Below are 142,306 nucleotides of genomic sequence, written 5' to 3'. Positions count from 1 at the left end.
GGCTGAGAGATGCAATGTAATACTCTCTGGGAAGCGCCTACTCCTCTTCCCAATGTCACATCCTATAAATTTCATCTTTACCATGCTTAGTTCTTCACAAACACCATCCCATCACCTCCTTCAGTCCCAGCTCCATCTACCAGGAGTGGGGGCTTGCCTTCTTCCACAAAGCAGAAGCCACCTGAACTCTATACCAAATTCTGAGTTCTCACTTTCTCTTCTCCTCCCATATTATAATATGGTGATGTCTGAACTCACAATAATTGTATTCATTTAAAAAAATCATTAGAGGCACACTACAGTCCACTCTGATTCAATTGCAATGACAAGGGCATTTTTATGTTTTTCCTATACATTGAAGACGTGTTTCAGATCAAAAGATGAATATGATTCAACAGATTAAAAATGTAAACATAAAACATGGTAGCCATCTTGGTAGAATACCCACATTTTAGGTGACAAATTTTAGAACACATATTCTTACAGTAAATAACTGTGGTTGGTTGGACCACAGTTGCAATTGGTTGCGATGGTTGCAATTGGTTGCGATGACAGTATTTAACTCACTGACGTCACCAATCTAGTGCATTTTTTGCATGATTTTTTATAAATATTATAGATGAAATATTGATCTAAATGTCATTAATGTGCATGGTAAAATTCATTCATGGCTCACAATTTAAGTACCAAAATTTTATTTACATAACCTAAGTAACATTTCTATTCACATGCAAAAGAAACATCTTAATTTTAAGTATAGTATAGTATACATACAGAAAGATTATGGGAGAAGATAATGTTCTCAAATGATAAAATTATTATGTGTTTTTCATAGTTCAATAAAAAATATCTGCTATTGAGCAAACGTTTCTACTTTCTAGAAAGCTAGAATATCCATTTATTACATAAACTATATTATCTGCTATAATATTTCTTAGCCTGAAGGAGCAGCCAGTCTGTCATTGATCTTTCTTTGTCTTAATTTCATTAACACTGCTTCTCGAATTTCCTTTGTTCTAAAGCAGAAAATAATTGGATTGACAAGAGGGGGGAAGAGACTGTACCACATACTGATCATGATACGAGCATCAATTTTTCTTTTGACTGTTATATCAGCAATGTAGACAGCACATCGGGGCAGATAGTAAAGGCATATGATAAGAAGTTGAGGACTGCATGTTGAGAACGTTTTGTACTTTCCTTGAGCATTGGATATTTTAAACACAGCTATGATGATTGCTATGTAGGAGAATATGATGAAAGCAAGGGGTCCTAACAGCACGACCATTGCCGAAACAAAAGCAAATGTCTGTGGAATTGTTATATCACTACAGGCCAATTTAGTTATAGAAGTGAAGTCACAAAAGCAATGTGAAATTATGTTGGAGTTGCAGTAGGGCAAAACTATGGCCTGGACAACAGTCACAATCACTATAGTGGTTGGAATCACCCAAGATATTACACATATAATTGCAGCAGAATGATTTGTAACAAGGCTAGGGTATCTGAGGGGGTTACATATAGCAATAAATCGATCAATTGCCATAACAAGCAAAAGGAAAGAAGTGACAGTTCCTAAATAATGGATGAAAAACATTTGGATAAAGCAAGCATGAAATTGCACAGTTTCATCTCTAAGCAGATACTTTGCAATAATTTTGGGCATTGTGGTAGTTCCAAAAGCCAAGTCTACTGCAGCAAGGTTGCAGAAGATAAGATAAACTGGCTTTTGGAGACTTTTTTCAAAAAAAACAAATACAATGATGAAAATATTTCCCCCTGCAAGTATAAGATAAATGAAGAGCAGAAGAGTTCCAACAGCTGCATAATATTCTAGAGGGACTCCTGGAAATCCAAGGAGGAAGAATTCAGTAACAGTTGTGGAATTGCTATATTTGTCCATGATATCCAGAATTCAGTCTTCCAAAACCACCTGGAAAAAACACTTGCAATATTAAAGCAGAAACAAAACATTGATCCATTTACTGTCATTATCATTATACAATCTTTAGCACCCCTAGATTCATGATGTTAGGCAGTGTCAGCACCCACATGTATTTTGAATATGAGGTGTATTGATACTAGCTTTGAATATTCTGAACAAATGATTAAGAATTTTGTAAGTTGCTCTGGATAAGAGCATCTGCTGAATGCCAAAAATGTACACGTAAACACATTAGTATTGTTATAGAGCCAGTCATATTATTTCAATAATGATTTGGACAAAATGACATCATGATACACAATATAGAATATACATAGATCCCAACATTTTATAACATATTGTATAATTGTAGGCATAGCCACATACATTCAAGTATTCATGTGTGTTGAAGAGGAGCTGTAGTTTCTTAATAGTGTAAAAGTTTAGAGGCTTCCACCCACTGTGCCCAAATAGGAATGACTCACAAAAGCATCAGTTTATAAATACTCTTCCATGACACCTGAGACCAGCTAGATGTAATACTGTTTTCTTGTTTCCTGTCCTCATGGGCAACCTCCAGCATGTGTGAAAAAGATCAGCCTCAGGTTAAGCAAAAGGCTGTCCATGTTTATTCCCTCTTCCCTCCTCCATCCACCCTGTTATGATTAAGTGAATGGGTATTAGGCCAGAAAAATAAGGAAGTGGTTGAGGAAGGGTGTAAAACAAAAACATGTCAAGGCCAGCCAGAGGAGAGTTGCAGTAGTCCAGTCTCGAAGGGTTGAATTCTCTGGATGTTGTACAGGAGAAATCTGCATGACTGAATAAGAACTGCAACATGACTTGAGAATGATAACTAATCATCCATGACTACACCAAGGCTTTGAGCTTCTGTAGATGCAGTGACCAGTGAATTCTCAAAGGACATTGCAAGATCATTTTTAAGTCCAGCAGTCTTGCTGGGTTTAAGTTAGAGGTGGTGAGCCGCCATCCAAGAAGTGACATCAGCGAGACATTCTGTGATGCGAGTAGAAAGCAGTGGGGAATGAACGGATGAGTGGAGTGTCATCGGCATAACAGTGGTAAGAGAATCCATGAGACAATATCACTTTACCAAGAGAGCTAGTATAGAGTGAGAAAAGAAGAGGACCAAGAACCAAGCCTTGTGGAATGCCAGTGGAGAGACTACAGGGAGCGGATGTGTCCCCCTGCCATGTTACCTGATATGAGTGTTCCTGCAGTTACGATGCCAGCCATCGCCATGCAGAGCTTGTAATTCCACGCCCGGCAAGGGTAGACTGGAGGATCTTGTGGTCCACTGTGTCAAAAGCTGCGGAGAGGTCAAGGAGATTCAAAACCGAGAGAAGAGAAATGGGTCACCGATGTCCAAGCTGTCCAGCGTGGGTTTCTTTAGGATAGGCACAATTCTGGCAGACTTGAAGGCAGATGACTGTACACACGTGGACAAAATTTTTGGTACCCCTCGATTAATGAAAGAAAAACCCACAATGGTCACAGAAGTAACTTATCTGACAAAAGTAATAAAAATTCTGTGAAAATGAACAAATGAAAATCTGACATGATGCTTTAACAGATATATATATATATATATATATATATATGATCTCATGAAACAGGCCTGGACAGAAATGATGGTATTCTTAACTTAATATTTTCTTGCACAACCTTTTGAGGTAATCACTGCAATCAAATGATTCCTGTAACTGTCAATGAGACTTCTGCACCTTTTAGCAGGTGCTTTGTCCCACTCCTTATGAGAAAACTGCTCTAGTTGTCTCAGGTTTGAAGGGCACCTTTTCCAGACAGCATGTTTCAGCTCCTTCCAAAGATGCTCAATAGGATTTAGATCAGGGCTGATAGAAGGCAACTTCAGAATAGTCCAATGTTTTCCTCTTAGCCATTCTTGGGTGTTTTGGGTCATTATCCTGTTGTAAGACCCATGACCTGTGACTGAGACCAAGCTTTCTGACACTGGGCAGCACATTTCTCTCTAGAATCCCTTGATGGTCTTGAGATTTTATTGTACTGTGCACAGATTCAAGACACCCTTTGCCAGATGCAGCAAAGCAGCCCCAGAACATAACAGAGCCTCCTCCATGTTTCACAGTAGGGACAGTGTTCTTTTTTTCATATGCTTTATTTTTCCGTCTGTGAATATAGAGCTTATGTATCTGGACAAAAAGTTCCATTTTTGTCTCATCTGTCCACAGGACATTCTCCCAGAAGCTTTGGGGCTTGTCAACATGTCGTTTGGCAAATTCCAGTCTGGCTTTTTTTATGAATTGCTTTCAACAATGGTGTCTTTCTTGTTTGTCTCCCATGAAATCCACTTTGGCTTAAACAACGACGGATGGTGTGATCTGACACTAATGCTCCTTGAGCTTGAAGTTCACATTTAATCTCTTTAGAAGAAGTTTTTCTGGGCTGTTTCATTACCATTCATATTATCCGTCTCTTTGATTTGTCATCAATTTTCCTCCTGCGGCCACGTCCAGGGAGGTTGGCTACAGTCCTGTGGATCTTAAATTTCTGAATAATATGTGCAACTGTAGACACCTGTGGTGCTAATTAGTGGACAGACCTTGATTTAAAATGTCCCTTTGGTCACATTATTTTCAGGAGTACCATCATTTTTGTCCAGGCCTGTTTAATGAGTTTACTTTTTTAAATAATTCTGTTGAAGGATGGTTCAAAGTCAATGTCGGATTTTCCTTTGTTCATTTTCATAGCATTTTTTGTTATTATTACTTTTGTCAGAATCAAGTTATTTCTGTGACCATCATGGGTTTTTCTTTTATTAACTGTGGGGTACCAACCATGTTGTCCACATGTGTATCTAAATCACAGACATCACCAATCTGTTGCATTTTTTGGATGGTTTTGTGCTTCATTTTGTTTCAAATCTGAATGTAAAATGTATAGATGAAACTCTGATCTAAATGTTATTTAAATTTAGCAAAAAATAAACTTGTCATTCCAGGACTTTCTGAGAGGACTGTATATTTAAAAAGATACTTAATCCACCATTGTTTTTGGAACCAAAGCTTGCATCTCCATGACTGATATTTTACAGATGAGGCAAAATCATTCATGGCTTACAATGTAAGTTAAAGTACCAAGATTTAATTTACATAACCTAAGTAACATTTCCAATTACATGCAAAAGGAGCTCATTTATTTAAAGTCTAGTGTACCACCTAAAATGTGTAAAGGGAAAAGATATTGTTTTTAAATGCTAACTAAAATTTAAAAAACAATTGTTGTTGTTACTTTTTCATAATTCAATGAAAATACCTGCTCAAAAAAAAAAAAAAAAATTCTCGTCTTTTATCAAGAAGTACTCAGATTTCAACACGTGAGAGTACTGTAATAACTTATGAAGCAACAAAAGTTCAGTAACCTTCTTGAAAAGTTCAGAAATCTACTAGAAAATTGAGTTAGCAAAAATATATCCACTTGTTACATAAACTACAATATGTGCAGTAATATTTCTTAGCCTGAAGGAGCAGCCAGTTTGTCACTGATCTTTCGTTGTCCTAATTTCATTAACACTGCTTCTCGAATTTCCTTTGTTCTAAAACAGAAAATAATTGGATTAACAAGAGGGGGGAAGAGACTATACCACATACTGATCATGATACGAGCATCAATTTTCATTTGGACTGTTATATCAGCAATATAGACTGCACATCGGGGCACATAGTAAAGGCATATGATAAGAAGTTGCGGACTGCATGTTGAGAACGTTTTGTACTTTCCTTGAGCATTGGATATTTTAAACACAGCTATGATGATTGCTATGTAGGAGAATATGATGAAAGCAAGGGGTCCTAACAGCACGACCATTGCCGAAACAAAAGCAAATGTCTGTGGAATTGTTATATCACTACAGGCCAATTTAGTTATAGAAGTGCGGTCACAAAAGCACTGTGTAATTATGTTGGAGTTGCAGTAGGGCAACGCTATGGACTGGAAAACAATTACAATCACTATAGTGGTTGGAATCACCCAAGATATTACACATATAATTGCAGCAGAATGATTTGTAACAAGGCTTGGGTATCTGAGGGGGTTACATATAGCAATAAATCGATCAATAGCCATTACAAGCAAAAGGAAAGAAGTGACCGTTCCTAAATAATGGATGAAAAACATTTGGATAAAGCAAGCATGAAATTGCACAGTTTCATCTCTAAGCAGATACTTTGCAATAATTTTGGGCATTGTGGTAGTTCCAAAAGCCAAGTCCACTGCAGCAAGGTTGCAGAAGATAAGATAAACTGGCTTTTGGAGTCTTTTTTCATAAAAAACAAATACAATGATGAAAATATTTCCCCCTGCAAGTATAAGATAAATGAAGAGCAGAAGAGTTCCAACAGCTGCATAATATTCTAGAGGCACTCCTGGAAATCCAAGGAGGTAAAATTCAGTAACAGTTGTGGAATTGCTATATTTGTCCATGACATCCAGTCTTCTAAAACCACCTGGAAAAAAACAAACAAACACTTGCAATAGTAAAAAACAGAAACAAAACATTGATCAGTTTACTCTCAATCATTATAAAGTTTTTAGCACCCCTAGATTCATCATGTTAGGCAGTGTCAGCACCCACATGTATTTTAAATATGAGGTGTATTGATACTAGCTTTGAATATTCTGAACAAATTATTAAGAATTTTGTAAGTTGCTCTGGATAAGAGCATCTGCTGAATGCCAAAAATTTAAAAATGTACATGTAAACACATTAGTATTGATATAGAGCCAGTCATATTATTTCAATAATGATTTGGATGACATGATACCATGATACACAATATAGACATTTTATAACATCTTGTATAATTGTAAGCATAGCCACATACATTCAAGTATTCATGTGTGTTCAAGAGGAGCTGTAGTTTCTTAATAATGTGAAAGCTTTAAGGCTTCCTCCCAGTGCACTCAAATAGGCTCACAAAAGCATCAGTTTATAAATGCTCTTCCATGACACCTGAGACCAGCTAGATGTAATACTGTTTTCTTGTTCCCTGTCCTCTTGGGCAACCTCCAGCATGTGTATAGAAGCTAAGCCTGCTGTCCATGTTTATTCCCTCTCCCCTCCTTCATCCACACCTGTTACGTTCTAGTGAATGGGCATTAGGCCAGAAAAGTAGGGATGTGGTTGAGGAAGGGTGTAAAACAAAAATACATTAGGGTTTTAGGCATTGAAATATATATTTACAACTTTACACATAGACAAAAGACAAGGGTAAAGGGGTAAGCAATGCCAAACAACAAACATACCTCATGCTAACTCCACCCATGAATCTAGCTAACCTAACAAAAGCAAAAAGCAAACACAAGACCTCCAGCTAACCTAGCTTCCTAACGTTCCATAAACTGAAGACACAAAAAAGACACAAAAAAGACACAATGAAAATGGCCCCTTTCCAGAACAGACACCATAAGACGCATGGATTGGCTTTTCCTCAGACTGGACAAGCCTTAGGTCACTGTACAATTTCGTTGTGACTCTCTGTAGGCATTAGCATGCTGTTCGCCTCAACTGCTCCTGGGCATTCCATGAGTAACTGGGCTCATTCCTTTTTCTCTTTACTTCTTGGGACTGTTGGATCCGTTTCTGTTTTTGAATCAAAACAGTTGCTCCCTACCGTGAAAACTGAGCCACCATCCATAGTAAACAGGTCAATCAACCCTTGTTGCATCAGCCACATTTGAATTACTCTACCAAACAAATCACGAACTCCCACAAGTCACTACTAACTTCAAACAGCCAATCTCTGAATAACAGCCTTTACAATAGTGGAGTTTCTCTGACCTCAACTGACTCTTATAAAATCCATAACTAACAGGTTTAGAAGCCCAAAGTATCTTTTCACACTCCAACCAGAAAATGATTGGTTCCCCTACTGAGCCTTGGATCCTCTCAAGGTTTCCACCTGTGACATACTGGTGTTTTATGCATACCCTACATACCTTCAAATGTAATCAGAGAGCTTGGAACAGTTTCTTACTCATTTGGACTTGTTTAGGGGTGGATCCCTACCACAAAACAGATGCCACATAACATCCCAACATTCTCAGAGTTCTACTTTTTTTTTTACAGTTTCCTCCTTTTATCATATACTAATGTCATGATCTGAACATGCAAAGTCGTGTTATGATATAACTGAATTAGGAAGAGGGATATGCAAGAAACCTAGTCGATAGTATTGTTAGTGAATAATAGAAATCCTGGGCTTGAACCCTCCTCTTTCCACAAGGACAATAGATGCAAAGAATTACTCCCTGGGATTCCCCTACTCCTCTTCCCAATGTAACATCCTATACATTTAATCTTCACCTTGTTCAGTTCTTCACAACCACCACCCCGTCACCTCCTTCAGTCCCAGCTCTATCTACCAGTAGTGGTCTTAAAGTAAATACCATTGAATTGTTGATTGCAAATTTCTTACTTGCGATGACATTTACATTTACATTTAGGGCATTTCAGAGCGACTTACAAAAGTGCTTTGCTAATTACCCAAGAATAAGCTCAGCTAGTTTGAATAGACAAAAAATCCAAAGATACCTCTAAGTAAGACACTACTTAACACAAGTCAATAAGGTGACCACTCTACTATTTGCCCAAGTACTCTTGGAAGCGGAGGGTCTTCAGTCTGCTTTTGAAGACAGCAAGCAACTCTGCTGTTCGGACACCTAGGGGAAGTTCGTTCCACCACTTTGGTGTCAGGACAGAAAAAAAGCCTGGACGCTTGTCTTGATTTTGAGGGGATCAGGTGCAGATCAGCTTTTGACCATTGCCATCAAATATGGATGGGCTGGTCCTTTCTTGGCTTTGTAGGCCAGGGTCAAGGTTTTGAATCTGATGCGGGCAGCAGCTACGGGAAGCCAGTGAAGAGAATGCAGCAGTGGAGTGACAAGGCTGAATTTAGAAATGTTGAAGACAACCCGTTTAGCTGCATTTTGCATAAGTTTCAGGGGTTTGATGGTGCGCAGAGGGAGACCATCCAGAACAGAGTTGCAGTAGTCAAGTCTCAAAGTGACGAGAGACTGAACGAGCACCTGGGCGGCTGCTCTAGAGAGGAAGGGTCGAATTCTCTGGCTGTTGTACAGGAGAAATCTGCATGACTGAGTCAGAACTTCAACGTGACTTGAGAATGATAACTGATTATACATGACTACACCAAGGCTTCGAGCTTCTGTAGATGGAGTGAACAGTGAGTTTTCAAAGGACATGGCAAGATCATTTTATAGTCCAGCAGTTCCCAGGATGTACAGGTGCTCTGTTTTGCTTGGGTTAAATAAGACGTGGTGAGCCGGCATCCAAGAAGAGACATCATGCTGCGAAGCGGGTAGAAAGCTGTGTGTCAGATGGTGGGGAATGAAAGGATGAGTTGAGTGTCATCGGCATAACAGTGGTAAGAAAATCCATAAGAGAATATCACTTTACCAAGAGAGCTAGTATAGATTGAGAAAAGAAGAGGACCAAGAACCAAGCCTTGTGGAACACCAGTGGAGAGACTACAGGGAGCGGACGTGTCCCCCTGCCATGTTACCTGGTATGAGCATCCCTGCAGGTACGATGCAAACCATCGCATGCAGAGCCATGGCAGGCAAGGATAGACAGGAGGATCTTGTGGTCCACTGTATCAAAAGCTGCAGAGAGGTCGAGGAGAATCAGAACCCAGAGAACAGAAATGGGCCACCGATGTCCAAGCTGTCCAGCGTGGGTTTCAGATGACTGTACACACATGGACAAAATTGTTGGTACCCCTCGATTAATGAAAGAAAAACCCACAATGGTCACAAAAATAACTTGAATCTGACAAAAAAAAAAATTCTAAGAAAATGAAATGAAAATCAGACATTGATTTTGATGATGCTTCAACAGAATTAAAAATAATAAACTTATGAAACAGGCCTGGACAGAAATGATGATATTCTTAACTTAATCTTTTGTTGCACAACCTTTTGAGGTAATCACTGCAATCAAACGATTCCTGTAACGGTCAATGAGACTTCTACACCTTTCAGCAGGTATTTTGTCCGACTCCTCGTGAGCAAACTGCTCCAGTTGTCTTAGGTTTGAAGTGCACCTTTTACAGATGGCATGTTTCAGCTCCTTCATTCCACTTCAGAATAGTCCAATGTTTTCCTCTTAGCCATTCTTGGGTGTTTTTAGCTGTGTGTTTTAGGTCATGACCCCATGACCTGTGACTAAGACCAAGCTTTCTGACACTGGGCAGCACATTTCTCTCTAGAATCCCTTGATTGTCTTGAGATTTCATTGTACCCTGCACAGATTCAAGACACCCTTTGCCAGATGCAGCAAAGCAGCCCCCTAACATAACAGAGCCTCCTCCATGTTTCACAATAAGGATAGTGTTCTTTTCCTCACATGCTTTATTTTTTCGTCTGTGAATATAGAGCTGATGTAAAAGGTAAAGGTATTTGTCACTGTACTAAGTACAGCAAAATGTGTCCTCTGCATTTAACCCATCTGTGGTAGCAAACACACAGACACTAGTGAACTAGGGGCAGTGAGGACACACACATAGAGCAGTGGGTAGCCAACTCCAGCACCCATGGAGCAGAGAGGGTAAAGGGCCTTGCTCAAGGGCCCAAGAGTGGTAGCTTGCAAAGCCCAGGAATTTAACCCACAACCCTGTTATCAATAGCCTGGTGCTCTAACCACTGAGCCACCACTGCCCCAAACATGCCTTGTCAAAAAGTTCCATCTGTCCATAGGACATTCTTCCAGAATCTTTGGGGCTTGTCAACATGTCGCTTGGTAAATTTCAGTCTGGCTTTTTTATGATTTGCAAACAATGACGAATGGTGTGATCTGACACTGATGTTACTTGAGCTTGAAGTTCACCTTTAATCTCTTAAGACGTTTTTTTGGGCTCTTTTGTTACTTTATCTCTTTGATTTGGCTACAGTCCCTTTCATCTTAAATTTCTGAATAACTGAACAACTGTAGTCACAGGAACATCAAGCTGCTTGGAGATGGTTTCCTCTGGTCCATGTTGAGTGTGGTACACACTATGTTACTAAAAAGCACAGTGACTACCTGTAGCCCTTTATATATGCCCACTGACTGATTACAAGATTGTAGACACCTATGATGCTAATTAGTGGACAAACCTTGATTTACCATGTCCCTTTGGTCACATTATCTTGTCCAGGACTGTTTAATGAGTTTACTTTTTTAAATAATTCAGTTGAAGATTGGTTCAAAGTCAATATCAGATTTTCATTTTTTTATTTTTATAGAATTTTTATTTCTTATTACTTTTGTCAGATTCAAGTTATTTCTGTGGCCATTGTGGGGTTTTTTTAATTAACTGTGGGGTACCAACAACTTTGTCCAAATGTGTATTTAACTCACAGACATCACCAAACTGTTGCATTTTTCTTCTGATGTTTTTGTGTTGTTTCTTTTAGTTACCATTCTGAATGTAAAAATTATAGATGAAATTCTGATCTAAATGTCATTTACATTTTGCTAAAAATAAATTTGTAATTCCAGGACTTTCTGAGAGGACTGTATATTTAAAAAGATTAAGTTGATTTACCATCATTTTTGGAACCAAAGCTTGCATCTCCATGACTGTAATTTTACTATAATTTTTGGCTTACAATGTAAGTTAAAGTACCAAGATTTAATTTAGGTAACCAAAGTAACACTTCTAATCATTTGCAAGAGGAGCTTATTAATTTAACTTCTAGTGTACCACCTAAAAATGTGTAATGGGAAAATATATTTTAAATGCTAAAATTGTAAAATTGAAAAACAATTGTTGAAAATCAATTAATGTTACTTTTTCATGGTTCAAAGAAAATACATGCTAAAAAAATTACAATTTCTCAAAGTCTTTTTATCAGGAAAGACTCAGATTCCAACATGTGAAAGTACTTTAATAACTTATGAATCAACAAAAGTTCAAAAATATTCAAGAAAAGTTCAGAAACCTTCTAGAAAATTGAGTTAGCAAAAATATATCCACTTGTTACATAAACTATATTATCTGCTAAAACATTTCTTAGCCTGAAGGAGCAGTCAGTTTGTCACTGATCTTTCTTTGTCTTAATTTCATTAACACTGCTTCTCGGATTTCCTTAGTTCTAAAGCAGAAAATAATTGGATTGACAAGAGGGGGAAAGAGACTATACCACATACTGATCATGATACGAGCATCAATTTTCATTTGGACGGTTATATCAGCAATATAGACAGCACATCGGGGCAGATAGTAAAGGCATATGATAAGAAGTTGAGGACTGCATGTTGAGAATGTTTTGTACTTTCCTTGAGCATTGGATATTTTAAACACAGCTATGATGATTGCTATGTAGGAGAATATGATGAAAGCAAGGGGTCCTAACAGCACGACCATTGCCGAAACAAAAGCAAATGTCTGTGAAATTGTTATATCACCACAGGCCAATTTAGTTATAGAAGTGCGGTCACAATAGCACTGTGAAATTATGTTGGAGTTACAGTAGGGCAAAACTATGGCCTGGACAACAATCACAATCACTATAGTGGTTGGAATCACCCAAGATATTACACATATAATTGCAGCAGAATGATTTGTAACAAGGCTAGGGTATCTGAGAGGGTTACATATAGCAATAAATCGATCAGTTGCCATAACAAGCAAAAGGAAAGAAGTGACAGTTCCTAAATAATGGATGAAAAACATTTGGATAAAGCAAGCATGAAATTGCACAGTTTCATCTCTAAGCAGATACTTTGCAATAATTTTGGGCATTGTGGTAGTTCCAAAAGCCAAGTCCACTGCAGCAAGGTTGCAGAAGATAAGATAAACTGGCTTTTGGAGGCTTTTATCATAAAACACAAATACAATGATGAAAATATTTCCCCCTGCAAGTATAAGATAAATGAAGAGCAGAAGAGTTCCAACAGCTGCATAATATTCTAGAGGCACTCCTGGAAATCCAAGGAGGAAGAATTCAGTAACAGTTGTGGAATTGCTATATTTGTCCATGACATCAAGAATCCAGTCTTCTAAAACCACCTGGAAAAAAACACTTGCAATAGTAAAGCAGAAACAAAACATTGATCCATTTACTGTCATAATCATTATACAATTTTTAACACCTCTAGATTCATCATATTAGGCAGTGTCAGCACCCAAATGTAGTTTGAAAATAAGGTGTATTGATACTAACTCTGGATATTCTGAGCAATTGATTAAACATTTTGTAAGTTGCTCTGGATAAGAGCATCTGCTGAATGCCATACATGATTAAACATACATGCAAACATTAATAGTTATAGAGCCAGTCATATTATTTCAGTAATGAAAAGGATGACATAATATCATGATACACAATATAGAATATCCATAGATCCCAACATTTTATAACATTTTGTATGATTGTAAGCATAGCCACATACATTCAAGTATTCATGTGTGTTGAAGAGGAGCTGTAGTTTCTTAATAATGTGAAAACTCTGATGCTTCCACCCACTGTGCCCAAATAGGAATGACTCACAAAAGCATCAGTTTATAATTGCTCTTCCATGACACCTGAGACCAGCTAGAAGTAATACTGTTTTCTTAGTTTCCTGTCCTCATGGGCAACCTCCAGCATGTGTATAGAAGCTCAGCCTCAGGATAGCCTCCCTTCCTTCATCCACCCTGTTACATAGTGAATGGGCATTAGGCCAGAAAAGTAGTGAAGTGGTTGAGGAAGGGGAACCTGAAGGTTTCAGCCTGGGAACTTCTCTGTAGGCATTAGCATGCTGTTCACCTAAAGTGCTCCTGGGCAATCCATGAGTAAGTGGGCTAATTCCTTTTTCTCTTTACTTCTTGGGACTGTTGAATCTGTTTCTGTTTTTGAATCAAAACAGTTGCTCCCTACTGTAATGAATGAGCCACCATCCATAGTAAGCAGGTCAGTCATCCCTTGTTGCATCAGCCACATTTGAATTACTCTACCAAACAAATCACGAATTCCCACAAATGACTACTAACTTCAAACAGCCAATCTCTGAATAACAATAATTTTGTTTGTTTTACCTTCTGGTTCTCTCCTTTTATTTAGGCTGTTATAGTCAGGCCTGCCGGAGTCTTTAGACACATTCTGATACTGCTCAACATTCTCTGCTCTCCATAAAATCCTCTCAGTACTAACTTTCTCTTTTTACCTTCTCTGAGTAAATGGCCACCCAGCCCGACCTGCTGGAAGATTGCCTGCTGACATCCCCTCTACCTGCGTCAGACCAGCTGCCACCTACCGGTCCAAACAGCAGGCCCCCTACCCACCACCCATAGCAGACCAGCGGCTCCCGCCTACCACTGCTACCTGTCTAATGACCATGTTAAAACCTAAATGGACTCGTAACTATCTGCCACTATTAATATCACCACTATTAACCATCTGTTGTAACTGGTTTGGTAATTTTTATCTTTAATGTTTAAATAGTTCTGACCAGAGGAGGATGGGTCCCCCTTGTGAGTCTTGGTTCCTCCCAAGGTTTCTTCCTTCAGCTCTGAGAGAGTTTTTTCTTGCTACTGTCGCCGTTGGCTTGCTCACTGGGGGTCTTTGATCCTTCATGTCTTATGTTATTTCTTTTCTTATCTCTGTCTTTTATTAATTACTAATTATGTAAAGCTGCTTTGTGACGACAATAGTTGTAAAAAGCTATACAAATAAATCTGACTTGACTAATAGAGGCAAAGTACAGTCAACTCGGATTCGACTGAAATGACAAGGGCCTTTTTGTTTTTCCTATACATTGAAGACGTGTCAGATGAAAAGATGAATATGATTCAACAAGTTACAATTTGAGCTTTTATTTTCTGATATGTGAAACATAAAACATGGTAGCTATCTTGGCACACTCCCCTATTTTTTTAGCTGAGAACAAATATTGGAACGCATAGTCTTAAAATAAATACCATGGAATTGTTGGTTGCAAATTTCTTACTTGTGATGACATTTACATTTACATTTAGGGCATTTCAGAGCAACTTACAAAAGTGCTTTGCTAATTACCCAAGAATAAGCTCAGCTAGTTTAAATAGACTAAAAATTTAATTGAAATTGATTTTGATGATGCTTCAACAGAATTATTTTAAAAATAAACTTATGAAACAGGCCTGGACAGAAATGATGGTATCCTTAACTTAATATTTTGTTGCACAACCTTTTGAGGTAATCACTGCAATCAAACGATTCCTGTAACTGTCAATGAGACTTCTGCACCCTTCAGCAGGTATTTTGTCCCACTTCTCATGGGCAAACTGCTCCAGTTGTCTCATGTTTGAAGTGCACCTTTTCCAGATGGTATGTTTCAGCTCCTTCCAAAGATGCTCTATAGGATGTTGGTCAGGGCTCATAGAAGGCCACTTCAGAATAGTCCAATGTTTTCCTCTTAGCCATTCTTGGGTGTGTTTTAGCTGTGTTTTAGGTCATTATCCTGTTGCAAGACCCATGACCTGCGACTGAGACCAAGCTTTCTGACACTGGGCAGCACATTTCTCTCTAGAATTCCTTGATAACCTTGAGATTTAATTGTACCGTGCACAGATTCAAGACACCCTTTGCCAAATGCAACAAAGCAGCCCCATAATATAACAGAGCCTTCTCCATGTTTCACAGTAGGGACAGTGTTCTTTTCTTGATATGCTTCATTTTTTCATCTGTAAACATAGAGCTGATTTGTCTGGATAAAAAGTTCCATTTTATCTCACCTGTCCACAGGACATTTTCCCAGAAGCTTTGGAGCTTGTCAGCATGTCATTTGGCAAATTCCAGTCTGGCTTTTTTATGATTTGCTTTCAACAATGGTGTCTTCCTTGTTCGTCTCCCATGAAGTCCACTTTGGCTCAAACAACGACAGATGATGTGATCTGACACTGATGTTCCTTGAACTTGAAGTTCACCTTTAATCTCTTAAGAAGTTTTTCTTGGCTCTTTTGTTACCATTCGTATTATCCGTCTCTTTGATTTGGCTACAGTCCCATGGATCTTAAATTTCTGAATAATATGTGCAACTGTAGTCACAGGAACATCAAGCTGCTTGGAGATGGTCTTATAACATTTACCTTTAACATGCTTGTCTGTAATTTTCTTTCTTTTCTTTGCTTCCTCTGGTCCATTTTGAGTATGGTACACAGCATGTCCCCAAACAGCACGTTGACTATCTGTAGCCCTTTATCTAGGCCCACTGACTGATTACAAGACTGTAGACACTTGTGATGCTAATTAGTGGACAAACCTTTATTTAACATGTCCCTTTGGTCACATTGTTTTCAGTGGTACCATCATTTTTGTCCAGGCCTGTTTAATGAGTTTACTTTTTTAAGTAGTTCTGTTGTAGGATGGCAAAGTCAATGTCCGATTTTCATTTAATCATTTTCTTAGATTTTTAATTTATTATTACAGATTCAAGGTATTTCTGTGACTATTGTGTATCTAACTCACAGGCATCATCAATCTGTTTTTGGATGGTTTTGTGTTGTTTCATTTAGTTTCACTTCTGAATGTAAACATTATAGATGAAATTCTGATCTAAACGTCATTTAAATTTAGCAAAAAAAATGTATTTAATTTTTTTTTATTCCAGGACTTTCTGAGAGGACCATATATTTAAAAAGATACTTAACCCATCATCGTTTTTGAAACCAAAGCTTGCACCTCCATTACTGTCATTTTATGGATGAGGCAAAATCATTCATGGCTTACAATGTAAGTCAAAGTACCAATATTTAATTAAAAAAACCTAAGTAACATTTCCAATCACATGGAAGAGTAGCTTATTAATTTAAAGTTTAGTGTACCACCCAAAATATGTAATGGGAAAAGATATTTTAAATGCCAAAATTGTAAAATTGAAAAACAATTGTTGAAAATCAATTAATGTTACTTTTTCATAGAATTTCATAGAAAATACATGCTCAAAAAAAAAATTACAACTTCTCGAAGTCTTTTTATCAGGAAAGACTCAGATTTCAACATGTGAGAGTACTTTAATAACTTATGAAGCAACAAAAGTTCAGAAACCTTCTTGAAAAGTTCAGAAACCTTCTAGAAAATTGAGTTAGCAAAAATATATCCACTTGTTACATAAACTATATTATCTGCTAAAACATTTCTTAGCCTGAAGGAGCAGTCAGTTTGTCACTGATCTTTCTTTGTCTTAATTTCATTAACACTGCTTCTCGGATTTCCTTAGTTTTAAAGCAGAAAATAATTGGATTGACAAGAGGGGGAAAGAGACTATACCACATACTGATCATGATACGAGCATCAATTTTCATTTGGACTGTTATATCAGCAATGTAGACAGCACATCGGGGCAAATAGTAAAGGCATATGATAAGAAGTTGAGGACTGCATGTTGACAACGTTTTGTACTTTCCTTGAGCATTGGATATTTTAAACACAGCTATGATGATTGCTATGTAGGAGAATATGATGAAAGCAAGGGGTCCTAACAGCACGACCATTGCCGCAACAAAAGAAAATGTCTTTGAAAGTGTTGTATCACCACAGGCCAATTTAGTTACAGAAGTGCGGTCACAATAGCACTGTGAAATAATGTTGGAGTTGCAGTAGGGCAAAACTATGGCCTGGTCAACTATCACAATCACTATAGTGGTTGGAATCACCCAAGATATTACACATATAATTGCAGCAGAATGATTTGTAACAAGGCTGGGGTATCTGAGGGGGTTACATATAGCAATAAATCGATCAATTGCCATAACAAGCAAAATGAAAGAAGTGACAGTTCCTAAATAATGGATGAAAAACATTTGGATAAAGCAAGCATGAAATTGCACATGTTCATCTCTAAACAGATACTTTGCAATAATTTTGGGCATTGTGGTAGTTCCAAAAGCCAAGTCCACTGCAGCAAGGTTGCAGAAGATAAGATAAACTGGCTTTTGGAGGCTTTTATCATAAAAAACAAACACAATGATGAAAATATTTCCCCCTGCAAGTATGAGATAAATGAAGAGCAGAAGAGTTCCAACAGCTGCATAATATTCTAGAGGCACTCCTGGAAATCCAAGGAGGAAAAATTCAGTAACAGTTGTGATATTGCTATATTTGTCCATGACATCAAGAATCCAGTCTTCTAAAACCACCTGGAAAAAAAACAAACACTTGCAATAGTAAAGCAGAAACAAAATATTGATCCATTTACTCTCATAATCATTATACAATTTTAGCACCCCTAGATTCATCATGTTAGGCAGTGTCAGCAACCAAATGTATTTTGAATATGAGGTGTATTGATACTAGCTTTGAATATTCTGAACAAATGATTAAGAGTTTTGTAAGTTCCTCTGGATAAGAGCATCTGCTAAATGCCAGAAATGAATAAATACATGTAAACACATAAGTATTGTTATAGAGCCAGTCATATTATTTCAATAATGATTTGGACGACATAATATGATACACAATATAGAATATCCATAGATCCCAACATTTTATAACATCTTGTATAATTGTAAGCATAGCCACATACATTCAAGTATTCATGTGTGTTCAAGAGGAGCTGTAGTTTCTTAATAATGTGAAAGCTTTAAGGCTTCCTCCCAGTGCATTAAAATAGGCTCACAAAAGCATCAGTTTATAAATGCTCTTCCATGACACCTGAGACCAGCTAGATGTAATACTGTTTTCTTGTTTCCTGTCCTCATGGGCAACCTCCAGCATGTGTGTAGAAGCTCAGCCTCAGGTTAAGCAAAAGGCTATCCATGTTTATTCCTTCTCCCCTTCTCCATCCACAATGTTATGTTCAAGTGAACGGGTATTAGGCCAGAAAAGTAGGGAAGTGGTTGAGGAAGGGCGTAAAATAAAAACACATCAAGGCTTTAGGCATTCAAATATATATTTATAACTTCTTACACATAGACAAAAGACATAGCCATGTATCCAGGGGTAAGCAATGCCAAACAACATACAAACCTCATGCTAACTCCACCCATGAATCTAGCTAACCTAACAAAAGCAAAAAGCAATCACAAGACCTCCAGCTAACCTAGCTTCCTAACGTTCCATAAACTGAAGACACAAAAAAGACACAAAAAAGACACAATGAAAATGGCCCCTTTCCAGAACAGACACCATAAGACGCACGGATTGGCTTTTCCTCAGACTGGACAAGCCTTAGGTCACTGTACAATTTAGTTTCAGCCTGGGAACCTGTGACTCTCTGTAGGCATTAGCATGCTGTTCGCCTCAACTGCTCCTGGGCATACCATGAGTAACTGGGCTCATTCATTTTTCTCTTTACTTCTTGGGACTGTTGGATCCGTTTCTGTTTTTGAATCAAAACAGTTGCTCCCTACTGTAAAAAACTGAGCCACCATCCATAGTAAACAGGTCAACCAATCCTTGTTGCATCAGCCACATTTGGATTACTCTACCAAAAAAAACACAAAAATCCCACAAATGACTACTAACTTCAAACAGCCAATCTCTGAATAACAACCATTACAATAGAGGAGTTTCTCTGACCTCAACTGACTCTTATAATATCCATAACTAACAGGTTTAGAAGCCCAAAGTATCTTTTCACAATCCAACCAGAAAATGATTGGTTCCTCTACTGAGCCTTGGATTCTCTCAAGGTTTCCACCTGTGACATACTGGTGTTTTATACATACTCTACATACCTTCAAACATAATCAGAGAGCTTGGAACAGTTCCTTAGTCATTTTTTGGTGTGGCCTTCTGCCTTTTCTCTTTTTTACAAATTCCTCCTTTTATTATATGCTGATGGTATGGTCTGAATTTGCAGAAGTGGTATTATGATATAACTAAATTAGGAGGAGGAACATGCAAGAAACCTAGTCGATAGTATTGTTAGTGAATAATAGAAATCCTGACTTTGAACCCTCATCTTTCCACAAGGACAATAGATGCAAATAATTACTCCCTGGGACGCCCCTACTCCTCTTCCCAATGTAACATCCTATACATTTAATCTTCACCTTGTTCAGTTCTTCACAACCACCACTCCGTCACCTCCTTCAGTCCCAGCTCCATCTACCAGTAGTGGGGGCTCACTTTCTTTCACAAAGCAGAAGCCACCTGAACTCTATACCAAATTCGTGTTCTCCCTCTCTCTTATTCTCCTCCTATATTATCAAATGCTAATGGTATTGCTTAAACAATAATTTCAATTATTAAAAAGAGTAATGGAGGCAAAGTACAGTCAACTCTGATTTGACTGGAATGACAAGGGCCTTTTTGTTTATCCTATACATTAAAGACATGTGTCAGATGAAAAGATGAATTTGATTCAATAAATTACAATTTGAGCTTTTATTTTCTGATATGTGAAACAACATAAAACATGGTAGCTATCTTGGCACACTCACAATTTTTTTAGCTGAGAACAAATATTGGAACGCATAGTCTTAAAATAAATACCATGGAATTGTTGGTTGCAAATTTCTTACTTGCGATAACATTTACATTTACATTCAGGGCATTTCAGAGCGACTTACAAAAGTGCTTTGCTAATTACCCAAGAATAAGCTCAGCTAGTCTGAATAGACTAAAAATTCAAAGATATCTATAAGTTTAGACATCACTAAACACAAGTTAATAAGGTGACCACTCTACTATTCGCCCAAGTACTCTTTTAAGTGGAGGGTCTTCAGTCTGTGATTTTAGACAGCGAGCAACTCTGCCGTTCGGACACCTAGGGGAAGTTCGATCCACCACTTTGGTGCCAGGACAGAAAAAAGGCCTGGACGCTTGTCTTGATTTTGAGGGATGGCGGGTCGAGCCGAGCCGTACTTGAAGCTCGAAGGGCTCTTGGTGCGGATCAGCTTTTGACCATTGCCATCAAATTCGGAGGGGCTGGTCCTTTCTTGGCTTTGTAGACCAGAGTCAAGGTTTTGAATCTGATGCAGGCAGCAGCTACGGGAAGCCAGTGAAGAGAATGCAGCAGTGGAGTGACATGGCTGAAACCTTGAAGACGACCTGTGCCACTGCATTTTGAATAAGTTGCAGGGGCCTGATGGTGCGCAGAAGAAGGCCAGTCAGAAGAGAGTTGCAGTAGTCAAGTCTCTAAGTAATAAAAGACTGAACAAGCACCTGGGCGGAAGCTCTAGAGAGAAAGGGTTAAATTCTCTGGATGTTGTACAGGTGAAATCTACATGACTGAATAAGAACTCCAACGTGACTTGAGAATGATAACTGATCATCCATGACTACACCAAGGCTTCAAGCTTCTGTAGATGCAGTGACCAGTGAGTTATCAAAGGAGACGGCAAGATCGTTTTTAAGTCCAGCAGTTCCCAGGATGCACAGCAGCTCTGTCTTGCTGGGGTTAAGTTGGAGGTGGTGAGCCACCATCTAAGAAGAGACATCAGCGAGACATGCTGCGATGCGGGTAGAAAGCTGTGTGTCAGACGGTGGGGAATCAAAGGATGAGCTGAGTGCCATTGGCATAACAGTGGTAAGAGAATCCATGAGAGTGAAGTGGACCAAGAACCAAGCCTTGTGGTCCCCCTGCCATGTTATGTAGTATGAGTGTCCCTACAGGTACGATGCAAACCATTGCCATGCAGAGCCGGTAATTCCACGGCCGGCAAGGATAGACAGAAAGATCTTGTGGTCCACTGTGTCAAAAGCTGCAGAGAGGTCGAGGAGATTCAAAACCGAGAGAAGAGAAATAGGTCACCGATGTCCAAGCTGTCCAGCATGGGTTTCTTTAGGATAGGCACAACTCTGGCAGACTTGAAGGTGGATGACTGTACACACGTGGACAAAATTGTTGGTACCCCTCGGTTAATAAAAGAAAAACCCACAATGGTCACAGAAATAACTTGAATCTGACAAAAGTAATAATAAATAAAAATTCTATGAAAATGATCAAAAAAAAATGACATTGATTTTTATGATGCTTCAACAGAATTATTAAAAAAAAAAATAAACTTATGAAACAGGCCTGGACAGAAATGATGGTATCCTTAACTTAATCTTTTGTTGCACAACCTTTTGAGGTAATCACTGCAATCAAACGATTCCTGTAACTGTCATTAAGACTTCTGCACCCTTCATGGGGCAGTGGTGGCTCAGCGGTTAGAGCGCCGGGCTATCGATAATGGGGTTGTGGGTTTGATTCCCGGGCTCGGCAAGCTGCCACTGTTGGGTCCTTGAGCAAGGCCCTTTACCCTCTCTGCTCTCCGGGCTGGCTGCCCACTGCTCTATGTGTGTACTCACTGCTCCTAACATGTGTGAGTGTGTGTTCACTACCAGATGGGTTAAATGCGGAGGACACATTTCGCTGTACAGTCCACACTGTACAGTGACTAATACGTGCACCTTTACCTTCAGCAGGTATTTTGTCCCACTTCTCATGGGCAAACTGCTCCAGTTTTCTCAGGTTTGAAGGGCACCTTTTCCATCCAAAGATGCTCTATAGGATGTTGGTCAGGGCTCATAGAAGGCAACTTCAGAATAGTCCAATGTTTTCCTCTTAGCCATTCTTGGGTGTGTTTTAGCTGTGTTTTAGGTCATTATCCTGTTGCAAGACCCATGACCTGCGACTAAGACCAAGCTTTCTGACACTGGGCAGCACATTTCTCTCTAGAATCCCTTGATAACCTTGAGATTTATTTGTACCGTGCACAGATTCAAGACACCCTTTGCCAAATGCAACAAAGCAGCCCTATAATATAACAGAGCCTTCTCCATGTTTCACAATAAGGACAGTGTTCTTTTCTTGATATGCTTCATTTTTTCATCTGTAAACATAGAGCTGATTTGTCTGGATAAAAAGTTCCATTTTGTCTCAACTGTCCACAGGACATTTTCCCAGAAGCTTTGGAACTTGTCAGCATGTCGTTTGACAAATTCCAGTCTGGCTTTTTTATGATTTGTTTTCAACAATGGTGTCTTCCTTGTTCGTCTCCCATGAAGTCCACTTTGGCTCAAACAATGACAGATGGTGTGATCTGACACTGATGTTCCTTGAGCTTGAAGTTCACCTTTAATCTCTTAAGAAGTTTTTCTTGGCTCTTTTGTTACCATTCGTATTATCCGTCTCTTTGATTTGGCTACAGTCCCATGGATCTTAAATTTCTGAATAATATGTGCAACTGTAGTCACAGGAACATCAAGCTGCTTGGAGATGGTCTTATAACATTTACCTTTAACATGCTTGTCTGTAATTTTCTTTCTAATCTCCTGAGACAACTCTTTTCTTTGCTTCCTCTGGTCCATTTTGAGTATAGTACACAGCATGTCCCCAAACAGCACGTTGACTATGTGTAGCCCTTTATCTAGGCCCACTGACTGATTACAAGACTGTAGACACTTGTGATGCTAATTAGTGGACAAACCTTTATTTAACATGTCCCTTTGGTCACATTGTTTTCAGTGGTACCATAATTTTTGTCCAGGCCTGTTTAATGAGTTTACTTTTTTAAGTAGTTCTGTTGTAGGATGGCAAAGTCAATGTCCGATTTTCATTTGATCATTTTCTTAGATTTTTAATTTATTATTACAGATTTAAGGTATTTCTGTGACTATTGTGTATCTAACTCACAGGCATCATCAATCTGTTTTTGGATGGTTTTGTGTTGTTTCATTTAGTTTCACTTCTGAATGTAAACATTATAGATGAAATTCTGATCTAAATGTCATTTAAATTTAGCAAAAAATAAACTTGTTATTCCAGGACTTATACCATATATTTAAAAAGATACTTAACCCATCATCGTTTTTGAAACCAAAGCTTGCACCTCCATTACTGTCATTTTATGGATCAGGCAAAATCATTCATGGCTTACAATGTAAGTTAAAGTACCAAGATTTCATTTTAATAACCTAAGTAACATCTCCAATCACATGGAAGAGTAGCTTATTAATTTAAAGTTTAGTGTACCACCTAAAATGTGTAATGGGAAAAGATATTTTAAATGCCAAAATTGTAAAATTGAAAAACAATTGTTGAAAATCAATTAATGTTACTTTAGAATTATATTATAACTATAGAATTTCATAGAAAATACCTGCTCAAAAAAATACAATTTCTCAAAGCCTTTTTTATCAGGAAAGACTCAGATTTCAACATGTGAGAGTACTTTAATAACTTATGAAGCAACAAAAGTTCAGAAACCTTCTTGAAAAGTTTAGAAACCTTCTAGAAAATTGAGTTAGCAAAAATATATCCACTTGTTACATAAACTATAGTATCTGCTAAAATATTTCTTAGCCTGAAGGAGCAGTCAGTTTATCACTGATCTTTCTTTGTCTTAATTTCATTAACACTGCTTCTCGGATTTCCTTAGTTTTAAAGCAGAAAATAATTGGATTGACAAGAGGGGGGAAGAGACTATACCACATACTGATCATGATACGAGCATCAATTTTCATTTGGACTGTTATATCAGCAACATAGACTGCACATCGAGGCAAATAGTAAAGGCATATGATAAGAAGTTGAGGACTGCATGTTGACAACGTTTTGTACTTTCCTTGAGCATTGGATATTTTAAACACAGCTATGATGATTGCTATGTAGGAGAATATGATGAAAGCAAGGGGTCCTAACAGCACGACCATTGCCGCAACAAAAGAAAATGTCTTTGAAAGTGTTGTATCACCACAGGCCAATTTAGTTACAGAAGTGCGGTCACAATAGCACTGTGAAATAATGTTGGAGTTGCAGTAGGGCAAAACTATGGCCTGGTCAACTATCACAATCACTATAGTGGTTGGAATCACCCAAGATATTACACATATAATTGCAGCAGAATGATTTGTAACAAGGCTGGGGTATCTGAGGGGGTTACATATAGCAATAAATCGATCAATTGCCATAACAAGCAAAATGAAAGAAGTGACAGTTCCTAAATAATGGATGAAAAACATTTGGATAAAGCAAGCATGAAATTGCACATGTTCATCTCTAAACAGATACTTTGCAATAATTTTGGGCATTGTGGTAGTTCCAAAAGCCAAGTCCACTGCAGCAAGGTTGCAGAAGATAAGATAAACTGGCTTTTGGAGGCTTTTATCATAAAAAACAAACACAATGATGAAAATATTTCCCCCTGCAAGTATAAGATAAATGAAGAGCAGAAGAGTTCCAACAGCTGCATAATATTCTAGAGGGACTCCTGGAAATCCAAGGAGGAAGAATTCAGTAACAGTTGTGGAATTGCTATATATGTCCATGATATCCAGAATTCAGTCTTCTAAAACCACCTGGGAAAAAAACAACAACAAAAACACTTGCAATAGTAAAGCAGAAACAAAACATTGATCCCATAATCATTATAGACTTTTTAGCATTCATCATGTTAGGCAGTGTCAGCACCCAAATGTATTTTGCATATGGGATGTATTGATACTAGCTTTGGATATTCTGAGCAAATAATTATAAATTTTGTAAATTGCTCTGGATAAGATCTGCTAAATTCCATACATAAATAAATGTAAACACATTAATACAGTTATAGAGCCAGTCATATTATTTCAATATGAAATGAAAAGGATGACATAATATCATGATACACAATATAGAATATCCATAGATCCCAACATTTTATAACATCTTGTATAATAGTAGGCATTGCCACATACATTCAAGTATTCATGTGTGTTGAAGAGAAGCTGTAGTTTCTTGATAATGTGAAAACTCTGATGCTTCCACCCACTGTGCCCAAATAGGAATGACTCACAAAAGCATCAGTTTATAAATACTTGTCCATGACACCTGAGACCAGCTAGATGTAATATTGTTTTCTTGTTTCCTGTCCTCATGGGCAACCTCCAGCATGTATGATTAAGCTCAGCCTTAGGTCAAGAAAATGGCTGTCCTTTAACATTATGCCTTTTTCCTTCCAATGTGTACTGACAAACAATGAAGTAAGAAGGGTCCAATTGGTATTTCAGGATCCATTATTGAGACCTGAAAGAGTGAGCAACAAAACCTTAAAAAGTGACATTAACTGCACTCAGTATTTTTTTATCTGTTATTAAATAGGTATTTTACCTATCAAAGAATTGGTTTTCTGAAAAGACAAAAAACACCCCCAGATTGACCATTATGTTAAGCGCAAACCACACAGAAGAGCTGAAACTTATTTATTCATTTAAATTTGTTGTTAAAAGTTGTTTGTGGAACAGTCTGAATTAACAAAACACGCAGAATTAAACTAAACTGAATTATAATGACTAAAAATAACAATACAAAACCTCCTACAGAAAATGAAAATCCTCTAAAAGTATTAGAATGACAAGAAAGACCACACAAATCTTAGGTGATTAATATTGGAACTGATATTGTTCAAATAAATGACATTTAATTTCTGTTTACATATCTCTTGCGCGCAATAATTGCATCAAGCCAGCGACCAGCTGACATCATCTGTTGCAGTTTTCTTTTGTGATGTATTTCTGCAGTTTTTTCCAGATGATGTTTATTTTGGGGGTCTCTTCTTTAGAGGTGCTCAGCTGGATTAAAATGGTTTGATGATTGGCTTGACTGGTCTTAACAAGGAGACTGGATGGAAGTGCGGTGAACACACAAAAAAGTCACATAACAAAACTAAAAGGCTATGCCAACACTAAGACAAATCCAAGATAAAGATAAAGTAGGGAGTAACATACAAGACATCACTTCAAACTAACTCCAAACACCAGCTAAAAGATTTACATAAACTTAAATATATTAAAAATATTGAAAAAAAAAAGCCAGGGACAGTAACATTTCACAAACAAATTTGACAAATGGAAGGAAAAGTGCTTTATTTGACAAATGTTTGCAATGTGCATATCAACATTCAGTATCCATATTTTTTATGGGCTTTCATAAATGTATTATCTAAAAAAAAAAAATCTCATTTTTCAGTTATGTATCTGTATAATGTACCACATATTTTGGTTCATTCAGCTTGAAGTAGCTTTCAGTTGACCAATGATTTTTCTTTTTCTTAATTTCATTATTAACACATCTCGAATTTCCTTAGTTCTAAAACAAAATATGATTGGATTGACCAGTGGCGGAAATAGACTATACCACATACTGATCATAATGCGAGTATCAATGCTCATCTGAACCTTCAAGTCAGCAACATAGATAGCACATCGGGGTAGATAGTAAAGGCATATGATAAGAAGTTGAGGACTACATGTTGAGAATATTTTGTACTTTGCTTGAACATTGGATATTTGAAAGACAGCTATGATGATTGCTATATAAGAGAATATGATGAAAGTAAGGGGTCCTAACAGCACTACCATTGCCATAATAAAGGAAAATACCCTTGAAGATCTTAAATCACCACAGGCCAATTTAGCTACTGAGTTGTGGTCACAAAAGCACTGTGCTATTATGTTGGAGTCACAAAAGGGTACAGATATGGTCTGGACAACTGTAACTGTCATCCAAGAAATTGGAATCAACCAAACTATTACACATACAATTGCCACAGAATGATTTGTAACAAGGGTAGGGTATCTGAGGGGGTTACATATAGCAATAAATCGATCAATAGCCATTACAAGCAAAAGGAAAGAAGTGACAGTTCCTAAATAATGGATGAAAAACATTTGGATAAAGCAAGCATGAAATGGCACAAACTCGTCTTTAAGCAGGTACTTTGCAATAACTTTGGGCATTGTGACAGTTCCAAAAACAAAGTCTACTGCAGCAAGATTACAGAAGATAAGATAAGTTGGTTTTTGAAGACTTTTTTCATAAGCTACAAATGCAATTGTGAATATGTTTCCCCCTGCAAGTGTGAGGTAAATAAAGAGAAGAAGAGTTCCAACTGCTGCATAGTATTCTGGAGAAACTCCTGGAAATCCAAGAATGAAGAACTCAGTAACAGTTGAATTGACATATTGGTCCATGATTTTCACTCAGTTACACACCAGCGTTTTCACTGTGAAAGGAAAGAAAGGAGCGTGGTTCATGCATTCTAATGCTATTAAACGTCTGATGTCTACACTTTTTGAAAAACTAAACCAGTCCTAATGTATATTCTAATAAATGTATAATTTGTACTGATTAAAAAAAACAATCAATTAATGACTTAGGTTGAACTTATTTCAAACAATAAAAAATCGTTATAGCATAAAACTATGTAAACTGTAAATAAAGCTTTTTAAAAGCTTTTTGAAATCAGTGACAGATCTGTCTTCCATGTATGTTCAATTGCAGCTGTAATTTTTAGAAACATTAAGTATAAACATACTGAGCACTCCTTCAACCCAACTAAAATGATTCACTAAAACATTGGTTTATAAATGCTCGTTAATGACACTAGAGACCAGTGATCTTGCTATCCCCTGCCCTCATCAGCTAAACATATGTTAATAGTATTTGCCTCAAGTTAAAAAAAGGACACAGAGTTTATTGAAGGCTTGGTAACAACTTGGTAATAACACAATAAGCAATTAATATAAATAATATATAATAAATTAAATACATTTATGACTAGGATATTAACCAGCTTTTGGAATAAATGTAGCTTGAGTCAGTACCCATATAAACACATGGTGTCTACTGTCCATTGTCACTGTAATTTTATTTGTTGTTACATTCTGCATATTTTAATATCACAATGTAGCCAAAATACCTTTTAACATTTCAAATTTACACAAGTGAATTTTAATATTTTCTATAGTTTCATTGTTTATAAACAATTTTTATAAACAATGAAACACACTATTGCTTATTTACTAGATGTTAGACTAGATTTGGATTTAGAGAGATATATGAAAAATAACAATCTTGCTCTTGTGACAGTCAGTATGAAAGAGCCAGGCAAAATCTGGGGTACAAAATGTGGGATAAATTGTAATACATTTCTTTTTATGCAGTTAAACTGATGACCATCTTTTCATATTCCCAGAGCAACAGTATTTAATTTTTTACACAGTAATTAGAAGTTCTTCTCAGAATTTATAAGTATGACACACACCCATTACTAAGGGGCAAGATTTAACCTTCACACACATGATGCTTTTCATGATTATTTACAAATTATATTATTATTACTTTGGTATTACTATGGTACTTTATTTGGACCTTTCAGTAAAACCATTTCTGCCTAATATTTATTCTAATAGTGAACACATTCTTAATGTTTTTTTTGCAGTTTGTATGATTTCATATGTCATTTGCTGATATCTATGGGTTCTTCCTCACCTCTTTCAGGTTAGCCAATTGTGCTCTTGGTGTGGTCGTAACAAGATGCCCACTCCTAGAGAGACTAGCAACAATCCTGAATTATAGACTCTAACCGTGGAATGATGCACCACTAGGTCTTTAGCAATGCCTTTGTAGCCTTTTCCAGCTTCATATGTCTCTAAAATGTCTCTTTTGAAAGTTGTTTGCATCAAGGCATACTTCACAGTAACACAGTTAACACAGATAATGGGCATTGACAGAAAATGAAACCCATACTCCTAATCATATCTGCTCAAATAAAAAAAAAACTTTTTGCCAAGCTCTTGGGGAAGTCATTAACACAAAATTTCACTTACTTTACTGTAGATGTTTACCTAATGTGCTCAAAACAATACATGATGTACATGTTATTAGTTTAGTTAGATTTGGTTCACCTTTAATTATGACTTAGACAATGAGAAAGATATCATTTTATTACTAATAAATGCAGAAATCCAGATAATTCTAAATGGTTTAATTATGTTTTCTAGCAAATGTATTTAGAGCATCATACTTAATGAATCATACTTGCTTCATATTTACTCACTGTTGGTACTTGTAGTTTTTATTGGCATTGTTGAATAGAAAATGACATAGAATGAAACATTTAACCAACCGAATGGCTAACTGAGGGGCACAGTAAAATAACAGCATAAAAAACCTTCAGAAGATTCAAATGCTTATGTTGAAGGTGGGTAGGTCTATCCATTAATCTTCTTATTTCCGTCTTCCTGTTTAGGGTTGTGGGGGGGGGTCTAGAGCCAAGTCCATCACAAGGTTGTACCAGAATGTGTTTTTAGAAATAAATTATAATGGTATGAGGTGTCAAGGTGCAGACAAGTAAAAAAAAAAAAAAATTCTATGTCTGCAGATTATGGTGTAAGACACCCTGATTTAAGACCATTTTCAATGTGAATGTGAAAGTACTCCATGAACAGATACCAGAAGTCACAGATAAATCCCAAGACTGAATGCACTGTAAAAAGTAATTTGCCATTCAACATATCAAAATGACTGGAAAGACGTTTGATAAAGCTAATAATAATCCTTTTCGATTTAACAATTTAATTTAACCCAGATTATTTATCATGAAATTTGTTTTAATAGATCATTTTATAATAGAATATTTATAATTCAATACATTTCTGAATACTATAATGCAGTCAACAATGCCACATAGAAATGTCCATATAGCTTGATTCTACTCTGTTGGATACAGATGGAATTTGGGCATCACCAGTATGCAAAGACACACATAGAGAACAGTGGACACACATGCCCCTAGCAGAAATGCTTAAAAGCCCAAAGCCACTGAGCCACCACTGCCTCAGGTATAGATATAGATTAAGGTGTAGATTTAAGTATAGGCTCCGATTAGGTTTAGTGTAGATTAAGGCAACAATGGGTGTGATCAGTCAGTTGTAAGTCAAATCTCTGTTGTAAGTTGACTCTATGAGTTAGTTGTCTGTAGTCTTTTCTTCACCGCTACAGAACACATTACTTTTGAATGTAGCAATGAGCTGTTTTACAAAACCAATGTGAGTGTTTTTCTAGGAGATTAGGCGGAACTTAGAATACAGGACTCTTCAGCTACAGACACGTATATTTTTTTTTACAATGAATTCTACTCAGCAGATCTCAGTTCAGCAATTCTCAGACTCTCCAATTATGTTTAATGACAGATCATTACACAATGCCTCTATTCCTGCCTGTTTCAACATAAACACTGGATCAAACTGTGATTTCCAAATGTGTATCTGCATATCTACTAGAGTAGCTTTGTTATAGTATATATACACTTTGTATGTATTTGTATATCACTTTGTATATTAAAATATATCAGTGACAGCTAACTTGGCTTCTTTGGAATTTTCTTAATACAATCTTTTTTATCTCTTGTGTTCTTAAACAGTAGATTAGTGGGTTGATCATGGGAGGTAGCAAGCTGTATAACAAGATAATAGCTATTTGCAAATCACTATTAAACATGATACCAATAACTGTAGCCAAATAATTAAAACACCTGGGTAAAAAGTATAGAGAGATAATGATGAGCTGAGAAGTGCAAGTGGAGAGAGTTTTAAGTCGTCCCCCAGTGCTTGAGATACGCATGACTTCTACAACAATGCAGCAATAGGAGAAGATAATGATGGCAAGAGATCCCAGCAACACTACCATTGCAACAGCAAAGGCTGGTAAAGAATACGGAGCCCTATCGGTGCATGCAAGCCGTGTAATTGATATGTGGTCACAATAGCAATGTAAAATGGTGTTGGCTCCACAGTAAGAGAGAGGGAAAGCTCGAATGGCCATTGATAGAGTGCTGGGATGAGCCAGAACCCAGGCCACCAGGCTTAGAATGAGTACATTTCTATTTGTCATGATGGTGTGGTAGCGAAGTGGGTTACAAACGGCTACATATCGATCTATGGACATCAGTGCCATTATAAATGAATTGACTGTACCCAAATAATGCACAAAATACATCTGAACAAAACAACCTAAAAATGAAATGCTCCCAGCTTGGAACCAGTATCTGGCTATAGCCTTTGGCAATGTGCTTGTGCTGAACAATATATCAGATATGACAAGACTTAAAAAACAATAATATACAGGTTTGTGTAGACTTTTCTCAGTTGCAAACAAGAAAAGAAAAATTCCATTACCTATTAAGATGCACAGATAAATAACAAACATAGCTGCAGATACCAGGCCATAGTAGCTTGGGTGAAGTCCAGGAAAACCAACAATAAAAAAGTCCTTCACAAAGGTCACGTTTCCCCCTGACATCATGCCTTAACGTCCTTAGAATGAAAAACAAAAGAACACAGACATAGGCCAACATTAGGGCATAAAATGCATGCTATGAAACTGAATGAATAACTGTCAATTTGCTATTGATAGATTACATTATTAAAACTGCGTGGCATGATAAAACATTACCAGACATTATTTGCTCCCTCCTTACCTGCATTACGGAGTGGTGTGAACTGAGATCACACATTAGGAAAATGTGTGCCCATGCTTTGGGTAGATACATTTATATTTTGTCACATACACATCACATGACCCAGAGGGAAAAAGTAATTCTGCACAATAGCTCCAGAGACTTAATGTAAGACACACTATGTTTATGATTGCTGGGTGAGACATTTTTTCATGGTTGAACTCTAAGGATGCACAACATACACTATATTATTTATTATTTATATTCTTTGTCTGTATTGTGTTGTATTGTCTATCTGCACTTGTACTGTGTTGCACTTGTGTTCTGTATGCACTGTGTCTATGTTGCACCATGGTCCAGGAGGAACGTTGTTTCGTTTCACTGTGTACTCTGTATGTAGTTGAAATGACTATAAAAACCCACTTGACTTGACTTGACTTAACATGACCATCCTACCGGAATTGTGCTCTGTACATTAAAAAAAAAAACATTTTCAAGATGTAATTGTCCTATTGATTCCCACACTATTCTTAAACATGCTTAGAATATTGTGATCAGAGCTCTGTGAGTCAGTATCCATTTTTGTTACGAAGCACAACACATATTTAAGAGCTGGGTCCAGGGCTAGGCCACTTCTGAACACGGGGGGGGGGGGGGGGGGGGTGGGGTTGTAGTGCGCGTCTTAGAGAAAGTGAAGTCCAATGGCCAGCAATGGTTAGAGGGCCTCATATGGGATGAGGCCCCATCTATATGCATCAGGATTTTTTAAAATCATGGCTTTATTTCTCTGTTTTGGCTTCTATCCACACAAACACAATATTTCAGGTGACTACAAACTGAGATTTTTGAAAATGCTCGGCAGGATGGAGATTTATTTAAAGAACTTTAAAAGAAGTTTTCTGTAATTTCATGCGATCAGGGAAACCGCTGATTTTTGAAAATGCTTACATCTCAATGTTAACTTGCACATGCTTTGTGCTGACTAACTAACAGAGTTTACTCTTTCATTACACTGTTAGAAAACACCTTGCATTCAAATTTTGATTAAAAAGCTACAAAAGAGCAACATAATTGCAACAGTTGTGCCTAGTCAGGGTAAGTGTGGCATTGCCACACCAAGTAAACAAACAAAAAAACATGTGAAATCCAGTTATGAAGACTTGCTGTTTCAACACAGTAAGAAAAATCTTAATTGTTAGAAAATGTGCTTGTATTCAAAGCTGTATTTAGGTCTAGTTTTAGCTATTATGCTGCTTCTTGGGGAATATGACATCAAATATTCTGAGGTGTTGGAGCCCTCTGCTGGACTGGCCTGCTTACCCAAGTGTTTTAGGTCCATGTTTGTGTTCCAGTGTGGCTTAAGAGATTTTAGGAAACACTGCTGGAACTAGGAACCTGAACCTATGTTTTTAAAAATACCTGAATATGATTGCATGGGGCCTGAGGAAATGACACGCATTGCACCGTATTTGTTTCAGAGATCAGACAAGCTGATCAGACAGTAAAATTCAAGTGGACTCCTGAGCATCCTTTATCTCTTTATACTTCTTGAGGGCTGTTCTTCTGTGTTTTGTTCGAGAAAGAGCATGAGAAAAGAGAACTAAATTACATAAAGCATTCTATAAAATGAAAACACTGTATAACATTGACAGTATAATGATGAGTAAATTAACATCCAGAATGTCTGATGTTTAAATAGTGGCAATAAGGTTAGTAACATCAATAATTGTTTATGAAAAGATCTTTACATCATACATTGGATCAGTCTGTGATTTCTGAATGTGGATCTACATACCTTCTGAAATCAGGTGTCAAAAGTTGCTTTCATCCAAACACTAAATGAAGAGGTTGCATTTCAATACCAAGCATAAAGATGGTCTAAGAATTTCACGCTTTCGCTAAAAGAAATACAATTAAACAATTCATAATATAAATGTTTATTTATACACATCATGGAAAGCTAACTTTGTTACTTTGGGATTTTCTTATCAAAATCTTTTTTATCTCTTGCGTTCTTAAACAATAGATTAGTGGGTTGATCATGGGAGGCAGCATGCTATACATTATGACAATAGTTATTTGCAAATCAGTATTAAAAGTGATGCCAATATTGGCTGCCAAATAATTAAAACACCTGGGTAAAAAGTATAGAGAGATAATGATGAGCTGAGAAGTGCAAGTGGAGAGAGTTTTAAATCGCCCTCCAGTGCTTGAGATACGCATGACTTCTACAACAATGCAGCAATAGGAGAAGATAATGATGGCAAGAGGTCCTAGCAACACTACCATTGCAAAAGCAAAGGCTGGTAAAGAATACGGAGCCCTATCGGTGCATGCAAGCCGTGTAATTGATATGTGGTCACAATAGCAATGTAAAATGGTGTTGGCTCCACAGTAAGGGAGAGGGAAAGCTCGAATGGCCATTGATAGATTGCTGGGATAAGCCAGAACCCAGGCCACCAGGCTTAGAATGAGTACATTTCTATTTGTCATGATGGTGTGGTAGCGAAGTGGGTTACAAACGGCTACATATCGATCTATGGACATCAGTGCCATTATAAATGAATTGACTGTACCCAAATAATGCACAAGAAACATCTGAACAAAACAACCTAAAAATGAAATGCTCCCAGCTTGGAACCAGTATCTGGCTATAGCCTTTGGCAATGTGCTTGTGCTGAACAATATATCAGATATGACAAGACTTAAAAAACAATAATACACAGGTTTGTGTAGACTTTTCTCAGTTGCAAACAAGAAAAGAAAAATTCCATTTCCTATTGAGATGCACAGATAAACCACAAACATAGCTGCAGACACCAAGCCATAGTAGCTTGGGTGAAGTCCAGGAAAACCAACAATAAAAAAGTCCTTCACAAAGGTCACGTTTCCCCCTGACATCATGCCTTAATGTCCTTAAAATGAAAAACAAAATTAACACAGACATAAGTCAACAGCATGGAATAAAATGTACACTGTGTGTATGTATACTATGAAACATAAAACAACATACCATTAAACAATGTAATGCATGGCAGTAATAAAAATGTTGCCAGACATTATTTGATCCGTTGTTACCTGCATTACAGAACAAACATCATACATTCAGAACTGGTATGCTCGGGGGTCGAGTCATTTATATATTTTTCAGATATCTCACATGACCAGGAGGGGGAAAATGTTCCACAATAACTGTTCCACAATGGCTCCAGAGACTTAATGTATGACATAATATGTCTATGATTACTGTTTGCAATTTTTTACATTTCTGTTTGGATAGTTAAACCTCATAGGATGCATTTTGTGATTCTCTTGGATTTCTGCTATGCAAATTAGGAGATACTCTTCTTATCTAACATAATAAGAGTATCACAGTACACAGTCTAGCATAGTAGCTAAATTAATCATACAGTGTACCAGTACCGTACCAAAACAACTCCAACAGATCTTCAGCAATAGCCCTAGACCCCCTCACTGCTATAACTTCCCTACATGTCGAGTCATCTTTGCCCTTTTGGTTTCAAATGTAAAAATCTGAAGACCCATATCAGCAGGCCCTCTCACTCAAGTTTATGTGGTTCCAGAAGGGTTCTTCTTTGTATCTTGTAACCTTGTTAAATTTGGAGAAAGAGTCGAGTGACATGGCTCTAATCATTCCTTTTAAGCTATTATAAATATCCAGACATGCACTTTGGTTTGATGAACACTGTGGCCACCTTCTAATGATACATCAAAAGATCCTAAGAGAGGAAAATGACCACTACATGTTAGTCTGTACTGATGTCATTTTGATCGACAGCAAGACCATTGGCGAACACATTTTCCCATGTTGCTCCTGGAGAACCAATTATTTGTTAAACTGGAGAAATTAAGTTAAAAAAGGTCATCCAAGCCATGGTAGCAAATTTCTGCAGCGTACATCAATCAGTTTGTTCCAACACTTCCTGGGCAGTACTAACTTCTTTTTGATTGTTTGAGGACCATAACACCATGACAAAACCATGTACAAGTTTCATTTTGTGGTGAGCCAGACCTTAGAGTAGGACCCCATCAGCCTCCACAGTCCCACCACTGACATGGACCTTGCAATAACACACATGGTGATGATGGATTATCACCCTGTCCAGGGGGTATTCCTGCCTTCAGGCAGCTCTGTAGTGTAGCTTTGTGTATAACAGTCTATCAATAAAGCACCGAAAGGTGCATCTTCATTCATTCTACAGTTACATCTAAATCTAGTGCAAATTCATTATGAGTGGAAAGGACTAGTTCACCAGTAGTTCACCAGTAGAGGTCTAAAGATCTGGACTACCAGGATTAAAAGTGAGACATCTCAAATTTGCCTTTTGACCTCTTGAATGTTTTAATAACTTGGGTGGACTCCTTTTATGGCCTGACCCTAGAAATATCATTGTTCTACACTCTTGAGTGGTTTATAGTAGTTTTTTTTTGGAATGTAAACACACATTGGCATCATTAAATAATTATTGGGATTATTTTGATTACAAATAAGTTGATAAGATGAATAGCAATAAGATGAAGAGCAAGACTTAAGTAAAAGACATACCATCTGAAAATAAGGGGTCAAAGACGTTAAGGGGTGAGGCACTTCAGTGTAGGTGTACATGAAGATAAATATAAACAACTCTTAGACTACTCCCAAACTTTATTTTCAAGACACTGCAGTTTTCAAGCTTACATAGTTAGGTATGTAATTCCACTGGCAATCATTGTCCACAAATCTCACTGCAACACAGGAATTTTTGTGAATCAGTTGCATATAGTAGACACATTTTTTTTCTTAATAGAAAGACATGACCTTTCTAAACTCTTAAATAAGATTTCTTTCACTTCTTTTGCTCTTAAACAGTAGATAAGTGGATTAATCATGGGTGGCAGCAGGCCATACAACATAATAATCAGTATTTGTATGTCAGGATTAAAGCTGATGCCAACATAGGGATACATATAATTAAAACACCTGGGTAAAAAGAAAAGGGCTATTATGATGAGCTGAGAACTGCAGGTAGAGAGGGCCTTCAGGCGCCCTTGATTGGTAGAGATTTGAATAACTGCTATCATAATGGAGGAATAGGAAAACAAAATAAAAGTCAGCGGGGTTATCAGCAAAACCATTGCGAAAACAAAAGCTGGAAACCCATAAGGTGTCCTGTCAGTGCATGCAAGCTTTGTGATAGCTACATGATCACAGTAGCACTGGACAATTGTATTAGCAGCACAGTAAGGAAGAGGATATGCTCTGATTACCAACATTAAGACACATGGCTGTGCCAGTAGCCAAGAAACCATGCATAAAATCATGATAGTAGAGTCTTTGATAATATTAGCATATCTGAGGGGATTGCAAATTGCCACATATCTATCAAAGGCCATTATCGCTAGTGTAAATCCATTAACTAAGCTAAACAGGTGCACAAAGTACATCTGAATGAAGCAACTTGTGAATGAGATGAATCCATCATTAAACCAATACCTAGCAATAATCTTTGGTAAAGTAGTGGTGCTAAACAGTACATCACATGCAACAAGATTTATAATAATATAATACATGGGTTTCCGAAGTCTCTTTTCACTTGCAAATAATAGAAGAAAAAGTCCATTCCCCAGCAAAGTGCACACATATACAAAGAACATAACCACAGATACCAGGCCATAGTATTTAGGCTGAAGCCCAGGAAAGCCTACAATTACAAAATTCTTCACAGAGGTAATGTTCCCTTCAGGCATGGTGATCAAGAGCAGAGGAACATCAGGAGGAACAGAGTTGATATGCCTGAAGGAAAAGGAACCACATATTAATTTTACTTCTGACAAAGAATCTGGTGAAGTTCTTTATGTTACTAAACAACAGCAAAATTCTCACTCAATCTATGCAAGCAGTCCAATGGAAATCTGAAAAAAATTAAATTGCTTCTGTGTAGTTTACAACTTCAGTGAATATGTTGCAGCTTAAGACCTTAGAAGATTATAAGATTACATTTTTTTATAGGGTAGAATCAGTTCTTCTAAAAGGAATGTTACATCTACCTACCTCTGGTAAAGATATCACTGACAGTGAAACTTAAACCATACTTTATACTCATACAGGACTTCCCCTGTTGATGTCACATGATTCATGTTTTAACCCTTTCAGTTTTTAGCTCCTTTTTATGAAAACATATACCCATATGCATACTAACATCTTTGTATACAAACACTGACACACAGTTAAATTAACAAAGAAGATACAATAAAATAACCTAAATTAAGGAAAGTATAAAAATATTTACAGCAAGAATAACACATGTATATAAATACAAATAGGAGGGATGAGTTGTCAAGTGTAAAATACAAAATGTGCAAAGTGGATAAAGTTTCAAGATTAAAAAGCAAGTGATGCTATAAAGCTAAAATATGAAAATTATACTAATTAGCAACAAATCTCCATTATCTGTAATTACCAAGCACTGAAGCTCTAAAAATGTCTAAGCTGTGAAATTGAAGGAAACTAATGGCATGGTAAATAATATTACATTGTATATGTATTGCACTGTATATCTGTTGTACATTGCATCTATATTACAGTGCAATTAAATGAATAATGCAACTACAATGCTGTAGCATGGATGTCAAGCCAGTTTGGATTCTATGTTGTCTGTTATGTATACTCCGGGTTCATGCATAAATGGCATCATGCTTTATCTTTTTTTTTTTTTTAAACCAATGGCCACCTGTGAACTCCAGATACTATATGGGTTTGTTCAGTTCCATCAGTAATTTACTTGAATGAAGAAATGAAGGACTAATTAGACAAACTACGGTAAAATGTCTAAAAATCTGGGGTGCTTATTCACATTATTGTGAATCTTACTGAGTAAGTACTGTGTTGATGTGCAGTATTAATCTAGACAAACTCAGAGTCTTATGCACTGGTGCAGTAGTTCCACCAGTCTCCCCCAATGGGCTAATGAGTAATGAGTTTTATTTTATTATTCCCTTTAGGCTAAGTCAGCTAATAATCTAATGAAATTAAATATATTCCCTATGCTGTGAATTAGGAATGTGTTGTCATTAAATAGTTTACCCTTGTGGCAGATGAAAAGGGAGCTGGAAAACTGTACAATTAAGTATTTTGTAGTGGAATTAATTTAACCATTGTTTTATTGCCTCCTTTAAACAAAGTATAACATGTCCATCCAGTCATCCATCTTCTTTCTGGTCAGGGTTGCGGCAGGTCCAGAGCCCAAACACCACACCAACACACCACTACCTGCTACACCACCATGCCAGTCTGATAAAATATAAAATTATCATTAAGATTATTAAGTTAATCATGTGTAATAATTTGTTTAAAACTATGCTATTGTGAAGTGACATCAAAATACAAAAAGTTTCTCTCTATACTTTTAGAACTATAGGATGTTAGGCCTCTACATCATGTGGCATATAATCCCTCTGGAAACTCACTGTATGACTCAATGCCTCTGGCAAATGAGAGGCAAGGGATTTAACTTAAAAACATGACACTGTCACTCTGTCAGGAACACAAACAGTTTCTTAATTAGTGTGGCTCCCTCTAGTCTTCATTAGTTACATGTTTATCAGTCATTAAAAGTGAAAACCCCTGAGGCCACTCTTGTGGAGTACACAGACTACTTTGGCCTTCTCTTCTGAGACATCTTAACATAGCTCTTGAAAAACACAAACACACACATGCGCACATCATTATCTTTTCTGACAGGTACATTATTCTACCATGCCTTGAATTTGATCAGACAATCTGAACCTTTGCAGTAATAAAGAGCAAAATAAAAGTGACCCTGGCTAATTGGTGTACAGACACAAACAATTAAACAGATAAAGTGGAACCTGGCACATATCTGGTGGTTTAATGGTGATTGATGAAAAATAAAGGCCACTGACATTAATATGTTATGTTCAAAAGCTTGTTACTGTTTGTAAAATAATTATGGCCAACTGTATCTCCACCCTCAGGTCAAAATGGTGTTAATGTAGGCTGTCTTTGATGTAGTACCAACAGGCCTTCTTAAAAAAGTGGGGTTTAAGTATATTTAAATGAGACCAATGATGTTTTTACTCCCTAAAGTCCCAAATTCATAAAGTTCCAAAGTTCTTTTTTTTTTTTTACATTGTATACATTTGATCTGGTTAGTTTTAGTTTCATACTGCAGGTTAGTGATCACACAAAAGGACTTTGCCTTCTTCCTTTCATTTAGTATGTACTTTCTTGGCTGCGTCTCTCTCATGACATATACATGTTCCTGATAGGTTTTCAGAGGGACGTGCATCTAATTTTGCCATGTTGTTAATTCTGTGGGTCATCTTTAACAGAAAAATGAATGAACAGATTGATTTGGTCCTACTAAACTGCTGATATTACAGCATTTCCACCAGCAGTACCCACTTTGAGCTCAAAACCTGAGGTGAGTTCTAATTCTCCAAATTAATGAGATCATCCAGCAAAAGTTTACAGGTTGTTTCCAACGTTTCTAATTACAGCCATGTAACTCCTTTACTGCATCTTCACTGGCTTCCTGTAGCTGCCTGCATCAGATTCAAAACCCTGATGTTGGCCTACAAGGCCAAGAATGGACCAGCCCTGATCATCAAAACCAAGAGCCCTTTGAGCATCAAGTATGGCTTGGTTTGACCTGCCACCCCTTAAAATCCACGAAGACAAGCATGCAGGCTTTTGGACCAACCCTGGGTGTCTGAACACAGACTGAACACCTTCCTCTTCCGAGAGTACTAGCTGATACAAACTAGCTAACGATATTTAAGAGTAAGCAGTGAAGCACTTTTGTAAGTTGCTTTGGATAAATGTGTCTGCTAAATGCATTATATGTAAATGCAAATGTAAAATATAAAGTTTAGGTTTAGGATTAGGGGCAGAGTTACATTCAATAGACAGAAATTTACATTCAATGTAGAATTTAGTGGCATTTAATACATATTTAGTTGAATATTAGTTTTTAAAATGAGCAGCTATGAAGCATCTACAAGTAAAGTTATACTACTTATTGCAGTCATTGAATATTGTGAGACATCTTTACTATTAAAAAAAAAACAATTCAAAAAGTAACCATAAGCATTCTCCCTATTTGGCCTATGAAAAATCTTTTTAAATAAACTCTTATCTTTTTTAAGGAATATAGATCATGATTTCAAACTACTGTGAATAATATTGGTAGAAAATTGTAATAAAGGAACATTTTAATCAAATGGACAAGTTTGGCTAACTTATAATAACTATATGTAACTATAATAATCTCCCATCTCAACAAACACTTCTTTTCTGCAGGCCTGCATACAAGGCTGGTACTCTTAGGACTAAAGTTACTTTAGGTGTTTATTTGATCTTTGCGATAGAGGAACCTCTTTAGGTGTAATAAAGTGTTTTGGTAAAATACATGTGAGTGTATAAGCTTTAAATCGGTAAAGAGCCTTTACATCAAGTGAAGGTTCTTCAGACCCTTATAAGGATCTTCACACTTACACTTCTCTGTTGCAAACATGGTTCTTCATTGAACCAAAGGAGAATCTTCTGTGGCGTTAAAAAAAAACAGTTAAAGCTTTTTAAAAATTATTATTATAGCATTATTTTAAAGTATATGTAGAGATTGTTGGCATAATAATATTAAAATGAGAAGAATACAACACAGCTCTACTGGGATTACTCTAAGTCTTCTTTTCCCTGCGTTGAATTATATATCAGGATCAAATCTAATTTGTTGCTATTTAAAGACATACAGCATGTGATGAACCACTTAACTTCTTAATGGTCTGCTACAGTACTATATATATGCCTAATAGCGGCAGTTTGTTTTGGAGCAATGAAGACATTGGGCAGATGAAATCTAGAATGCTTTTTGGCCATCAACTTACAAAGCTTGCTCAAATTCCTGAACAGAAAACATTTTGGAAGAAATGCTCCAAGAATCATTCATATTTTCGAAACTGGGCACTCTTAAAGATCTTCATGGACATATGTTATATTAATTCATTTTGCCATCTTTTGGACAACACTGAGCGGTGGTTCCTTTGAAGATGTCATTTCAAAATATTTCTGGAATGGGCATAAGAGAATTTGTGATCGGAGGCTTTGACTCTGTGCAAAGACCTTTGGTTGTTGGTGTTGTGCTGCTGATAGTGTACATTCTTGTTATAATTGCTAACCTTGCAAACATATACTTCATTGTCATGGACAAGCGTTTGCACCAGCCAATGTACCTGTTTGTCTCTAATTTAGCAATTGTGGACATGCTCTACTGTACAAGTGCATGCCCAACTATGATAGGTGCCCTTGTAGTTGGCCATAAAACAATATCTTATACACCATGCATTATTCAGATGTTTTTTTTTCATTTAAGTTCTATAATGGAAATGTTTGCTATTTCTGCCATGGCATTCGACCGCTTTGTTGCCATAGCTAGTCCTTTGCGGTACCATTCCATTTTGACAAATTACCGCTGTGTTCTGATCACCATTGCACTGTGGTTGTTGTCTTGTGCTCTGCTGGTCGCAGTCTCTGCCACAGTTATTCCTCTTCCCTTGTGTCACTCAACTCTGAAGTACGTTTTTTGTGACTATGCAGCTGTCGTCAGGGCATCTTGTGTAGATCCAAATCCATATTTCACCACATTATCAATAATATCTGTCTTTTTTATTTTTGGAACATTTGGTTTCATCTGCTTATCTTATCTAAAAATAGTTATTGTTATCATGAGAATGTCCTCCATGAGTGACAAGAAAAAAGTCTTCAATACTTGCTTTAGTCACTTTATAGTCATAATTTGTTATTATGTGCCTACATTCATACAAGTAGTCTTAACTAGAATTGGAGTCATTTTAACACTGGAGGAGCGGCATGGTTTAGTGATTGGGGCATTTCTTGGACCATCTTTAGTAAATCCTTTTGTTTACTGCCTGAGAACCAAGGAGATCAGAAACAAATTATTAAGAATTGTATCTAAAGTTGAACCTGCTGTGTAAACCAAGTTTTTGGGAATGGAAATGTACAATGGTCTCAAATGTCTGACACAATGTCTGACACATAAATTTCTGCCTTATTTGTACTTGTCAATAAAACCCAACTTTAAAGGAGCTGAGAAAGAACACTGTATTTGATTAAAAGTGGGAGACCATACCACACAATAGAAAAGTAAATGGAATATATATATAAATATTAAATATAAAAGGAACCAGTAAAATGAAAATGCACATGATATGAGCATTTATACAGTTGATTGATTATGGTAAATTTGTAGCTGTCAGTAAAGGAGATTTAAAATGTGGAGTTTAGCTCTGTAGAACTGAACATCTTACTGGTGGTTGGTTAAATTTTATGCTCAAGGCTACTTTTATGGCCTGATGCACTGTGATGAGTGATACAATACTCTGATTGTTTGTTTTGTCATGTATATGATTGGTTTGATCAGAGACAAGAGAAAACAAGACTGTTTTGTGAATTTCAATTTCCTTTTTTGATATAACAAAGTAGTTTATTGGACAAACTAAATTAAATCTGAAATGCACAAGTAGGGAACTATTGTTGGGATGTCTACTTGTTCTAGTTTTAATGGCGCTCCGTAAAACAAAAACAGTATTACCTGCCAATATAATTTTAAAAATACCCCAAATAAGTTCTTACATTGTACTCATAATAATACTCTGGGATGGTTTAGGGAGGCGGAAAGTAGACACAGACTGGAGGTATCTACTGAGCCCTTTTATTGCTGTCAATAAAACACAAAACACTAAAAGAACAAACAAAAAATTATCCTTTTGATCTTGGCTTGGATACTGCACAGTATAGCATTAAACCCATGTATATAGCATGAGTAACCCATGCCAGGTGTACAAATATATAATGCTCTATTTAGATTTAGAATTTAGAATTAATTTGATGACTTGCACAGTACAAACATAGGGAGCAGTGTGTAATTTAAGATACAACTGCTGAGAGGCATGAAAACAACCAATGACAGGCATGAAATAGGAACAAGGACAGACCAGGGCTAGTCTTGGCGGCCCAGAGGCCCGTTACATAATGTGTAACTCTGAAGTGCAGAGTATTTGGTTGAACAAAATAACTGGGATAACATAACCTACTTTACTTTCCTACATTACTTTCCAATTGGAAGTCTGATAAAATTTTATTGATTTCTTTTCAGGTTTTAATTTATTAACCATCTTCAGATGCAAAATAACATTATAGACAATTCTAATATATAGAACCATTACTGTACTGTTACTGTAACTTTTAGTCAATTAACTTTGGGTGAGAGTTCACCCCAGAAAAAAAAACAAACAAACTAGAAAACAGCAGCTAACAAATTAGCTTTTTTTTAAAAAAAAAAATAGCAAAATAGAGGCTATCAATACAGTTTCAACAAGGTCTGTTCAGGGGAAAATGCTGATGGCCCAGGTACAACATGCAAATCAGCCCAACATTGTCATTTGCAGCACCTCAAAATTATCTTGCTACTCTAGTTCTTAAAAATCTGGAAAGTCCCCTTATTTGGCACAGGGATGATGGTGATGGTCTTACAGCATACCAGGATGACCATGCTGCTCAAGAAGATATTGAAGACATCAGTAAGAACATCTGGCAGCATATCATCTGAGCATTTGGCCAGATTTGTACACCAATCTGTGTAGTCTTTTTCACATCAACTGTGGTCAGGTAGATTACCTGGTCATTGGAAGTCTTGTGGCTATAAAAAGACACATATGCATTTTTTCATTACTGTCTGACATGAAATCAGAATAAACAGGAAAGGCTTATTCTGATTTCATGTCAGAGAAAAAAAAATGCACATGTCTTTTTAAATAGTGTTTGTAAACGTCTGGCTTCAACTGTAGTTCCTGGGGGCCAGGTTCACCTGCTTCAGATATGGCATGTCTGAAGAACAGTCTGTAAGCTGCAAGATGCAGAAACAGATGTGATGTAGCTGTAGTGGGGACAGGGCTCAGCTCAGTGCCTGGGATGCTGGTGTGAACCAGATCCCCCAACAGGCTGCAAATGCTGGTGAAATTTGGGAAGAGCTGACTTGATCTTTAGGTCTACAATATGTAATATGATATAATATCTATCAGGTGTCATTAGTTTTTAGTTCATTAGCCCCATCACATTCACATGGCAGTCCTTAGATTTACATGGCTACTATTAGCACAAATTCACATGACAAATAAAATGGCCTGCATCTAACAGTCACAAACTCCTACAGATGTGAAGAATCACTGGAGACTAGTTCAGCATTTCTTTACCATTCAGTGTTGATGTAAAAATAGGACCCCTTCTCAATCCTTACTACAAAGATCAGCATTCCTGTCTGAACAAAACAAGGCAAGCATGTCTAGATGAATGGTGGTATCTGGATAAAGTTTGTTACCTAATTTTCAATGTAAAACAAAAACACATTGCACAAAACACAGACATTAGTTTCTAAATGCTGTGTTATCTGGTCAAACCAGAGATAGTCCAGATTATTGTCGGGGATATTGGATATAACATTTTTGATCTGAAAATGGCTGAATTTAAACAAATGCTTAAATTCTGTTAGTATTTACATCTCAAATCATGAGAAGCATTGAATCTCCTGAAAAAGGTTCAGAGTTGATTAAAGTACATGGGGATCTGGATACCTGATGTGAGAAGTTGAAGAAACATCAACTCTTTTTCTTGACCTAACTTCAGTCCGCCATATATACTGTTAATTCTGATTACACATCCTGGATGCACTTAGTATGAACCAGCCCCTAACTTCATGATCGATTTGAGTTTGTTCTTTAAAACAGATATGGAAAGTAATGAAGTATAAGTAATTTTTGAAGTATCTATACTTTAGTATTTCTGTCATTTAAACCTTCTTAACACCAACTTCTACTTGTTACATTTCAAATTTGAAAGCTTTACTTTGTACTTAACATTTTTAGAAAAGACGTTACATTCAAAATGTTTGTTTTTTAAACCATGACTAAACAGAGCTTTAACAAATTCTGATTCACTAACTAATAATTTCATTAGAAATGAATGAGGCAGGTAACCACACGTGCTGCTGTTAGTGAATCGGAATTTGTTAAAGCTCTGTTTGGTTAAATGGTTAAATAGTAAAATAGTTCTGTAATCTGATGGAAATGTAAATTGCTTCCAGTATTATCTTCATGAAAATATTTTACTCTTTGACATGATGAACCACACTAACAACTAACCTTTAATACACTCGAATGCCTTGTTCCTGGTGCCATCCCTAGTGCCAACATTAGGTTTTTAGTTCCATTCATTTTAGTAGCCTTTTTTTATAGTCAAACACATCTGCCTGGTGACATAACAGTGTTTAATATTGATTTATTATGTTAATTAGTTCAATAGAGTTAATGGTTAGTGCTGTAAAGAATTTTTTGTTAGTATGTTAGCTGAAAAAACCAAAGACTAAAATGTCAGCTGTTTGATACAGATCTTGCATTTTTTTTTTTTTTATAAAAGAAAGAATTAAAAACTTTTAGCAGTGTGTACTTCTATATGTTTAATTGGGCAACACAAGAAAACAAAACCATACTTAACCTAAGTAATTTAAACCAGAGATTCTGTAAATTTACATAAACTCTGAGTTTGAGCTCTCAATGTCTAGCTTCACCTTCACACACTCTGCAGTCAGATTCTAAATTTAGCTTTCTCTGAGAGCTGTGCTCTTTGTGTGTTTACATAAGGTAGGTGGGGAAAAGAAGTGTCATGCATTCGATTCACCATCAAACCCATATAAAATGAAGGACAACTACTTTTTTCTAGATGACTGACCATCTGATGGAGTGTTTTTTTTGAGCATGTGCTTTGTCATAGTTGTTGATGCTCAGTCTTTGACTGATCATGAATTACAAAATAGACTTTCAGTTCTGCAGTGATGTTTCAGGGATTTTAGACACTTGATGGATGCTTGCTACATTATTCCTTTTTTGTGAACATTTCAATGTGATGCATTGACACCTAATAAATACAAACTAGATTGTTTTGCTTGAAGGAATTAATTATCAGTGAGAATAATACACCATGTCAGTTCAAAATATTTCCAAACAAATCATTACTGAATTTGTCTTTCGAGGATTTGATACAGTGCAAAGGCCTTTGGTTGTTGGTATTGTCCTGTTGATTCTTTATATTCTTATCATGTTTAGTAACCTTGCAACTATATACTTCATTGTCATGGATAAGCGTTTGCACCAGCCAATGTTCCTGTTTGTCTGTAATTTAGCATTTGTAGACTTAATCTACTGTACAAGTGCATGCCCAACTATGATAGGTATCCTTGTAGCTGGCTATAAAACCATATCTTATGTACCTTGCCTTGTGCAGATGTTTTTTGTCATTGCAGGTGCTGTGATGGAAATGTTTGCTATATCTATAATGGCAGTTGACCGATTTGTTGCTATAGCCATTCCTTTACGGTACCATTCCATTCTGACAAATTTCCGTTGTGTTCTCATTATTATTGCACTGTGGTTGTTGTCTTCTGCATTTACAGCGTGGCTGGCTTCTACTGTTATCCCTCTAGAAATATGTTACTCTAATTTGAAGTACATGTTTTGTGACTATCCAACTGTTGCCCGAGCAACTTGTGTAAATCCTGAACCATATTTTGATAAGGGTTCCATTTTTACAGGTGTTCTGTGTTTGGGGACACTTATTTTCATATTTTTGTCCTATATAAAGATAGGAATAGTTGTTGGGAGAATGTCATCAAAGAGTGACAAGAAAAAAGCACTCAACACTTGTGTTAGTCATTTGGTAGTCATAATCTGCTATTATGCACCTCTCTTTGTACGAATAGTCCTGACCAGGATTGGTGTAGTGTTGACATTAGATGAACGAAATGGGTTGATGATTGGGTCAGTTCTTGGACCTTCTTTAATAAATCCCTTCATGTATTGTTTCAGAACAAAGGAGATCAGAAACAAAATATTTAAATTTGTCAAAAAGAATTAATGATAACATAATGATAGAACAGATAAAACAATATTCTCTCTCATGCTTTTGACAGTTGCTCTTTTTCAGAAGTCTATTATATATATTACTATTGTGACAGTGAATATTTTATTATACTATCTGTTTAATCTTTTCCTTAATAAAATTAGACATTTTTAATCCTTCTGCTGTTTCCATCTAGATATAGTAATTCTTGTCAAAATGCCCTCAGTGTGTATTTACTACTTGCTTGTAACTAATTGCACTATTATGCAACTATATTGTTGTTGACATTAATATTACTGCATTGTTGCGTGAGTTGACATTGAGTTCAAAATTAACCATTTTCCCACCAAGTTTGAATCTATGGATACTATATTTTAACTGCATACACTGGTACAGTAAGTGTATTTTTAACTACACACTGGGCTGGCAGGTATGTAAATAAACATGTTGATTACCAAAGTTCATTCTTTAAAACAGAAATGGAAAGTAATGAAGTATAAATAAATTTGATGTATCTACACTTTAGTATTTCTGTCACTTAAAACTTTTAACACTATTTCTACTTGCTACATTTCGAAGTTAAAATTTTTACTTTTTACTCAACATTTTCAGAAAAATTTTAATCATGCCATTTCCAATGAGGCAGGTAATCACATTTGCTGCTGTTAGTGAATCTGAATTTGTTAAAGGTCTGTTTAGTTAAATAGTAACATAGTTCAGTAATCTGATGGAAATGTAAATTGCTTCCAGTGTTATCTTCATGGAATCAAAGAGACAGATAACAGAAAAACTTCTAAAGAGATTAAAGGTGAACTTCAAGTTCAAGGAACTTCAGTGTCAGATCACACCATTCGTCGTAGTTTGAGTCAAAGTGGACTTCATGGGAGACGACCAAGAAGGACACCATTGTTGAAAACAAATCATAAAAAAGCCAGACTGGAATTTGCCAAACTACATGTTGACAAGCCCCAAAGCTTCTGGGAGAATGTCCTATGGACAGATGAGACAAAAATAGTGCCAAGGCACATCAGCTTTATATTCACAGACGGAAAACTTACGCATTAGTTGATTTTTTTTAATAATTCTGTTGAAGCATTGTTGAAAAGCAATGTCTGATTTTTATTGGTTAATTTTCATATATTTATTATTACTTTTGTCAGATTCAAGTTATTTCTGTGACCATTGTGGGTTTTTCTTTCAAACACTGAGGGGTACCAACAATTTTGTCCGAGTGTACGCAAGATCATTAATCTTCTTTGAAATTAAATAAGGTCCAGAAAAATTAACTGATAACTTGTGACGGGGTCTCCCCTCTCTTATGGTTTGCCTGAGTCTATTAGCGCTGCAGGAAGGCCTGGATGTCTTGGTGGGCGGTGGTCCAGACTGCTTTGCTGCAGTGCATCCATGAGTCCACCGTGGGCACCTAAATACTAAATACTCAGACCAGTCACTGGGGAACTTGTGACAGGATAATCTCAGGAACTTCCCCAGTTCCTGTTTGGCGCGCTTGCACTGGCCATTGGACTGGGGGTGATACCCAGAGGTGAGGCTCACACTCACCCCCAGGTGTTAACAAAACACCCCCCAAACCCGAGACATGAACTGGCCCCCACGATCTGATAAGATGTCCTATGGAATCCTGAAATTCTAGAGGACATATTCTACCAAGGCCTTAGCTGTCGGCAATGTAGAGAATGGTATAAAACAACCCCCCCGAGAGAACCGATCTATCACAGTCATCACCACCATGTTCCCCTCCGACTTCAGAAGGTCGGTCACGAAATCTACCGTCAGGTGAGACCACGGGCTCTCGGGCATGGGTAGTGGCATAAGCTTGCCCGAGGGAAGTGTTCTGGGGTCTTGCATTGCGCGCTCACACACTACATGATGCTACCACTCGGTGGATGTCCACACGCATCCTTTCCCACCAGTACCTGGGTGCCAGAAGGTGGTAAGTACTGGTCTTACTTGGGTGACCGGAAGCTCTGTCAATCTCCGTGCCCAGGTCCCACTGAATTGCCTTGATGGCTACTGCCGGGGGTAGGATAAGCATTGAGCGCTGCTAAACAGCTAAAATTCCAAATTAACCGACGATAAAAGTTTGTAAACCCCAGAAACCGCTGGACATCCTTAACAGAGCCAGAAGAAGGCCAATCTAGGACTGCCTGGACCTTGGCCTGGTCCATCTGAAGCCCCAGCTCGCTGATGTGCCCTAGAAAAGGGATCTTTGAAACATGAAACACTAAGCTTTGCCAGGACTAGACGGACCTGGTGCACATGTGTAGGCACCAAAATGTCGTCCAAAAAGGCCACCACGAAGCATCCGAGGTAGTCCTTAAGGACGTCATTTATGAAGGCCTGGAAGATGGCGGAGGTGTTGGCCAACCCATACAGCATGACACTATATTGGTAGTGCCCCCTAGTGGTCAGAAAAGCCATGTTCCATTGCCTGATGCGCACCAGGTTGTATGCGCTCCTCAGGTCTAACTTAGTAAACAGCCGGGTGGCCAGTAACTGTTCGAGGGCAAACGGGAGCAGGGGCATGGGATAAGGGTTACGCTTCGTTCTCGTGTTTAGGGCACGAAAGTCAATACATGGATGTAGCCCCCTCCTTTAAAACAAACAAACAAAAAAACCCCAAAAAAACAGAGGCTACAGGAGACTTGTAAAACAGTGTCTGTGGCAATACGACGGCCAGGACACAATTTCCCGTTCAGGCCAGAAAATATGAGGGTTGTGTTAGCTGTCAATCAGTCGATCAGCGCTGCAACGATACAAGTCTGGTTTTGGTAGGTGACTGTCACCAGAGCGGCCTGGTTCCACTCACTACCCGCGGCTAGGGTACAGATTCCTAGTGCCTGGTGGGCTGCCAAACAGTTGCCCTGTTCCAGCCGCAGCAGAAGGTCGCCCTTCGTGACTGACAGACTCAGACACACTCTGCAGAGTGAGCTGCTGTTGTCCCAAGAACTGTCCTTGGGCGCGAACAGCCTGATTCAGGGCTTCCATCCCCACTGTTTGGAAGGTTTCGGACATCATTCTGTCATGGCGTAAACGGCCAGACAAGAAGGGATAAACACTCGCAGAGATGGAGCAAAGCAAGATAGTTTATTGAACTCAACAGACTATTAAACAAGGTACTATGAAAAAGCAAAGTGCAGCAACTAAGTGCCAGAATGAAGAACAAAACAGAACATGACAAACAAAACAAACCTGGGAGGAGCAGGGAGAAACAGGTGATAAACGGGATATACATTTATGGCATTTAGCAGACGCTCTTATCCAGAGCGACTTACAAGGTTACCCATATTACAGAGGTGGGTCAGTGTAGTGTTAGGAGTCTTGCCCAAGGACTCTTATTGGTGTAGCGCAGCATAGTCACCCAGACTGGGAATCGAACCCCAGTCTCCTTAGGTGTGGTAGCTTAGTGGGAGGTAGTGGTGTTATCTTTTGCGCCACACCAACCACCAGCCAAGTAAATTAAAGAGGGGGACAATGGAACACCACAAGCCTAGCTTGGGATACAGGAGTAACTAGAAACTAGATCCAGAGCCGCACTCTGTGAACACACAGGGGTAGCTGGAGAATCAGCTGCCTGACTAGATAACGAGGCAGGCCAAACCTGAGTATGTTGTGACTGCCTCGAGCTGGGGTCGCCTAGGAGCATGAGCAGGAAGCGAATGTAACACGATTGCCTCTTGAATCAGACTCGAATATCTCTTGACTAAGAACAGATCACTTACCAACCTGAACACACCACCAACGCATGAGGAATCACAGAGAGTCAAGGAGATTCCTGGTGATTCAATTCATGGCCAGGAACCATCAAGAAGTTCCTTAAATGCTCTCACTCAGGTGCAACTCATGAACAACAAACGAACACAAATTAACCAGAATGAACACAAAAAAACAGGAAGTGAGGCAGAGGTTCTTGGGGCGTGATAACGGGGGCCTGATACTTCTAAAAAACTTAAAAATAAAATGTTTTTTTTTATTTTAAGTAAATTTAAGAATGTGTACTTTTATAGTAAAAAAAAACATACTTAACCTTTTTACCAAAGTATTTTTAAACCAAAGTTTCTGTAAATTTACATAAGCTCTGCTTTTAAGCCCTCAATGTCTAGCTTCAGCTTCGCACACTCTGCAACCAGATATAAACTTCTAAATTTAGCTTTCTCTGAGAGCTGTGCTCTTTGTGTGTTTACATAAGGTAGGTGGGGAAAAGAAGTGTCATGCATTCGATTCACCATCAAACCCATATAAAATGAAGGACAACTACTTTTTTCTAGATGACTGATCATCTGATGGAGTGTTTTTTTTGAGCATGTGCTTTGTCATAGTTGTTGATGCTCAGTCTTTGACAAACTGATCATGAATTACAAAATAGACTTTCAGTTCTGCAGTGATGTTTCAGGGATTTTAGACACTCGATGGATGTTTGTTACATTATTCCTTTTTTTTGTGAAAATTTCAATGTGATGCATTGACACCTAAGGAATACAAACTAGATTGTTTTGCTTGAAGGAATTAATTATCAGTGAGAATAATACACCATGTCAGTTCAAAATATTTCCAAACAAACTATTACTGAATTTGTCTTTCGAGGATTTGATACAGTGCAAAGGCCTTTGGTTGTTGGTATTGCCCTGTTGATTCTTTATATTCTTATCATGTTTAGTAACCTTGCAACTATATACTTCATTGTCATGGATAAGCGTTTGCACCAGCCAATGTTCCTGTTTGTCTGTAATTTAGCATTTGTAGACTTAATCTACTGTACAAGTGCATGCCCAACTATGATAGGTATCCTTGTAGCTGGCTATAAAACCATATCTTATGTACCTTGCCTTGTGCAGATGTTTTTTGTCATTGCAGGTGCTGTGATGGAAATGTTTGCTATATCTATAATGGCAGTTGACCGATTTGTTGCTATAGCCATTCCTTTACGGTACCATTCCATTCTGACAAATTTCCGTTGTGTTCTCATTATTATTGCACTGTGGTTGTTGTCTTCTGCATTTACTGCGTGGCTGTCTTCTACTGTTATGCCTCTAGAAATATGTTACTCTAATTTGAAGTACATGTTTTGTGACTATCCAACTGTTACCCGAGCAACTTGTGTAAATCCTGAACCATATTTTGATATGAGTTCCATTTTTACAGGTGTTCTGTGTTTGGGGACACTTATTTTCATATTTTTGTCCTATATAAAGATAGGAATAGTTGTTGGGAGAATGTCATCAAAGAGTGACAAGAAAAAAGCACTCAACACTTGTGTTAGTCATTTGGTAGTCATAATCTGCTATTATGCACCTCTCTTTGTACGAATAGTCCTGACCAGGATTGGTGTAGTGTTGACATTAGATGAACGAAATGGGTTGATGATTGGGTCAGTTCTTGGACCTTCTTTAGTAAATCCATTCATGTATTGTTTCAGAACAAAGGAGATCAGAAACAAAATATTTAAATTTGTCAAAAAGAATTAATTAACACAATTTATTAATGATAAAACAAAATCCTCTTATGATTTTGGCAGTTGCTCTTTCTCAGTCCATTTCTCAGTACATTTGTGTATTGAAAGGACTACATGGATTTAGTCCATACATATGTAATTTATCTAATGTGCTGACGTTTCATGTACATGTGCATTATTGCACATTGTTTGATCAGAGAAAACACCAAGGAAGGCAAGGAGTGACTGAAAATATGTTTTATTTAGGCAAAATTGCTCAAACAGTAACTATAACAACTGAAAAGACTGTCTCGCTTTGGTGTTCCATTGCTTTATGGCTTTTGCTCACGTACCATGCCCTGTCCACTATATTCATTGAATTTGTGAGGAATCTGGTATGTTTTAGTGATTTAAATGATGTGGGTAGTGATGTGGGAATATTTTATAATACTATCTGTTTAATCTTTTCCTTACTAAAATTTGATTTTTTTGTGTCTATTTGTTCCTAATTTTTTTAAATAGGAAAAATAGTAATTGTTGACAAAATGCCCTTAATGTGTATTTACTACTTTCTTGTGACTTATTACACTATATTGTTGTTGACATTGACATTACTGCCTTGTTGCGTGGGTTAATTAAAATGACATTGAGTTCAAAATTAACCATTTTTCCACCAAGCATGAATCTATGAAGAATTAATTAATTAATTAACTTTAACTCCATACACAGAAATAAGTATATTTTTAATCAACAAACTGGAAATATAGTATTTTTCCGACACATTTATACTTATTGTCAGGCCCTCGTTATCGCACCCTCCCCCGGGGCGATCCCGAGCCGGCACCCACAGGCCCAAATAAGGACTTCCGTCTCATTTACGTTCATGTGTGTTTGGTTCAGTTCAGTTATAAATCGGTCATTGTTTTGTTCATGAGTTACACCTGGGACTTGGGGTACATAAGGAGTCGCAATTCCAGAGTTTGCTGCCGAGAATTGTACTGTCTGGAACCTCTAGGTCGCCCTGAGGTTCCTCGCACATGTCTGGTGTGTTCAGGTGCTCATGTGATTAGCAAGGCTCGCTCACTTCCTGGCCAGATTCTCTGGTTATCCACACCCCAAACAAGGCGACCTACACTCACTACGTCACGCTGCCATTTCAGGTTGGTTCGGCCTTGCTGTTTTGTCTGGTGGCTGGTTCTCCAGCTCTCTCCATTAGTTTATTGAGCACTGCTCGAGTTTTGGTTAGCATTAACCCCTTATCTCCTAGGCCCTTTCTGTAGGTTTGAGTTCTAATTCCCTTTTGGTTTTTCCCCTGCTATTCTCCTCGTCACTCTGCTCTACTCCTGACTCCTCCCAGTCCCAGGTTGGTTTAGTTCGCCATTTCATTTGTCACGTTTGTGTTTTGGTTTCGACTTGTACCCACTAGTTGCTGCTCATTTTGCCTCACTTGCCCCTTTTTGTTAACTTGGTTTCTGTCAATAAATCTGCTTGCTTTAATTCCATCTCTGTGAGTGTTCATCCATCTTGGTCTGGCCTAATACGCCATGACAGAATTCTCGTCCGACAGCCTCTGAACAGTGGGGATGGAAGCCTCGAATCAGGCTGTTCATGCCCAAGGACAGTTCTTGAGGGCAGCAGCAGCTCACTCTCCAGAGTGTGTCTGAGACTATTGGTCACCTGGCGCAGAAACAGGCAGACCAACAGCATGAAGTCACTAGACTGCGGGAGGCAATTGCGAGGAGCCACGTGGCAGACCACTGGAGAGCGCGGGGAGGAGTCTCCTCATGCTAATGTGGTGAGTTTACCCACCCAGGTGTTGGTGTCTCAGTCGATCATGTTGCCTGTGGTTGTTTCCTACCAGTGCCAGTCTTGTGTCGTTGCAGTGTTGATCGACTGCGGTGCGGAGGGCAGCTCAACTTAACATCCTGGCCGAGCTGCTCCCGAGGACTCTCTGCATCACCGCCCTGGACGGGCAGCCCATGGGTCCCCAACCGGTTGCCCAAGTCACCACCAAGGTGAAGTTAGCCGCTAGCTTCCTCCACCAGGAGGAGGCATCCCTGTTGGTTCTCCCAGTCTCCGAGCACACTCTGATACTAGGGCTATCATGGCCCCCAGACCCCCAGTCCAACGGCGTTGAGTGTGAGCGCACCAACCAGGAGCTGGGGAACTTCCTAAGGCTCTACTGCCACAAGTACCCCAGCGACTGGTATCAGTATTTGGTCTGGGCAGAGATGGCGTGACCACTGGTCTGATCCCCTATCAGTTCTATCTGGGGTACCAGCCCGTGCTGGCGGTAGACTCCTGGATGCATCGCAGTGAAGCAGTCTGGATCACAGCACACCAAAACATCCAGACCTTCCTGCATAGCTACAAAGAGCAGGCAGATCGCAAGAGGGGGAGACCCCATCCTATGAACCGGGAAATCGAGTCTGGTTGGCAACCAAAGATCTGCGGACGGGGATCCCCCCTCACAAGCATTCAGTTAAGTTCACCGGCCCTTATTTAATTATCAAACAGGTTAACAACGTTTTCTCATATGTTGCAGTTACCTCCCCACTCACATGTCCATCCTGTTTTTCATGACTCTCAGTTGAAGCCTGTGGTGCCCAGGCCCCTTGATGAGGCCAGCCCGGCGAACATGTTGCCGGAACCTGTGGAGGTTGAGGGGGCCCCCTCATACACAGTTTGGCAGGTGCTGGATTCCTGGGGTACTTAAGGAGCTGCAATTCCAAGTTCTTTGCCGAGAATTGAACCGTCTGGAACCTCTAGGACGCCCTTCTTCGCACGTATCCGGTGTGTTCAGGACAGCTCAGGTGCTTTACTCACGTTCAGGAGTCAGACTCCCAGCTACTCACATGATTAGCAAGGCTTGCTCACTTCATGGCTGGATTCTCTGGTTACCCACACCCCAAGCAAGGTGACCTACGCTCACTACGGCACACTGCCATTTCAGGATGGGTTGGCTTTGCCGTTTTGTCTGGTGCCTGGTTCTCCAGCTCCCTCCATTAGTTTCGTTAGCATTAACCCCTTATCTCTCAGGCCCTGCTTGTCGGTTTGAGTTATAGTTCCCTTTTGGTTTTTCCCCTGATATTCTCCTCGGCACTCTGCTCTGCTCTAAATTCCTCCCAGTCCCAGGTCGGTTTAGTTCGCCATTTCATTTGTCATGTTTGTGTTTTGGTTTTCGACTTGTACCCACTAGTTGCTGCTCATTTTGCCTCACTTGCCCTTTTTTGTTAACCTGGTTTCTGTCAATAAATCTGCTTGCTTTGATTCCATCTCTGTGAGTGTTTATCCATCTTGGTCTGGCCTAACATGCCATGATATTTATTGGCATTTGTTATTTTTATTATTATTATTATTATTATTATTATTAATAATAATGATAATAATAATAATAATAATAATAATAATAATGTTTATGGCAAGTAGCAGTATTAAATTGTATGCAATATTTAAACAGTTGCCAGTGGATATGTTGTAGAATGAGTTCAAAAGCATAAACCAAGGAAAGAATACATTTTGATAAACTAGCTACAACTTTTTACACACTCACATACTAACACATGGCTCCTCAGACACAGAAAAGACAAACTATTTACAAATCTACAACACATTAAAATGACCAACCTAACTGACTTCTGCTTTCTAGCAGGGCTTGATGGAAAGCTGGAGGTGACCCTTACTCAGACCATACAGAGGTTTTGTGTTTGTGCTTTACAGACATATATTTTGGAATTCCACAAATCTTACATGATGCATTTTTCACCTTTTCAAGCTGTTGGAAATGCTGTGTTTTTGGATCTCTCTGACAGTAGGTTTTGATCTAGGAAGACATTATCTCCTCTCTGCTTCACAAGGGCCTGACTAAGCTGTTCAAAGAAAACACTCCCTGAATAGATTTCAGTACTGTTTCTACCATTGATTTTTACACCAAATGACCAAAGGTTTTGTTAGTGCTTACATCCTTATAATATTGGTTCAGAAAGAGAACATTTATGCATTCCCTGACTTTCTCAATGGATGTCAATGTAAAAATGTTTCTTACAATTCATTTTGGAGCATTTCTTTTCTGTTCCATTCATCATGAAACTTTGACAGAATGTAATAAACAACTGCTAGATTCACATTCTAGTCACATTTTGTGAAAAGAATGGAGATACAAAAAAGCAAAAGGTTTTTGCATTACAGTAACTTTCAACATGTTTTACATGCAAATGTGTAACATTTAGCAGATTCAAAATTGGAGGCAATTAAACTAACACACATTAAAGCTATCACACATTAAAAATACATAAAATACATTTATTATTGATTATTTAATCACAAATAATCCATATTTTAAAACATGGCCCCAGACTTTATCCACAATTCACGCCTAACCCACTTCCTTCTCCTCAGAGAAAACTTTATAGTCTTCAAAACTATGGTCCTCCTGAACCTTCCTAACCATATCCCCTATGTCCTATAACGTTCTATGAATGTTCTTAGGATACAATGATCTATTAATAAAAATGTCTGGATCAGGCTGGGATATTACTAAAAACACTCATCCACAGATCTTGTATTTTATGCCCCCCTTGGAAACTGTGAAACTACAATACATCAGTTGTCCAATCTGTAATGAAGTGAGTGGAGTTTACTTTTAACATTTAAGATATTTAGTTATCCAGAGCGACTTACAAAAGCTTTGCTGTTTACTCAGAAAAATACCCTTAGCTAGTTTGAACAGACTAGGATCCAAAGATACTACTAAGCTTAAACAATACTAAACACAAAAGTCAATATGGGGCCCATAATAGCATGGATGCTTATCTTCCATGGATCTTAAGTAATGTCGGGTCAAGCCAATGTCGGGCCAAGTTATTGTTGATAATGCAATGTTCAGTAATGAGTTTGTGTAATATTGGTGTGCAGGATCCAAAGTTTGTATGTTAAGGGGTGAAAGGGGAAGGGGAGGCAGGGCAGGGAAAGAGTTAGGCATCCTGACTACCTGAACAGAAATGAACAGAAATCAACTGAAATGTAATCTATAAATCTATAAATTATTTCAAAGTGTTAAAATTAGTTTAATCCTGTCTTTTCTAAGTACAAAATGGGTGGAGGCAGTTCTTGTGAAACACAAATACTTTGGAAAATTCACAAATGTTATTGTGAATACCTTTCTACCACACAAAATTATGGTTTTTAGAACTGCTGATCCGGTTCAAAAAACCTTTTAATACCAAAACACTAGAAAGTGAGTAATTTGAAAACACACAGTCATCAAATCATTTTATTGCTAACTCTACTATTTATGATTCAGTGTCTGACAAATAAAATGTAATACAATTTGTGCTATATAAAGATAACATTACTACTACTACTTCTAATAATAATAATAATAATAATAATAATAATAATAATAAATACCAATAAACAGTAAAATGAAACAATTCTGTTTGTTTGTTGTGGTTCATATACTAATATTTAGGTTGAACCATTTTACACCTCATCTCCCCATGTATACACTATACACATGGGAAGAGTGAGAGCGAGAGAGAGAGAGAGAGAGAGAGAGAGAGAGAGAAAGAAAGTGGAAAAAATAGAGCTTCTCTTATTCACCAATGAGCTTCTTAATATTTAAAACTGTGACATATATAATGTGACTCCTAATGCCTTGTTTCCATAACTGTTACTGAGCATGAGATATTTTATGGTTTGCAATGCCCATCACCAGAGACTCTACTAGACAGAGGAACAATTCTGCAATTATGTTTTTAGACATGTGTTGGATAATTATTGAATATTATATTGTGATGCATTGACATGAAGGAAATACAGAGTACATTTTTATGTGGATGAAGGATTAATAACTATTGAGAATAATAATCACCATGGTGATTCAAAATATTTCAAGACAAGCCATCACTGAATTTGTCTTTGGAGGATTTGATACAGTGCAACAACCCCTGTCTGTTGGTGTTGTACTACTGATCATGTACATTCTTGCTATGACTGCTAACACTGCAAATGTGTATTTCATTGTCATGGATAAGCGTTTGCACCAGCCAATGTACCTGTTTATTTGTAATTTAGCCATTGTAGACATAGTGAACTGTACAAGTGCATGCCCAACTATGATAGGTATTCTTGTAGCTGGCTATAAAATCATATCCTATGTACCTTGCATTATGCAGATGTTTATTTTCCATTTAAGTGGTCTAATGGAAATGCTTGCTATTAGTATAATGGCATTTGACCGATTTGTTGCTATAAGCAGTCCTTTACGGTACCATTCCATTCTGACAAATATCCGTTGTGTTCTGATCATTATTGTACTCTGGTTGGCGGGTTCTGCAATTACAGCTATAATGCCTGCAACTGTTGTCCCTTTACAGGTTTGTTACTCAACTGTAAAGTACATGTTTTGTGACTATGCAACTGTTACCCGAGCAACTTGTGTTGATCCTGAACCATATTTTAACCAGGGGTCCATTTTAACATCTGTTCTTTGTTTTACAACATTTGGTTTCATCTGTCTGTCCTATGTAAAGATAATTATTGTTGTTGTGGGAATGTCCTCAAGAAGTGACAAGAAAAAAGCATTCAATACCTGTTTTAGTCATTTGATAGTCATAATTTGTTACTATGCACCCACATTTATGCGAATAGTCCTGACCAGGACAGGTTTAGTTTTAACTGTGGCAGAACGAAATGGGTTGATGATTGGGTCAATTCTTGGACCTTCTTTAATCAACCCTTTTATTTACTGTTTCAGAACCAAGGAGATCAGAAATAAAATATTTAACATTGTCAAAAGAGATACATGAACAAAGAACAATATGTTAAAGCAATTAGAAGATATTCAAGATATTGAATACAGATGTTGAATATAAATTAAATAGAGATGTTAAAATGCAAATTAAGATGAAGAATGAGGAACAGAAAGAGAAGGATCATAAAAGAATAAAAAATATCAGAAGAGGGAAATAATTTGCTACTACGAGTAAGTAATTTGCTACAAAACTGTGAATGAGCTTACTTTATTACATAAAAAGCAAACAGACAGAACAAAATAAATAATTCTATATAAATTACTGGTTCCCTGTGATGTCCTGTTTCCTGGTCAAGTATGTAGTACAGCTGGTTAATACAAATTTTCATGGTGCTAATATTTGATTAAACATTATAAAAGTTGCCCTTAAAATATCTTATTAATTCTTGTCATGTCAGCATGATGATGCAAGTTTCCTTTAGTGTAAGGTGATATTGATTAGACAAGTCAAGTTTTGTATTTTGTTTTGAATAGAAAATGGGTGTCCATAATCCAAAACTGTCATCAGCAAATCCAACAGTGTACCACATGTTGATATCAATACATCAATACCTGCAGAAACACATCTGTCTTGATACAAGCAATAATAATAGATTCCACTTGGTGTTTTTTTTGTTTTCCCTGTCCTTGGTTGGATTATGAAAGGAACATCATGAGATCATAGTGGAACATGGGTAATTGCCTTCACAAAAGTATGGTCTGATGTAGACTTACAAACAGGGTGCACATAGGGGGTGCTCATGAACACCTTGTTGGGGTAATTTGAATAAACAGGACACCCTACAGCCTTGAACACCTAATCGTGCACATGCAAATGAAAGATGATAGGGTGCAAGTGTGAGTACATTTACATTTTACATTTAAGGCATTTAGCAGATGCTCTTATCCAGAGCGACTTACAAAAGTGCTTTACTATTTACCTAAGAATAATATCAGCTAGTCTGAATAGGCTAAAAATTCAAAGATACATCTAAGTTTAGACACTATTAAACAGAAGTCAGTAAGGAGAACACTCTACTCACATCTGGAGTATCCGACCCTTCCTCTCTAGAGAGGCCACCCAGGTACTCGTTCAGTCTCTCGACACTTGACTTGACAACTGCAACTCTTTTGGCTGGCCTCCTTCTGCGCACCATCAGGGCCCTGCAACTTATCGAGAATGCAGCGGCACGAGTCGTCTTCAACATTTCTAAATTCAGCCATGGCACTCCTCGGCTGCATTCTCTCTTCACTAGCTTCCTGTAGCTGCAGCCCGCATTAGATTCAAAACCTTGATACTGGCCTACAAAGTCAAGACTGGACCAAAAGCCGATCTGCACCAAGAGCCCTTAGAGCTTTAAGTACGGCTCGGCTTGACCCACCATCCCTCAAAATCCACGGAAGACAAGCATGCAGGCTTTTTTCTGCCCTGCACTGAAATGGTGGAACAAGCTTCTCTTGGGTGTCTGAAAATCAGAGTTGCTTACTGTCTTCAAACGCAAGACCCTCCTCTTCTGAGAGTACTTGGATAAATAGTAGAGTGGTCACCTTTTTGACTTGTGTTTAATAGTGTCTAAGATTAGAGGTATCTTTACATTTTTTGCTTATTCAAACTAGCTAGGGTTTTTCTTGGGTAAATAGCAAAGTACTTTTGTAAGTTGCTCTGGAGAAGAGCGTCTGCTAAATGCCTTAAATGTAAATGTAATGTAAATGTTGGTTTGTTGTGGTTCATATACTTATATTTAGGTTGATACATTTTACACCTTATCTCCCCATGTCTACACACATGGGAAAAGCTTGTGTGTGTGTGTGAGAGAGAGAGAGAGAGAGAGAGAGAGAGAGCTTCTCTTATTCACCAGTGAGCTTCTTAATATTTACTGTGACATATATAATGTGATTTCTAATGCCTTATTTCCAGAACTGTTGCTGAGCATGAGATATTTTATGTTTGCAATGCCCATCACCAGAGACTCTACTAGACAGAGGAAAAATTCTACAATTATGTTTTCAGACATGTGTTGGATGATTATTAAATATTACAACTTGATGCATTGACCTAAAGGAAATACAGGGTCGATTTTTGTGGTTGAAAGAATAATAACTATTGAGAATAATACACCATGTTGATTCAAAATATTTCAAGACAAGCCATCACTGAATTTGTCTTTGGAGGATTTGATACAGTGCAACAACCCCTGTCTGTTGGTGTTGTACTACTGATCATGTACATTCTTGCCATGAATGCTAACGCTGCAAATGTGTATTTCATTGTCGTGGATAAGCGTTTGCACCAGCCAATGTACCTGTTTATTTATAATTTAGCCATTGTAGACATAGTTTACTGTACAAGTGCATGCCCAACTATGATAGGTATTCTTGTAGTTGGCTATAAAATCATATCCTATGTACCTTGGATTATGCAGATGTTTATTTTCCATTTAAGTGGGCTGATGGAAATGCTTGCTATTAGTATAATGGCATTTGACCGATTTGTTGCTATAAGCAGTCCTTTATGGTACCATTCCATTCTGACAAATATCCGTTGTGTTCTGATCATTATTGCACTTTGGTTGGCGGGTTCTGCAATTACAGCTATAATGCCTGCAACTGTTGTCCCTTTACAAGTTTGTTACTCAACTGTGAAGTACATGTTTTGTGACTATGCAACTGTTACCCAAGCAACTTGTGTTGATCCTGAACCATATTTTAACCAGGGGTCCATTTTAACATCTGTTCTTTGTTTTACAACATTTGGTTTCATCTATCTGTCCTATCTAAAGATAATTATTGTTGTTGTGGGAATGTCCTCAAGAAGTGACAAGAAAAAAGCATTCAATACCTGTGTTAGTCATTTGATAGTCATAATTTGTTACTATGCACCCACATTTATGCGAATAGTCCTGACCAGGATAGGCTTAGTTTTAACTTTGGCAGAACGAAATGGGTTGATGATTGGGTCAATTCTTGGACCTTCTTTAATCAACCCTTTCATTTACTGTTTCAGAACCAAGGAGATCAGAAATAAAATATTTAAAATTGTCAAAAGAGGTAAATGAACAAAGAACAATGTGTTAAAGCAATTAGAATATAGATATTGAATACAGATGTTGAATATAAAGATGAAGAATGAGGAACAGAAAGAGAAGGATGGTAAAAGATTGCTGAAGAGGCGTCTGCGTTTGAAGACAGTGAGTGACTCTGCCGTTCGGACACCCAGGGAAATTTCATTTCTCCACTTTGGTGCAAGGACAGAAAAAAGCCTGGACGCTCGTCTTCCATGGATTTTGAGGGATTGCAAGTCAAGCCGAGCCGTACTTGAAACTCAAAGGGCTCTTGGTGCAGATCGGCTTTTGACCATCGCCATCAAGTATGGAGGGGCTGGCTGGTCCATTCTTGGCTTTGTAGGCCAGAGTCAAGGTTTTGAATTTGATGCAGGTAGCAGCTACAGGAAGCCAGTGAAGAGAACGCAGCAGTGGAGAGACATGGCTGAATTTAGAAAAGTTGAAGACGACCCATGCCACTGCATTCTGGATAAGTTGCAGGGGTCTGATGGTGCGCAGAGGGAGACCAGCCAGAAGAGAGCTGCAGTAGTCAAGTCTTAAAGTGACGAGAGACTGAACAAGCACCTGGGCAGCCTCTCTAGAGAGGAAGGGTCGAATTTAATGATTACACAGTAATAGCTGCTTTGTCATGCTCACTTGCTGCCAATGTCCAGAGTTCTAGTGTATTGCACAGAGGAGGAACCAAGAAGTAGTGGCTATGTCTGACAGGTGTAGCAGGGACAGAGACAACAGAATGCAACTTAGGGTTATGATGCAGAAGATCAACAGAAAAATGGCTTGAGCTTGTGGACAAGAGGTCCTCATCAGAAGCGACAAGATTAAGATCTGTCACTGAGTGAAGCCAGTTAAGACTTAAAATGCAGGTGTTGGTATGAGAGTACTTGACAGTGCATAGTTGTTTACCACAGAAGGTAAGGGGAGGGGGAGGATATACAGTGAAACGAGGTGTTGGAGTTCAGGGTGTGGTCCATCTCCCTGAATAAAGTTATTAAATAGCTCCACCTATTTGTAACATTTGACAAACTAACCAGATGTTTGAAAATGTAAAAGACGAAAAAAAAATAATGATGGGGATGGCAAAACTTTGAACAAACAGAATCAAACAGATTGTACTACTGAGAATTAATTTGCAGATCTGTAGACCTAGACTTTTTACCAGTCAGAATTAGAATGTAGATATCTGAAATGAATGTTTCTATTATTAAAATAAACATTGATTATTTTTTATGTATTGTAGATAAATAATTGCTGCCAGAGTGACTTTAAACTCTAACTCAGAAGCTCTCTGGGCCTCCCACTGAATGACTCTGTATCACAGTCCTCAGGCCTTTCAGACTTTAACTCACTTACAAAGACAAGTTCATAAGGTGCAAAAGGCTTATAGCCATGCTTTGCCATGGAAGCTGCTTCCTGAGCCCCCTGCTTAACTCACTGTACACTTATGTGTCATCACTTCCAGCTCTACCACCATTTTCAAGTTTGCTGACAACACTGTTGTGGGGAGCCTGATCTCTGTCAGCAGTGAGATTGCCTACCTGGAGGAGATTAAATACCTGGACAGGTATTGTACTGAACTAGTGCCAGGACAATAATCTCCTGATTTACATCAGCATGACAAAATGATAGTGTACTGCAAGAAGAAGAAGAAGAGGAGCTACCACTCTGTCAGGATCAATGGAGATGCAGTGGAAAATATAGACATGTCTCACGAGACCTGCGGTGGTCTTGCCACACTAACAACCTGGCAATGAAGGCATATCAGCATCTGTAACACAGATGCATTGTATCCAGGTATCTAGCTATTCAAGCCCTGTCTTATCTTATTGTTTCATGTGACACACAGTCATCAAATCATTTTATTGCAAACTCTACTATTTATGATTATGTCTGACAAATAAAATTTAATACAATTTGTGCTATATAAAGATAAAATTACTACTACTACTTCTAATAATAATAATAATAATAATAATAATAAATACCAATAAACAGTGAAATGAAACAATTCTGTCTGTTTGTTGTGGTTCATATACTAATATTTAGGTTGAAGCATTTTACACATTTTATCTCCCCATGTATACACTATACACATGGGAAGACCGAGAGAGAGAGAGAGAGAGAGAGAGAGAGAGAGAGAGAGAGAGAGAGAGAGAGAGAGAGAGAGTGGAAAAAAGAGAGCTTCTCTTATTCACCAATGAGCTTCTTAATATATAAAACCGTGACATATATAATGTGACTCCTAATGCCTTGTTTCCATAACTGTTACTGAGCATGAGATATTTTATGGTTTGCAATGCCCATCACCAGAGACTCTACTAGACAGAGAAACAATTCTGCAATTATGTTTTTAGACATGTGTTGGATAATTATTGAATATTATATTGTGATGCACTGACTTAACAGAGTACATTTTATGTGGATGAAGGAATAATAACTATTGAGAATAATACACCATGTTGATTCAAAATATTTCAAGACAAGCCATCACTGAATTTGTCTTTGGAGGATTTGATACAGTGCAACAACCCCTGTCTGTTGGTGTTGTACTGCTGATCATTTACATTCTTGCCATGACTGCTAACACTGCAAATGTGTATTTCATTGTCATGGATAAGCGTTTGCACCAGCCAATGTACCTGTTTATTTGTAATTTAGCCATTGTAGACATAATCTACTGTACAAGTGCATGCCCAACTATGATAGGTATTCTTGTAGTTGGCTATAAAACCATATCCTATGTACCTTGCATTATACAGATGTTTATTTTCCATTTAAGTGGGCTGATGGAAATGCTTGCTATTAGTATAATGGCATTTGACCGATTTGTTGCTATAAGCAGTCCTTTACGGTACCATTCGATTCTGACAAATATCCGTTGTGTTCTGATCATTATTGCACTTTGGTTGGCGGGTTCTGCAATTACAGCTATGCTGCCTGCTACTGTTGTCCCTTTACAGGTTTGTTACTCAACTGTGAAGTACATGTTTTGTGACTATGCAACTGTTACCCGAGCAACTTGTGTCGATCCTGAACCATATTTTAACCAGATGTCCATTTTAACATCTGTTCTTTGTTTTACAACGTTTGGTTTCATCTGTATGTCCTATCTAAAGATAATTATTGTTGTTGTGGGAATGTCCTTAAGAAGTGACAAGAAAAAAGCATTCAATACCTGTGTTAGTCATTTGATAGTCATAATTTGTTACTATGCACCCACAGTTATGCGAATAGTCCTGACCAGGACAGGTTTAGTTTTAACTGTGGCAGAACGAAATGGGTTGATGATTGGGCCAATTCTTGGACCTTCTTTAATCAATCCTTTTATTTACTGTTTCAGAACCAAGGAGATCAGAAATAAAATATTTAACATTGTCAAAAGAGATAAATGAACAAAGAACAATATGTTAAAGCAATTAGAAGATATTCAAGATATTGAATACAGATGTTGAATATAAATTAAATAGAGATGTTAAAATGCAAATTAAGATGAAGAATGAGGAACAGAAAGAGAAGGATCATAAAAGACTGCTGAGGAGATGAAGGAAAAATATCAGAAGAGGGAAATAATTTGCTACTACGAGTAAGTAATTTGCTACAAAACTGTAAATGAGCTTACTTTATTACATAAAGAGCAAACAGACAGAACAAAATAAATAATTCTATATAAATTACTGGTTCCCTGTGATGTCCTGTTTCCTGGTCAAGAATGTAGTACAGCTGGTTAATACAAATTTTCATGGTGCTAATGTTTGATTAAACATTATAAAAGTTGCCCTTAAAATATCTTATTAATTCTTGTCATGTCAGCATGATGATGCAAGTTTCCTTTAGTGTAAGGTGATATTGATTAGACAAGTCAAGTTTTGTATTTTGTTTTGAATAGAAAATGGGTGTCCATAATCCAAAACTGTCATCAGCAAATTCAACAGTGTACCACATGTTGATATCAATACATCAATACCTGCAGAAACACATCTGTCTTGATAAAAGCAATAATAATAGATTTCACTTGGTGTTTTTTTGTTTTCCCTGTCTTTGGTTGGATTATGAAAGGAACATCATGAGATCATAGTGGAACATGGGTAATTGCCTTCACAAAAGTATGGTCTGATGTAGACTTACAAACAGGGTGCACATAGGGGGTGCTCATGAACACTTGGGGAAATTTGAATAAACAGGACACCCTACAGCCTTGAACACCTAATCGTGCACATGTAAATGAAAGATGATAGGGTGCAAGTGTGAGTACATTTACATTTTACATTTAAGGCATTTAGCAGATGCTCTTATCCAGAGCGACTTACAAAAGTGCTTTACTATTTACCTAAGAATAATATCAGCTAGTCTGAATAGGCTAAAAATTCAAAGATACATCTAAGTTTAGACACTATTAAACAGAAGTCAGTAAGGAGAACACTCTACTCATATCCGGAGTATCCGACCCTTCCTCTCTAGAGAGGCCACCCAGGTACTCGTTCAGTCTCTCGACACTTGACTTGACAACTGCAACTCTTTTGGCTGGCCTCCTTCTGAGCACCATCAGGGCCCTGCAACTTATCGAGAATGCAGCGGCACGAGTCGTCTTCAACATTTCTAAATTTAGCCATGTCACTCCTCGGCTGCATTCTCTCTTCACTAGCTTCCTGTAGCTGCAGCCCGCATTAGATTCAAAACCTTGATACTGGCCTACAAAGTCAAGACTGGACCAAAAGCCGATCTGCACTAAGAGCCCTTAGAGCTTTAAGTACGGCTCGGCTTGACCAACCATCCCTCAAAATCCACGGAAGACAAGCATGCAGGCTTTTTTCTGTCCTGCACTGAAATGGTGGAACAAGCTTCCCTTGGGTGTCTGAAAATCAGAGTTGCTTACTGTCTTCAAATGCAAGACCCTCCTCTTCTGAGAGTACTTGGATAAATAGTAGAGTGGTCACCTTTTTGACTTGTGTTTAATAGTGTCTAAGATTAGAGGTATCTTTACATTTTTTGCTTATTCAAACTAGCTAGGGTTTTTCTTGGGTAAATAGCAAAGCACTTCTGTAAGTTGCTCTGGAGAAGAGCATCTGCTGAATGCCTTAAATGTAAATGTAATGTAAATGTTGGTTTGTTGTGGTTCATATACTTATATTTAGGTTGATACATTTTACACCTTATCTCCCCATGTCTACACACATGGGAAAAGCTTGTGTGTGTGTGTGTGTGAGTGAGAGAGAGAGAGCTTCTCTTATTCACCAGTGAGCTTCTTAATATTTACTGTGACATATATAATGTGAATTCTAATGCCTTGTTTCCAGAACTGTTGCTGAGCATGAGATATTTTATGGTTGCAATGCCCATCACCAGAGACTCTACTAGACAGAGGAACAATTCTACAATTATGTTTTCAGACATGTGTTGGATGATGATTAAATATTACAACTTGATGCATTGACCTAAAGGAAATACAGGGTCGATTTTTGTGGTTGAAAGAATAATAACTATTGAGAATAATACACCATGTTGATTCAAAATATTTCAAGACAAGCCATCACTGAATTTGTCTTTGGAGGATTTGATACAGTGCAACAACCCCTGTCTGTTGGTGTTGTACTGCTGATCATGTACATTCTTGCCAGCGAGCGACTCTGCCGTTCGGAAAGGGAAAGTTCATTTCTCCACTTTGGTGCAAGGACAGAAAAAAGCCTGGACGCTCGTCTTCCATGGATTTTGAGGGATTGCAAGTCAAGCCGAGCCGTACTTGAAACTCAAAGAGCTCTTGGTGCAGATCGGCTTTTGACCATTGCCATCAAGTATGGAGGGGCTGGCTGGTCCATTCTTGGCTTTGTAGGCCAGAGTCAAGGTTTTGAATTTGATGCAGGTAGCAGCTACAGGAAGCCATTGAAGAGAATGCAGCAGTGGAGAGACATGGCTGAATTTAGAAAAGTTGAAGACGACCCGTGCTGCTGCATTCTGGATAAGTTGCAGGGGTCTGATGGCGCGCAGAGGGAGACCAGCCAGAAGTGAGCTGCAGTAGTCAGGTCTCAAAGTGACGAGAGACTGAACAAGCACCTGGGCAGCCTCTCTAGAGAGGAAGGGTCGAATTTAATGATTACACAGTAATAGCTGCTTTGTCATGCTCACTTGCTGCCAATGTCCAGAGTTCTAGTGTATTGCACAGAGGAGGAACCAAGAAGTAGTGGCTATGTCTGACAGGTGTAGCAGGGACAGAGACAACAGAATGCAACTTAGGGTTATGATGCAGAAGATCAACAGAAAAATGGCTTGAGCTTGTGGACAAGAGGTCCTCATCAGAAGCGACAAGATTAAGATCTGTCACTGAGTGAAGCCAGTTAAGACTTAAAATGCAGGTGTTGGTATGAGAGTACTTGACAGTGCATAGTTGTTTACCACAGAAGGTAAGGGGAGGGGGAGGATATACAGTGAAACGAGGTGTTGGAGTTCAGGGTGTGGTCCATCTCCCTGAATAAAGTTATTAAATAGCTCCACCTATTTGTAACATTTGACAAACTAACAAGATGTTTGAAAATGTAAAAGACGAAAAAAAAAAAACAATGATGGGGATGGCAAAACTTTGAACAAACAGAATCAAACAGATTGTACTACTGAGAATTAATTTGCAGATCTGTAGACCTAGACTTTTTACTGCGGTGGTCTTGCCACACTAACAACCTGGCAATGAAGGCCTATCAGCATCTGTAACACAGATGCATTGTATCCAGGTATCTAGCTATTCAAGCCCTGTCTTATCTTATTGTTTCATGTGACACACAGTCATCAAATCATTTTATTGCAAACTCTACTATTTATGATTATGTCTGACAAATAAAATTTAATACAATTTGTGCTATATAAAGATAACATTGCTACTACTACTACTACTACTACTTCTAATAATAATAATAATAATAATAATAACCAATAAACAGTGAAATGAAACAATTCTGTTTGTTTGTTGTGGTTCATATACTAATATTTAGGTTGAAGCATTTTACACCTTATCTCCCCATGTATACACTATACACATGGGAAGAGCGAGAGATGGAAAGAGAGAGAGAGAGAGCGAGCTTCTCTTATTCACCAATGAGCTTCTTAATATATAAAACCGTGACATATATAATGTGACTCCTAATGCCTTGTTTCCATAACTGTTACTGAGCATGAGATATTTTATGGTTTGCAATGCCCATCACCAGAGACTCTACTAGACAGAGGAACAATTCTGCAATTATGTTTTTAGACATGTGTTGGATAATTATTGAATATTATATCGTGATGCACTGACTTAACAGAGTACATTTTATGTGGTTGAAAGAATAATAACTATTGAGAATAATACACCATGTTGATTCAAAATATTTCAAGTCAAGCCATCACTGAATTTGTCTTTGGAGGATTTGATACAGTGCAACAACCCCTGTCTGTTGGTGTTGTACTGCTGATCATTTACATTCTTGCCATGACTGCTAACACTGCAAATGTGTATTTCATTGTCATGGATAAGCGTTTGCACCAGCCAATGTACCTGTTTATTTGTAATTTAGCCATTGTAGACATAATCTACTGTACAAGTGCATGCCCAACTATGATAGGTATTCTTGTAGTTGGCTATAAAACCATATCCTATGTACCTTGCATTATACAGATGTTTATTTTCCATTTAAGTGGGTTGATGGAAATGCTTGCTATTAGTATAATGGCATTTGACCGATTTGTTGCTATAAGCAGTCCTTTATGGTACCATTCCATTCTGACAAATATCCGTTGTGTTCTGATCATTATTGCACTTTGGTTGGCGGGTTCTGCAATTACAGCTATGCTGCCTGCTACTGTTGTCCCTTTACAGGTTTGTTACTCAACTGTGAAGTACATGTTTTGTGACTATGCAACTGTTACCCGAGCAACTTGTGTCGATCCTGAACCATATTTCAACCAGGTGTCCATTTTAACATCTGTTCTTTGTTTTACAACGTTTGGTTTCATCTGTATGTCCTATCTAAAGATAATTATTGTTGTTGTGGGAATGTCCTCAAGAAGTGACAAGAAAAAAGCATTCAATACCTGTGTTAGTCATTTGATAGTCATAATTTGTTACTATGCACCCACATTTATGCGAATAGTCCTGACCAGGATAGGCTTAGTTTTAACTATGGCGGAACGAAATGGGTTGATGATTGGATCAATTCTTGGACCTTCTTTAATCAATCCTTTTATTTACTGTTTCAGAACCAAGGAGATCAGAAATAAAATATTTAAAATTGTCAAAAGAGATAAATGAACAAAGAACAATATGTTAAAGCAATTAGAATATAGATATTGAATACAGATGTAGATTTTTTTCCCCACTTAAGTAAGTATGCATTGTGCAACTATACAGAAAAATGTGAAAGGCAGCAGAGTACTCCAGGATAATCATAATATTCTATATTAACTAGCAACCCGAGGCTCCTACTAGGCACTTTGATTTTTGATCCCTTACCAACTTTACATATGCATATGGTTAGGTTTTATCACCCATAAAATCATATTATTCTTAAATTTTATTAATTGATCCAACATTTGAAAGGTAATGGAAAATTTCTCTTCAGCCTACAATTTAATGTCCATTAAATGTTTGTCTATGACTATAGAAAATAATTAAAGTCTTATTCTTTTATACTTTTTGGCTAAATGGGTTACCTAAGAACATTGGGTTTACCACCCATTCTTCAAAATAAAATTTATTTCTTAAAACCCACTTGTGAAGTTTTCACAGAAATTCTGATGTACCCTACTATTTATTTATTTGGAATTTGATATAGGACAGAGGACAATGAGTTACAAAATTGAACAGGACAGAGCTGTAAACCACCTTAAAAACACACAATGCATCCGATGTAGTCTTTTTGTCAGAACTTTTCTCAGGAACAAATTTAAGAACATTGTTAAGAAGATATTAGTCAATGGGACCTATTTTACATAAGTGCAGGAGGCTACACAATTGACTTTTTTCAACATTGGGAAAAACTTCTTTATTTAATATCAAAGCATGTTGATGTCAGGCCAAGACATGTATGTAAATTAAGAATAAGGACACTCTGCCACCAGTGCACAGCTGTGCAACAAAATTCAGCCTCTGCATTTGAACACACACACTCAAATTAGTGATAAGGGCAGAAAGAATACATCCCCAAAATGCGTTACCTTATCAACGCATGCTACCATAGTGTATATTTTTATGTACAGCTGCCTAAATGAAACAGTAGGTAGGATATCAGGGTGCTGGCCTACTGTCAGTCACCATATCACTGACACACTGATATATCACTATAACGGGGCACTGGCTTACTGTCAGGTCCTCACTTTAGAAGAAAAAAACCCTCCTTCCAACCTCTTTGTTTTTCCCTCCTTTCTATTTTTTTCTTGATCTATTTCCCATGTATTGTGATGCCCTGTTCTAACTGTTCTCTCCCAGTACTACCAGACCTGCCTTTCTATTACCCTGCTGCTTGCTGCAAAACTGTCCTGCTCTAAATCTTCACATTGATTCATTTATGCCTCACTGCATAGCTGTGCATATGACCGTTTACCGCTGTGGACTTTCACATTTCACTAACAAATACTTAATTTATGGTTAATGTCACATAAGTTACAGCACTTAATTCACTATGTTTTTTTGTCAATTTTTATTTTTGTTGTTTTGTCACTTCTTGTGCTATCCAGTGTCGACCAGAGGAGGACAGGGGGGAATGATGTTTTAAATGATGAACTGTCCACAAACAGCATTCTCACATACATCTTATTATTCAGTAGAATCGGCCTCATCCAATATTGTTACCGTGGCATTAGCATGCTGACTACTAGCATGGCCCAGTTACCTGGTTCATCCAGCCATGCTACTGCAGTGTTAGCATAGCTCAGTTACGAGGCTATTCTAACATCGCTACTGTGGCATTAGCACAACCCCTCTTTCTTAGCTGAAACTAGCATTAACTTTGCAGGGCAAACACTTAAAAGTGAAATGCAGGGTTTCTGTATTGAAAGTTAAAGTTTGACTGTAATGGACTATGTTCATGATTTTATGACTGTATATCATCTTTAATGCCAGGACCATGGCTATAAATATCCTTTAGCATAGTGCTAACTGCTTGCTGATATATTCAAATACACTTGTTTTAGTTGATTATGTTGCATAACAGAACTATAAAAGATCCTCCTTGGCATGGTTTGATATGAGTGTGATATTTATGCATGCAGATTACACAATGCTAACAGATGAATTACACCTTCAGTCAGTTAGCTTCGTTAACCTTAAGGTTGTAGTGCAAGACCTTAGAAAACAAAAAATAAAAAACTGTCACATAATTATTACAAGATGCTGCAACACAGCCCATGGAAAAAGTAAATACATTGTTAAAAAAATAAAGGGAACACTTAAACAACACAGTATAACTCAAATCAAACTTCTGTGAAGTCAAACTGTCCACTTAGGAAGCAATACTGATTGACAGTCAATTTCACATGCTGTTGTGCAAATGGAATAGACAACAGGTGGAAATTATTGGCAATTAGCAAGACAACTCAATAAAGGAGTGGTTCTGCAGGTGGGGACCACAGACCACTTCTCAGTACCTATGCTTTCTGGCAGATGTTTTGATCACTTTTAAATGTTGGTGGTGCTTTCACACTCGTGGTAGCATGAGACGGACTCTACAACCCACACAAGTGGCTCAGGTAGTGCAGCTCATCCAGGATGGCACATCGATGTGAGCTGTGGCAAGAAGGTTTGCTGTGTCTGTCAGCGTAGTGTCCAGAGGCTGGAGGCGCTACCAGGAGACAGGCCAGTACACCAGGAGATGTGGAGGAGGCCATAGGAGAGCAACACCCCAGCAGCAGGACCACTACCTCTGTCTTTGTACAAGGAGGAACAGGAGGAGCACTGCCAGAGCCCTGCAAAATGACCTCCAGCAGGCCACAAATGTGCATGTGTCTGCACAAACGGTTAGAAACCAACTCCATGAGGATGGTATGAGGGCCCGACATCCATTTTTTGAGCAGTGTAGAATCTAGCATTTCAAAGCTTTCAGGAAACCCAACCCTGGCCTTGAGCTCAAAAATGGGGTGTATACAACACCAAAATGTTGTTGTTGTATATTTAAAGCAAAACATTCAATAGAGAAAAGGAAGGAGACTATTTCATTCAAAGTATTTCAATTAAATAAACACTCTGAGCAAAAAGAGTTCGATTTAGTGCTGTCCTGTATACTACAGATTATTTGACTTAAAACTACTTTTTGGTGCTACATGGAGCATTTTAAAATGATTAGCAATAACAGAGAAGAACATTTTATCAGGCAAAAAATAATTAAATATTCAAATGGTTCTGAGATTCAAATGGTTCTGAGTTGTTTTGGTTCTATATAGAACCATTTTCAACATTTAAAAAAAATAAATTGTACTAGCTCCCATGCACGCATCAACTTTGTTGATGGAAGTGTTTTGACTTTACTGTTGTTTTGTGTGAAAGGAGATTGTAGTATGTAGTGATACATGATATGTAGTACAGTATAAAGGAAAAGATAAATGAAAAAGAAATACATTCATAAAAATGCATTGGAATATGCAAGGAATAAAAAATGAATATAATAGTAAAAGTTTCAGCAAGCAAGGGAAATCCTTGGAGAACCTTAGATAAGGTCCATAATTAGCTTGTTGTGATGGGTGTGTTCCAGCAGACAAATTGCAAAAGAGACATTTGAAAAAAAAACAAGGAGCTCACTTGTATAAATACCACACAGAAGTACTTTAAGATTAGTAGACCACAGTGAGATCCAGTGAAGATTACCACTGTAGAGACCAACACATAACCTTCTGAGGACCATGGCTAAAAATGTTTCTAGAAACATTATCACTGAATTTGTTATCACAGGATTTGACACTTTAGAAAAGCCAGTAGTTGTTGGTATTATTATACTTACCGTATACATTCTTGTAATGATTGCTAACCTTGCAAATATATGTTTCATTATTTTTGATAGACGTTTGCACCAGCCAATGTACCTTTTCATTTGCAATTTAGCAATTGTAGACATGCTCTACTGTACAAGTTCATGTCCAACTATGATAGGTGTTCTTATAGTTGGCTATAAAACCATCTCTTATGTACCATGTTTTGTTCAAATGTTTGCTTTTGGTTTAGGCTTTGTGATGGAGCTGTTTACTATTTCTGTCATGGCGTTTGACCGCTTAGTTGCCATTATCAACCCCCTTCGGTACCATTCAGTTCTGACCAATTTCCGCTCTGTTTTGCTCACTTTCTTGCTTTGGATTCTGGGCTCTGCTGCTATGGCCATTGTGCCTGGAACTGTTCTTCCTCTACCATTTTGTTATTCAACTCTGAAGTATGTTTTTTGTGATTATGCAGCTGTTGTCAGGGCAACATGTGTGGATCCAAATCCATATTTTAATTTGATGACAGGTTTAACCTTCATCTTGCTGTTTGGCACATTCAGCTTCATCTGTGTGTCTTATATTAAAATAGTCATCGTTGTTGTCAACATGGACTCAAAGGGCAGCAAGAAGAAAGTGTTTAATACATGCTTTAGTCACCTAATAGTCATAGTCTGCTATTATGTACCCACATTCATACTTGTAGTTGTGACAAGGATAGGGTTAAATTTAACACTGGAAGAACGTCATGGTTTGAGAGTTGGAACAATTCTCGGTCCTTCTTTAGTAAATCCTTTTGTATATTGCTTTAGAACAAAGGAAATCAGAAATAAAATATTGAGAGTTCTGTCAAAAGTTGAACCTGAAAAATGAAGAATATGACAACCTTGAAAAGCTTGGATCATTTAGGCATGACCACCCCAAATGTATTATTTATTTTTGTGGTCTCCGCAGCAAAGCTGCCATTGTCTTTAAAACAGACTATGCTTGCATGTATGTGAATAAAAATATATTTTGTACAGCTCATCTAATTGTCTTGATTGATTATATAAGAATGTTTTCTGGCAAATTTGTGCATGTAAATGTAGGGGTAATTCTTCCTATGAAAGGTGTCATTAAAAGGTCATAAATTTATATAAGCCCTTTATGCATTTAATGAATGTTAGGATCAGATTCATGTTTTATCTTTGCCTTTCCTTTCATTCAATGTGGAGGTTTTCATGTTTTACAGTGAAACTCCCTTCATGTAATCTGCCAAACATGTCCTAGTTTTGCCTCATTTGTACTGCAAAAGTGAATAAATACATGTTTACCTGGCTAAAATCCATCATATTTTAAAGTCCTACATTAAAATATAAAGATAATTCTATTTAAGTGCCCCATCCTTAGAGAGACAACAAGTCCCATATAAAAGAAATCTTTAAGAAAGTCATTAAAAGGTAAATGGTTGCTTTATTTCTTTCCATTCAGCATATTGATCACAAAATATTTGCAGTATTAGCATTCATTTTTCAGCATACAATTTATGGGATTTTTACAGACCATGATGATTGGCTGACCCTTACATGGTGGGGGCCTCTGTCAGCGAAGTTTACTAGGTATGAGCTATACAGACCTCGCATGTGAATTCTGTGTTGCAACTGCATGTGTTTTGCCTGTACTATAGTTTCTTAAATGTGTGCCACACATTTGCTAAACCCATAAATGCGAATAAGGCATGTGAGCCTTCGTTCAGCACTGCAAATTGTTTTTTGTAGCAGCCACAGCCAAACTAGCTTTTTAGGCAGGATCTACAATCAGTTACATGGAATCTTATTGACGTAGCCTCCCCCACCCCACTGGATCAACACCTCAACCTTTAGACAAAAAACTAATGCAAAGATGGCTATTGTCACCACCCGTTTCATTTTTTGTTTGTTTGTTTTGCTTTGTCCCATATCCTACAGTTTCACTAAAGGTGCTAAAATGTTTTAAATTAGTTTTCCTGCTTGTGTACAATCACAAAAAATCCACTTTGTCATGTGTTTTGAACAAAAGCATTTTTGTGAAATTAAATATTGTTGATATATATATGTTATGTATTTGGGCCTGTGGGCTCACTCGCTCACAGCCAGGATTGACTGGCAACCCACGTCTCAGCTAGGCGACCCACGCTCACGGCAGCACACTGCGGTTCCAGGTTTGGTCGGCCTAGCCGTTTTGTTCAGTAGCTGGTCCCCCAGCTCAACCCCCAGCTCCCAGGTTCGTTTTTGGTTTGCCCTCTTGTTTGCCACGTTCATGTTTTTGTTGATCACTGTTGTTCATGGTTTGCTTGTTTTTATACCTCACTTGCCCCCTTTTGTTTATCCCCTTGTGTTAATAAATCTGCTTTCTTTGACTCCATCTCTGCAAGTGTTCATCCCTCTGTGTCTGGCCTAGCATGCAATGACAACCAGAAACGTTTAGAGTTTTCTCCATTCGTGTGTTCATGATTCTATTATTGCAAGGTAACTCCTCAAGAACTTTGTCACTGCTGATCTCCTGGGATTGGTGTATTAAAGAAATAACTTACAATATGCACCACACTGTTGTGTGTTACTGTAGCCTTGTTGAGAGTGTTGATTTAAAGAAAAAGGCCAAACTTCTCCAAGCTAACAGACAGGCTACAGTAACTTAGATAAGCACTATACAATTGCACAATTTTGATCATCAAAAAAGCATCTCGGGATGCACAACACATCAAACCTTGAGGCAGATGGGCTACAACAGCAGTAGGCTGACAAACGTAGATGCTAAGAACTGGACAAACATAGCCTGTTCTAATGATTCTTGGCTTAGAGATGGCAGAGTAAGAATTTGGTGCTAAATGCATGGGCCCCTGGACCCATCATGCCTTGTGTTAACATTCCAGGCTAAGGTGGTATAATGGTGTAGTGGATGTTTTCTTGGCACACTTTGGGCTTGCTAATACCAATCACTGTTTGAATACCACAGCATATAAATATTATTGCTGACCATGTGTATCCCTTCATAGCCATGTTGTAACAGCAATTTCAAAGCAAATCATTGTCTCAAACTGGCTATAGAAACATGACAATAAGTTCAATGTTCTTCAGCTTTTCCAGTCAGTGGATCCAAAGCTGTTTAAGAGCAAAACAGTAATAGCACAGTGTTCCTAATAATGTGAGTAATAGTTTAATTGTAAGGTTACTTGATTTACTTCTTAAAGTTCCATTCTCACAGCCTCCATAACTATCTGGTTTGGTTCCTCCACCTCACAAGAAAGAGCCAAACTCCAGCGCATCATCAGGACAGCAGAGAGGATCATTGGATGTAACCTGCTATCACTTCAGCAGATCTACACCAGCAGGGTGAGGAAGCGGGCTGGCAAGATTACATCTGACCCCTCACATCCTGGACACCTCCTCTTCCAGACACTCCCCTCTGGTAGAAGACTGCGGTCCATCAAAACCAGCACAACACGTCATGCTAACAGCTTCTTCCCCAGAGCTGTAGCGCTCCTCAACCACAGTGGACACCTCCCACTGTAAACCTCAAAACGTACAACTGAACTGTACCAAACCGGACTGAACAGCTATTTGCACTCTGACGTTTTGCACTATGACTATTTGCACACTGTACAGATGTTCTCTTTCTGTAGATAGCAGCTCTTTATTACCTTTGGTACTTCACTTTTTTTATTTATCCCCTACCCTATTTATTGTTTAGTGTCATTTTCCTTTAGTTTAAGACTGTGTTCTGTGTTTTTTGTTACTTGTCATACATGTTGCTCTCACCAAGACAAATTCCTTGTATGTGTAACATACTTAATGAAATAAAGAGATTCTGATTCTGATTCTGATTCTGAATTCTGATCATTATTTTTATTATTATTATTATTAGTAGTAGTAGTAGTAGTAGTAGTAGTAGGGATAGCAGTAGTTGTAGTAATGATATGTTTGAGGATTTGTGTATTTATTGACACAAAGCTGCTGTTAAACAATATGTGGGCACCCAGATACACTGCAGCCAGTGCTGATCCAGTAATCCCTTACTGGCCTAGTTTAATTTCATTATTTTATTGGCTATAATTAATCATTTATAAAATATACATATTGTTGATTTTTAATTAAATGTGGACTCTTTGCAAATTTTTTTTGCACATGAATTGCACATTGGTTTTTGCACAGACCTATTATTTATTTTAGAACAATAGCTGTTAGAGTACTGCACTAACCTGTGCTGCACTCTACTGTTTGAACACAGTAGGCACAGTTTATTTCTCAACCCTACTGTCCCACTACTGTCTCAGTTTTATTTATTTACACTTTCTAGTGTGCACTCTGTGTCTTGTCTGCACTGTCTGCATTGTGTGGTACTGTCTGTCTACACTTGTTCTGTGTTGCACTTGTGTTTCTGTCTGCACTGTGTTGTACCATGGTCCTGGACGATCATTTGATTTCACTGTGTACTCTGTATATAGAATATAAAACCTCTTGACTTGACTTAAGGTAATTAGTTATCCTGTTAACACTCTGACGAATGTAGGATTTATAAATCATCCACACCACATAACACATTCTGTGGTGCATAGGGAATAGTGTTCACATGATCATCCAGCATGTTGAAACCTACTGAACAATATAAATAGTGTGCAACAGCCGTCTTTGAGATCAGTTTCAACACTTGGTCGATGTGATTACCTTCACTGGGTAAAACAGGAACTGTGTTGCAATAAGGCTAGGACATGTCACAGAATGTTACAAGAAAATCAATAACAGAATTTGTTATTACAGGTTTTGACACTTTTGAAAGACCACTGGCTGTTGGTATTGTTATACTTGTGGTATACATGCTTGTTATGTTGGCTAACTTGACAAACATATGCTTCATTATGTTGGACAAACGTTTGCATCAGCCTATGTATCTTTTTATCTGCAATTTGGCTGTTGTAGACATGCTCTACTGTACAAGTTCATGTCCAACTATAATAAGTGTCCTTGTAGTTGGCTATAAAACTATATCCTATGGATCTTGCATTCTTCAGATGTTTGTTTTTGGTTTAGGCTTTGTGATGGAGCTGTTTACTATTTCTGCCATGGCATTTGACCGTTTAATTGCTATAGTTAACCCACTTCGCTATCATTCAATTCTAACAAATTTCCGGTCTATTCTACTCAGTTTCTTGCTTTGGATTCTTGGCTCTGCTACTATGGCAGTTGTGCCTGGAACTGTTCTTCCGCTACCATTTTGTTACTCAACTCTGAAATTCATGTTTTGTGATTATGGATCTGTTATCAGAGCAACCTGTGTTGATCCAAATCCATATTTTGACTTGATGTCAGTTATAACCTCTTTTATACTTTTTGGAACATTTGGGTTTATCTGTGCAACTTATATTAAGATTGTAAGTGTTGTTATTAAAATGTCCTCAAAAGGCAGCAAGAAAAAAATGTTTAACACCTGCTTTAGTCATTTGATAGTAGTAGTCTGCTATTATGCCCCTTCCTTCATAATAACTGTTCTCACAAGAATAGGTATAGTTTTGACATTGGAGGAAAGACATGGTTTAAGACTTGGGACAATTCTTGGCCCTTCTTTAGTGAATCCTTTCATTTACTGTTTTAGAACCAAAGAGATCAGAAACAGACTGTTGGGAGTGTTACCAAAAGTTGATCCAGTAACGTAAAATGTATATGATTATGTGGATATTGTTGAAGTGGTTGTATTTGCTCTTTCTTCTATTAAGTGGAATACACACATTTGACAGCATACAAACAGAAAATAGGATAAATGGTGTGCGTTAGAAACCATTGCTAGTTGAAGCTGGTAGAATTCTTATTGTTTAATTGTTTTTTTATTTAATTAATTTAATCATTCAACTATGACTATAAACAATGGAATTTAAAATGTAGACTGAGTGAAAGTTTTCTGGTCAGCTTGCAATAGCCAGATGTTTTTGATGCACAAAACCTAACAAAATGCTTTTAGATGCAAGTTTTGACATTTGCATCTACATTAAATAAAAACCTCAAATATATGTGATCATATAAATAGAGTAAGTATTGATAATTTATCTTTTTTGTTTAGTTTAGGCCTAAATATGTATATTAGATCTTAAACAAAATGATTGTTTGTAACCAATGCTCACAACTGAAGTAACACTGTTATCTTTCCTATTGAGTTTATTTGTTATATCTTAGTACAATTTAATATTTATATTAACATTACCCAGTTTGATCATTTTCTAAAAGGCTAAAAAACAAAAATCATCCAATTATACAATCATTCTAATTGGACCTTGGCTTAAATTCAAATTTATAGATAGACATACACTTTAAAAATAAAAGGAGCTAACAAAGTTCTTTCTGCAATGCCATTAAATAATAAACGTTTGGTTCAGTAAAGAAATATATTTTGTCCCTTTATGTGTGAGAGTAAAAAATCTTTTCAATGCAGAACATTTCCTCAATGCAACATTTCCTTATGAACTTAAAGGTTCTTCTTCAGTGGCATTGCTCAAATAACCCTTTGTAGCAGCTTTATTTTTAAAATTGTAATCATAATGCTGTGTAAAAGACTGTTGCTTGTTGTCATCATAACACCACTGTTTACACTATTCACTATGGCTTGGCTTTTTTTTTTTTTTGAAGCAACCTCTCCCTTGTGCCACCATTATATGCCTTAGCAAAGCCTCTGGTAACTGCAGACATTAAGAATGACCATTATTTAATTAATGGACCATACACTTGGCTCAGCATGTAAACACCTTCGAACACAATTTATACTATGTTTCCAGCTCTTATACCCTTCATTAAGGGCATATGTGAAACAGTTCCCAATATTATTTATTGGAAAATAAACCATCACTTATACACTGATCAACTACAACATTAAAAACACCTGCCTACTATTGTGTAGGTTGCACTTTTGTCTCTAAAACAGACATAGCCAGCATAACACTTCAACACTTTCACACCATTCATGCATCAGTGAGCCTTGGATATGATAGGTGTGGGGTTTGGACTCAAGTGCAGTTGATTTATTTATTTAAATGATACTATTATTTTATGGTGCATGTAACAGATGGTGAAGTCCTTAAGTTAACACCAGGAGTGGTGTGTATTCAAACAAAGGACAGGCTAAACCTTTTTCAACTCAAACTAAAGTTCTTTGCTCCAGCTCCACCAGCTTTCCTACTCTGCTGACCAGGCCCCCTGCTGGTGGCTGACGGTACATGCTGCTTGATTACAGAACCCCCTCCCCCACTAGGGGCAGCCCCTAATGCCCCCAAACCAGCTGCAAAAGCATGTTGTGAGCATACTCCGCCCAGGGCAGTTGATCCACCCAAGAGGCTGGGTTCCCTGTGGTCAAGCAGCGGAGCATCTGGGCATGGTCGTGGTTGGTTCGTTCAGCCTGCCCATTCGATTCAGGGTGGAAACCTGAAGTAAGCCTGACTGTGGCACCCATCAACCGGTAGAAGGCCCTCCAAAACCGGCTGGCGAATTGGGGTCCCCGATCCGACACTAGGTCACAAGGCATTCCATGCACTCTCATCACATGCTGCAACAGCAGTTCTGCTGTCTCTTGGGCCGAAGGGAGTTTGGGCAATGCCACAAACTTGTATGCCTTGCAAAAATGATCCACAACCACCATTATAACCATGTTGCCTTTGGATGGTGGAAGACCCATCACAAAGTCCATGGGACCACGGATGAGCCGGAGTCGGCAATGGGTGTAGAAGGCCAGGTGGTCAGGACCGAAGTGCCTTGTTTTTAGTACATACTTCACAAGAGGCAACATAGGCATGTGTGTCCTTTTGTCATGTGTGTCTATTCCTGGCCACCTGAAGAGTCGCAGAAGGAACTTGTAATGGTCACTTTAAGGTGGGGTACATTCTGCATGTGCATGGGAGAGCCAGAGCGAATGATGGAGAGTGTGGAGGAAAACGCAGGAGAATGTGTGCGTATGGTGAACTGTGCTGGGTTGTAGCCTGGGTTCTCCAGCTGTTGTTGTCTGGGAAGTTGTGACGAGCGAAGTCGAGGTGCTCTCATTGCTCATTAAAACTAACTCTACAACCCCTGCACGACGTGTTCCCTGTGTGTCTCTGAATGGAGCTAAGTATTCACCTCTCCACGAGAGCACCCACCTAACACCATACTTCCAGTCGTTACAAACTCCAATGTTCGGTCCGCACCTGGGTGGCCAGAAAATGGGGATGAATACCCCCATTGCATTAACGCCTGTCGAACTGTGGAGGGCACATATTGCCAACCAGGAGGACCACCCCCGGGGTCGGGCTCCCGTTAAAAGGCTTGTGCTATGTCCTCCTCGATGCCCCAGCGGAGGAAAGCAACTATCTGAGAGGCAGGGAGGATTGGTTCTGGCTCTGGATTGGATCCCCGGGGTTCCCACTGCTGGGATAAGGCATCTGGCTTGGTGTTCTTTGAACCCAGCCTATAGGAGAGCGTAAAATAGAAGCAACCAAAATACAGTGCCCATCGGGCTTGCAGAGGGTTCAGGTGTTTAGCCTGCTGTATATAAGCAGGTTTTTGTGGTCTGTCCAAACAATAAACAGATTTGGCTCCCTCAAGCCAGTGCCTCCATTCATCCAGGGTCAACTTTACTGCAAGGAACTCCATGTCTCCAATGGGATAGTTGCATTCCGCCAGGGTAAGCCTGTGCAAGACAGTGCAGAAAGAAACACAAGTGCAGACAGACAGTACAACACAATTCAAATGGAGTTTCTTAGCTGGCCCCTGGTGTTGGGACAGTACTGCACCTACGCCTACATCCAAGGCGTCTACCTCGACGACAAACGGCTCATTGGGGTCCGGCGGCTGTAAAACAGGAGGTGAGGTCAGCTTCACTTTAATCTCTTCAAAGGCCTTTTGTGCCTCCATGGACCAATGAAAGGGGCCTGGGGTATTTCGAGTCAGTGCAGTGAGAAGAGCTGCCACTATACTGAAATTACGCACAAATCTTATGCCTGAATCTTGGCTGGATCCATGCGAAGGGTGCCTTTGGAGGTTATAAACCCCAAGAATGACACAGTCTGTGTGGAACACCGACTTCTCCAACTTGATGAAAAGATGGTTCTTCAGGAGCAGTTGGAGGACTCGTCTGACATGTCCCACGTGTTCCTCCAGACACTGGTTGTATATTAATATGACGTGGAAGTAAACAAATACGAAGTGGTCAAAGGCTTCCCGTAACACGTCATTGAGATGCTGGGACATTTATAAGGCCAATAGGCATGATGCGATAATCATAATGCCCTGTAGGGGTGATGAAAGCAGTTTTTCACTCGTCCCCCTGTCGTATGTGGACCAGGTTGTAAGCACTGCGTAGGTCCAGTTATTATGCCTGCTATCAAAAGCAGTTGACATTGGGGGGGGGGGTGGGGGGGGGGGGGTGGGGGGGGGGGTAGTGGTATTTCACTGTGATCACATTTAGGCCTTGGTAATCAATACAGGGGCGGAGTCCGCCATCTTTCTTCACCACAACGAAGAAACCAGCCCCAGCCGGGGATGAGGACGGACTCCAACGGACTCCAACGTCTCCTTAATGTAGTCCATGGCAGCTCGTTCCAGAGGAAAAAGTGCAAACAGGCCCTTGGGGAAGACGTCCCCGGTAGGAGGCCTATGGCACAATCATAAGGCCTATGGGGGGGGTAGGATTTGCAATTCCTCCTTACAGGACACAGCACAGAGATCCCAGTACACCTCAAGAATCCTGTCCAGATGAGGAATGGGTGATTCTGGCTTAGGGTCTCTCTGTGAGGGCACCTCCTTATGTCCCAGACAGGCTCCCTGACAATATGGTTCCCAAGCATAGATCATGTGGGTTGCCCAATCTATTCGAGGGTTGTGGAGCTCCAACCAGGGGTAACCCAGCACCAACTGCAGATTGGGTGCCCGAGTCAGGTACAATTCCACCTGCTCAGTGTGCGCCCCAATCTGTAGTGTTATTGTTTGGGTGCGATGGGTCATGGGACCAGAGCCCACAATCCTTCCATCTATGACATGGACAGGTAGTGGGTGTTCCAGAGGGTCCACAGGAAGGCCAAGACTAGCTGTCCACAAAATTGCCCGCAGCCCCGGAATCCACCAAGGCTGTCAGTGATTTATGTTGGGAGGTCCAAGCTAGAGTAAGGGATGTGTAGTCCTGGGATGAGGGATACCTCATGGTCTAAGGCCGAGCCCCCCGATCGGGTTAGATCCTCCCGTTTTCCCGACTTTCGAAGGACTGTCTGAGACCTGTCCCCCGAGACGGGTGGTAGATGGTCAGGTAATTGGGCACCTCCCAGTTGCATATGCTCAGGAGCCTCCCATGGGGGGGGGGGGGTGGGGGGGGGTTGGTGCCCAAAACCTGAAGCACAAGGGTTACATGCCCGTTCTCTGGCCCTCTGACGTATGCGATTGTCCAGGCGAATGCACACGTCGTAGAGATCTGTGAGAATAGAGGGCAGATCATGAGTGGCCAGCTTGTCCTTCATCCTACCATTGAGACCTCGCAGAAAAATTGCCCTCAAGGCCTCTTTACCCCAAGCACTCTCAGCAAAAGTCAATGGTGTATTCTGCTACAGAGCATGCACCCTGGGTGAGTTCTAGCAGCCATGGGCCAACGTCTCTGCCCTCTAACGGCTGGTAAAACGTCTGACGCAACGTCTTCATAAACGCCTGAGTAGTGAGGCAGTCAGGGTAGTTCTGCTCCCACAGGGCCATGCCCCATGCTAGAGCTCGGTCTGTGAGCAGAGAGAGACCATGTAGGCCACTTTGGAGCGCACTGTGGGGAACCAGGAGGGTTGCTGCATTTGTCTGATTCCCCAGTGTAACGCTCAGGTGTAACCAAGTGGGCCTCGTGTCCAACCGTGGCTACTTCAGGAGAGGGGAGTGGGTCTGGCTGTATAGTCATCTCATTATGTGCCGGTGTGGCCTCAGCCTGAACTGTAACCGGCTGGCTACATGCTCCGTGATCACCAATAGTAGTTGCTCATGGCAGCCAATGATGATGCAAAGCCTCCTTAATCGGCACCAACTCTGCTGAGTCCATTGTTGGTTGCACCTTTCTGTTACGGTGTGGGGTTTGGACTCAAGTGCATTTGATTTATTTATTTAAATGATACTACCTGGTGCAAGATTGGTGCTTGGTGAGACTGTGGCGGGGCTTGAACTCCCAACCCTGGAAATGAGAGCCTAGTGCGTTTCCACTGCACCACCACAGCTCTGAGAGCTCTGAGAGCTCTGAGAGATGGCAGTATTAAAACTGTTTAAAAGCTATATGGAAAAAGGGCTGGAAAACAAAGAAAGGAAACACCTGGAGTGGTATGTATTCAAACAAAGGACAGGCTAAACCCTTTTCAACTCAAACTAAAACTTTTTTTCTAGTTTGTTTTACTTTTTGCCACTGATTACAACAAACCCTTTTTTCAGCTGTTCACAACGTAAACTCTCTTTTTTTAACTTTTTTTAGCTTTTCTTTACTGTTCACAACTTAGAACCACTGTTACCATTCGCTCCTATACAAAGGTGCGACGGGGAATTGTGTTTGGCTGGGTGTATTTATACTCTGCCACAGAGGTGGGTCTGGTCAGCATTGCTTACTGCTTGGGCTTCTGGGGCTTGGAGTTCTTTGCTCCAGCTCCACCAGCTTTCCTACTGTGCTGGCTAGGCCCCCTGCTGGTGGCTGACTGTACATGCTGCCTGCTTACAGGATACCTATGACCCTGTACCCAGTTCACAGGTTGTCCTTCCTTGGACCCACTTTGGTGCTTATCGACCACTGCATACTGGGAGCACCCCACAAGAACTGCCTGACATTTTGGAGATGTTCTGATCCAGTCGTCTAGCCATCACAGTTTGAGTCTTATGAAAGTGTCTCCTTCAAAAACTGACTGTCCTCTTACTGCCTAATATTGCCACCCCTTGACATCTGCCATTGGAACCAGATAATCAATGTTATTTCCTTGACATCACTGGTTCTTTTTTATGGCTGCTCATAGATAATAGAGATAATATAGATACTTATTTTATACATTTTTAGATATTTATTATTAGATATGTTTAATTTGAATATAATGACTGAGCGTTTTCCCTACTTTCACAAAACTGAACAATGCACCATATGACTGAAACCAGATTGCTCAGTCTGACCATATCTCACCACAGTCAAAGCATTAGTTTATAAACTAGGAGGTGCTTCAAAGAAAGGTTCACTAAGATATGTTCATATATCTACTAAGATAAATTCATTGCAAAGTTAGTTTTAATTTCTGTACGGCCAAGAAGCAAAAACAAAAAGCATGTAGTTTCTGTATTACTCCCTCTGTGTTGGTGTGTGGCAGAAAAAGAAGGGTCACATAAGCAATTGTCAAACAAAGGACAGGTATCAAATCATTTTGCTGTTGCCTGGCATACCTGGTCACTCCCACAAACCACATTCTTCCAGCTGTAATCTTTGTTAAACAACACTCCCACCCTCTGCACTCTTGAAGAGCCTAAATCGACAGTAGTCACTTGAAGCTATCTGAAGTTTGGTAAATATTGCAAATACTGAAAATAAAAATAAAAACATATATAAAATGTATTTATTTGGTGTGAACTTAATATTAAATTACCTTGATAAATAAATGTATTACAAATGTAATTATTACTACTGGAGGCAGTTACATTAGTATACCATGTTACTGATATCTCTGATAGTGTAATGTGCCAAACAAGGCCAAAACTTACAGTGTTGAGATGAAAGTGTGGCTTTAATAAAAACGTTGTATTTTAAAGTTGAAGTAAAAAGTTGGGCTTAAGTACTACACTGTTCAGAGGTAGAACAAGTGTTATGGATCAGAAGTCAGGTGACTGAGAGCATGGATGGCCAGTTGCAGTCATATGATCACTGCTAGTGTCTCCCAGAGAATTATGGGAAATGGAGTTCAGAACCACCAAGGTGGATTCATGACAGATAGGGAAGTTTCTGTGCTTCCAGTGAGAAAAAACAAACAATATCTAATAAAATAATCTGGGTGGTCAGAACAAAGCATGAAAAATATATTCTTAACTGTGACATCCTGGTGATATTGTGTCATTGCAGCGTTTTTATGGTTTGGCAAAATGAGTAACTTGAAACAAGAAAACCCAAACATTTGTAAATGTCTGCATTCACGATGTGGACTAAATAAGGTCCTTAACTAATTTATTTATTAAATTTTACCAAACTAAACTAAACTCTCACTTGACATTCACATGATTGCATGTGGCTTAATCTTGCATTTTTACTGAGGTGTTACATCACTGTGCAGTATGCATTGCCTGAAAACTGTACTATGCACATTTAGGGACAGTTTTTGGTCCCTTTACATAAGTCTCTTGATACAACTGATAATATTAGATTATTGTGTAGTTTGTCATGTATTGTACGGATTTACTTGATATCTGGAGACCAATCTTTAAATATTTGGACAATATATTCAAGTCAAGTCGAGGCTCTATTGTCATTTCAACTAGCAGCAACCATGTGCAATATGATGGCTTGTTGGAAAAGTCTTGTTTTGTTTGACTGATGGCAGAAGGGAGAACAGTTTGTGTGGTGGGTGGGGGAGGGGTTATCCACAATCCCGGTTGCTTTTGCAGATGCATCAGGTGTAAATGTAGAAAATGGTGAGGATAGGTGGAGGGAGAAGGGTCTTTCTCAGCTTCCAGAGAAAGTAGAGATGCTGCTGGGCTTTCTTGGCTGTAGAGCTGGTGTTCAGGATACAGGGACGAAATGCAAATTATTACAGGGGGACCAGTGAAGAGGGCAGTTCACACAGGTCTGCATTATATTGGAAAGTTCAGACTTTCAGCTGTAATTTGGGGGTCTTTCATCCAAATCAGAGAAAATGTGAAAGAATAACAATCATTTGCCAACAACTAGTAGGCGTAACCCAGCACTCTTATCAACATGAACCAAAGTAAAGGTTGAATGGACAACTGCTTGCTTAGTCTGAATAACTTTCAAATAGTAATCCAGCAAGAGAAACTACCAACAACTACTTTTTTATTCAACCCCCCAACATTATAATTTGATTAGTATTTTTAAATGGTTTCTTAATTTTAACAGTATCTCAGTTAATGCAGGTAGACTGGACAAATTCAGGGGAATACTCCATAGCAATGGCAGACAAAATGACCTTTAGGCAATTGTTTGCTTTGTCCCATATTATACAGTTGAAAAACTTTTACACTAAATTCCTACTGCAATGAGATAATGGACCTTGACTTTATTATAACATGTCAATAGATTCTACTTAGTAATTTCTATAGGGGATGTTTTCTTGGCACACTTTGGGCCTTTTAAAACCAATCACTGATTGAATGTCACCTCCTACAAGTATAATTGCTGATCATGTGTAACCCTTGCCATGTTGTAACAGCAATTTCCAGCACAATGATGCACCATGTCACAAAGCAAATCATTAAATTCAATTCAGTGTTCTTCAGTGGCATTCCAAGTCACTGGATATTAAGCTATTTTAAAAGTGAAAGCAGTAATAGCACAGTGTTCCTAATAATGTAAGTATATATTTAAATATAAAGTTACTTGATTGATTTGAATCAAGTTGATTTGGAACAGTTACTATAATCCATCTTCTTTTTCTTCTCCTTCTTCCACTTATTATTATTATTATTATTATTATTATTAGTTGTTGTTGTTGTAGTAGTAGTGATATGATTAAGGATTTGTGTATTTATTGAAAAAAAAGTTGCTGGTAAACAATTTGTGAGCACCCAAAGACACTGCAGCAAGTGCTGATCCAGTAATCATTAGCTTGCATAGTCTAGTTTTATTATTTTATTGGCTATAATTAATCACTTATGAAACTTATCTATTGTTGTTTAAAATAAAAGGTAGTTAGTTAGTATCCTGTTTACACTCAGACAAATGTAGAATTCATCACTTTCTCTATGCCACAAAGTTGTTGATGCATTAGGGATAGTGTTCACATGATCATACAGCATGTTGAAAGTTACTGAACAATATAAATAGTGTGCAACAGCCGTCCTTGAGATCAGTTTCAACACTTGGTCGATGTGATTAGCTTCACTGGGTGAAACAGGAACTGTGTTGCAATAAGGCTTGGACATGTCACAGAATGTTACAAGAAAATCAATAACAGAATTTGTTATTACAGGTTTTGACACTTTTGAAAGACCACTGGCTGTTGGTATTGTTATACTTGTGGTATACATGCTTGTTATGTTGGCTAACTTGACAAACATATGCTTCATTATGTTGGACAAATGTTTGCACCAGCCTATGTATCTTTTTATCTGCAATTTGGCTGTTGTAGACATGCTCTACTGTACAAGTTCATGTCCAACTATAATAAGTGTCCTTGTAGTTGGAAATAAAAACATTTCTTTTGGATCTTGCATTTTTCAGATGTTTGTTTTTGGTTTAAGCTTTGTGATGGAGCTGTTTACTATTTCTGTCATGGCATTTGACCGTTTAATTGCTATAGTTAACCCACTTCGCTATCATTCAATTCTAACAAATTTCCGGTCTATTCTACTCAGTTTCTTGCTTTGGATTCTTGGCTCTGCCTCTATTGCCGTTGTGCCTGGAACTGTTCTTCCGCTACCATTTTGTTACTCAACTCTGAAATTCATGTTTTGTGATTATGGATCTGTTGTCAGAGCAACCTGTGTTGATCCAAATCCATATTTTGACTTGATGTCAGTTCTAACCTCTTTTATACTTTTTGGAACATTTGGGTTTATCTGTGCAACATATGTTAGGATTGTATGTGTTGTTATCAGATTGTCCTCAAAAGGCAGCAAGAAAAAAATGTTAAACACCTGCTTTAGTCATTTGATAGTAGTAGTCTGCTGTTATGCCCCTTCATTCATAATGTTTGTTTTCACAAGAATAGGTGTAGTTTTGACATTGGAGGAAAGACATGGTTTAAGACTTGGGACAATTCTTGGCCCTTCTTTAGTGAATCCTTTCATTTACTGTTTTAGAACCAAAGAGATCAGACATAAACTATTGGGAATGTTATCCAAGTTGATTCAGTAGCATAAAATGTATATGAATATGTGGATATTGTTGAAATGGTTGTATTTGCTGCTTCCTTTTCTATTAAGTGTAATACACTTGTACATTTGACAGCATACAAACAGAAAATGGGAAATATGACATGAGGGTAACTTAGGTATCATTGCTAGTTAAAGCTAGTAGAATTCTTATTGTTTTAATTGCTTTTATTTCATTAATTTAATATTTTCAAATATGACTGTAAACAATGGAATTGAAACTGTTGACTGTGTGAAAGATTTCTGGTCAGCTTGAAATAGCCAGGATGGTCATAATGCAGAGAATGCTTTAAGATGCAGGTTTTGACATTTGCATCTACATGACATTAAAATGTATATATATTTGATCATATAAATAGAGTAATTACTGATCTTTTACCTTTTTTGTTAAGTTTAGGCCTAAATATGTTGATTTGGATCTGAAAAAGGAATCATTGTGAACAAATGTTCACAAATGAGGAAACACTGTTATCTTTCCTATTGAGTTTATTTCCTTTAGACATTAACAAGAGAAATGAACAAACACTAGTTAGTCAGTGTAGTTAGATGTACATTTTAATGTTATCATTAATATTACCCAGTTTCATCAAGGCTTACAATATTCATATAATTTTACTAACATTTTAATTGGACCTTAATTCTAATTTATAGATAGTCAAACAGTCTTGGGAGCTACAAGAAAGGAGCTACAAGATGTTCTTTGAGAAATGCCATTAAATATTAAACTTTTGGTCCAGTGATAAACCATGTTAGGTTCCTCTATGTGTGATTGTAAAGAATGTTTTCAATGCTTAAACATTTCCTTGATGCAACATTTCCTACTATACTTAAAGGTTCTACTTCACTGGTATTGCTCAAAGAACATTTTGTAGCAACTTTATTTTTAAAATTGTAATCGTTATGCTGCAGACACGTGGAAGACATGTGGGAAAGTCATCAAAACACCACTTTACTTTACACTATTCACTATGGCCTCTAAAAAATTTATACTATTTTTTGAGCTATTGGACACTTGGAAAAAGGACTCACTTTACACACATTACACATTTCCCAAAATTGATCATTGAAAAATAAACCATCACTTATACACTTATACACTGATCAACTATAACATTAAAAGCACCTGTCTTCTATTATGTAGGTTCCCCTTTTGTCTCCAAAACAGCTTGTTAAGGCATTAACCTGTAAGAGACATAGCCAGCTTAACACTTCTCAACACTTTCACACCATACTTGCATCAGAAAGCCTTGGATACCTATGACCCTGTACCCAGTTCACAGGCAGTCCTTCCTTGGACCAACTTTGGTGCGTATTGACCACTGCATACTGGGAGCACCCCACAAGAGCTGCCTGACATTTTGGAGATGTTCTGATCCAGTCGTCTAGCCATCACAGTTTGAGTCTTATGAAAGTGTCTCCTTCAAAAACTGACTGTCCTCTTACTGCCTAATATAGCCACCCCTTGACATCTGCCATTGGAACCAGATAATCAATGTTATTTCCTTGACATCACTGGTTCTTTTTGATGGCTGATCATAGATAATAGAGATAATATAGATACTTATTTTATAAATTTTTAGATATTTATTATTAGATATGTTTAATTTGAATATAATGACTGAGCGTCTTTCCCTACTTTCACAAAACTGAACAATGGACCATATGACTGAAACCAGATTGCTCAGTCTGACCATATGACACCACAGTCAAAGCATTAGTTTATAAGCTAGGAGGTGCGTCAAAGAAAAGTTCACTTAGGGATGTTCAAAATTCATTGCACAGATAGTTTTAATTTCTCTACAGCCAAGAAGCAAAAACAAAAAGCATGTTGTTTCTGTATTACTCCCTCTGTGTTGGTGTGTTGCAGAAAAAGAAGGGTCACATAAGCAATTGTCAAACAAAGGACAGGTATCAAATCATTCTGCTATTACCTGGCATACCTAGTCACTCCCACAAACCACATTCTTCCAACTGTAATCTTTGTAAAACAATGTTCCCACATTCTGCACTTTTGAGAAGCCTAAATCGACAGTAGTCATTTGCAGTTATCTGAGCTTTGATAAATTTTGTATTAACTAAACATTAAATAAATAATATGTTAAAAATATATTTTCTTTAATATATCTATTAAGTGTTAACATAATACAAAAATATCTTGATAACTAAATAATTAGTAAGTATTACAAATGCTATTATTACTACTGGAGGCAGTTACATTAGTATATAATTTTACCAATATTTCTGTTAGAGATGTTTCTGTGCTTCCAGTGAGGAAAACTGTGTGTTTCACCCAGATGGAATCATGCCATTGCAGTGTTTTTTGGTTTGAAAATGAGTTAATTTGTTAGAATCCTAACTTAATGAAAACCCTTTATTTCTACACTAAATAAGAAAATAAAGAAATCAGTTGAAGCATCTTTTGCAATGTAACAGATACACTCAAAATACAAAATAAAGATACCTTTAAGGCACAAAAAACACCTTTATCTTTAAGAGTGAATGTGACTGAAAATAATGGTGACATTTGTAAATGTCTGCATTCACAATATGGACTAAATAAGGTCCTCAACTAGTTTATTTATTAATTTTAACTAAACTAAATAAACTCTCACATGACATTCATGTGATTTTATGTGGCTTAATCTTGCATTACTACTGAGGTGTTACATCACTGTGCAGTATGCACTGTCTGAAAACTATGTACTATACATATTTAAGGTCGGTTTTTGGTCCCTTTACATTAGTCTTTTGATACAACTGTTAATATTAAACTATTGTGTTGTTTGTGATGTACAGATCTACTTGATAACTGCTGGCTGATCCTTAAATATCTGGATAATATATTTAAATATTAAAGATATTGTTCCATTTTGTACAGGTACTCCCATATTGTACAGGTGAAAACTGTGCTAAAATATTTTAATTGGTTTTCCTGCTTCCTGGTTAATGTACATTCACACTTAATTACTATTGCAATGAAATAATGGACCTTGGCTTTATTATAACATGTCAATAGATTCTACTTAGTTATTTCTGTAGGGGATGTTTTCTTGGCACACTTTGGGCCTTTTAATACCAATCTCTGCTTGAATGCCACAGCCTATAAGTATTATGGCTGAGCATGTGTATCCCTTTTCCAGTCACTGGATCTAAAGCTGTTTTAAGAGCAAAAGCAGTAATAGTACAGTGTTCCTAATAATGTAAGTATATGTTTAAATGGAAAGTTACTTAATTTACTTGAATCAAAAACCCTTCTTCTTCTTCTTCTTCTTCTTATTATTATTATTATAATAGAAGTAGGAGTGTTATATTTAAGGATTTGTTTACTTATTGTAAAAGTTGTTGGTAAATAGTCTGTGGGCACCCATAGACACTGCAGCCAGTGCTGATTCAATAATCCTTAGGTTGCCTAGTCTTGTTAAATTATTTTATTGGCTTTCCTTAATCACTTATTAAACTTATCTATTGTTGTTTCTTTATTATTTGTTTTTAATAAAACAGGTAATTAGTTGGTATCCTGTTAACACTCTGACAAATATAAAATTAATCATTTTCTCTATGCCACATAATGCACTTAGGTGCATAGGGAATAGTGTACACATGATCATCCAGCGTGTTGAAACCTACTGAACAATATAAATAGTGTGCAACATCCGTCTTTGAGATCAGTTTCAACACTTGGTCGATGTGATTAGCTTCACTGAGTGAAACAGGAACTGTGTTGCGTTAAGGCTTGGACATGTCACAGAATGTTACAAGAAAATCAATAACAGAATTTGTTATTACAGGTTTTGACACTTTTGAAAGACCACTGGCTGTTGGTATTGTTATACTTGTGGTATACATGCTTGTTATGTTGGCTAACTTGACAAACATAAGCTTCATTATGTTGGACAAATGTTTGCACCAGCCTATGTATCTTTTTATCTGCAATTTGGCTGTTGTAGACATGCTCTACTGTACAAGTTCATGTCCAACTATAATAAGTGTCCTTGTAGTTGGAAATAAAACCATATCCTATGGATTTTGCATTCTTCAGATGTTTGCATTTGGTTTAGGCTTTGTAATGGAGCTGTTTACTATTTCTGTCATGGCATTTGACCGTTTAATTGCTATAGTTAACCCACTTCGCTATCATTCAATTCTAACAAATTTCCGGTCTATTCTACTCAGTTTCTTGCTTTGGATTCTTGGCTCTGCTGCTATGGCAGTTGTGCCTATAACTGTTCTTCCGCTACCATTTTGTTACTCAACTCTGAAATTCATGTTTTGTGATTATGGATCTGTTGTCAGAGCAACCTGTGTTGATCCAAATCCATATTTTGACTTGATGTCAGTTCTAACCTCTTTTATACTTTTTGGAACATTTGGGTTTATCTGTGCAACATATGCTAGGATTGTATGTGTTGTTATCAGATTGTCCTCAAAAGGCAGCAAGAAAAAAATGTTAAACACCTGCTTTAGTCACTTGATAGTAGTAGTCTGCTATTATGTCCCTTCATTCATAATATTTGTTCTCACAAGAGTAGGTGTAGTTTTGGCATTGGAGGAAAGACATGGTTTAAGACTTGGGGCTATTCTTGGCCCTTCTTTAGTGAATCCTTTCATTTACTGTTTTAGAACAAAAGAGATCAGACATAAACTATTGGGAATGTTATCCAAGTTGATCTAGTAGCATAAAATGTATTTGCTTATGTGGATATTGCTGAAATGGTTGTATTTGCTGCTTCCTTTTCTATTAAGTGTAATACACTTGTACATTTGACAGCATACAAACAGAAAATGGGAAATATGACATGAGGGTAAGTTAGGTACCATTGCCAGTTGAAGCTGGGGGTTTTCTAATTGTTTTAATCATTTAAATGCAATTGTTTCAATGATTGCAAACAATGGAGTTGAAAATGTTGACTTTGTGAAAATGTACTGGTCATCTTGCAATAGCCAGGATGTTCATAATGCACAAAAAATAAGAAAATTTTATAAGATGCAAGTTTGGAAATTTGCATCTATGTGAAATAAAAAAAAATCACATATCGTTGATCATAGAGCAAGTATTGATCATTTTTAACTTTTTTGTTTAGCTTAGGCCTAAATATGTAGATTTTATGTAAAAATGGTTGATTATTAGTAACTAATGCGAGTTAACTATTATCTTTTGTACTAAGTTAATTTCCTTTACACATTAACAAGATAAATTAACAGTAGTTAGATAATGGAGTGAGAAGTACAATGTAATATTTAATAATAGCATTACCCAATTTGATCATTTTCTAAAAAACAAAGCCGGCTTGTCCGGGCAGCATTCGAGAAATTCCTGGACCAGGGCCATACCCTACCATACCATCTCGGCCCAGACCAGTTACCACGACCAGTCTCTGGGGTAGTCATGACAGTAGAGTCACAAAAACTTCCCCAGCTCCTGGTTAAAGCGCTCGCACTGGCCATTGGTCTGCGGGTGATACCTGGAGGAGAGACTCACACTCACCCCCAGGTGCTCACAGAATGCTCCCCATACCCTAGATGTAAACTGTGCCCCTCTGTCTGATACTTTGTCCTCCGGGATTCCGTAATTCCGGAGGACGTGGTCCACCAGGGCTTGAGCCATCTGCATTGCTGTCGGAATAAACTTAACCCCCCTCGAGAAGCGATCCACCGCCGTCAGAACCACCGTGTGACCCTCTGACTCAGGCAGGTCTGTGACAAAATCTACCGCTAGGTGAGACCACAGGCGGTCAGGGATGGGCAGAGGCATCAGCTTCTCCGAAGGGAGTGCTTTAGGTGTTTTACAAAGCTCGCATGCGCTACATGATGCGACTACACGATGAATGTCAGCCCGCATCCCCTCCCACCAATACTTTGCCAAGAATAAGTGAAAGGTGCGGGTCTCACCTGGGTGGCCGGATGCAGGGGAGGCGTGAGCCCAAGCAATGAGCCTCTCCTGGAATGCACTGGGGAAGTAAACCTTGTCCAGAGGACCCACAGTGGGAATGGCGGTGCGTGAGAGGGCCTCTGCGATCTCCGTGTCGAGGTCCCACTGTATCGCTGCGACTGAGACGGGCTGTAGAGGGCAGTATAAGTACCGGGTCGTCTCTCCCCCATCTGCCGCTTGGTGGATGCGTGAGAGAGCATCCGCCTTGGTGTTACGGGAGCCCGGTCTGTGAGAAACAGCGGGCCGATGTGAAAGCATGCTTTAGTGCTTGGAACGAGTCTTCTGCAGCCGGCATCCACGTGATGCGCCGCGGGGCTCCTTTGAGCAAAGACGTAATGGGCGCTGCCAAACTGCTGAAGTCCCTAATGAACCTCCTATAAAAGTCGGTGAACCCCAGAAAACGCTGAACCTCCTTCACGGAGCCAGGTGACGGCCACTCTGGGGCCACATGAACTTTCGCCTGGTCCATTAGAACCCCCCGCTCACTGATGATATACCCCAGAAAAGGAATCTCTGAGATGTGGAACACACACTTCTCTAGCTTAACATACAGCCGGTGGGACCTGAGTCTTACCAGGACTAAGCGAACGTGACATACATGGGTGATCAGGTCGGGGGAGTACACCAATATGTCGTCCAGAAAGACCACCACGAAGATGGAGGGGACATTAGCTAGTCTGTACGGCATTACGTGGTATTGATAATGTCCCCTGGTGGTCATAAAGGCTGCCTTCCACTCGTCCCCCTACCTGATCTGCACGAGATTATAAGCGCTACGCGAATCCAACTTACTAAATCCTTGGCATTGGATATGGAAAACGCTTAATTATGGCGCCCTCCACCAGGTAGATAGCACAATCGTAGGGTGACAGCGATGGGGTGGAAGCTTGGCAGCACCGGACTTGGAAAACATGTCCTGTAAGTCCGCATAAACGGTAAACTGAAAACAAACTCGTGACAACATAAACTTGGCAACACAGTAGAACCACCTGAGGCTGGTTGGTAGCCAGGGAGCTAGGCAAGAATGGGCAAATGAACAAAGGAGGGAGAAAGACTAGAACCAAAAGTTACCGGCAGGTGACGCGGACCTGACAAAAAGTAAATAAAATACTAATAATTATATTATTATTATTATTATTATTATTATTATTATTATTATATAAAAATCATAAATAACGAGCACAAACATGACTAACATGTTTTCAGCAGTTGTGTATCCAGTATCTGTATGGTCTGAATGCAAAATTCATAACACTGGTCACACCATGTGGGTTGCCTAAAAAAAGAGTTCCCACCTGAGGTAATATGGGGTAATGTGTCTATATAAACCATATGCATACAAAAGTCTACGAATTCGGAGCTTACAATTCCACTTTCACACAGTCTGACACTATTTAACTGTGAGTGTTAAAATATGCTTATATCAGATTATATATGCTATATCAGATTATAGATTTATAATATATAAAAGATTAAGATCAATTGAATTGTTTTTAATATTTATTTCATACTCCAATATTGTATTACATTAAACTATAAGAAAGAAAAAACAATGCTAATTGAATATCAATTGTCATCTCTTTTTGCTACATTCTGTGTATTTTATTTCAGGATGAAGTTCACAGCAGTGCAATCCATGAAAACATGAGTGTAGTTAATTCTAGTTTGTTGAAAAATCTGTCATTTGTGCGCCCTGAGTACTTTTTCATCAGTGGATTTTCTGGAACATCTCTTTTGAAATACTACTTTGTTGGCTTAGTTTTTATTTATATCATTGCTGTGTTTGGGAACTCATTTGTAATCATCATGATAATATCTGACCGAAGTCTGCACATTCCTAAATACTTAGGAATCTTTAATTTAGCTTTAGCAGATATTGGTGAAACAAACGCACTGATTCCTAACCTGATTAAGACCTTTCTTTTTGATTCACAGTACATTTCCTATGACGCCTGTTTGGCCAACATGTTTTTTGTGTTTTTCTTCAGTGGTGTTCAGTCTTTAACTCTTGTTGTTCTGGCGTATGATCGCTTTATTGCCATTTGCTTACCATTAAGATACCATGCAATTGTGAATAACTCTGCCATGTCTGTAGTTTTAATAGCGATGTGGTCATTTATAACTGTAATGATTGGCACAATGGTAGGTTTGATCACCCGACTTTCCTTCTGTAAAACCAACATGGTAAAAAGCTATTTTTGTGACCATGGACCAGTTTACACAATTGCTTGTAATGACAACACTATAAATTCAGGTATGGCAAAACTTTGCACAACACTTTTTATCTATGCACATTTGATTGCCATAACTCTGTCATATTTAGGTATTTTTCTTGCTTTAAGTAAGATTACAACCTGGGCTGGACGACTTAAAGCACTGAAGACCTGTGTCTCTCATCTGCTAGTAGTGGGAGTGTTTTTTCTTCCCGTAATAAGTACATATATTGCTGCCTTAACTTTCACCCTTGATCCCAATACCAGGATCATTAGTACTTCACTATCAAGTGCCATTCCACCCATGCTAAATCCCATAATTTATGTCCTAAACACAAATGAATTCAAAGTTTTCATTTTGAAAGTAATCAAAAAGAGATCCAATGTGAGGCCCCAGGTATTAGCAAAGTGATGACAAAAAAAGTTTAACCGGTATAAACTGATAAGTTTATACCTAGAAGAAGGTGAATTATCTGGATGTAGTATAGCAATATGTCTGTATTGGTGTTATAGTCTCTCTTGTTTTTTGGACTGTATGCTGTAGCAATATTGTACAGCTGAAACACAAATGTGACTAGTAATATAAGTATAAAATTATGAACTGAACAACAATGTAGTTTTATCTGATGACATATGCTAAAACAGTGAGACATGTTATGATCTGGGAAAATGCTAGATAGTTCTATATTTTGATTACCATTGTACAAAGATAATGGAATTTTAATACTTGTCTTGGTCTGTATAAGGTGTTTTGCCGCCCTCTACTGTTTAATTTGCAGAACAGTTAATCTCTGATTTTATTGCTCCATGTAATGCTTGTCCAAAAGATGTCCAATTGTAATTTGCATTGAATAGACAGAGAAAGTAAAAATACAAAATAAAGTAAAATACATGTGTGAAATTGGTTTTGGTGTATGAGACACTTTTTGGTTTGGACTAAGTTTTCTCAATCTTCTTTGGTTGAACAATATGTAAGGACACCTGTCTATGCAAATATAAAAATAGCCTTCCTATTTCATACTATTAAGTTAATGTCTTAAGATGTCTTTGATCTTGAGACATCAACAAAGATGTCCAGTTTCAGTCCTATGGTCTCCAGGTCCAATTTGTATTGTCCCTGCTCACATTTGAGTCTTATTTTATACTAATTATCATTCTTGTTATATATGGTACTGGTCTGATTTTAGTCTGAAAGGTGATGAATTCTGACATGCATTAATAACAATTTAGACATTAAACCTGTAAGCTAGTATCAACTGCCTTTAAGGCCGGAGAAACGTCTAGATGGATGATACAAAAGCCCATTTTTTAATTATATTATATAATATATTATAGAATTTAAAAAATGATTGAGACATGGACGTAAATTAAGATAATGTGAAAGAACAGACATATTACCTAGTATGACCACATAAGTAGAATTGACCAAATAAGTGGTCAATCTGTAATGTGAATGTTATGTAGACAAATCTTGATAAATCTTGATTAAATAATGTCTGATCAGTTATGTATTACTTACTACTGCAGAATCACATAATGATGTTGATCTTTGTACACTGTTAAAGTGGAATAGAGTAGATGTTAAATTAAAGAGATTCTGATAATTTTCTTTTATAACCTAACCTATCTAATGTATATAATTTGTATAACATTGTTTCATGTAAAGTATTTATTTGGAAACTAGTTATATCACTTTTTTTTATTTGGTTGAGCGTACAGTGCATGTTAGATGGTAATGCAACTATAAACTTCTTTTAGTTTTTCTCACCAGCACACCCATGATTACCCTCTGTAATAACATATGCTTGTTGCCCAAACAAATTGTCCCCCATGTTCTGGACGGGGTACTTAAGGTCTCAGAAAAGACTCCAATTGACATTTAGAATTACTCTGAAGAAAATAAAGAATGGGCAAAAGAATGGCAAATTTGAAATTCACCACTCAATCCCTCAAATCTCCAGTTCCTGAAATGTTTAAATAAAAATTGATCAGCTGTAACTTCAGTGACTTTTATTTTTTTTGCACTTAAATCTAATATAAGTGGAGCTAGGAAGCTAAAAGATATGGCCAAACTAAGGCAAGGAGATGGGGTGGTGATGGAATGTAAGATTCTAAACTATACAAGAAAAAAATGTTTTTGTATACCTTCTGTATGGTTTTTTTGTGATCTTTTTTTACCACAAAATGAAATAAAATCATAAAAAAACAAATAATATATAATTTGTTTTATTTAGCTTTGTATACATTATTTGCCAGTATCGGGCCCTGGTTTCTTTAGAAACCATTTTGTCAATGTATCTTTGACATTTGGCATACTTGCACTAGAATAAGGGCAGATTTTCCAGGAACACAAAAAGCCTTGCACATATTTTCTTTTATTTCCTATTTTTCTTTTGTATACTGAGCCTCTGATTAAGCTAAGCAACAAACGTCCATTTGGCCATGATGCCAACCTCACACTGCTAAATTATAGCATATTATAGTATATTTCAGTTTTTCCTAAAATGTTTGAACAGAACTGCTTCTTACCCTTTATATTTTTCAATGCTGTCTACAAACCTTGATTAGTGTTTTGATTAATGTTCTTCACTTATATTTCAACACAGATCAATTCAATGTGTAATTCAGGAGTAATTCAAATTTAGTGATTGTGCCGCAATGACAACTTCTGCCCTCCGAAACTCACTCCATCAACATATGTTTTGTGGTTATCCAGCAAAACAGAAAAGTTAGATACTTATATATCAAAATCTTTCTGCTTGACATGACTGTGTAATAAGATTGGTTTTGTTCCTTCATATTTATTCCATAATAATTAAAACAAAATAATGGTATTTCATAATATTCACTCTTATTCTTACAAATTGTGTTGGTAAGCACCAAAGAAAATCAAAGTTATATACTATAGAATACTAGTCATGTGGGTTTCACAAAAAAAAAAAGTCTCATCACTGAATTGCTGATCCCTCATCACGTGACAGCAGGCATCCTGAAGTCTCTATATAAAACCATGATATTAAAGTTCTGAGAAATTGTTGTTGATAGTTCCACATACAAAAGTAATTTAACAAATCATTATTTTGATTGTTTTAGTTTACATTTCCATTGTTTTATTATTTATTAAATGAATCTGTTCTAATATGAATAATATTGATATTAACTGCCAATTTTATTCTTAACTGCACAAAGTAATAATTGTTCTAATTTATATAACTAATCATATGTTGTAATTTTGTACTTTTTTTGTATTCTTTATTTCAGGTCAAAGAGCAAAAGGTTCAGATTTAATGCTATCATGAGTGCTTTGAACTCCAGTTTATTGACAAATATTTCCTTTGTGCGCCCTGAGTACTTTTTCATCAGTGGATTTTCAGGGATACCCTTCATCAATTACTACTTTGTTTTTTTAGTCTTTATCTACATCATTGCTGTGTTTGGGAACTCATTTGTAGTTGTCATGATAATATCTGACCGAAGTCTGCACACTCCTAAATACTTAGGGATCTTTAATTTAGCTTTAGCTGACTTTGGTGAAACAAATGCACGAATTCCTAACCTGATTAAGACCTTTCTTTTTGATTCACAGTACATTTCCTATGACGCCTGTTTGGCCAACATGTTTTTTGTGTTTTTCTTCAGTAGTGTTCAGGCTTTAACTCTTGTTGTTCTGGCATATGATCGCTTTATTGCCATTTGCTTACCATTAAGATACCATGCAATTGTCAGTAACTCTGTCATGTCTGTAGTTTTAATGGGAGTATGGTCATTTTGCACTACTTTAATTGGCATAACAGTGGGTTTGATCACCCGACTTTCCTTCTGTAAAACTATTGTGGTCAAAAGCTATTTTTGTGACCATGGACCAGTTTACACACTTGCTTGTAATGACAACACCGTAAATTCAGTTATGGCAAAACTTTGTACTATGCTTTTCCTTTATGCACCTCTGATTGTCATAACTCTGTCATATTTGGGCATTTTGCTTGCTTTAAGTAAGATTACAACCTGGACTGGACGACTTAAAGCATTGAAGACCTGTGTCTCTCATCTGCTAGTAGTGGGAGTGTTTTTTCTCCCTGTAATAAGTACATATATTGCTGCCTTAACTTTCACCCTTAATCCCAATGCTAGGATCATTAGTACTTCACTATCGAGTGCCATTCCACCCATGCTAAATCCCATGATTTATGTCCTAAATACAAAGGAATTCAAAGTCTTCATATTGAAAATGTTAAAACAGAGATACAATGTGAGGCCCTAAGTTTTAGCAAAGGGACAACATACAGTTTAACCAGTAGAACCTCAACTGTCCAGTTTTTACCTAGCAGAAGGTTAAAGCCTTGGAATTAGCATAGGAATGTGTGTTTTATGTGGGTGTTATGGATGTATTGTTGTTTAAGAATTGTAAGTTGTTGTTTTTTTTTTTGGTACAAAATTCTATGTTTGCATGTTAGTCTAGGAGGTGTCCACAAAGAAGTGGTCATTCTGTAATGTGAATGGTATGTAGAACAAACCTAACTTTCTCAAGGAAATAATGTCTGATTAGTTAGTGATTACTAACTGATGCAGAATAACTTGATTTTGAAGCTGATCTTAGTATACTGTAAAAGTGGAACAAGGTAGATGTTGAAATGAAGAGATTTTAATATTCAAAATAATGACTAATTATGCTGTTGTCCATATAAATTAGTATTATTATTATTATTATTATTATTATTATTATTATTTGTAGTAGTAGTAGTATTTTGCATCTTTTTTTTTCAAATATTCATTTGGAAACTAGTTAAATTGCTTGTGTTCATATTATGTAACTAATGAATTTACATTTAATTAACATTGTATTTTAGATAATACTGTACTTCACCAGTCCATTCACTAGTTTCTTATTGATCACATTTATGTATTTCAGGATTCAATACATAAATGTGTATTCAAAATACACTGTAACAGAAAGTGATCACCATTTATAATAGCACATGCCTGTGCCTAACATATGCCTGTGCTGTGTACATTTTCTCTTATGTTCTGGTCGGGCCACTTCTGAGAATAGACCACATTAGAAGCCTAGACTGATTCTAAAACATCAATCAGTGGGCAAATGAACAGCCATTTTCAAACTCTCCACCATTTCCTCAAATTTCTAGGTTGTTACAATTGGAAATACAAATTGATCAACCAAAGCTGCAGGGAATTTTTTGTATTGTATATTTATTGCATATTTGTGGTGATATATCTTAACACAAAATAAACTAAACAGATGGACAAAAAACTATGATGTGTTTATGTATACTTATATATTTTTTTCTGGTGGTACCATGTCTTAAGGGACTCTTTGACTCTTTGGCCTACTTGTACTTGTGAATTCACCAATCTATTACTTTAGAGCTCTTGCATTTGGCAGATCAATGTATGTTTTGTGATTACCCATCAACTGCTAGATCCTTCAAACATACCAAAAACTTGCTGTCATTACCATGACTTTGTAATGAGGTCTTTTTTGTTCCTCCTTAATTATTCTGTTTCAACCATTCAACCATAATAACAAAACATTATAAGTAGTATTATTATAAGTAGTAGTATTAGTATTTTAAAAAGCTAATTCTTGTTATACTAATATCCATACTATTTGTATTAATACAACCAAAGAAAAAACAGTAGTCATGTGAGTTTCAAAAAAAAAAAATACTCATCAGTGAATTTTGTGACTAATCACATGACAGCAGGCAGCCTGGTGTCACTATATAAAACATTGATATCAAGGCCTTCACAATTTGTTGTTCAAAAGCAGCTTGACACTCTTATTTTGACAGTTACATTTCTGTTTACATATCCCAAACCATATATTGTTTATTCATTAGGTAAAACAAATATATTAAAATACAAATAACAATGTTAATAACTGCAGGTCTGATGCTGAACTGTATGTATAAAACGAATCATGTGTTGTAATTTTGTACTTTTGTGTTGTAATTTTGAATTCTTTATTCCAGGTTGAAGAGCAGAAGGATCAGATTTAATGCTATCATGAGTGCTTTGAACTCCAGTTTATTGACAAATATTTCCTTTGTGCGCCCTGAGTACTTTTTCATCAGTGGATTTTCAGGGATACCCTTCATCAATTACTACTTTGTTTTTTTAGTCTTTATCTACATCATTGCTGTGTTTGGGAACTCATTTGTAATCATCATGATAATATCTGACCGAAGTCTGCACACTCCTAAATACTTAGGAATCTTTAATTTAGCTTTAGCTGACTTTGGTGAAACAAATGCACTGATTCCTAACCTGATTAAGACCTTTCTTTTTGATTCACAGTACATTTCCTATGACGCCTGTTTGGCCAACATGTTTTTTGTGTTTTTCTTCAGTAGTGTTCAGGCTTTAACTCTTGTTGTTCTGGCGTATGATCGCTTTATTGCCATTTGCTTACCATTAAGATACCATGCAATTGTCAGTAACTCTATCATGTCTGTAGTTTTAATGGGAGTGTGGTCATTTTCTGCTGCTTTAAATGGCATAACCGTAGCTTTGATCACCCGACTTTCATTCTGTAAAACCAACATGGTCAAAAGCTATTTTTGTGACCATGGACCAGTTTACACACTTGCTTGTAATGACAAAACTACAAATTTAGTTATGGCAACACTTTGTATTACACTTTTCTTGTATGCACCTTTGATTGTCATAACTTTATCGTATCTGGGCATTTTGCTTGCTTTAAGTAAGATTACAACCTGGGCTGGACGACTTAAAGCACTGAAGACCTGTGTCTCTCATCTGCTAGTAGTGGGAGTGTTTTTTCTCCCTGTAATAAGTACATATATCGCTGCCATAACTTTTACCCTTAATCCCAATGCTAGAATCATTAGTACTTCACTATCAAGTGTCATTCCACCCATGCTGAATCCCATAATTTATGTCCTAAATACAAAGGAATTCAAAGTCTTCATATTGAAAATGTTAAAAAAGAGATACAATGTGAGGCCCCAGGTGTTTAGAAAAGTGACATCAGAGTTAATCAGTACAAACTAACTGGCAGTTAAATGCATAAGAGAAGGCAAAACCTACGGAATTAGCTTAACAATGTGCATCTGTATGGTTAGTATAGATTCTCATGTTTAGAATGATATGCAGACTATTGTGTAGTTTGTGATGTATTTAGCTATGTATAGATAGATAGAACATCTTTGTAACAACTTTATATGCTTATGTATGCTAAAACATTAAGCTCTACTTAATAATGTAGCTGAGCTCAAGGTAGATCTTTAGTTTGATACTTATTGTATCAATCTAATGAAATTAATTTTTATCTCCATTATCTCCATCAAAAGTCTTTTGTCATTTATGAGATCTTTTGCTGCCCTCTGTTGTTTAATATGCAGAGCAGTCTAAATGGCCTGGTTATATTCTATTACATAATGCTTTCAGAAAAAAAGACAGATAAAACAAAATAATAATTTCATGTGGTTATTGTAAATTTGGAGGTAAGATAGTCATAAGTCATAAGTCATTTTTGGCAGAATTTCATGTTTGCATTTTTTGACCTATCAGGGATCTGTAGTGGGTCTATGTGCAAAAATGTACTTTGTACGGTCAAACTGTAATTTGCATTGTACATACATAAAATAAAAAAAAGGTTTAATAAGTATATAAAATTGAACAAGTAAAATTGTGTTAATTTATGATAAAACATTATATAGTGTAAGAGGTTTCCAATTGTATTCCTAGGGTTCCCAGGGTTAATTTGTATTATTGTTCCAACACACCTCAACACAGTCACACAGTTCAATTATTTTCATACTCGTCTTAAAATGTATTGGTCTGACACTTTTGTAGCCTAGGAATTGATAAATGCAGACATAAAGGGATGGGTTTTGAATCTAGGATAACCAGCTCATTTAAGTCAAGTAGAGACATAACAGAATGCAGCATGCCCCAGCGTGTGATTTGTTTAAATTACCAAAATCTGCTCAGAATGATTTTAATGAACAGTGAAACACTGAAGAAGCTGAGGCCTATTATTAAAACTGTTTATGGACAATGTAACTCCAAATGTTTAAAACACCAACAATGTGAACAATGATCCACAGGCCTAAACATCGGCAAAGTAGGCTACAAGAATGATGTTTGAATGACTTTCCTCTACTCTAATATAATTTATCAAGGTTTTTAGAAATATAAAATATTTTCTGAACAAACATTATTTCATTAAATGTATAGCCTAAGTGCATACATGCAAAAAACAGCAATAAGGCAATAAGGCTATGCATTGCATAATCATTAAACTGCAATAGGCCAACAACAATTTCATAATTTACATACAAAATAAACCAAGATAACCAGATATTCTTTAAATTATAAAGGGATATAATCGCATATCAAACAAACTGTAGTCTAATCAAAACCAAATTAAATAGGCTACAGGCTGGAGAAAAGTCTTAGGACAGGTTAATGTTGGGCTGGCTGAGCTTTGTTACTGGGTTATATTGTGGTTATCATGCCAAAGAGCATTAAAAAAATGTAGGCCTGCATCATAGACCATTTTCTTGAGCCCAAGCCTAAAGGGCCAGTGGTAAGTGGTGGGAAATCATGCCCTAACCCAGCTTGACTTTGGGTTGGGCATTGGGTCGGGCTCTGATTCGAGCTCGGGCAGAGAATCTAAATCTGATAAGTTTCACCATTAAATATTCCCTGAATAATAATGGATTACAAACCAACATGGCCTGGTCCAGGCTAAACTGACCACCTATGAGCTGCTTTGAGGAGTCACCCAGGTTTAACTGTAATTTAACCGTAATTTGCCCAAATTTAGAAAAACTAAAGAGCTTGTTTTAATAATTTAAGTAGTGTGAAATTGTCACACTCAAACAGTAACAGCACCACCTCAGACCTAAAGCTTGATCTACTTAATACTAGATCACTAAACTTATAATTTAATTAATTTAGAAATAAATGTTGTTTGCCTCACTAAAACCTGGATTAGACCTGATCAATATTTACTAATAAATATAGCCAACCCTAAAGGTTATAATTATGTACATGGCCATAGATTATCAGGCAGAGGAGGTGGAGTGTACGTAATTTACCAGAACACACTAGAACACACATTGATTTTGAACCATCCTTCAACAGAATTATTTTAAGTAAACTCATGGAACAGGCCTGGACAAAAATGATGGTACCCCTGAAAATAATTTGTGACTAAAGGAACATGTTAAATCAAGGTACGTCCACTAATTAGCATCACAGTTGTCTACAATCCTGTAATCAGTCAGTGGGCTACATGTAGTACCTGTGCTGTTTGGTGACATGTTGTGTACCACTCTCAACATGGGCAAGAGGAATCGAAGGAAAGAGTTGTCTCAGGAGATTAAAAAGAAAATCTCCAAGCAGCTTGATATTCCTGTGACTACAGTTGCACATATTATTCAGACATTTAAGATCCATGGGACTGTAGCCAACCTCCATGGACGTGGCTGCAGGAGGAAAATTAATAACAAATCAAAGAGATGGATAATACGAATGGTAACAAAAGAGCCCAGAAAAACTTCTACAGAGATTAAAGCTGAACTTCAAGCTCAAGGAACATCAGTGTCAGATCGCACCATCTGTCGTTGTTTGAGTCAAAGTGGACTTCATGGGATACAAACAAGGAGAACACCATTGTTGAAAACAAATCATAAAAACGCCAGACTGGAATTTGCCAAACTACATGTTGACAAGCCTCAAAGCTTCTGGGGAAATGTCCTATGGACAGATGAGACAAAAATTGAATTTTTGCCAAGGCACATCAGCTCTATGTTCACAGATGAAAAAATAAAGGATGTCAAGAAAAGAACACTGTCCCTACTGTGAAACATGGAGTAGGCTCTGTTATGTTCTGGGGCTGCTTTGCTGAATCTGGCACAGGGTGTCTTGGCTCTGTGCAGGGTACAATGAAATCTCAAGACCATCAAGGGATTCTAGAGAGAAATGTGCTGCCCAGTATCAGAAAGCTTAGTCTCAGTCACAGGTCATGGGTCTTGTAACAGGATAATGACCCAAAACACACAGCTAAAACACCCAAGAATGGCTAAAAATTGGAGACACCTAAATCCTATTACTTGCCATTAAATCCTGTTACTTACTGTTGGTAATTCTTTTTACCAAGCTGCACAGCTGATGACACTGACAGTGATTCTTTATTTGGCTCTATGTATTTATCACCTGTCACTTTTTGGTTGCCTAGTCCAACTTTATGTCTGGTTGTGCTGTGACAAAGTAAATGACAAAAGTTCACTACTTAATTTTAGCATATTTCAATGGTGTCCACACACCGCCAATAGTGGTTTGATTACTGTTCTCAAATTATTTTCCAACACAGACCAACAAAATCTCAATCCAACAAAACACTAGATTGTGTTACAATGACATCACTTGAACCTCTGTACTCCAAAATCCATTCCATCACTTGAGGAGTGGTATAGCGCTCTAGCATTTGGCAGAACAATGCATGTTCTAACAATGTATGTATTATCCAACTAAAGCCTTTAAATGCACAAACCACTTAATTTTGTAGTAAAGCCTTTGTTGTTTCTCCTTAATTATTCATTTTGTAATGTCACTCATAAAAATAAAACATGGTAATATTGTGTTGGGCAGCACCCAAAGAAAAGTTAGAACACGTCACGACAAAGAATACGTTAATTACTACTTTGCTTGTTTGATTTTTATATATATTCTTGCTGTATTTGGGAACTCATTTGTAATCATCATGACAATATCTGACAGAAGTCTGCACACTCCTAAATACTTGGCCTGTTTAGCCAACATGTTTTTTGTGTTTTTCTTCAGCAGCGTTCAGGCTTTAACTCTTGTTGTTCTGGCATATGATCACTTTATTGCCATTTGCCTCCCATTTAAGATACCATGCAATTGTCAGTAACTCTGTCATGTCTGTAGTTTTAATGGGAGTATGGTCATTTTCTGCTGCTTTAAATGGCATAACAGTAGCTTTGATCACTCGACATTCATTTTGTATAACCAGTGTGGTCTAAACCTATTTCTGTGACTATGGGCCAGTATATGCACTTGCTTGTAATGACAAAACTATAAATTCAGTTATGGCAAAACTTTGTTTTACACTATTCATCTATGCACCTTCCATTGCCATACTTGTATCTTATTTGGGCATTTTGCTTGCTTTAAGTAAGATTACAACCTGGGCTGGATGACTTAAAGCACTAAAAACCTGTGTATCACATCTCTTAGTAGTGGGAGTGTTTTCTCTCCCTGTAATAAGCACATATTTTGCAGGATATGTTTCAATGTCTCTACATCCCAATGCTAGGATAATCAATACTTCACTATCAAGTGTAATTCCACCCATGCTGAATCCCATAATTTATGTCCTGAATACAAAGGAATTCAAAGTGTTCATATTGAAAATGTTAAAAAAGAGATCCAATGTGAGGCCCCGAGTTTTAGCAAAGAGCTATATACACTGAAAACTGACATCAACATTTTGCCAGAAAATATCTAAAATCATAATATGCAAGTTGTGTAGCTATAAGAGTGGTGAATGACCAGGTGGACATGGAATTTTAGTTGCACTCAAGCTTTTCTACCAACATATTTCTGTAGCTTCTTTTAGCTCAAACATCACATGGCAGCTTGAAATATTCACATGCTCCTGAATACAGGAGTGAAATATAGCTGGCAATTAAATACTGGCTTTAGATCGCTTTTTATATATCAAGACTGCTACTAGTCTCTGGCAGTACTTTTGCTTCAGGGCATCTTTGGAATCTAGACTGTTTCTATACTTCGATAATGTTTTTAGAAAGATTTTACATAAATGCATCTGGTTAATGTTGTAAAAGTGACCAAATAGTGTAGCATTAAGTTTTTAATGTGTATTGAAAGTCTAAGTTTTGATGTGAGCTGTGGGTGCTATGTGTTGCACTACTGAATTGAATTTGAATGTCAGACTGCATTCATTATTGGTCACTGTAAATAAAAACAAACACCCCAGTTATACGTTATGTTGTGCTTGTGATTTATTTTGAATGCTATAGTTCTACATTACGGAGTCAAACAATAATTCCCACTCTTCTCTGAGACAACCATTATAAAACTTGAGACTGAATTGAATTGAATAAAAAAATTTTATATAAATTTGCTATATAAAAAAGCTATTTAATGTTGAGTGTTATAATTCTCAGTAAGTTTTTTTTTTAAGTTGTAGTGAATGAATTTAAAAACTTTCACTAACTGACTGTTAAGACCCCACCTCATTTCTAGGGTAATGCGGGGGACATAACATATGGCATTTAATTATGTGAGCCAGCAAAAAAAAGTGAGTGAAGAAGGATAACAGAACAGATCTCTTCAAATAGTTTATTCTGCAAACTAGTCATCAACACACATACACATAAAACATTTTTTTTACACATAAAAAAATGACTCATGAAACAGGCCTGGACAAAAATGGTGGTGATGGTACCCTTAACTTAATATTTTGTTGCACAAACTTTTAAGCAATTGCTGCAATCAAACCAGTTCTGTTATTGCCAATGAGACTTCTGCACCTCTCAGCAGGTATTTTGACCCACTCCTAATGAGCAAACTGCTCCAGTTGTCTCAGGTTTGAAGGGTGCCTTTTCCAGACGGCATGTTTCAGCTCCTTCCAAAGATGCTCAACAGGATTTAGGTCAGGGCTCATACAGGGCCACTTTAGAATACTCCAATGTTTTCCTCTTAGCCTTTTTTGGATGTTTTTAGCTGTGTTTTGGGTCATTATCCTGTTGCAAGACCCATGACCTGCGACTGAGACCAAACTTTCTGACACTGGGCAGCACATTTCTCTCTAGAATCCCTTGATAGTCTTGAGATTTTATTGTACCCTGCACACATTCAAGACACCCTGTGCCAGATGCAGCAAAGCAGCCCCAGAACATAACAGAGCCTACTCCATGTTTCACAGTAGGGACAGTGTTCTTTTCTTGATAAGCTTCATTTTTCTGTCTGTGAATAGAGAACTGAGGTGCCTTGGCAAAAGTTCCATTTTTATCTCATCTGTCTATAGGACATTCTCCCAGAAGCTTTGAGGCTTGTCAACATGTAGTTTGGCAAATTCCCGCCTGGCGTTTTTATGACTTGTTTTTAACAATGGTGTCCTCCTTGTTTGTCTCCCATGAAGTCCACTTTGGCTCAAACAATGACGGATGGTGCGATCTGACACTGATGTTTGTTGATATTGAAGATCTCTGTGGACGTTTTTCTTTGGCTCTTTTGTTACCATTCGTATTATCCGTCTCTTTAATTTGTCGTCAATTTTACTCCTGCAGCCACATCCAAGGAGGTTGGCTACAGGCCCATGGATCATAAATTTCTGAATAATAAGTGCAACTGTAGTCACAGGAACATCAGGCTGCTTGGAGATGGTCTTATAACCTTTGCCTTTAACATGCTTGTCTATAATTTTCTTTCAAATCTCTTGAGACAACTGTTTCTTTTGCTTTCTCTGGTCCATGTTGAGTGTGGCACACACCATGTCACCAAACAGCACAGTGACTACCTGTAGCCCTATATATAGGCCCACTGACTGATTACAAGATTGTAAACACCTGTGATGCTAATTAGTGGACACACCTTGATTTAACATGTCCCTTTAGTCACATTATTTTCAGGGGAACCATCATTTTTGTCCAGGTCTGATTAATGAGTTTACTTTTTAAAATAATTCTGTTGAAGCATGGTTCAAAATCAATGTCAGATTTTCATTTGTTCATTTTCATAGAATTTTTATTTATTATTACTTTTGTCAGAATTAAGTTATTTCTGTGACCATTGTGTGTTTTTATTTCATTAACCGAGGGGTACCAACAATTTTGTCCATGTATGTACAACAGTATTTTACAATCACCTAGTCAATATTATAAATTACAAGGTTTTGTGCCCTCCCACTAATTTATGGAAACTACGTGGAGCCAATTGCTACATAAATATAATATAATAATGTAAAAGTGCACAAATCTTACTCGTTTGAACTCCCAGGTGGTACAAAAGTGACAGCAAATAACTCACTTCAAATCACTTTATAGGCAAAATCAACACTCTGCACATCTCTTTTTACGCCTTGAAAAGCCTGTGGACTGCCGGAAGGCCAAAAGTGCCAAAAATCTCTATTACCAAAGAATACCCTAACAAGTTTGTACAGAAGTTCATGTAATTATACACCTTAGTGTGCAATAAACCTTTCTGCTTTAAGGAGTTAAAAGAGGTTACACCAGCTTTACACATGAGGTATGCAGAGTAGGTTCACACTCTAGGGCAGCCATCTTAGGTCGGTTTTAATTCTATAGCTCGTCGTAAAAGACAACCTCGGGGCTCTGATTCGAGGGACAATGGAGAGAAAAACAAGACAGACACACAACATGTAATAGACTGCTTCTTGTTTTTGTCATTGTATTTTATTTATTGTATGTTAGAAAGGTATGTTAGACATTTGTCTTAGTGTGTTAGTCACTTAACTTGATGACCACCTCACACAACTTTGTAATAATTTCTTAAAATGCTCTAACAAACATTCTGTCCTCATTGGAATTTACATGTGGTCTTGCCATGACATCGCCTGAAACTCTGTGCGATAGATCCCTATCCCTTATCCCTACAGATTCTGTTGGTAAGCACCAAAACATTTGGAGAACCCCAGTCACAAAACAGGGGGGGGGCAATAAAAAAACTCATCACTGACATGTGACAGTACACAGCCAGATATCTCTATATAAACCAATGGTATTGAGGTCCTTCTAATGTGTTGCTTATTGTTCCACAGCCAACATCAGCTTAGTAAGTTATTTAATTCCCACATTTTAACAGTTAAACATCCCAAACCTTTGCATGTGACTTATCTTTTAATAATTAGGTCAAATGAACCTGTTCGAACAACAGAAATGCAGATAACTGGACATTTCAGAACTAAACAAGTGTAGTTCTTATTTATTGGTTATTTCATTGTGTTCTTTATTTCAGGTTGAAGAGCAGAAGAATCAGATTAAATGCTATCATGAGTGCTTTGAACTCCAGTTTATTGACAAATATTTCCTTTGTGCGCCCTAAGTACTTTTTCATCAGTGGATTTTCAGGAATACCCTTCATCAATTACTACTTTGTTTTTTTAATTTTTATCTACATCATTGCTGTGTTTGGGAACTCATTTGTAGTTATCATGATAATATCTGACCGGAGTCTGCACACTCCTAAATACTTAGGAATCTTTAATTTAGCTTTAGCAGATATTGGTGAAACCAATGCACGAATTCCTAACCAGATTAAGACCTTTCTTTTTGATTCACAGTACATTTCTTATGACGCCTGTTTGGCCAACATGTTTTTTGTGTTTTTCTTCAGTAGTGTTCAGGCTTTAACTCTTGTTGTTCTGGCATATGATCGCTTTATTGCCATTTGCTTACCATTAAGATACCATGCAATTGTCAGTAACTCTGTCATGTATGTAGTTTTAATAGGTGTATGGACATTGTGCACTGCTTTGAATAGCACAACAGTGGCTTTGATCACCCGACTTTCATTCTGTAAAACCAACGTGGTCAAAAGCTATTTCTGTGACTATGGACCAGTGTACACACTTGCTTGTAATGACAACACCATAAATTCAGTTATGGCAAAACTTTGCACTACGTTATTCGTGTATGTACCTTTGATTGCCATAAGTGTATCATATCTGGGCATTTTGCTTGCTTTAAGTAAGATTACAACCTGGGCTGGACGACTTAAAGCATTGAAAACCTGTGTATCTCATCTGCTAGTAGTGGGAGTGTTTTTACTCCCTATAATAAGTACATATATTGCTGCATATATTACTATGTCTCCGCATCCCAATGCTAGGATAATCAATTCTTTACTGTCAAATTCCATTCCACCCACACTAAATCCTATCATTTATGTCCTAAGCACAAAGGAATTCAAAGTGTTAATATTGAAAATGCTTAAAAAGAGATCCAGTGTTAGGCCTCAGGTTTCAGCAAAGTGACAACCTAATCACTTTGCTAGTTAATTAACCACAGAGCTGAGTAAAATGGTTAAGACATTGAAATGTCTTTAACTTTGTTTCCTGTATTTCAAAAACTGTGTTCTACACTGAACATTGAAATTATTGTTTTAACATTCCATATTAACCCTGATTACTAGGCTCTTTCACACTGACTAATTCAGAACAGCTAGAAACTGTTGTCTGGCACTAGCATGGGGTAAGAGATTTTGTATGGTACATCTCTGTATAATCACCTTTTAAATTTTTGCCTTGTTATTTAGTTATTTAATTATACACATAATCATTTATTAACATAAGCAAATATGAAACTACTTACTAAAAAATATAGAATTTGCAAGTTGTATAGTTGTTAGAGTGATGGATGATAGTCTGGACATTAAACATGCGGTTTTCTACTAATATATATTTTGCTAGCTAATGTTTGGCACTAGGATGTTGGCCTTAGATCTCTTCTTATATGTCAATACCACTACTTATCTTTTGTGCTTTTCCACTAGAATGAAGCCAGGAAAGCAACAGATAGGTGCATCTGGTCAATGTTGAAAAATGAACATACAGTGTATCGTTTGATTCTTTAAATGTATCCTGAAAAAGCTGTGGTGGAACTTTGTGTCAATAAAACATCTGCATTCATTATTGGTCACTGGGAATCTTTTACTTGTTAATCACAAGATGTTTCATATATATATATATATATATATATATATATATATATATATATATATATGTTTTCCGGTTACCCACCAAAAAAGAGAAATGAGATACCTTTAGACATACCAAAGTAGATAAACATCAGTATATGGTGTATACATATCTGAGTCATCTATTGTAAATGCTTGTGTAAACCCAACCATAAACTACCTTTTAAACAGCAAGATAACCTTTTCAACCAGTAAAAACATATTGGTGTTTTGCAAATATGCTTTGGGGGCCTTAATCTTATCCCTACAGATTTTGTTGGTAAGCACCAAAAAAATAGAAACGTTCAGAGAATACCAGTCACAAAACGAGGAGTGAAAAACAATTAAAAAAACTCATCACTGAATCTTATGACTTCTCACGTGACTTTACACAGCCTGATATCTCCATATAAAACAATGGTATTGAGGTCCTGTTGCTTATTGTTCCACAGCCAAAATCAACTTAGTAAGTTATATCATTCCCACATTTTAACAGTTTAAACATCCCAAACCTTTGCATGTGACTTATCTTTTAATAATTAGACCAAATTAACCTGTTCAAACAATAATAATGCAGTTAGCTGGACATTTCAGAACTAAATATGTATATTATTTATTTAAAGGTTACTTTGTGTTCTTTATTTCAGGTTGAAGAACAAAGGATCAGAATTAATGCTATCATGAGTGCTTTGAACTCTAGTTCATTGAAAAATATTTCCTTTGTGCGCCCTGAGTACTTTTTCATCAGTGGATTTTCAGGAATTCCCTTTATCAATTACTACTATGTTTTAGTCTTTATCTACATTATTGCTGTGTTTGGGAACTCATTTGTAGTTGTCATGATAATATCTGACCGAAGTCTGCACACTCCTAAATACTTAGGAATCTTTAATTTAGCTTTAGCAGATATTGGTGAAACAAATGCACTGATTCCTAACCTGATTAAGACCTTTCTTTTTGATTCACAGTACATTTCCTATGACGCCTGTTTGGCCAACATGTTTTTTGTGTTTTTCTTCAGTAGTGTTCAGGCTTTAACTCTTGTTGTTCTGGCATATGATCGCTTTATTGCCATTTGCTTACCATTAAGATACCATGCAATTGTCAGTAACTCTGTCATGTCTGTAGTTTTAATAGGTGTATGGACATTGTGCACTGCTTTGAATAGCACAACAGTGGCTTTGATCACCCGACTTTCATTCTGTAAAACCAGTGTGGTCAAAAGCTATTTTTGTGACTATGGACCAGTGTACACACTTGCTTGTAATGACAACACTGTAAATTCAGTTATGGCAAAACTTTGCACTACGCTGTTTGTGTATGTACCTTTGATTGCCATAGGTGTGTCATATTTAGTTATTTTGCTTGCTTTAAGTAAGATTACAACCTGGACTGGACGGCTTAAAGCATTGAAAACCTGTATCTCTCATCTGCTAGTAGTGGGAGTATTTTTACTCCCTATAATGAGTACATATATCTCTGCATATATTACTATGTCTCCGCATCCCAATTCTAGGATAATCAATTCTTTACTGTCAAATTCCATTCCACCCACACTAAATCCTATCATTTATGTCCTAAGCACAAAGGAATTCAAAGTGTTAATATTGAAAATGCTTAAAAAGAGATCCAGTGTTAGGCCTCAGGTTTCAGCAAAATGACAACACCCTGTACTAGTTAATTAACCACAGAGCTGAGTAAAATGGTTAAGACCATGAAATGTCTTTAACTTTGTTTCCTGTAGTTGAAAAACTGTGTTCTACACTTCTATTAACGCTGATTACTAGGCTCTTTCACACTGGCTAATTCTGAACAACTAGAAACTGTTGTCTGATGCTAGTATGAGGCAATGTTGTGTAGTCCTTTAATTATATACATTGTTATTTATTAACATAAATAATTAGCAAAGTATTTAATAAAACCAATAGAATTTGCAAGTTGTGTAGTTGTAAGACTGATGAATGATAGTCTGCACATTAAACTTGACCTTTTCTGCTAATATATATTTTGCTAGCTAATGTTTGGCACTAAGATGTTGGTCTTAGATCTTATATGTCATTACCACTACTCATCTTTGGATTTTGAGCTATTCTGCTAGAATAAAGCCAGGAAAGCAACATATAGGTGCACTTGGTCAATGTTGAAAAATGAACACACAATGTATCGTTTGATTCTTTATATGTATCCTGAAAAAACTGTGGTGGAACTTTGTGTCAAAATTTTTTTTATCAAACTGCACAACTGAGTTGCATTAATATTTCACTCTGCATATTATATAATAAAATCTAATTATGGTTGTGCTGTATTGTTCTTCTGATTCATTACAAATATATTGGCTTATATTTGTATGTGAAGAAATGACTGCATCACAATAACTGTAATTGTGTGAATGTGAATATATAAAAAAGTAAAGTTAATGAAGAAACTTGAAACTGAGGATATATATTGCTTCTTACTATGGCAAGGCACATAAAAAGGCCAACAGGGCCACTTAACCAGGAGGAGGTTCGAGGAGCATTTGTTGAGGCGGAGTGAGGCAGCAGGATGGTGAGAATATGATAGGGAGTGTAAAGTCTCATGGGCTAAGCTTTGGAGACCAGAGCACCATAGAATAGCACTTTTAATTCAAGCTGTCTATGATGTTCTACCAAGCACATCTAACTTATTCTTCTGGGGAAAGGCAGAGTCACCAGCATGCCCTCTGTGAATAAAGCGAGGAACCATGAACACATACTTAACAGCTGTCCAAAAGCCCTGGGTGAGGGACGTAAACACAAGTCCTGAAGGCCATAGCTGACACAGTCCACAGAGAGATTAGCCATTGGATGCACCTCCGGCCCGGTGAAGAAGACCAACACTTTTTGTCAGGCTTGGGGAGAAATTACCATCATGTGCCAGGGCCTTCTCCTCAGGCCTGCTGGCAACAATAAGAGACTGGGAACTGAATGTTGACCTGGGGAGGCAAATGAAGTTTCTAGAATCTGCTGCTAAGACACCACTAAAGCCAAAATAGAAGTAACTACATTTACATTTACACTATGGCTAGGGGTTGGAAACAGCCATGATTGTATGATAGCCCATGTAGCATCTGCTAAAATATTGCACAGCCCAGACCCAGAGCAGCAATATTTTTTGCTGCACCACTAGACTGGGTCTTAAGGTTCCCTCACCTGCCAAACCATGTTTCAAACTCCTGGCTATGGGACCCCAGTAAGCCTGCCTGTCCTCTCTATGCAAGCTCTCCTGAAATCACTTGGCTGCTCTGTCTGTGAATTCATCTCGTCCGATGTCCAAACTATGATCTGGTCTCTTAATTTCTGGTGCCTTGCTTGAATCTGTCTCCTTGCCCACAGTCCTATCTCTTTTATGGTGTGGTATCTTGTTTAATGACTTGATTTGTCTACCATCGAGGCAATTACATTACCACCCTTTGTCCCAAGCCACATGGGACATATGGCCACATTCTATCAAACTTTTCATAATTGTTTGCTTCCTTCTCTTCCTTCTTACATCTGGCCCATGCCTTACTGTTTTTTAGACGTTATCTAAATGTTTACTCATACTGCGATGAGATGAAACTTACCCAGCAATTTTGCTAGTTTTTCTGACTATGTGTGACTCTTGATTCCATTTATGCATTTAATTGAATTTGTATTTTGATTGTCTCATGGTACTGGATCTGCAATGTTGCCATTGTTGTTTGCTTTACTTAATGAGTATTTATGTTTTCTTAAGTCTTGTTTCCTCTATCTTTAAACCGTCAGTTATCCACCACTCACATTTACCTTACAAATTTCCTATTTTATTGGACTTCATGGGTCTCCTCATTGTTTTTTCCCCTCTAGTACTATCTTCCATCCTTCTTCTTTTCTGGATTTTTGTTCCAACTCTTGATACTCATCCTGCCTTTTTAAAATCATCCCATCCCTTCTCACACTTCTCTTTCCTCCTTCATGCTTCCCCAAGCCCTTCATCCCTTCAGCATTGCTTACTCAGTATTTAAAATGTCTAAGTCTTGCTTGATCTATCATTCCCCCTTCAATTCTCATAGTACTAAGTTAAAATAGCATGTCCCACATCCTATGAGCATTTTGATTACTATTCAACCATTGCATGCTGGTGTTCTGGTATATTTTACATACTGTCAACTTAAACCTTAAGTTTTTGGGAACTGGCTTCATACCACAAAGCAGAAGCCACCTGAATTCCAGGCCAACGTTTGCAGAGTTCTCCTCCCTCCCTTACAGTCTCCACCCAAATCATAATATACTGATGGCATGATGTGAACTAGTAAAATGTGGGTCAAATCTATAAAAACCTCAACCTATAAAAATTGTAAATTTGTAGACCTTACCTGTTTTTCAAGTACCTTTTCTAAAGTTGCAAAGATGCTTTGGGGCCTTATTTATAGAGATCTATAGAGATTTTGTTGGTAAGCACCAAAAAAGAGAAATGTTTGCAAAGCAATAGTCATGTGGGTTTCCCAAAAAAAAAAAAAAAGAAAAGAAAAAAGACACCCACTCAGGCAATAAGTCGTCACTAAATTTTATGACTTCTCACGTGACAATGCACAGCCTAATGTCTCTATATAAAACCTTGATTTTGAAGTTCTTATAATGCATCACTTTGTTGTTCTACAGGCAAAATCAGCTTAAGTTATATTACCTATATTATTTGTTTTATCTTTAACAGTCTTTAACAGTTTCAATACCCAAAGCTTTTGCAAGTTTTAGATTTTTTTTAATTAGGTAAAATTAACATGTTTAAACAACAATGTTAAACACTGTAAATATTGTATTGAACAGTATTTTCTACATAACTAAACATGTATAAAAGCATTTTTATTTATTGCTTACTTTATTTTGTTCTTTATTTCAGGTTGAGAAGCAGAAGGATCAGGTTTAATGCTATCATGAGTGCTTTGAACTCCAGTTTATTGACAAATATTTCCTTTGTGCGCCCTGAGTACTTTTTCATCAGTGGATTTTCAGGAATACCCTTTATCAATTACTACTTTGTTTTTTTAGTCTTTATCTACATCATTGCTGTGTTTGGGAACTCATTTGTAGTTGTCATGATAATATCTGACCGAAGTCTGCACATTCCTAAATACTTAGGAATCTTTAATTTGGCTTTAGCAGATATTGGTGAAACAAATGCACTGGTTCCTAACCTGATTAAGACCTTTCTTTTTGATTCACAGTACATTTCCTATGACGCCTGTTTGGCCAACATGTTTTTTGTGTTTTTCTTCAGTGGTGTTCAGGCTTTAACTCTTGTTGTTCTGGCATATGATCGCTTTATTGCCATTTGCTTACCATTAAGATACCATGCAATTGTCAGTAACTCTGTCATGTCTGTAGTTTTAATGGGAGTGTGGTCATTTTGCACTGCTTTTGTGGGCACAACCGTAGCTTTGATTACCCGACTTTCCTTCTGTAAAACCATTGTGCTCAAAAGCTATTTTTGTGACCATGGACCAGTGTACACACTTGCTTGTAATGACAACACTGTAAATTCAGTTATGGCAAAACTTTGTTCTACACTTTTCATCTATGCACCTTTAATTGCCATAATCATATCATATCTGGGAATTTTTCTTGCTTTAAGTAAGATTACAACCTGGGCTGGACGACTTAAAGCGTTGAAGACCTGTGTCTCTCATCTGCTAGTAGTCGGAGTGTTTTTTCTCCCTATAATAGGTACATATTTTGCTGCATATGTTACAATGTCTCTGCATCCAAATGCTAGGATAATTAATTCATCTCTGTCATATGCCGTTCCACCTATGCTAAATCCCATTATTTATGTCCTGAACACAAAGGAATTCAAAGTGTTAATTTTGAAAATTCTCAAAAAGAGATCCAGTAAGAGGCCCCAAGTTTTAGCAAAGTGACAACAAACAATTGGTCTACTTTGCTAGATTGGCCAGCTGAGAATAATGGTTAATACAATGGAAAGTCTTCATCTTGGTGAATTTCCAGTACTATATATTCCAGCACTCAACAATAAAATGAAAGTTTTACCAGATTAATCCAGGTTACCTGGATCTCACATGTTGACTAATGCACAACAAAACTATGAACTATTGTCTGACAATAGTAGAAGTGGAAGATTTTGCATGCTACTTATCTGTAAAATCACCATTGTCCTTTGCAGTTTTGGCCTCATTGTTCAGTTATTTAATCATAAATTGTATCATTTAATAAATTTTGCAAGTTGCTTAGTTGTAAAAGTGATGCATGGTAGTATGAACATTGAATTAAAGGGTTGCACTTGCGCTTTTCTCTCTCTCTCTCTCTCTCTCTCTCTCTCTCTCTCTCATATATGTATATGGCTTATATGTCAATACTACTACTGGTGTCTGTCAGTCCTTTTGCTTAGGGGTATCTTTGGATTTTGGCCTTTTTTTTTACTAGAATGAAGCACCAGCAAAAGCAATATTTACATGTATGTGTTATATCTGTTTACTAAGTTTTACCAAGCGGCACATTTCATTTGCATTCATCATTGGCCTCTTTAAGTCTCTTGCTGCCACCTTTTGTTAACTGTATAAGATGTTTCAATAAATAAATTCTGATACAGTTTAAAGATGTTTTGAGCTTGATCTGATTAATGCTTTTAACATTAATTATTTGATAATTAAATAATTTATCATTTTTCAATATTTATTATTATTCATATACATTTTGCTTTGTGAAATATATAATTACAATATTTGCATTGTGCAATCTACCAATACACTACATTACTGGATTGATCAATAATTTGCCTTACTATGCTCTGACCAAGTGATTTTAAAGCCAAAATTAAACATGTGAGACGAATGACATCAAAAGAGTATTTTAATGTGTGCATTGTAAAAAGTGGTTCACAGTTCACTTGAAAAATATTACTTCCTTTGGTTACAATTTTTATATCACTCTAATACATCAAATCAATGAGGGGTTCATTTGAAATATTCTCTTGAGTTGAAAAAAAAATTGGCTGTCTACCTAAATACATATATATATATATATATATATATATATATATATATATATATAGGTTTTATCTGGCTTGGCTTTTCACAAAAACACTATAAAAATACTAATAGTTGTTTTTTTAAAAAAATTAACATTTACACTATAGGGATACATATTCAAGATTCAAGCATTCTAGTGGACATTCTTGTCTATCATTTGTACACAATAATTCAGTAGACACACACACAATGCAATACCCATGTTCATGTGCAGTAGAGTTCAAAATTCTTAAAAAAATAAAAAATAAAAAAAATAAATGTAATGAACTCATTTAACTGACTGTCTTTTGATCTTTCATCTGTGGTTCCACTTTTAATGGCCTTATAAATTTTAGCAGCTTGTCCCGCAGTTCCTCAGTCTTTAAACTGTAGATGATCGGGTTTAGCATGGGAGGCAGGGTAACAGACACCGTCAGAATGGCTGTAAAAATATCTACTGACTGAACTAAACGCAGGTTCCCCAGTACATAAGCCAAGATGACTGGCATATAATAAATGAGGACCAAGACCAGGTGAGTGAGACAGGTGTGGAAAGCTTTCCAGCGTTGCGTCACAGATGCAATTCGCAACACTGCAAACACCACAACAACATAAGATAGAATAATGAAAGACAGGGGACCAAGCAGGACCACCAGAGACTTAGCAGTTGCCAGTCTCTTGTTAAAAGAGGTATCACCGCATGCTAAGGCATACACTGGCCCATGTTCACAGCAACAACTCTGGACCACTCTTGATCTACAGTAGGTGAGATTGCTGGCCAGAGTTACTGGGAAAACCTCAATCAAAAATACTAGAAACCAAAGCCCACCTATGATGAGGACCATCCTCAGATTAGTGTTGATATAGGGGTAGCGCAGAGGAAAGCAGATAGCAACCAGGCGATCATAAGCCAAGAGGGCAAGTGAAAAGGATTCCATGTCCCCAAAAAAGTGCATAAAGAACATCTGAGAGAAACAGGTTCCAAAAGAAATGTGATTGAGATTGAATACAAACACAGGAACCATCTGTGGAACAATAACACTGCTTATCGAAATGTCGACTACTGCAAGGTTACAAATAGCAAGGAACTTAGGATTCTGTAGACTGGGGTTCATAAAGAACACTGCCAACAGGATAAGATTACAGAACAGAGTGATCAGGTAGATAATTACCAATGCCAATATCAGGTAGTTCTTATTGCCCAAAGTGTTAAAAGCTATTAGATAAAAACCACTATCAAAGGCACCAGTCCCATTGCTGACAAGAGCTGAGGAGTTCATTTGAGCAGCCTCTGTACACCTAGAGGAATACAAAAATCATACATTTTGCATGAGGAATTATGGTAGATGATATGTTTATTCCTGATGCTGAAGAACAAAGCAAGCAATATTCATTTTCCATTTAATTTGCCTCAAATTTCATTCAAAGTTTTCAAACCAGTTCTCATTGTCCCTTAGACCATCAACAATTTTCACAATCCACAGATAAAACAAAACTGTGGACTATCTAGGGGCACCTGAGGACCAATCTGGGGACATTTACCTTAAACAAGCATTAATAATTAAAGTTTTAAATAAACAAAAGAAATAAACACTTTCTTACAGCCCAACACACACTTAATGCTCAACACAACATGCAGTGAATATTGTAAGCTGTTTACGATGTGACTTACGAAAATCCACTGTCTCCACTCGCTTTAATCTCTCATCTGACTACTTAAACTAGTCATGAAGACCACACATATAAGCATCCAGAAATGGTGATTTGGGATTAATTAGTCAGTGTGTGTGTAAACATAAAAACCATTAGGTTTGTTAAAGTGCATCCAATTACACCCAAAGTTTCTCTGGGGTACTTGTTATAAACAGCTTTAGTTCATGATTAGTAAGACTAATTGTCTGCTACTTAGCCATTACTGAAAGGAGGTTGTTAGGAGGTTGTTAGGAGGCTGCTAATCTCCCTCGATCAGGGGCTCCACGCAAGATCTGAGAGCGTGGGGTCAAAATGATCACAAGAACGGTGAGAAAAAATCCCAGAACCACACGGGGGGGACCTAGTGAATGACCTGCAGAATGCTGGGTCCAACGTTGCAAAGGCTACCATCAAGAACACACTACGCTGCCAGGGACTGCAGTGCCAGGTGTGTTCCCCTGCTTAAGCCAGTACATATCCGGACGCGTCTGAAGTTTGCTAGAGAGCATCTGGATGTTCCGGAAGAGTATTGGGAGAATGTCTTATGGTCAGATGAAACCAAAGTAGAAATGTTTGGTACAAACACAACTTGTTGATGAATGCTGAGTTGCATCCAAAGAACACTATACCATCCCTGTTACTTATGTATATTTATAAGATGTAATTCTCTAAAAGAAAATTTATATTGATACATTGATATATATTATATATTTATATTTTGTGTGTAATGCACTAAAAGTAAATTTAAACTGTTCTTGGCTTAAGTGACCAAATTCATATCACAGTTGCCCAAACACATACACATTATTAATTTATTTTGATGTTGATCACAAGTTGAAGTTATTATAGATTAAAAAGGTACTAAATATTTATCATGTATGCCCTTGCATATTTGAACAATGATTTGCCAGATCCTGAACATATGTGTGATATTGAGTGTATCTTTAAGCAATACAAAATAAGGGGGTAATTAGAAATAATTCTTTCCTGGTTTGGAAAATAAAGAATACACAATAGAATCTAAGAGTCTAATTGGAACAACTGATACCTATTATCAAGACTGAATTTTCTCCTGTAGGGACCCCCACCTGAATGTTTTTTTCTGTAGTGAACTGCAAATTCTAACTGTACTGGCAAAACTAGTATCAATTCTAAAACTAATTTAATAGGGAAATTGGGGAGATGTGAAAAGTAAAAAAAAATACGTGTTTGAATTCATAACCTACACTTGTAGGTTCATTTCATGACCAGCCCCACTTGTAGTGAACGTTAGGTCCAATTATTTATGGATTTGTACTTATGATTGACTCTGTCCAGGAAGACATTGAATAGAAGAATAGATGGACTGTTTTTAAGAAATTTAATGCATTATTGTTTACAAATGTTTAATAAATTACAATTGATCTTTTTTGGAAGATATGTCTATAAAAAGGAAATCAATAGCTTATGTTCATCATCCAGATGATGCATCATCCAGCAGGTCGAAACCAGTAATACTCCATGTAGTATTCCATGTTTATGAAACCATTTAGCAGAACCTAATCAAACCCTGTGCTCTATTCTTGCCACACCACTCATTGTCTCTCTAAATTGCTCATTACCATTAGAGTCATCCTAATTTACAAGCCTGCTGGGACAACTGGCAGGGGACCTTGTAACACATGGCAACCTCAGACACAAACCACAGTCATTAGCCTAATGAATGACATAAGAAAATCTGTAGTAAGTGTTCTGGTTGTTACAGTACACAAATGGTTGTCATGTGAGACTAACGATTAACAAGTCCCTGGGTACTAGGATTAGCCACTGAGGGTGTATTTTGAGAAAATGGGTGTCTAATAGGTGACATCATTCTGTGGATTACAGTAAAAGGTCATATTGCATGTAGTCTATAGTCACAAGTATACAGTGGCATTCAAAAGTCTGGGCATCCCTGTTACTGTGAGTAATTAAGCCAGTAGAAAATGAGTTGATTTCTCAAAGTTACATATGATTTTCACCAATTGATCCCTGCAAAAGTAATTTTCCTTCCCATTTGCCACCCAACAAAGGCTTTGATTTGTCATGGTAGCAATCCTGTGAGCAGTTCTCTCAGAATGCTTTGTGGTCTTCCAGACCTCATCTTGATCCTCCAACATTACTGTAAACTGCCATTTTTAAATGAACCTTACAAATTTAGGAAACAGCTACCTGAAAATGCCTTGCTTTTTACAATGCTAGGGTGCTGCTTATTGCAGCCCTTGGCTGCTGATTATTGTGACAAGCTCTAAGAAGTTTTCATAGAGGCATTGTTGCATCAACAGTGAATGTAAACAACCCATAGCCCTAACAAACTAATGAAGGACGGAGACCTTGGCAAAGGTTATCTGTAAGCTCATATCTTTTAGGGTGCCAAAACATTTGCACAGTGCTTTCCCCCCTTTGAGATGTGTTCATCTTCTGCTCACTTAACTATTCATAGTGACAGACATTTTGCCCATCAGTGCCCCAACTTTTGCATGCCGTAGTAAATGCTCTGTTTACAGCATATCCTGAAATTTGATAGCACTCTAATTAGCTAGATTTACATAGCTATGTCAATGTATATGTTTATTATATTTCAACTAATTAACCCAAATTACATGCTAATTAGCATCTTATAATTTTATAATTGTCTATAATTGTCTCACCACTCCACTGTCCACTACCCCAGTCCCCAACACCTGTTTGTCTTTACATGGGACTAAACTTAACTTCTTATTGTGGTTTTCTGTTAGATCTGAATCATTGCTTATTGTCAGATCAATGTAATAATACAAGATAATTCTAGACCAGGATACCTGCTTAGTAGCAGGAGTGTTATGGCCTGGTTCAATTTATCTATTGTCTGGAGAGTTTAGTTTTGATGCATCTGGCTAGGACATTTATATGCTTCTGAAGGCCTTGATTAACCGGATGAGATGTGTTAGAAGCAAACTCCTTGCCTAGTGTTGGCCACCTTTCATTTATACATTTGTCACATTATAAAACAGAAAGTCTCTTTGTTCACTTTGCTATAACACTGAGTGTGTTTCCATGCACTTATGAATCTGTTTATAATCTGCCTATATGTTTATATATCTGATTATTCAAGTGGTCCTGTAAAAAGCATATTTTTAAATAGACTACGGTCTAAAAATCTGATCATGAAATCTGATAAAAACAGCTTGATTTAACCTCAGTAATTTTTGGGGATTTTTTGGTGCATGTTTACTCTTAACCGGAGCTGTTGGGTTTCTCAGACTGTGGGACCAGAAATAAGCAAGCAGCATTTAACACAGCACCTACAAGAAGTGTTGAAACTGAAGGATATAATATTTGGCATCTTCTAGATTATATGTGTTATTGTAGCTCAATGTTTTGCAATGTGTGGTTCAAAGCTGATTTTGCGTGGAATTCATGTCACACCTTAGTCTGTGAGTTTTTTGGCTGGTTGCAAAGCAACCAGATTATTGCCTGACTCATGTAAACTCCATTATACCCTATTATCTGATTACTCAGTCTGACTTAATCTGATTTTCTTTCATAATTACATCATAAAGTGCATGAAGTGAATGAAGCATTTGAATGAATGAAGCACAATCAGAAATAGTACTTTTAGAATAAGAGAGGAAATTAATTTCATGAAAAGAACACCTTACCAATTGTGAAACATCTGGTCAAATGTATGATGCTTCTGGTGTTGTTCTGGCACCAGCAGCATTGGCAGAATTGTGCAGGTAGAGGGGAGAATGAAAAAGAAAATAATTCTGGATGCAAATGCCAAACCATCATTTAAGAGTCTAAAGCTAAACAGCAGATGGCAAATACAATAGTATAATCATCCAAAGCATACTTAAGAATTCACTATGGTTAACCCAAAAAGATGCAAACTGAAGCTTTTGGAATGGCCCTCACAGTCCCTTGACCTAAACAGCATAGATGTTCATGACTTTGATGGTAGAGTTTGTTTGAGATTTTTAGCTTGTGCAAACTCTAGCAGGAAGTAGATGCATAATGGAAGGCTGAAATGTATTGAATTAGTATAACAAAGTATGTCTGTCTAAGTGTTTATACAGACATATTTTGATTATCCCTGTACCAAGCTAATGAATCGCCATCTTTTTGTGTCACTGTGAAGACATAACAAACCTGGTCTGTTGGCCTGTATGGGGTCTTTTTCTCTGTCCTCAGTTGTTAATTAAGCAGGAAAGGTTAATGTATGAAAGGTCTGGTTATATTGTTTCATGTGATGCTGAATGAAAAGAGATTGACAAAACAAACAAGCAAACAAACAATTTTACATAAAACAGAACACATTTTCACATATTTAGTTGTTACCTATTAATGAATTAAAGTGGGTGTATGTGAAAAATATGTACATTGCTTGGTATCATGGTTATTTTTATTGTGCAGACAGTGAAAGTGATAATAGAAATAAAGTAAAATAAACTTTAAATAATCACGGTTGTTTTGTTGTGGTTGGGATTTGGATTTAATTGAATGTTTCTAAAAATCTTCTTTGGTTAAATGACACATGTCTATGCATTTCTAAAAATGACCAAGAAGATTCTTGTTCATTCTCTGTTCCCCAGGGATAAGTTGTGTAATCCCTGCTTCAACACACCTGAGTCACATCATTAATTAATTATTCTGAAATGATTTCATTAATTGGAAGTTTAGATAATAAAAAAAACTACACCCAGTGGTGCCCAGTAGACAGACAAAGGTGCATTAATGTTTTCTTAATAATACAGAAATTAACCTGTCTGCTTGTATCAAATGTCTTTAAGACTGGAGAAACATCTAGAGCAATAATACAGAAATGTATTGTAATGATGAAATAAATAAAACTAAGAAAGTTGTTTTGGAGGACTAACTCTTATCCTTTCAGATTGTGTTGGTAAGCACCAAAGAAATGTTGTGGTGTTAGTAGAAGAACAATAGTCATGTGGGTTTCCAAAAAAAATAAAAAAATAACAATCACAACATTTTATGACTAATCACGTAACAACAGACAGCATGATGTCCCCCCATATAAAACTATGATAGTGAAGTCCTCATGATCTCTTGTTTAGAATTTCACAGCTGAAAGCAACTATCCAAAATATTCCAAACGTTTACATGGTTTTATTTTATAAACAGGTAAAGTTAACCTGTTCCAAACAATGACTTCAAATTTTAGATTGTGTGACTAAACATGGTGTTAATGGTTACTTTACTGTGTTCTTTACTTCAGGTTGAGAAGCAGAAGGATCAGATTGAATGCTATCATGAGTGCTTTGAACTCCAGTTTATTTACAAATATTCCCTTTGTGCGCCCTGAATACTTTTTCATCAGTGGATTTTCAGGAATTCCCTTTATCAATTACTACTATGTTTTAGTCTTTATCTACATCATTGCTGTGTTTGGGAACTCATTTGTAATCATCATGATAATATCTGACCGAAGTCTGCACACTCCTAAATACTTAGGGATCTTTAATTTAGCTTTAGCTGACTTTGGTGAAACAAATGCACGAATTCCTAACCTGATTAAGACCTTTCTTTTTGATTCACAGTACATTTCCTATGACGCCTGTTTGGCCAACATGTTTTTTGTGTTTTTCTTCAGTAGTGTTCAGGCTTTAACTCTTGTTGTTCTGGCATATGATCGCTTTATTGCCATTTGCTTACCATTAAGATACCATGCAATTGTCAGTAACTCTGTCATGTCTGTCGTTTTAATGGGAGTGTGGTCATTTTGCACTGCTTTTGTGGGCACAACCGTAGCTTTGATCACTCGACTTTCATTCTGTAAAACCAGTGTGGCCAAATTCTATTTTTGTGACCATGGACCAGTGTACACACTTTTTGTAATGACAAAACTATAAATTCAGTTATGGCAAAACTTTTTTATACACTTTTCATCTATGCACCTGATTGCCATTAGTGTATCATATCTGGGAATTTTACTTGCTTTAAGTAAGATTACAACCTGGGCTGGATGACTTAAAGCATTGAAAACCTGTGTCTCTCATCTACTAGTAGTGGGAGTGTTTTTCATCCCTATAATAAGCACATACATTGCTACATATATTACTATGTCTCTGCATCCCAATGCTGGGATAATCAATACTTCACTATCAAGTGCCCTTCCACCCATGCTGAATCCCATTATTTATGTCCTGAACACAAAGGAATTCAAAGTCTTCATATTAAAAGTGATCAAACAGAGATCCAGTGTGAGGCCCCAAGTTTTAGTAAAGTGACACCAAGCAGTTTATCCAGTGCTCTTTCCTTCCTAGATCCAACAAAATCCCTCTGCAGTTCCTCTAGTGAATGATCAGTACTGTAGTTAAACAACTGTTTTGTACACTGAACTAGAGTATGTTCCACCATTACAGATTTTTAGTATCAGGCCAATTAATGCAGAACTGGTATAAGGCAGGAGATTCTGAATGGTACTTATCTGTGAAATTAACTTCATTCTTTCCAATTTTGACTTAATTCATCAAATATATTTTTCTGGCTTATTTTAGTTCAGATTTTTACATTGTATGGCTGCTTCTAATATTCACCTGTTCATGTATTCACTTCTTATATGCCAAGACTACTGCTGACCTCTTTCAGTACCTTTATTTCATGGTATCTTTAGACTTTGGCCTATTTCCACTAGAATAATAAATGCATTCAATTATACAGAAAAGCAGTCGATTTGTGCTGTACATTTTAAGTGACAGAATAGTATAAAACGTATATTTTTTATGTATATTGAGTCTTAATTGTAATGTAAGCTGTGGATGGAACTTTGTGTTAAAAGTAGTTTTTACCAAACTGCACAACCAGAATAATTCAGAATCCCAAATTCCTGTATATGGCACTCTGCATTCAGCACCTGCGTCTTTTGCTGCCACCTTGTGTTAATCACGTCAGCTGTTTTAGATGTAATAAAGAATATTAATATATTGTAAACACCACAGCTATATTGTGCTTCTGATTTATTTTATATGCAACACATTCACATTAATTTTAATTCAAAACAAATTAAAGTTTATTTGTCACATAAATAGTCATACATAGTAAAACCAGTAGTAAAATGCTTTGAAAACTGCATTTTAATATATATATGGGGGTTAAGCTTGTTCCTTATAACTGTCCTTGAATGGAATGTAGCAGTTGTCCAGTGTCCTGTCACCCCTGGTAGGACAGAAAGTTCAGCACTGCGTTTTTGAGGTTGGCACTATTGAAGTCCATAACCACGATGAGCACATTGTCCTGGTAGTTTGTCTGAAACTGTATGAGCGCTATATGAAGCTCACACAGTGTGGTGGCAATTTTTTTCCTGAGGCAGGATGTAGATCGTGCAGGCGATGGGCAATATAAACTCTGAAGGGAAGAGAGAAAGGATGAAAATTGAGGGCGAGCAGCTCCAGCTTGGATGTGCAGGAGCATGCAAGAGTATCAACGTTGGCATTGTTGCACCAGCTGCTGCTGCTGCCTTTATTGTCCTGTCCATGCAGTATCCTGAGAACATCTCAACTGGTTACTGGTTAGAACCTTCAGCCTGTTCCTGAAGCCGGCTTGCGGTCCTCGGGGTCACTGCTTCACATCGTGTTCTTTGTTTTTTTTCTCAGGATCTCACCGGCCAGCTTGGTTACGGAGTTAAAAACTACTGATTGTTGATTAATAAGTCAAAGAACAAAAAATAAAAAGGACAAAGTGTGTTCAGAGCAGCTGTAATAGCAGCCCACCCCACTATCACCATATTTTTAAAATTGGATACATTTAGATATGTTAAAAATCATTAGTCAAATGGAAGAGGACTACATGATAGAATCAAATATAATTTTTTATATGTTTTTTAATTAATTAATTTATTTATTTATTTATTATGGATGAACAGAACCATTAATTAGTCCACTGAACTTAACAATTGTCAGAATTATACACTATGTTGGCTCCATATTGCAGTATAATACATATTTCATTTATTATAATACTGGAAAGTTTTTGCATTCTTTCTCAAGGTACATTATGTTTGGACATTTACTGTGCTCATTCATTTATTGTTTATTGTGCTACTTTCTATATTCTCTTGAACAATGAACCTCATTTTTAATCACTAAAGTCAACTTTCACTCTGTTCTCATCACATGTATATACTAACATAAACTGAAAATTTAAATATGTTCAATTTACATGATTGTTACACCTTACACATAGTGTAATAGTGCTCATGCAACATTTAATTAGAAAAGGTTCTCATTCTAATCATGCACAGTCAGCATTTTTGATGCTGAAATCTATTCTGTCTGTCTGTCATTTATGTCAGGGCCGCGTCGCCGCGCCCACCCCGAGGGCGGTCCCGAGCTGCGGACCACAGGCTTCATGTTCAAGGACTTTTACGTTGACACCCGTTTACAGACTGCACTCTTGTGTTTTCCCCTTGTTCATTTGAATAAAACGTTATCATGCATTGCACCGTCCCTGCGAGTGTTCACCCGTCCATGTCTAGCTTAGCCAGCATGACAGAATTCTCGGACTTAACCACCCAAACAGCGGGGATGGGTGCCCTGAATCTGGCTGCTTGCGCCCAAGGACGAGTCTTGGGGCAGCAGCACCACACTCCGCTGAGTGTGTCTGAGACCGCTGGTCGCCTGATGCAGCAACAGGCGGACCAATGGCAGCCAGTCACCCAACTAGTGGGTCCAGCCCGCCTCTCAAGCCACGCCGGCGGCCCAGCCCGCCTCTCAAGCCACGTCGGCGTCCCAGCCCGCCTCTCAAGCCACGTCGGCGGCCCAGCCCACCTCTGTTCACAGTTCGGCAGTGGCATCTGCCATGGTGTTGCTAGCTGCCCTGACTTTCACGGCGATGGCGTCCTCAGCGGTGGCCTCTGCTAAGTGGATGACGCCCACAGCGGCAGCCCCTGCTAAGTGGATGAGGCCCACCGCGTCGGTTCTGGAGTCTGCGGCCCCTAGGATGGCGCCTACCTGGGGTACTGACCACCATCGCCCCCCGGGTAGGCCGCAACGGCCTCGGACTTTACGTTAAGTTGGTTTTGGTTCTCGTCTGTTTTTTTGTATTTTGATCACATTCTTGTTCATTGTTTGCACCTCGGTCATGTCTTGTTTTTTTTTCTGGGTTTCTAGAGCAGCCTGTGGATCCTGGGCACAGGGATGGGGCCACCCCAGCGGACTCGCCACCGGAACCTGCGGAGGCGAGGGACCCCCGTCCATGCAGTCAGGTGGTGGCTGGGTTCCCATGGGCGTGGGGGCCGTGCGCAGCGCTTCATGGGCCGGGAGGGGTGTGGTCCCGAGGTGCGCTCCTGGGTACCGGCCGATCAGGGTGTTGGCCTCACACGATGGCGGGTTCTTCACGGGCGTAGCCCGAGTAGGCCGGTCCCTGGGCTCCGTGGTCGCCCCCGAGATGACCGCCTCTCCACTGGTGCTGTGCCCTTGCGTCTTTGGCTGTCACTCCCGGCATGCCTGGCTGGCGTGGTACTTTCATGGTGATTCATGCTCCGCAGGTTACTGGCGACCGGGGTATCCCCGTCGGCGGCGGTCCCGAGCCGTGGACCACAGGCTTCATGTTCAAGGACTTTTACGTTGACACCCGTTTACAGACTGCGCCATGTTTGTTCATCTGTGCTTTCCCATTATTAGTTCTGATTTGGGTCACCTGAGAGCTGGGGTACAAAAGGGGAGCAAACGCTAAGGTCTGGGCCGAGAATTACTCTTGCGACGGCAAGCGTTATGTTGGCCTCACGTTCATGAGACTTCTAGGAGAGTCTACGGGTTTCGGTAGTGTATGCTCTATCGGAGCTGTTTCACGTTCAGAAGGAGTTCGCTGTCTGGTTCACCGGTTGGTCGCCAGTGAGATTCGGCGTCCGGTTCCCTTGCACTCTAGGCACGTAAGTTTATCAGCGCCTGACGAGCGTGGTTTGGGTTCCTGTATCTGGCTCCCCCCCTCCGTTAGGTTGGCCCAGCCTCGCTTTGCTCCCTGGCTGCCTACCAGCCTCAGGTGGCCTTCAGGTTTTTGCCCGCATTAGTTTTTAAAGACTATTTTTAACTCTGTAGCAAAAGATTTGCAGGTTATAGTAAATGGCTCATTGCCCAAAATGGTTTGCCCAAAGTAACTAAAATAGCTTTTATTAAGCCCCTCCTGAAAAAGAGAACTTCTGTGTTTAACAACTACAGACCTGTCTCAAATCTTCTGTTTATAGTCAAGATCATTGAAAAAGTTGTTTTCAAGTTGTATCAAGTCAGCAGTTTTGTTAAACTTTAGTGGCTGTCTTGACAAATTTCAGTCACTCTTTCAACCTCACCACAGGACTGAAAAAGCTTTTGTAAAAGATGATATACGGTGAAATACTGACTCAAATGTGTGCTGTATTTGACACTGTAGATGAAAATAACAAATCTAAAAGTCTACAAGTCTAAAATGTGCAAAAATATCTATCTTTACATGTGTTTCCTGTAGAGGACACATGGACATTTTACTTACTTTTGTATAAGGCAAGGCAAGTTTATTTGTACAACACCTTTCATATACAGTGCCAATTCAAAGTTTTTTACATGAAGACAAATAAAAGCATTTAAGTAATTTCTGAAATGTAGACCCTTAAAATGGCTTAAAAAAGGGAGGGGGAAAGTTGTTTTTGTAAACATAAAAATTGTTAATATTATGTTTTTTACATGCATATTAAAATTAAGCAAATAAACAGTAATTTCTTTTAATATTTAGAAGCAGATAATGTGAACATATTTACACTTACATTTATTTACAGGTGTGCCCAAATTTTTCATAAGCTTACATATAAATATACACAATAAACAAGACATCATTAAGGGCTTCATTAATGTTCCCCCTCAAAATAAATCAGTTATTTCATAACTCTATTTTTTTACATTTCTTTCCTTTTTTCTCTTTTACATCCTAGTTGTTAGGCTTGGCATTTCACATAAATACTATAAAGCATTACACATTCTTAGTGTCTTTTTAAATAGTAATCCTATACACTATACATATATATATATATATATATATATATATTCAAGATTCAACAGGGATGACAGGAAGCACACTTTCTTGTGCATCATTTCTACACAATGCAATACCCAAGTCCTGCTTCACTTTACAAAAATATGTGGTACAGTTCAACATTCTTAAATTCTGGTACAATTGTCAGAGAAAACTTGTAGTCCAACCTCATCAAACAACTTTTTTTAACTGACTGCTTCTTGTTTTTGCATCTGTGATACCACTTTTGATGGCTTAATACATTTTAGCAGCTTGTCCCGCAGTTCCTCAGTCTTTAAACTATAGATGATCGGGTTTAGCATGGGAGGCAGGGTAACAGACACCGTCAGAATGGCTGTAAAAATATCTACTGACTGAACTAAACGCAGGTTCCCCAGTACGTAAGCTAAGATCAATGGCAAATAATAAATGAGGACCAAGACCAGGTGAGTGAGACAGGTGTGGAAAGCTTTCCAGCGTTGCGTCACAGATGCAATTCGCAACACTGCAAACACCACAACAACATAAGATAGAATAATGAAAGACAGGGGACCAAGCAGGACCACCAGAGACTTAGCAGTTGCCAATCTATTATTAAAAGAGGTATCACCGCATGCTAAGGCATACACTGGCCCATGTTCACAGCAACAACTCTGGACCACTCTTGATCTACAGTAGGTGAGATTGCTGGCCAGAGTTACTGGGAAAACCTCAATCAAAAATACTAGAAACCAAAGCCCACCTATGATGAGGACCATCCTCAGATTAGTGTTGATATAGGGGTAGCGCAGAGGAAAGCAGATAGCAACCAGGCGATCATAGGCCAAGAGGGCAAGTGAAAAGGATTCCAAATCACTGAAAAAGTGCATGAAGAACATCTGAGAGAAACAGGTTCCAAAAGAAATGTGATTGAGATTGAATACAAACACAGGAACCATCTGTGGAACAATGACACTGCTTATCGAAATGTCGACTACTGCAAGGTTACAAATAGCAATAAACTTAGCGTTCTGTAGACTGGGGTTCATAAAGAACACTGCCAACAGGATAAGATTACAGAACAGAGTGACCAGGTAGATAATTACCAATGCCAATATCAGGTAGTTCTTATTGCCCAAAGTGTTAAAAGCTATTAGATAAAAACCACTATCAAATGCACCAGTCCCATTGCTGACAAGAGCTGAGGAGTTCATTTGAGCAGCCTCTGTACACCTAGAGGAATACAAAAATCATACATTTTACGTCAAGATCTGTAATACATGATCTATATGCTTTCCAATGACACAGACATAAAACAGAACAATTATGCATGTTATTATTCAAATTTCAAATTCTAAATGATTTGTGACAGATGTCACAAAGCAGCTTCATAGAGATCTGGGTCTAAGCCTCTTTTTAGCAAGCAATTAGAAACAGTGGCAAGAAAAAACTCTAGTAACTAGAACAAGAAGCCTTGAGGGGAACTAAGACTCAAAAGTGACTAGACAGCACAACAGATAACAAGAAAGAAGTAGAATACTCAGGTTCCCCCAGATGGTCCACAATTTCCCTCGATCCACAGGAAACCCAACAAAGAGCAAAACTGTGGACTGTCTAGGGGCCCTTGAGAAGCAGTCTGAAAACCTTTGCATTAAACAGGCACAAGTAGTAAGAGCTTTAAACAAGTAAAGTGAATATACATTTTCTTAAAGCACAACACACCTAAAATGCACAAGGTAGAACAGATCATGCAGTTATTATTATAAGCTGTTTGTTGTGTGACTTCAAAAGTTCACAGTCTTTGCTTCAGTCTTTCATGTGACAACTTGGACTGATCATGAAGATCACACATATATGCATCTGTAAAAAGTGCAAAATGGTGATTTGGGATTAATTAGTCTGCATGTGTACAAACAAACAAAAACATTAGGTTTGTTAATGTGCATCTAATTAAGCCCAGATCTTCTCTGGGGTACTTGTTAGAAACATCTTTAATTACTGATTAATGCTGATTAATTGTCTATTTATAAGTTCTGGTAAATACTTTTACATCAATTAAAGAGGGAATATAATGGTATACTTAATGACCAAAATGATACCCCTGATAATATGTGACAAAAATAGGAGCCTGCAGAACTCTAAGGACTGTATCCTGGACTGGGATTAAGCCTATACTCTATGCCACTATATAGTACACAGAGATTTTCCTGAAAATGGAAAATAAAGTCCACAACTAGTCTTAATACTCCCTTTACTTGATAGTAGTGACAAACCTACTGGAAAATCCAAGACAGCATATCAATCCAGCATCCTATAACAGTATTTACAAAAAAGATACATTTTGCTAAAATCAAAGAGTGCTGCTTCAGTGAGTTGGAAAAAGTATATGCTATGTTTGGAAAAATGTTTGGGTAATCCATCTTTAATTGCACAGGGTATAATGACAAACCAGCTCCATCCATGAAATTTCACACTTATCTGCAAATGAGGACAATGGACAAAGATGCTTCTCTTTATAGGGTTGCCCCACTCCCTAATTCCAGAACAATGAAACAATTACTTAACAACCATGAACAGACCAACAACCACCTTGCTTTACTTATAACTGTATGCTTATGAACTGCCCATATATGAAATATGACTTTACAGGGTTAATGAGGAACATGCTAAATAATGAACATACAGATCTGGCCCCACTATATACAATGACTGTTTGAGTGTTGGAATCTTTCAATGTTATTATGCTCAAAAGTTGGTCAAATAAGAGTTGTGTTTAACTCCACTATTGAATGACATGCTGCTAATTGGGCCCAACATGAACAACAGTCTCCTGGGAGTACTGGTGTGTAGCTGTAACAACCAACATACAGCAAATGTTCTACTACCTTGTGGTGCAAAATGATTGTTGAAACTTTCTGCACTTCCTCCAATACTGCAACAATGAGATTGATGATGAGTTTGAGATGGAGTACAGGATGCAGGTTTTTGGCAGTAGTGCTTTCCTTGTAGCAGACATTTTCAGCTTCAGGAGAGTGGCCCTTGAAGGTGAGAAAGATTGCAGACAAAGGGCAAGACAGTTTATTCAAAGGAATAGTTTTTGTTGGCAGTGGCCTGTTGCCAGTGCCTACTGAGGACAAAATGATCTTTTCCACTAAACACCAAAGAGATGTTTTCACTTTAAAATCTCAGACTGTCAACATAGCCTTCAACAAGGTTGAGGTTTTGAGACTATTTCTCTTCGCAGAAGAGCTGAAGGACCTTGGTCTTCGCATAGACTACCCGCAGTAGAAATATATAACTACTGATCAAAATCCTACTGATCATACAAAAATATCAGTTTTAGCAACAGCTAAGCACAGCACCTGGTTGGCAGAAAAAGCTTTCTTGTACAAGACATCGAAATGTGAAACTCCTTTGGTCAACCTCTTCATCTTGGTGAAGCCCCTGCAAAACTCCAACATGGCTTATTACTTCAAGGGAAACAAAGATCATTATGTGTTGAAGACTTGCTCTTTTTTAACTATGCCCATATGTTGATGCTTTAGGGCAACTAAGCATTGGAGGGTAGCATTACTACCCTGCCCGTCAAACGTTACTGTGAGCAGGTGCAGCATCAAAGGTTTCATTTTGCAATGCATTGAGAGCAATGGGTTATTGAATCATTGGTGGATCCACTCTTTTCCTACATTGTTAGGACATATTTGGTCCATTGGTGGTCACGGAACATCAAATCTAGCCAACTAGAGAGGGACTAGCCAACAGTAAAAGGATAGTACTTTTCACATGATCACAACAATGGACTCATCAAGCTTTATTAATGCAGGTTTTGCCACCTGTGGGCCTGCTAAACAAATACAATCTGACTGTGGTATGAACATCTTTGGAGCTTGCAAGGGGCTAAAGATAGACTCCAGCAAGTTACAGAAAGTTTAAAAATACCTGGACAATTCAGCATGTTTATGGGTCTTCAACCCTCCACGTTCATCCCATGTGGGTGGGAGTTGAGGGCGCAAGATTTGAGTGACAAGGTATGACCTTAGTGTTATGCTACTGAAGTCTGCCCCATCAAAGCTCATTCATTTAGTGTTGTCCACATTAATGGCAGAGGTAATGACCACTGTGTATGCTCATCTATTGGTTTCTGTGTCTTCAGATCTTGTATGACTCAAAAGATTGACATGACTGGCCAATTGTGATGATAATGAGAAGTTTTCTTGGATAGGATGTGAGGGTGAAATCACTCTCAGAGTAAACGGCCACCCAGCCCGACCTGCTGGAAGATTGCCCGCTGAGGTCCCCTCTACCTGCGTCAGACCAGCTGCCATCTACCAGTCTGACCAGCGGAACCCCCACCCACCACCACCTATAGCAGACCAGCGGCTCACCCTCCTACCACTGCTACCTGTTTAGTGACCATGTTAAAACCTTTAAAAAAAGAAAAAGAAAATGGACTCGTAACTATCTGCCACTATTAATACCACCACTATTAACTATCTGCTGTATCTGGTTTGGTAATTATAGATATACAACAAGATATGGGGGACTTAGGACTCATGCTCTGCCACAAAGTTGCCTAGAACTCCAGCCCAAATATCTTCAAAATAGTTCACCAGCCTCCAGGACATGGGCAAAGACATCTAGGTCTATAGGCTATATTCAGACTGTCAGGCCAAATAGTTTTTTTCTATATCTAGATGATACATGAAATGTAGGTGGTTTGAAATGCAATTTCTCGCAAAGTCACATCTGTTCTCCTGTTTCTGTGAATGAAAGCAAGTCAGTAGCACCTACATCATGACCACAGTGACTCATGCAGATAGGTTTGTGATGTCTGGGCACACATATCCAATCATGTACAAATAACAGTGCAGACCGTCATCTCACCAAATCTGATGTGAGAAACAAATCCAAATTTGCCTGCAGTCTGAACACAGCCTTAAATTCATAGCCTAGTAATTAGCCACAATGGCTAAAAAATGCAATCCTGTGAGTAAGTAAATGCAGTTCAAGTAAATGTTTTCCTGATTAATACTGACCATCCAAAAGCTTATACTCATGCAACATGACATACTGGGCCTACTAAGTGCAGTCTTGCCATTTTGTTTGTATTAGTTTTAGAAAGTTTACTTTTACTTTGTTCCCTATCCAGTGGAAGCAATGAATCCATCCTTAAAGTTCCAGATAAGCTTGTTTTTTCAAGAAGGGAAACTCTTAGTGAAAGCAGAATATTGCCACATCACTCAATGCAGAAATTGGCTGTTTCAACAACTCACTCCCATAAGAGCAATTATCCTGGCTTACAGACCTACTGGGACAGCTGTCAGGGACCCCACAACACATGACAAGCTCATAAACAAAACACAGTCATTAACCTAATGAATGACAAAAGAAACAATCTGTATGAATGTTCTGGTTGTTACAGTACACAAATGGTTGTCAGACGAGACTAATGTTTAACAAGTCTCTGGGTACTGGGATCAGCCACTGATGGTGTATTTTAAGAAAATGGGTGTCTAATAGGTGACATCATTTTGTTGATCATACTCACTATATACATGTCAGGCGACCTTCTTTGGTAAAAGATTAAGACACTTTGCTCTGGCAAGGTTTAGTCTGCTCTGTAAAAAAAAGACATCTGGTCTCAGAATCACCTATAATAAATGTTCTGTTTACTTTCATTACCCAGATATACATTAAGTTATGTAGGACTCACGATTACAATCTAATTACCCTATTGTCCAATAATGATGGTGTCATTATCTCACCACTTTACAGATCCCTGACCTGTTTGTCTTCGTGCACATTGTATAAGCTGCAGACTTTTTCTATGGCAAAGCATGTGTAAAATTGTTTTTTTTTTCAATGCATGTCACAAACACACACACACACATACACATTGCACAAATAAAGCAATGGATGTAGAGGAACATTTTATGAAGCAATTACCAAATTACACACAGTATATTATAATAATGTTATATAATATATATATATATATATATATATATATATATATATAATAACTATTATTTTTAATATTTTTTAATAAATGGTTGGACAGTACATTTTCTTCCCATTGTGGAATATTTAAACTCTCAAATTGTCATTTCAGTGTTTGCATGTCACTGTCACTGTCAGCAGACAATTTAAATATCTGGCCATTTCCTTGCAACTAACTTAAAATAGAAAATGTTAAACTCCCTGTTTTTGATAGTTTCCATCCATACAAACTGACTCCTGAATTTCCCACCTAATTTATTTACATTTACATTTATGGCATTTAGCAGACGCTCCTATCCAGAGCAACTTACAAAGTGCTTTGCTATTTACCCAAGACAAAAACCTTAGCTAGTTAGAATAGACCAATAATTCAAAAGATACCTCTAAGCTTAGACATTACT

The 142,306-nt window shown here is 37.6% G+C and overlaps 28 protein-coding genes and 2 pseudogenes across 29 annotated transcripts; 19 read left to right on the top strand and 11 right to left on the bottom strand.

Moving 5' to 3' along the window:
• Window positions 1-934: 934 nt before the first annotated feature.
• Window positions 935-1,906, bottom strand: LOC140565279 (olfactory receptor 1E16-like). Its single transcript, XM_072691122.1, has one exon. It carries the CDS (start codon window positions 1,901-1,903, stop codon window positions 935-937), a length of 969 nt encoding a protein of 322 aa, XP_072547223.1. The 5' UTR covers window positions 1,904-1,906.
• A 3,528-nt stretch (window positions 1,907-5,434) lies between these two features.
• On the bottom strand, window positions 5,435-6,406 carry LOC140565286 (olfactory receptor 2AT4-like). Its single transcript, XM_072691131.1, has one exon. The coding sequence runs from the start codon at window positions 6,401-6,403 to the stop codon at window positions 5,435-5,437; it is 969 nt and encodes a 322-aa protein (XP_072547232.1). The 5' UTR covers window positions 6,404-6,406.
• A 5,585-nt stretch (window positions 6,407-11,991) lies between these two features.
• On the bottom strand, window positions 11,992-12,963 carry LOC140565262 (olfactory receptor 2AT4-like). Its single transcript, XM_072691104.1, has one exon. The coding sequence runs from the start codon at window positions 12,958-12,960 to the stop codon at window positions 11,992-11,994; it is 969 nt and encodes a 322-aa protein (XP_072547205.1). The 5' UTR covers window positions 12,961-12,963.
• A 4,116-nt stretch (window positions 12,964-17,079) lies between these two features.
• Window positions 17,080-18,051, bottom strand: LOC140565274 (olfactory receptor 52K1-like). The gene has a single exon (XM_072691117.1). It carries the CDS (start codon window positions 18,046-18,048, stop codon window positions 17,080-17,082), a length of 969 nt encoding a protein of 322 aa, XP_072547218.1. The 5' UTR covers window positions 18,049-18,051.
• Window positions 18,052-24,172: 6,121 nt separating this feature from the next.
• LOC140565258 (olfactory receptor 2AT4-like) lies at window positions 24,173-25,144 on the bottom strand. Its single transcript, XM_072691097.1, has one exon. It carries the CDS (start codon window positions 25,139-25,141, stop codon window positions 24,173-24,175), a length of 969 nt encoding a protein of 322 aa, XP_072547198.1. The 5' UTR covers window positions 25,142-25,144.
• Window positions 25,145-26,857: 1,713 nt separating this feature from the next.
• LOC140565271 (olfactory receptor 2AT4-like) lies at window positions 26,858-27,826 on the bottom strand. The gene has a single exon (XM_072691114.1). The coding sequence runs from the start codon at window positions 27,821-27,823 to the stop codon at window positions 26,858-26,860; it is 966 nt and encodes a 321-aa protein (XP_072547215.1). The 5' UTR covers window positions 27,824-27,826.
• A 3,157-nt stretch (window positions 27,827-30,983) lies between these two features.
• On the bottom strand, window positions 30,984-31,937 carry LOC140565690 (olfactory receptor 2AT4-like). Its single transcript, XM_072691733.1, has one exon. The coding sequence runs from the start codon at window positions 31,935-31,937 to the stop codon at window positions 30,984-30,986; it is 954 nt and encodes a 317-aa protein (XP_072547834.1).
• A 2,104-nt stretch (window positions 31,938-34,041) lies between these two features.
• On the bottom strand, window positions 34,042-34,995 carry LOC140565203 (olfactory receptor 2AT4-like). The gene has a single exon (XM_072691030.1). It carries the CDS (start codon window positions 34,993-34,995, stop codon window positions 34,042-34,044), a length of 954 nt encoding a protein of 317 aa, XP_072547131.1.
• Window positions 34,996-36,861: 1,866 nt separating this feature from the next.
• LOC140565147 (olfactory receptor 2AT4-like) lies at window positions 36,862-37,839 on the bottom strand. Its single transcript, XM_072690956.1, has one exon. It carries the CDS (start codon window positions 37,837-37,839, stop codon window positions 36,862-36,864), a length of 978 nt encoding a protein of 325 aa, XP_072547057.1.
• Window positions 37,840-42,159: 4,320 nt separating this feature from the next.
• LOC140565689 (olfactory receptor 1M1-like) lies at window positions 42,160-43,104 on the top strand. Its single transcript, XM_072691732.1, has one exon. The coding sequence runs from the start codon at window positions 42,160-42,162 to the stop codon at window positions 43,102-43,104; it is 945 nt and encodes a 314-aa protein (XP_072547833.1).
• Window positions 43,105-47,161: 4,057 nt separating this feature from the next.
• LOC140565687 (olfactory receptor 6N1-like) lies at window positions 47,162-48,094 on the top strand. Its single transcript, XM_072691731.1, has one exon. The coding sequence runs from the start codon at window positions 47,162-47,164 to the stop codon at window positions 48,092-48,094; it is 933 nt and encodes a 310-aa protein (XP_072547832.1).
• Window positions 48,095-52,629: 4,535 nt separating this feature from the next.
• Window positions 52,630-53,562, top strand: LOC140565686 (olfactory receptor 6N1-like). The gene has a single exon (XM_072691730.1). The coding sequence runs from the start codon at window positions 52,630-52,632 to the stop codon at window positions 53,560-53,562; it is 933 nt and encodes a 310-aa protein (XP_072547831.1).
• Window positions 53,563-59,401: 5,839 nt separating this feature from the next.
• LOC140565685 (olfactory receptor 1M1-like) lies at window positions 59,402-60,337 on the top strand. The gene has a single exon (XM_072691729.1). The coding sequence runs from the start codon at window positions 59,402-59,404 to the stop codon at window positions 60,335-60,337; it is 936 nt and encodes a 311-aa protein (XP_072547830.1).
• Window positions 60,338-62,441: 2,104 nt separating this feature from the next.
• On the top strand, window positions 62,442-63,377 carry LOC140565684 (olfactory receptor 2AT4-like). The gene has a single exon (XM_072691728.1). It carries the CDS (start codon window positions 62,442-62,444, stop codon window positions 63,375-63,377), a length of 936 nt encoding a protein of 311 aa, XP_072547829.1.
• Window positions 63,378-65,836: 2,459 nt separating this feature from the next.
• Window positions 65,837-66,772, top strand: LOC140565683 (olfactory receptor 1M1-like). The gene has a single exon (XM_072691727.1). The coding sequence runs from the start codon at window positions 65,837-65,839 to the stop codon at window positions 66,770-66,772; it is 936 nt and encodes a 311-aa protein (XP_072547828.1).
• Window positions 66,773-70,719: 3,947 nt separating this feature from the next.
• On the top strand, window positions 70,720-71,655 carry LOC140565682 (olfactory receptor 1M1-like). Its single transcript, XM_072691726.1, has one exon. It carries the CDS (start codon window positions 70,720-70,722, stop codon window positions 71,653-71,655), a length of 936 nt encoding a protein of 311 aa, XP_072547827.1.
• A 3,581-nt stretch (window positions 71,656-75,236) lies between these two features.
• Window positions 75,237-76,178, top strand: LOC140565585 (olfactory receptor 6E1-like). Its single transcript, XM_072691575.1, has one exon. The coding sequence runs from the start codon at window positions 75,237-75,239 to the stop codon at window positions 76,176-76,178; it is 942 nt and encodes a 313-aa protein (XP_072547676.1).
• A 3,853-nt stretch (window positions 76,179-80,031) lies between these two features.
• Window positions 80,032-80,973, top strand: LOC140565575 (olfactory receptor 6F1-like). The gene has a single exon (XM_072691559.1). It carries the CDS (start codon window positions 80,032-80,034, stop codon window positions 80,971-80,973), a length of 942 nt encoding a protein of 313 aa, XP_072547660.1.
• Window positions 80,974-90,404: 9,431 nt separating this feature from the next.
• On the top strand, window positions 90,405-91,340 carry LOC140565681 (olfactory receptor 10G4-like). Its single transcript, XM_072691725.1, has one exon. The coding sequence runs from the start codon at window positions 90,405-90,407 to the stop codon at window positions 91,338-91,340; it is 936 nt and encodes a 311-aa protein (XP_072547826.1).
• Window positions 91,341-95,096: 3,756 nt separating this feature from the next.
• Window positions 95,097-96,029, top strand: LOC140565680 (olfactory receptor 10G4-like). Its single transcript, XM_072691723.1, has one exon. The coding sequence runs from the start codon at window positions 95,097-95,099 to the stop codon at window positions 96,027-96,029; it is 933 nt and encodes a 310-aa protein (XP_072547824.1).
• Window positions 96,030-98,930: 2,901 nt separating this feature from the next.
• On the top strand, window positions 98,931-99,911 carry LOC140565171 (olfactory receptor 52E8-like). Its single transcript, XM_072690986.1, has one exon. The coding sequence runs from the start codon at window positions 98,931-98,933 to the stop codon at window positions 99,909-99,911; it is 981 nt and encodes a 326-aa protein (XP_072547087.1).
• Window positions 99,912-102,251: 2,340 nt separating this feature from the next.
• On the top strand, window positions 102,252-103,760 carry LOC140565178 (olfactory receptor 1M1-like). 2 transcript variants are annotated; one of them, XM_072690997.1, is made up of 2 exons: window positions 102,252-102,269; window positions 102,768-103,760. In XM_072690997.1, exons 1-2 carry the CDS (start codon window positions 102,264-102,266, stop codon window positions 103,758-103,760), a joined length of 999 nt encoding a protein of 332 aa, XP_072547098.1. In that variant the 5' UTR covers window positions 102,252-102,263. The 2 variants fall into 2 exon arrangements, with proteins under 2 accessions (XP_072547098.1, XP_072547097.1); XM_072690996.1 differs by lacking the exon at window positions 102,252-102,269 and having other exon boundaries at window positions 102,795-103,760.
• Window positions 103,761-105,523: 1,763 nt separating this feature from the next.
• LOC140565679 (olfactory receptor 1M1-like) lies at window positions 105,524-106,531 on the top strand. The gene has a single exon (XM_072691722.1). It carries the CDS (start codon window positions 105,524-105,526, stop codon window positions 106,529-106,531), a length of 1,008 nt encoding a protein of 335 aa, XP_072547823.1.
• A 3,565-nt stretch (window positions 106,532-110,096) lies between these two features.
• On the top strand, window positions 110,097-111,174 carry LOC140565678 (olfactory receptor 7A5-like; annotated as a pseudogene).
• A 3,374-nt stretch (window positions 111,175-114,548) lies between these two features.
• On the top strand, window positions 114,549-115,532 carry LOC140565163 (olfactory receptor 1E16-like). The gene has a single exon (XM_072690977.1). It carries the CDS (start codon window positions 114,549-114,551, stop codon window positions 115,530-115,532), a length of 984 nt encoding a protein of 327 aa, XP_072547078.1.
• Window positions 115,533-116,913: 1,381 nt separating this feature from the next.
• Window positions 116,914-117,894, top strand: LOC140565162 (olfactory receptor 1E16-like). The gene has a single exon (XM_072690976.1). It carries the CDS (start codon window positions 116,914-116,916, stop codon window positions 117,892-117,894), a length of 981 nt encoding a protein of 326 aa, XP_072547077.1.
• A 3,251-nt stretch (window positions 117,895-121,145) lies between these two features.
• On the top strand, window positions 121,146-122,129 carry LOC140565151 (olfactory receptor 51E2-like). The gene has a single exon (XM_072690960.1). The coding sequence runs from the start codon at window positions 121,146-121,148 to the stop codon at window positions 122,127-122,129; it is 984 nt and encodes a 327-aa protein (XP_072547061.1).
• Window positions 122,130-123,529: 1,400 nt separating this feature from the next.
• LOC140565677 (olfactory receptor 10A6-like) lies at window positions 123,530-124,519 on the bottom strand. The gene has a single exon (XM_072691721.1). The coding sequence runs from the start codon at window positions 124,514-124,516 to the stop codon at window positions 123,530-123,532; it is 987 nt and encodes a 328-aa protein (XP_072547822.1). The 5' UTR covers window positions 124,517-124,519.
• Window positions 124,520-130,198: 5,679 nt separating this feature from the next.
• On the top strand, window positions 130,199-131,176 carry LOC140565208 (olfactory receptor 1M1-like; annotated as a pseudogene).
• A 4,956-nt stretch (window positions 131,177-136,132) lies between these two features.
• LOC140565676 (olfactory receptor 52K1-like) lies at window positions 136,133-137,122 on the bottom strand. The gene has a single exon (XM_072691720.1). The coding sequence runs from the start codon at window positions 137,117-137,119 to the stop codon at window positions 136,133-136,135; it is 987 nt and encodes a 328-aa protein (XP_072547821.1). The 5' UTR covers window positions 137,120-137,122.
• Window positions 137,123-142,306: the final 5,184 nt, after the last annotated feature.

The sequence above is a fragment of the Salminus brasiliensis genome, chromosome 11 (assembly GCF_030463535.1).
Source record: "Salminus brasiliensis chromosome 11, fSalBra1.hap2, whole genome shotgun sequence".
Taxonomy (NCBI): Eukaryota; Metazoa; Chordata; class Actinopteri; order Characiformes; family Bryconidae; genus Salminus; species Salminus brasiliensis.
The sequence above is the reverse complement of the archived record's forward strand: the minus strand, read 5'-3'. Positions and strand labels throughout refer to the sequence as shown.

Excerpts from the sequence above, each read along its gene's own strand:
- LOC140565676 (XM_072691720.1), bottom strand. The coding sequence starts at position 137,119 with ATGAACTCCTCAGCTCTTGTCAGCAATGGGACTGGTGCATTTGATAGT.
- LOC140565162 (XM_072690976.1), top strand. The coding sequence starts at position 116,914 with ATGAGTGCTTTGAACTCTAGTTCATTGAAAAATATTTCCTTTGTGCGC.
- LOC140565689 (XM_072691732.1), top strand. The coding sequence starts at position 42,160 with ATGTCATTTCAAAATATTTCTGGAATGGGCATAAGAGAATTTGTGATC.
- LOC140565258 (XM_072691097.1), bottom strand. The coding sequence starts at position 25,141 with ATGGACATATATAGCAATTCCACAACTGTTACTGAATTCTTCCTCCTT.
- LOC140565271 (XM_072691114.1), bottom strand. The coding sequence starts at position 27,823 with ATGGACCAATATGTCAATTCAACTGTTACTGAGTTCTTCATTCTTGGA.
- LOC140565286 (XM_072691131.1), bottom strand. The coding sequence starts at position 6,403 with ATGGACAAATATAGCAATTCCACAACTGTTACTGAATTTTACCTCCTT.
- LOC140565163 (XM_072690977.1), top strand. The coding sequence starts at position 114,549 with ATGAGTGCTTTGAACTCCAGTTTATTGACAAATATTTCCTTTGTGCGC.
- LOC140565683 (XM_072691727.1), top strand. The coding sequence starts at position 65,837 with ATGTTGATTCAAAATATTTCAAGACAAGCCATCACTGAATTTGTCTTT.
- LOC140565262 (XM_072691104.1), bottom strand. The coding sequence starts at position 12,960 with ATGGACAAATATAGCAATTCCACAACTGTTACTGAATTCTTCCTCCTT.
- LOC140565682 (XM_072691726.1), top strand. The coding sequence starts at position 70,720 with ATGTTGATTCAAAATATTTCAAGTCAAGCCATCACTGAATTTGTCTTT.
- LOC140565684 (XM_072691728.1), top strand. The coding sequence starts at position 62,442 with ATGTTGATTCAAAATATTTCAAGACAAGCCATCACTGAATTTGTCTTT.
- LOC140565677 (XM_072691721.1), bottom strand. The coding sequence starts at position 124,516 with ATGAACTCCTCAGCTCTTGTCAGCAATGGGACTGGTGCCTTTGATAGT.
- LOC140565151 (XM_072690960.1), top strand. The coding sequence starts at position 121,146 with ATGAGTGCTTTGAACTCCAGTTTATTGACAAATATTTCCTTTGTGCGC.
- LOC140565279 (XM_072691122.1), bottom strand. The coding sequence starts at position 1,903 with ATGGACAAATATAGCAATTCCACAACTGTTACTGAATTCTTCCTCCTT.
- LOC140565690 (XM_072691733.1), bottom strand. The coding sequence starts at position 31,937 with ATGATGTCAGGGGGAAACGTGACCTTTGTGAAGGACTTTTTTATTGTT.
- LOC140565680 (XM_072691723.1), top strand. The coding sequence starts at position 95,097 with ATGTCACAGAATGTTACAAGAAAATCAATAACAGAATTTGTTATTACA.
- LOC140565147 (XM_072690956.1), bottom strand. The coding sequence starts at position 37,839 with ATGCCTGAAGGGAACATTACCTCTGTGAAGAATTTTGTAATTGTAGGC.
- LOC140565679 (XM_072691722.1), top strand. The coding sequence starts at position 105,524 with ATGAGTGCTTTGAACTCCAGTTTATTGACAAATATTTCCTTTGTGCGC.
- LOC140565274 (XM_072691117.1), bottom strand. The coding sequence starts at position 18,048 with ATGGACAAATATAGCAATATCACAACTGTTACTGAATTTTTCCTCCTT.
- LOC140565203 (XM_072691030.1), bottom strand. The coding sequence starts at position 34,995 with ATGATGTCAGGGGGAAACGTGACCTTTGTGAAGGACTTTTTTATTGTT.
- LOC140565575 (XM_072691559.1), top strand. The coding sequence starts at position 80,032 with ATGTCACAGAATGTTACAAGAAAATCAATAACAGAATTTGTTATTACA.
- LOC140565687 (XM_072691731.1), top strand. The coding sequence starts at position 47,162 with ATGTCAGTTCAAAATATTTCCAAACAAATCATTACTGAATTTGTCTTT.
- LOC140565171 (XM_072690986.1), top strand. The coding sequence starts at position 98,931 with ATGAGTGTAGTTAATTCTAGTTTGTTGAAAAATCTGTCATTTGTGCGC.
- LOC140565686 (XM_072691730.1), top strand. The coding sequence starts at position 52,630 with ATGTCAGTTCAAAATATTTCCAAACAAACTATTACTGAATTTGTCTTT.
- LOC140565681 (XM_072691725.1), top strand. The coding sequence starts at position 90,405 with ATGTCACAGAATGTTACAAGAAAATCAATAACAGAATTTGTTATTACA.
- LOC140565585 (XM_072691575.1), top strand. The coding sequence starts at position 75,237 with ATGGCTAAAAATGTTTCTAGAAACATTATCACTGAATTTGTTATCACA.
- LOC140565685 (XM_072691729.1), top strand. The coding sequence starts at position 59,402 with ATGGTGATTCAAAATATTTCAAGACAAGCCATCACTGAATTTGTCTTT.